The sequence below is a fragment of the Gymnoscopelus microlampas genome (assembly GCF_963454915.1).
Source record: "Gymnoscopelus microlampas genome assembly, chromosome: 24".
Classification (NCBI taxonomy): domain Eukaryota; kingdom Metazoa; phylum Chordata; class Actinopteri; order Myctophiformes; family Myctophidae; genus Gymnoscopelus; species Gymnoscopelus microlampas.
This window is the reverse complement of record NC_139961.1, coordinates 2,525,982-2,670,160: the sequence shown is the minus strand read 5'-3', so window position 1 is coordinate 2,670,160 and position 144,179 is coordinate 2,525,982. Positions and strand designations below refer to the sequence as shown.

The 144,179-nt window shown below is 41.3% G+C and overlaps 2 protein-coding genes and 1 long non-coding RNA gene across 3 annotated transcripts in view; 1 reads left to right on the top strand and 2 right to left on the bottom strand.

Annotated features, from left to right (window-relative positions):
• The first annotated feature begins 19,526 nt into the window (after nucleotides 1-19,526).
• On the top strand, nucleotides 19,527-32,492 carry LOC311041171. Its single transcript, XR_014600359.1, has 3 exons — nucleotides 19,527-19,576; nucleotides 25,253-25,378; nucleotides 32,439-32,492. It is a non-coding gene; the product is annotated as an uncharacterized lncRNA (long non-coding RNA).
• Nucleotides 32,493-66,238: 33,746 nt separating this feature from the next.
• On the bottom strand, nucleotides 66,239-122,327 carry LOC311041050 (uncharacterized protein; the record flags this gene model as incomplete). The annotated part of the gene is made up of 14 exons (XM_084051486.1): nucleotides 66,239-66,341; nucleotides 68,674-68,775; nucleotides 72,806-72,921; nucleotides 74,614-74,682; nucleotides 75,275-75,422; nucleotides 90,682-90,798; nucleotides 91,354-91,464; nucleotides 92,985-93,227; nucleotides 93,826-93,912; nucleotides 99,099-99,233; nucleotides 104,346-104,691; nucleotides 107,823-107,920; nucleotides 108,847-108,918; nucleotides 122,316-122,327. 14 exons carry the CDS (start codon nucleotides 122,325-122,327, stop codon nucleotides 66,264-66,266), a joined length of 1,734 nt encoding a protein of 577 aa, XP_083907612.1. The 3' UTR covers nucleotides 66,239-66,263.
• A 674-nt stretch (nucleotides 122,328-123,001) lies between these two features.
• Nucleotides 123,002-144,179, bottom strand: part of LOC311041143 (formin-like protein 2) — a gene marked incomplete at both ends in the record, with an annotated part of 34,231 nt that continues 13,053 nt past the window's right edge. The window contains 17 exons of the mRNA XM_084051649.1: nucleotides 123,002-123,090; nucleotides 123,344-123,464; nucleotides 124,712-124,816; nucleotides 125,369-125,470; nucleotides 125,649-125,812; nucleotides 126,197-126,326; nucleotides 127,711-127,791; nucleotides 129,412-129,480; nucleotides 133,140-133,374; nucleotides 136,148-136,347; nucleotides 137,754-137,878; nucleotides 140,333-140,515; nucleotides 140,649-140,776; nucleotides 141,611-141,882; nucleotides 142,786-142,887; nucleotides 143,343-143,492; nucleotides 143,841-143,951. Coding sequence (XP_083907775.1) covers nucleotides 123,002-123,090; nucleotides 123,344-123,464; nucleotides 124,712-124,816; nucleotides 125,369-125,470; nucleotides 125,649-125,812; nucleotides 126,197-126,326; nucleotides 127,711-127,791; nucleotides 129,412-129,480; nucleotides 133,140-133,374; nucleotides 136,148-136,347; nucleotides 137,754-137,878; nucleotides 140,333-140,515; nucleotides 140,649-140,776; nucleotides 141,611-141,882; nucleotides 142,786-142,887; nucleotides 143,343-143,492; nucleotides 143,841-143,951 — 2,367 coding nt within the window. The remainder of the gene's footprint in view (nucleotides 123,091-123,343; nucleotides 123,465-124,711; nucleotides 124,817-125,368; nucleotides 125,471-125,648; nucleotides 125,813-126,196; nucleotides 126,327-127,710; nucleotides 127,792-129,411; nucleotides 129,481-133,139; nucleotides 133,375-136,147; nucleotides 136,348-137,753; nucleotides 137,879-140,332; nucleotides 140,516-140,648; nucleotides 140,777-141,610; nucleotides 141,883-142,785; nucleotides 142,888-143,342; nucleotides 143,493-143,840; nucleotides 143,952-144,179) is intronic.

Here is a 144,179-nt window from a genome sequence, read left to right as displayed (position 1 = left end):
GTATTTTTATAGACAAAATAAAGAATATGAGACGTATATTAATACATCTATGCACAGCCTCACCAGGTGTCATATTGTTGTACAATATAATGATTAATGTGAAGAAACATTGTCTTCTTTGCAGATGCAGATCAACGTTGACTTGATCTGGATGTGAATTCACCAGGTAATATTACACATGTTGGATGAATGCATTACAGTGTGTGGTACAGATTATTGTATATTATACAACAGGTAGTTCCGACCAAGCAATCTGATTGGTTGAAATAGCTTTCTAGCCGTGCTTCAAACCAGCATCATAGCACGGGCCTAATAACATTAATAAATCACTCCGCACTGCAGTCCAGTCCGCACCTGATTAGACCATATATGGCACAGCTGTGCTGTGAAGTCACGCTGTCCCACGGTAGGAAAACAAACAAACAGTAGCCTGAACCACCGCCGCCACCGGAGAACAAACAGCTATGCAAAATGTTGTTAATTTTGACTGATTTGGTGGACTTACGGTTGATCAATGGTTAGAAGGTTATAAATATCCTCCTGTGTAAAGTAAAATTACTCCCATTTTGTTAACAGTCCAGTGTATGTTATACTTTATCGTACGAAGGTATCGCATGATGAAAATAGCCGATCTACAAGTTCACAACGCGTCGCCATCGCGACACGTTGTCAGCTTGTAGATCAGTTATTTTGGCCGCGTGACACGGTCGTACGACGGAGCATACAGCCTACTGGAATTCATTCCACTGCGCAAGCATTGATAGCTCAGCTGTGTTGATGAGACGGTGCCTCAAACTCAAAGCACTGCTACAGGGACTATTTAATGTCTCTCAATCAAAAACTCTTCTCTTTACAGGGAAACGGACAATAGCGAAACATTTTTATTATTAATTGCCCCACAATATGAATACATTTGGATGTGTTTTGTTGGTAAATGTTGTATAATCGCAATATTACACTCGAGGGTGTGCTTTACCTTACATTATTGGCACTTCAGTGATGCTCGCGGAACTCGGCTTCGCCTCGTTCCTGACCGCATCACTGGCGTGCCAATAATGACTGTAAAGCACCCCCTCTCGTGTAATATTGCTTAATTATGACTGTATGAATGTAAGAAATCATTTCATAAGATAATGGTGATTATTTTGTAAAAACATTGTATGTACATTCAGTAACATTGATTTATTTCTTCTCTGCATGAATTGTCAGAGCTGTCTGAAGGGCTAGACTACTGGTAAAGGTTTGGGTTGTGTGGTTACCTTGCCATGATGTAACTCCAAAGGTGGGCAAGACATCAAAAATGAATGGTTGCTCCACTGATTAGAAATTGATAATTCAAAATATGCTCCTCATTGACTTACATTGTACAGTGAAACATCTCTCAAAGTCACTATTTTAGTCCATCCAGCAAGCAAACAAAACTTATTCAGACAATATGGAACATCACAAAACCCAGTACCGTTTTCTTTTTTAATATATAAAAATCAACTTCCTGTTGAAGATACGGATGCACAGATCCAGTTTGTGTTTTCTTCCTAATAAAAATAGAAAGATTAACAGGAAGTTGACATTTTTATAAATAGATAAAACAGTACTGGGTTTGGTTATGTTCTATATTGTTTGAATCAGCTTTGTTTGAGTTTGTTTATGTGCTAAAAGAGTGACTTTGAGAGCTGTTTTACCATACAATGTAAGTCAATGAGGAGCATATTTTGAATGATCAATTTCTAATTAATGGAGCAATTATGTTTTGATTTCTTGTCCACCTTAAGAGTTACATCATGGCAAGGTAAGTACACAACCCAAACCTCTACCAGAGTGGTTTTGCCGTGTGTGTGTGTGTGTGTGTGTGTGTGTGTGTGTGTGTGTGTGTGTGTGTGTGTGTGTGTGTGTGAGAATCTAAACGTGCACGCGTGGGGTAGCATCACAAGCAGGTGGTAGAGGGGGACAAACACACATTTAGGAAAGAACTTTGAGTAGCTAAGAAAACACACCTTAACCAATTAAACCCTACATACATTGACCGGAGTCCTCCAGGGGTCTATACTAAACCCCCTCATTTTTTTCCAAATGTCTTTGCCGTAAATAGCTCATCTACAACATGTTGCATCGTGATATGTTGTGAGATTGTATTATTACTAAATATTACTATCTCCCTGAATTTTGGCTTATTATAACATGGGCAGAAGAGGGACTGGGGTTCATGTGGTTACAATGGGCACTAAACTGTCTTTATGTGTTGATCACCAGTTGCTCCATGTGGGTTTGGGAGTCAGACTCATTAGTGTGAAAAGTAAAAAAATAAATAAAAAAATCACACCCTGTGTGAAGGAAGCGGTGTCTTTGGGGCGGGGCTTAACTAATTTCAGTCCGTCCCTATTGGTGGTCTGAGTCCACTTACCAAATTTGTACTTGGTAGCATGCTGCAAACTGCAATGATGGCTCTTTAAAGCCCAGCCAATGGGCAGACAGTCCCTATACACGAATCCACGGAGCGCTGCCCTGCGCACAGCCATTGCTGCGGTGTCAACGCTCCGCGGACACGACACCGCAGCAATGGCCGCCTACAGGCAGCGCTTCTGTGGATTCGTCTATTGGTGGTCTAAGTCCACATACCAAATTTGGACTTGGTAGCATGCTGCAAACTGCAGTTATTGCTGTTTCGATGCCGTGCTCAAACGGACATAACATACAAACGGACATACGGACGTCAAGTGTGTGTGTGTGTGTGTGTGTGTGCGTGTGTTTGTGTGTGCGCATGTGTGCAGTATTGGCTTTTGTGTGTGTGTGTGTGTGTGTGTGTGTGTGTGTGTGTGTGTGTGTGTGTGTGTGTGTGTGTGTGTGCGTGTGCGTGTGCGTGTGTTTGTATGTGTTGCTTCTTTGCCGTGCTCATCCCGTGCTAACTACTGTATCATATTTATGGGTTGTGTAGTTGTGTATGGGTCATGTAGTTGTCATTTATTTTACTCAAAGCTCCAGAACATGGAGGGATGCTTTTCAGTAAAAGTGGTGGTATAAGGGCATGTGTGTTTGTTTGTATGTGCCTCGACGGAGTGGGGGCGGTAGAGTATATGCACGCCGGTTGTGGTGGGCAGGTCTGGGCCAAAATGTCAGGGCAGAATATGTGTCCCAGTGCAGCCCTGCCTTTGGCGAGAAATATACATGACAACCATGACAAGCTTGTAGATCAGCTATTTTTTAGAGCTGCTGAAATGTAGAACACACACTAAGAAGATACACCTTAACCAATTAAACCCTACACAACACAGGCTCAGGAGGTAAAGTGGTCTCTTGGGAAACGGAAGGTTCCCGGTTCGATCCCCGGCTCCCCCCTCCTGAGGAGCAGGTTGGAGCCTTACATGGACTCCTCTGCTGTCAGTGTATGTGGTTTATGTCCACCATCTAGTGGACTCATTGTGAAACTACACCTGATCTGTGATTTCTCTGCTGTAGAGTTTTAAACTGGTTTGTGGAGTCAGAACTGCCTGGTCACTTAGCTAGCTAAGTGGACTCCACTTTATCCACTGTTAATACAGACTGGATATAGTAAACAAAACATGTATTCACAGTATAGACTATATCAGTTTTTAAGGTTATTTATTGAACTGTTAAACTGTTCTCTGTCCTTCATGACAGCAGTCAGTAAATATAAGGATCATCTTGAATCACCATACAGTCACTGTACAGTATGTAACAGAGTATAATGTCCTTTTAATTATACTTACAAAAAATATCCTTTTTTATAGTTGTATTACATGAAGTTTAATTTACAGCTGCCATATGTTTACATAATGTGACCTGGATATCACTTTATGAGGTGGCTCAAATGACTGGTTGGAGTCATCTGCAGGAAGAGATGCAATGTTCTCCTGTGTAGAAACTGGTACCAGACCCGGTATGTAGGTACGATGACGTCATCGCGCATTCGCACATGGTCACTATAATAAGTGTAGAGAGAGAGAGCAACACAGTCTATGAAACAAGGTACGCTCATTTATGGCAAAAGTAAAAAAGTATTGGCATCAAAATATACTTAAAGTAGAAAGTATAGGCTACTCATTATGCCGAATGTAATGAATTGATGAAGTAAAACTTATCTGTTTGCGCTGCAGCTGCGCCCTAATAATGTTGTTTTCGTTTATTTTTGTTCACGTATTCTATTAAAATAATGCAGCTATTGCAGTATTGGGCCTTAAAGGGCAAGACCACTTTGGTAGAGGTTTGGGTTTTGTAGTTACCTCGCCATGATGTAACTCCAAAGGTGGACGAGAAATCAAAAATAATTGCTGCATTGATTAGAAATTGATAATTCAAAATATGCTCCTCATTGACTTACATTGTACAGTAAAACAGCTCTCAAAGTCAGTCTTTTAGCATGTAAACGAATGTAAACAAAGTCGATTCAGACAATATAGAACATCACCAAAACCAGTACTGTTTTTTTTTTTAATAAAAATGTTAACTTACTGTTGATTTAGCTATTTTTATTAGAAAGAAAACCTGGACTGGATTGGCGGATCCGGATCCGGATCTTCAAATAGTAAAATCATCAGGAAGTTAACATTTTTATTAAAAATATAAACAGTAGTGGGTTTGGTGATGTTCTATATTGTCTGAATCAGCTTAGTTTGTGTCCGTTTATGGGCTAAAGAGAGCTGTTTCAATGTACAATGTAAGTCAATGGGGAGCATATAATTAATTATCAATTTTTATGGAGCAATTATTTTTCATTTCTTGTCCACCTATGGAGTTACATCAGGGCAAGGTAACTACACTAACCAAACCTCTACCAAAGTGGTCTTGACCTTTAACATGTGATTAAAAAGATATATGTATTTAGCCCCTCATATATAAAATAAATGTAAAATCTGATTTCAAATTGAAACTTGCAGCTAGCTGATCAATGCGTTTCTGCATTTTCATGTGGCCAGGGAATCAGGGATTCTTTTTAAAAACGGAGGACTAAAATATCCGTTTAGAAAAAGATCCATATAAATGTAGCCTATAGGCTAGAAATCCTCGGAGCGTCCGTTCTCCTGGACAAGTCTGGGCTTAACCATTACAGGCTTATTAAATGACGCTATAGAATAGAATCATTCATTTTATCCCGCAGGAGCGAGCGCTTCACAGCACCAGCCGTGGACAAATTAGAGATTTGATACTGTAGGTCCTTTTTGGACAGTTCTGACAGCACTACTAAGCACGGACATGCACAAAGGAATGCATGTATTCCAAACAGACAGGAGCGTTCGGAATAAAGTGTTTATATGATCAATTCCGATTCAAACGGTATACCAACCCTCCTAACCCGAATGAAAATTCATTCGGATCAGACTGGAATGGAATATTCTATTCCAATTGAGGTGTTTAAATGAGCATTTCTATCCTGAATGAATTCATCCATTCATTCATTCATTCCGAATAGAAGTGTATTCATTCCGAATAAAACTGTCCATGTAACCGCAGCCAGAGTAAATGCACCATTTATCATTTCACCGGAGTCCCCCAGGGGTCTATACTTGGCCCCTCATTTTCTCCTAAATCTCTTTGCAGAAAATGAATGATCTACAAACTCTCAACATGTTACAACATGACATGTTGTGAGATTGTAGATCAGCTATTTTAGGCAAATGTTTGCCTATTTTCTCATACTATTGCCTATAATGACATGAATAGAAAAGGGATGCTGGGGTTCAAGTGGTTAGAAGGGAGGGGCAAAATTGTCTAATTGTCTTGAGCACCAGTTGCTCCATTTGGGTTTGATTCAAATCTACAATATCTTCATATTTGAATCATCCACACCAAGCTGATCTGGTGTAGCACAGAATGCAAAACTGAGGCTACCAGAAAGCCTATAATTAAAGTTACACTGTTGTGCCAAGCTATTGGTCTATGTCTTTGGTCATTGGTCTATGTGTTTTATATGGATTTGATGTTTGTATATATTCATCATGTTCCATGAGTTCATCAGTCATTGTATTAGTGATACAGTATTTTATCATGACACCATGTTAAATGGTTTAATAGGTTTATTGTTGACCTGATATCCTATATTTTCAATCTCCAGATAATGTTTTGATAGTATATTGTTTAGATTGATACTAGGTTACCTGTGATCCTAGTTGACTGAGTCACTACACTGTCTCTCTGCATTTGATGTATGTGTTTATATTGCTCATTGTAAGTCTCTCTAGATGACTAATAGGGGCGACAGTGGCTCAGGGGTAGAGTGGGCCGGGTAGAGTGAACTGGAAACTGCAAGGTTCCCAGTTTGATCCCGGGCTGGGGGGCTCCCCCAGAGTTAGTGTGGAAGTGTCCTTGAGCAAGACACTGAACCCCTAATTGCTCTGATGAGCAGGTTGGAGCCTTGCATGGTTTCCTCCTCCGTGTGTGTGTGTGTGTGTGTGTGTGTGTGTGTGTGTGTGTGTGTGTGTGTGTGTGTGTGTGTGTGTGTGTGTGTGTGTGTGTGTGTGTGTGTGTGCGCGTGCGTGCGTGCGTGCGTGCGTGCGTGCGTGTTGGCCTATAATGTTGGCCTACCATAACATGGGCAGAATAGGGACTGGGGTTCATGTGGTTAAAATGGGCACAAAACTGTCTTCATGTGTTGAACACAAGTTTCTCCATGTGGGTTTGGGAGTCAGACTCATTAGTGTGAAAAGTTCCCGCCAAAAAGTCAGTTAAAGGGCAAGACCACTTTGGTAGAAGTTTGGGTTGTTTAGTTGTTTAGTTGCCATGATGTAACTCGCTCAATGTAGCCATAGGATGATCATGCGATCCACACAGGATCAACAACACACACATAGCTACACACTATACACACAACTGTTAACATATTAACTGACGTGTCATTTATGCTCCGTCATACGATGGTGTCGCTTGACTTGCTGAAATTAGCTGATCTACAAGTTTAAAATGCATCGTGCATGTGAGATGTTGTGAGCTTGTAGATCAGCTATTCTTTAGAGCTGCTGAAATGTAGAAACACACACTAAGAAGACACACCTTAACCATTTAAATCCTACACAACACATGGGCGTGGCAGTGGCTCAGGAGGTAAAGTGGTCGCTTGGGAAACGGAAGCTTCCCGGTTCGATCCCCGGCTCCCCCTGTGGTAGTGTCAAAGTGTCCTTGAGCAAGACACTACTGAACCCCTAACTGCTCCTGAGGAGCACGTTGGAGCCTTACATGGGCTCCTCTGCTGTCTGTGTGTGAATGGATGAATGTAATGCACATGGTAAATGTTCCATTTACCATTTGACTGGAGTCCCCCAGGGGTCTATACCGGGCCCCTCATTTTATATCCATACTGTAGGTACCTGGCGCACCAGGTGGTCCTGCGTATGTGGTTTAGGTGCACCATCTGCTAACACTCACCTCTTCTGCTGTGTGTGTGTGTGTGTGTGTGTGTGTGTGTGTGTGTGTGATACAGAGGTTGTCAGCAGGTGAACTATAATGCACCATTTCGCATATTTATAGAGAGCGTCAGCCAAATGCCTAAAATGTACCGCGTGTGTGTGCGTGCGTGCGCTTGTGTTACTATACTTATGAGGGCCAAATGTCCCCACAAGAATAGTAAATTAGAGAAATGGATGTTGTGATTTTCCTGGTAGCCTACAATTTAAATGGTTGTTTTAAGGTAGGATTAGTCATTGTGAGTTTAGGATTAGTGGTTGATGTTGGAGTTATGCCTGACTTTAACTTAGTTGTGTGCTGGTTTCGTGCACCGAAAATAAATGATCTACAAGCTCACAATATGTCACAGCACGACGTGTTGTGAGCTTGTAGATCGTCTATTTAAGGCTTTAGGGTTATGGGAAAAAAATCAAAAGTAAGTTAATAAAAACGTGTGTGTCTAATAAAAAAGTCATGCTCCATCAAACGATGGTGTCGCTTGCCAAAAATAGCTGATCTACAAGTTTAAAAAGTCAGTTGTGCATGCTACGCTTTGTGAACTTGTAGATCAGTTATTTTCAACGCATTGTGCCACTGTCATTTGACAAAGTATTAATCAGGCTTGAAACAAAGTAATAGTGAAATGGTATCATGATGGTTTGTTTCTTGTGACGTCTTCAAAGTGAATCATTAGTCTGTTCTTTCAGGTTTCAGTAAGATGTTTGAGGCTGTGTTATTGACATGAATGACTAGCGGCGGACTGGCCGTTTGACACAGAGGGCATATGCTCCGTGGGCCGACCAGTAATGGGCCGGTGGTCCCCAAAAACAAAATTATATATATGTTTATTGTTTTTGCCACCCGTTTTAGGATCATTACGGTAATTGGCGGGGGGAGGCATGCGATAATCCGACAGACCTTTTCTCCGACTACTGTATGTGGCATCCGCGTGCGGTTAGGGTTAGGGTGCGGGTTTGGTTCGGGTTTATTATTGAAACGTCGGTGCGCTGTCGGAGGAATGCGCTGTCGGACTAACGTACTGCACCCATTGGCGGGTTGCGCTGACCAATTATTTATGCTCCCATTTTAGGATAATTAACTATCTACACGCTCACAAGTCAGTGTCATTGTGATGTGGCGTGTCCTTGTAGATCTGCTATTTTTGCTATTAAGTTCTGATTGTATGCAGACACATTTTTGCATGTAATCATGTTCATACTTCACCCTTTCATAATAGTCCTCTACTGCTCATGTCCTCTACTGCTCATGTCCTCTACTGTCATAGTCCTCTACTGCTCATGTCCTCTACTGCTCATAATAGTCCTTTACTGCTCATGTCCAATATAACGTCCAATACATCATCTCCAGTGGAGATGATCTCCACAGAGTAGGGTAGCTTACTGCCAGTGTAATGATGTGCTTTAGCCAGCATCCTCCTTATAAGAGCAACACACTCTCATTGTTTGTGAGTACTGTAGGCTAACTACTGTAGGCTATCATATTTATGGGCTGTGTAGTTGTATATGGGTAATTTTCTCCCAAATCTCTGGGATAATCTTTGCCTATTTGTCTTTTTTTTGATGATTATGATGTATTGTATGTGGATTTGATGTTTGCGTATACTATTCATAATGTTCCATGAGTACATCAATCATTATATTAATGATAGAGTATTTTATTCATGACACCATATTAAATGGTTTAGATGCTATAGTACAGGTTCATTGTTCACCTGTTATCCTATAGTTGCAATGTATCATTTTTTGATAGTATATTGTTTGGACACAACCCAAACCTGTACCAACCTGTGTGTGTGTGTGTGTGTGTGTGTGTGTGTGTGTGTGTGTGTGTGTGTGTGTGTGTGTGTGTGTGTGTGTGTGTGTGTGTGTGTGTGTGTGTGTGTGTGTGTGTGTTTGTGTGCGTGTGTGTGTGTGTTTGTGTGCGTGTGCGCACGCGTGCCTGCCCGCGTGCATGTATTATAACATGGGCAGAACAGGGACTGGGGTTCAAGTGGTTAAAATGGACACAAAATGTCTCTATGTGTTGAACACCAGTTGCTCGATGTGGGTTTGGGAGTCAGAGTCATTAGTGCGAAAGTTTTTTTTTAAAAGTCAGTTAAAGGGCAAGACCACTTTGGTAGAGGTTTAGGTTGACCAGTCCTTCCCACACACCAGTTCAAATGCTACATTGATTAGTGATTAGTATATTATGTGTATTACATGGTACATTATGACCATGAATGTAAGACATAATTGTGCTCAGGAGTTAAAGTGTTCACTTGGGAAACGGAAGCTTCCCGGTTCGATCCCCGGCTCCCCCTGATAGTGTCAAAGTGTCACTGAACCCCTAACTGCTTCTGAGGAGCAGGTTGGAGCCTTACATGGGCTCCTCTGCTGTCAGTGTGTGAATGGATGAATGTAATGCACATTTCACTGGAGTCCCCCAGGGGTTTATACCCTCATTTTATCCCAAATCTCTTTGCTGAAAATAACTGCTCTACAAACTCTCTACATGTTACAACATGACATGTTGTGAGTGGTTAGAAAGGAGGGGCAAAATTGTCTAATTGTCTTGAGCACCAGTTGCTCCATTTGGGTTTGATTCAAATCTACAATATGTTCATATTTGAATCATTCACACCAAGCTGATCTGATGTAGCACAGAATGCAAAACTGAGGCTACCAGAAAGCCTATAATTAAAGTTACACTGTTGTGCCAAGCTATTGGTCTATGTCTTTGGACATTGGTCTATGTGTTTTATATGGATTTGATGTTTGTATATATTCATCATGTTCCATGAGTTCATCAGTCATTGTATTCATGATACAGTATTTTATCATGACACCATGTTAAATGGTTTAATAGGTTTATTGTTGACCTGATATCCTATATTTTCAATCTCCAGATAATGTTTTGATAGTATATTGTTTAGATTGATACTAGGTTACCTGTGATCCTAGTTGACTGAGTCACTACACTGTCTCTCTGCATTTGATGTATGTGTTTATATTGCTCATTGTAAGTCTCTCTAGATAAAGAGCGTCTGCTAAATGCCTAAATTGTACCGGGTGTGTGTGTGTGTGTGTGTGTGTGTGTGTGTGTGTGTGTGTGTGTGTGTGTGTGTGTGTGTGTGTGTGTGTGTGTGTGTGTGTGTGTGTGTGTGTGTGTGTGTGTGTGTGTGTGTGTGTGTGTGGGATACAGAGGTTGTCAGCAGGTGAACTATAAATGCACCATTTCGCATATTTATAGAGAGCGTCTGCCAATTGCTTAATTTGTAGCGTGTGTGTGTGTGTGTGTGTGTGTGTGTGTGTGTGTGTGTGTGTGTGTGTGTGTGTGTGTGTGTGTGTGTGTGTGTGGGATACAGAGGTTGTCAGCAGGTGAACTATAAATGCACCATTTCGCATATTTATAGAGAGCGTCTGCCAATTGCTTAATTTGTAGCGTGTGTGTGTGTGTGTGTGTGTGTGTGTGTGTGTGTGTGTGTGTGTGTGTGTGTGTGTGTGTGTGTGTGGGATACAGAGGTTGTCAGCAGGTGAACTATAAATGCACCATTTCGCATATTTATAGAGAGCGTCTGCCAATTGCTTAATTTGTAGTGTGTGTGTGTGCGTGTGTGCGCTTGTGTTACTATACTTATGATAGTCCAGGGGCCAACACTGATTTTTTCACAAATTGGTACCACCTAAGGTGACCGTAAAGTTTTTGTATTTTTGACTTCCTACATGTCTCTAGTTTATATTTTGGTATGATAACCCTTCCAATCGTGTAGCTTAATGGCAGTTATCACTACCTACCGGCTAATGTATCCGGTAGGAGACACAAAGTAGAATCTTTGTGTCTCCTACCGGAAATACACCCGGGCATCAAATTATTGCGACAAAAAACAAAATATATCCATGTATTCAAGGCTTCATGGGGTGTGCAATTGATAACTTCTCAGATTTTTGGTGTTTCAAAAAGACTGCTTTCCATAAGCTTGTAAAAGTTGACCCTCTTTCGGTCTAGGGTGGTCATAGCTGAATGGGTAGAGAGTCCCCCTGGGAAACTTAAAGGAGGAGTTCACACAAAAAATGATTTATTTTCTATCAATTGCACACCCCATGAAGCCTTGAATACATGGATATATTTAGTTTTTTGTCGCAATAATTTGATGCCCGGTGTATTTCCAGTTGGGGACACAAAGATTCTACTTTGTGTCTCCTACCGGATACATTAGCCGGTATGTAGTGATAACTGCCATTAAGCTACAAGATTGGAAGGGTTATCATACCAAAATATAAACTAGAGACATGTAGGAAGTCAAAAATACAAAAACTTTACGGTCACCTTAGGTGGTACCAAAATATGGCTTGGCCCCTGGACTATGAGGGCCAAATGCAGTGGCGTCGTTAGGGGTGGGCTTCGGTGGCTATAGCCACCAATGTTTTGTCCAAAGCCACCAATAAAAAAAAAATTAAAATTAAAAAATTAAAAGTTTTTTTTTTTTTTTTGAATTATATATCTATCACCCTAACCTAACCCTACCCCTAACCCTAAAACCGAAATAAGGTAACAAAAAACGGGGGAAAAAGCACCCTAATCCGCGAAATCCGCGAAAAAAAATCGCGCGCGCGCGGGAGGAGGGGCACATGCACGCGCGCTGTGTGTGTGTGTGTGTGTGTGTGTGTGTGTGTGTGTATGTGATACAGAGGTTGTCAACAGGTGAACTTCCTGACGTCCTGATTGGCTGTCTGTAGTTCCAGTCACCTCCAGACCCGCCCACAGTATTGTGTCCACCTATCACATGTGCATTGTGCTTATGAATATGTAAGCAGGTATGTGATGTCTCACACATCATTCAGTGCCACATGACGTCTAAAAGACGTCACGTTTTTTTGTTTTTGTTTGGAAAAACATGTTCAGAACGCAAGATATGACGATTTAAAGATGTGCTGCTCCATTCACTCTTAGTTTAACTTCTAACTTAAAAAGGCTGTATCTCGGCTCCTAAGCACTTTTTTTTTACAATGAATTTTGGCTGTGGCACTCAGAGCCACAATTCCATAAGTAAGCTGGGCACTGAATGAGTTAATGTCACACTGGCTTAAAGAGTGTTCTACTGTATGTACTGTCATAAAACATATTTAACATCATACACTCTAACAATCACATTCACAAATCATTGTATTATATTAAGTCAGGACTGAGTCTTTGTATAGACAAAATAAAGAATATGAGACGTATATTAATAAATCTATGCACAGCCTCACCAGGTGTCATATTGTTGTACAATATACTGATTAATGTGAAGAAACATGGGCCTCATTCAGCAACGGTACTTAAGAGGAAATTTCTTCTTAAACCCACTTAAGAAGTTTTTAAGAAGATTTTGGTATACTCCAATGTTTTCTTAGCTGTGATCTGTTCTTAGGTAAGAACAGAATCTACGCACACTTTCTTAAGAGGATTTTTTTTCTTAGACCCATTTAAGAGGTTTTCAAGAAGATTTTGGTATACTCCAATGTTTTCTTAGCTGTGATCTGTTCTCAAGTAAGAACAGAATCTACACACACTGATGAGCACTCTTAGACTGGCCTTTGAGTTCTTAAGTGTGACATATTTGTGCAAAAATAATTAATTCTCAAAGTTTCTTCAATTCTACAGTTGGATAATATGAAATTCATTTGTATTGTATATATATACATATACATATATATATATATATATATATATATATATATATGTGTATGTATGTATGTATGTATATATATATGTGTATGTATGTATGTATGTATATATATATGTGTGTGTATATATATATATATATATATATATACACACACACACACACACACACACACACACACACACACACACACACACACACACACACACACACACACACACACACACACACACACACACACACACACACACACACACACACACAGAGAGAGAGAGAGAGAGAGAGAGAGAGAGAGAGAGAGAGAGAGAGAGAGAGAGAGAGAGAGAGAGAGCTTTTATCTAACCCTAGCCCTCTCTCATTCTTGCACACAAACGGCCAGCTAGCTTCACTATCTATGGGCGAAATGTCCGCGAAAATGGGCGAAATGTCTGGGCAAAATGTCCGATTTTTTGGGCGAAATGTCCGACTTTTTGGGCGAACTGCGGAATGGGCGAAATGACTGGTATTCGTGTGTGTGTGTGTGTGTGGGTGTGGGTTGGCTCGGCTCGGCTCTTCCGCATTCTGCCTTATATGGGGATTTAAGGGCGTTTCCTCTACTGATTGTGATAGACGAGCACGCGCTTACCATTTTACATTCATCAACATAAGAACAGCAGGTGCGAACAATTTGGCAGTTTAAGAACACGTCATGAATGAGACTTGACTTCTCTTAGGAATTCACTTAGGAAGAAATGTAAGAGGAAATTTTAGGAACTTATTGCTGCATGAGGCCCATTGTCTTCTTTGCATATGCAGATCAACATTGACTTGATCTGGATGTGAATTCACCAGGTAATATTACACATGTTGGATGAATGCATTACAGTGTGTGGTATTACAGTATATTGTATATTATGACTGTATGAATGTAAGAAATCATTTCATAAGATAATGGTGATTATTTTGTAAAAACATTGTATGTACATTCAGTAACATTGATTTATTTCTTCTCTGCATGAAGTGTCAGAGCTGTCTGAAGGGCTAGACTACTGGTAGAGGTTTGGGTTGTGTGGTTACCTTGCCATGATGTAACTCCAAAGGTGGGCAAGAAATCAAAAATGCATGGTTGCTCCACTGATTAGAAATTGATAATTCAAAATATGCTCCTCATTGACTTACATTGTACGGTGAAACATCTCTCAAAGTCACTATTTTAGTCCATCCAGCAAAAGCAAACAAAACTGATTCAGACAATATGGAACATCACAAAATCCAGTACCGTTTTCTTTTTTAATATATAAAAATCAACTTCCTGTTGAAGATCCGGATGCACAGATCCAGTTCGTGTTTTCTTCCTAATAAAAATAGAAAGATGAACAGGAAGTTGACATTTTTATAAATAGATAAAACAGTACTGGGTTTGGTGATGTTCTATATTGTTTGAATCAGCTTTGTTTATGTGCTAAAAGAGTGACTTTGAGAGCTGTTTACCGTACAATGTAAGTCGATGAGGAGCATATTTTGAACGATCAATTTCTAATTAATGGAGCAATTATGTTTTGATTTCTTGTCCACCTTAAAGGACAACTGTGGTTTTTCACAACCAAGGTTTATATTTACGGGGCCAGGCTTCCAGCATGGACCCGTTTTGTTATTCAGATTATTCCGTTTCTTCTGCCACTTTTGGCAGTTCTGGCTGAACCGTGCAGTCGCTTTTTATGAAACTCGGCCATATGATAGATGGTCATGAAAAACGATCAAGAAATAATTCTCACAATCTTTCGTCAAAAGGTGGCGCTATAGCACTCAATTGAAAAATGCCAACTTTGAACAGGTACAACTCATGCCCTGTTTCACCTACAGCCATGAAACTTCGATGCACACATGCGTCTCCTCATGCTAAACAACTTTCACACTCTGACTTTTGACCTCTGACCTTTAGATCTCCCACCATTTTCAATTATATGAAAAACAGTTAAAACCTATCTCCTCCTGGGATTTTTGAGTAATCTGCACGAAACTTTTTACACATGAACTTTGGACCTATGCCAAAAAAACATTTGCAAAATATTTTCCATAAGTGAAAAAATGAAGCTTTAATGAGCCAATGAATATTGCAGTTTTATGACAATTATTCATCTGCCCCTAACACATACATGCAGACTTACCATTCTTTGAAACTTTGCAGAAATGTAAAGGGCCATTCCAAATATCACTGAAACCAATCTTACTCCAATTGGTCAAACGGGGGCGCTATAGCAATTTTTTGAAAATTGAAACTTTAAACAGGCAAAAGTCATGCCTCGTTTGGCCGACAGCCATTAGACCTGCTTACACATGTGCCTTGACTAATGAGGAACACATCTATCACGTTGACCAGTAAGCACCGCCCTTAGGTTGTCCGCAATCTTGAGCAGTTTGAAAAACACTTAAACCCAGGATTTTTCAGCTATTTGCGTGAAACTGTATCATCTGTGTGATCTCCTTTTTCACAGGTTCTTGTCTGTTGGTGGCTTCTCGCTTAAATGTGTGCCCCACAACCTGAAGGTCACCAGTTCAAGCCTCACTTGGTGCAGACTTCATCTAAGTTGCATTTCACACAACATGACTATCAATGAATACATCTGCAATTGTTAAAGATAACATGAAATACTTAATTGAGTGTTTTTTACATACAGCTGATCTACAATCTCACAACTTTTCAGATAGCAATGAGAGTATGTTTTTTCAATGTATAACATACTTCATTGTGAAAATAGCCGATGTACAATCTGACAACTTTTAATGGTTTGTGAGCTTGTAGATCGGCTACTTTCACTAGTTTTGCTTCTGAGGAGATGTACAATTTCTTAATTGGTAAATGGTTTGTGAACGAGTGATCTTAGTGTTAGTGAAACAGGGGCTTGGGTCATGACAGAAGGCAAGAGTTTGTGATCCTCAACAGACAACATCAGCCTGGACAAAGCTATAGCACTATAGGTAGTGTTGCAGCTACCTAAGAGTGCCTCACGACCGCAAGGTTGCTGGTTCAAGCCTCACTTGATGCACACTCATTTAAGTTGAATTGCAAAAAACATGACTCAATCTATTCCGTTTCCATGGCTCTCTCTCTCTCTCTTCAATATATTCCGTTTCCATGTCTTTCTCTTCAATCTATTCCGTTTCCATGTCTCTCTCTCTGTCTCTTCAATCTATTCCGTTTCTATCTCTCTCTCTCTCTCTCTCTCTCTCTCTCTCTCTCTCTCTCTCTCTCTCTCTCTCTCTCTCTCTCTCTCTCTCTCTCTCTCTCTCTCTCTCTCTCGCTCTCTCGCTCTCTCTCAAGGGCGGCCATAGCTGAGTGGTTAGTGAGCCCGCCTAGGGAGCCAGAGGCTCTGGTTGCCCCAGGTACGATTCCAGGCCAGGTCAGCAAATGTGTCGATGAAATTTGTCATCGACACAAGCAAGACTCTTAACCCCTAATTGCTCACAGGCCCTCATTGGAAACAAGACCGCAAGGACTTTCATGAACTGACCTGTTAACGGAATTATCATTTCTCTTTCTCTCTCCTGGCCCCGTATTATCGCTGCTTGCAGCTATATTTTAGCTTGTAATTAAAGTAAATAAAAAATGAGTGTATTTTTTTTTTTCATTTACTGCTTTCTATAGTTTTTGCAATTTTTGGGATCTTCTTTACAGTGGGCGGGGGCATTCTGTCCGTTGGCTAAATATGTATTTCTTTACACAATAACTCAGCGTTTTCTTTATTATTAATTACAGTAGCTCTTCTAGCCTCGAATAACTCACATATGGCCATCAAAGACCACAGGACCTTTTTTATTGTGTAAAAGACATATTTAGCCACCGGACAGAATGCCCCCGCCCACTGTAAAAAAAATCGCGAAAATTGCTAAAACTATAGAAAGCAGTAAATAAATAAAAAAAACAACACTCATCTTTGATTTACTTTAATTACAAACTAAAATATAAACCTTGGTTGTGAAAAACCAAAGTTGTCCTTTAAGAGTTACATCATGGCAAGATAACTACACAACCCAAACCTCTACCAGAGTGGTTTTGCCTTTTGTGTGTGTGTGTGTGTGTGTGTGTGTGTGTGTGTGTGTGTGTGTGTGTGTGTGTGTGTGTGTGTGTGTGTGTGTGTGTGTGAATCTAAACGTGCACGCGTGGGGTAGCATCACAAGCAGGTGGTAGAGGAGGACAAACACACATTTAGGAAATAACTTTGAGTAGCTAAGAAAACACACCTTAACCAATTAAACCCTACATACATTCTCTAGTCCTTCAGGGGTCTATACTAATCCCAAATCTATTTGTTGTAAATAGCTCATCTACAAGCTCACAACACGTTGCAACGTGATATGTTGTGAGATTGTATATTTGGCAAAATGTTGGCCTATTTTCACACAATGTTGGCCTATTATAACATGGCCAGAATAGGGACTGGGGTTCATGTGGTTAAAATGGGCAAAACACTGTCTTCATGTGTTGAAACACTAGTTGCTCCATGTGGGTTTGGAGTCAGACTCATTTGTGTGAAAAGTCCTTAAAAAAAAGTGAGTTAAATCTTCAATACATTGACATTTAATCATCCACACTTACAGTAAACTGATCTGGTATGGAATGTAGCACCTGTCTACCATGTACGCATGTACGTACACGCACAGAGACAGACACACAGACAGATTGTGTGTCTGGTTCAAAACCTTATTTATGGATGTTTTTGGATGGCCCTCATTTATCAACGCGGTGTAGACCAAATAATGGGCGTACGGCGAGATCACCGCAATTTTCGGCATTTATCAATATATCCTGACGTGGGCTTTATCCTACGGTACGCTGAGATCTCACGTCTGGTCGGGACCAGTTGTTGACGTTGGCTGCACCCGTTTATTCCATCCTAGACCTGCGGAGCAGCATTGTTTGACTGTCTGAGAGGCATTGGACACCTAATCCACTCATAAATCTGTATATCTACACTAATAAATAATCCCTGTGAAAATATAACATTTTATAAAGTAATTTAAACAAACTGCTTTAACAGTCATTCAGATAAGATTGTAGATCTGTCTGTATTGAAAATAGCAGATCTACAAGCTCACAAGCCAGCAACGCGTTGTGAGCTTGTAGATCTGCTATTTTCAAAATATACGGGCGCTTTCTGCGAGAGCACTCTTCTGCGCGAGCACCGGTCTAACAGGCGGCGCTGCTGTTATATTTTCATGGCCACCGGGAGATCAGACATTTAACCCATGGTCCAACACACACCAGCCTTCATTAATTAATGTTCTCTCCAGGCTATCTCTCATTAATGCGGAGCGGGACGGGACTCGCCCGTCCGACGGTCCGAGTCTCACTGGGAAATGGGAATAGCCTACATGAGGGCTTTATTTTAGTGTAACTCGAACGCGCACTGCTCGGTATGGGTTAAATACATTAATCTACAAAAGTATTCCATTCATGCCGATGTGATTGGTATCATAATATGTCATTCATGTAGGCTACAAGCCTACGTGACAATACGCTACGGGCGTGTGTGTGTGTGTGTGTGTGAGAGAGAGAGAGAGAGAGAGAGAGAGAGAGAGAGCGAGCGAGAGAGGCGTGTGCGTGTGCGTGTGCGGCGAGGCCAGCGGGGGGGGGGGGGGGCTGTTTCTTATTGGCTTTTCATGTCTTTGGTCGTATTCTGGTTCGTCTTCATGTCGTAAAATCGGGGCGTTTTGAGAATATTTATGGGGCGTGTTATTTAAATGACGCTCGTTTCAGCCGTGACATTTATCAACGCTGGGACCAAGTGTAAGCTCGGATCAGCTGTGTAGGATGCGTTGATAAATGTGACTTCGACGTTGGTGTACGCCGAATATATGGAAAAATATACGGCGGTTTATACGCTGCGTTGATAAATGAGGGCCAATGTGTGAAATTAAGGCTCATGACACTCCTCAGTTTACTACAGAGTTTATTTTCTTCTTCTATCCAAAACCCAAAGCAAACATTCCAATGTTTCTGATGGCCAGTCCTACACACACACACACACACACACGCACGCACGCACGCACACACACACACACACACACACACACACACACACACACACACACACACACACACACACACACACACACACACACACACACACACACACACACACACACACACACACACACACACACACACACACACACCAGTTAAAATGCTACATTGAGGAACATAAATCATCAAAACTCTCTCATGGTTACGTTGTTATAATGTGACACAAATAACACCCCAGTGGGGACTATTCTGTTTTGCCAAAGCTGTCCACCTGTCACATGTGCTTTATGGTTATAAGTATAACTACTGCTACTGTATGTACTGTTATGCATAACATATAACAGACTCAGGATTGACTTATTGATTGATTGAACATTACAACGTTATTGACAATATCATTGTCAGACATATCATTGTAAAAAACTGATGAAGGTGAAGAAACATTGTCTTCTTTTTCAATGTCTCCTTTGCAGGTGAAGAACAACTTTGTCTTGATCTGGATGTGAATTCACCAGGTAAGAATCCTAAGAGAACATTATGCATGTTTGATGAATGCATTATGTGGTATTACATTGTATATTATGACTGGAGGAATGTAAGACAAAAATGAATAAGATGATGGTAATCATTTTGTAAAAATATATGTACATTCAGTAATATTTTCAGTGCTGAAAAGATAGAAACAGCAGGTGACATTTTATTCTAATTGTTTTACTCAACCTCATTCCATTGGTGAATCATGCATGAAGTCTCTGAGCTGTGTGACAGATTAGTTTGACAGATAAATATTTCCTACATTAAATTAACAAATCAGCCGCATGCACCCCCCCAGGACTGAAACACAACATTTAACTCAACCTTTTATCACAAGCTATATTTCAACTGTAAAAACGGCACACATGGAGTATAGTACCATGATAGTGAATGAAGTCATGTGATGACATGATACCGTGTGATTAAGGTTGATTTATTGTAGCCATAGGTGGATTATGAGACAACGGACCCATCAACAGGATCAATGCACATCACATTTACCTGTAGCCTACATCAACAGTGTATATTCACACATCACATTTACCTGTAGCCTACATCAACAGTGTATATTCACACATCACATTTACCTGTAGCCTACATCAACCGTGTATATTCACACATCACATTTACCTGTAGCCTACATCAACCGTGTATATTCACACATCACATTTACCTGTAGCCTACATCAACAGTGTATATTCACACATCACATTTACCTGTAGCCTACATCAACAGTGTATATTCACACATCACATTTACCTGTAGCCTACATCAACCGTGTATATTCACACATCACATTTACCTGTAGCCTAAATCAACAGCGTATATTCACACATCGCATTTACCTGTAGCCTACATCAACAGTGTATATTCACACAATAAACTGCAAAAGCATTTTAACTAATGCTTAAGTCATGCTCCATCAAACGATGGTGTTGCTTGCGAAAAATAGCTGATCTACAAGTTTAAAAAGTCAGTTGTGCATGCTACGCTCTGTGAACTTGTAGATCAGTTATTTTCAACGCATTTTGCCACTGTCATTTGACAAAGTATTAATCAGGCTTGAAACAAAGTAATAGTGAAATGGTATCATGATGGTTTGTTTCTTGTGACGTCTTCAAAGTGAATCTTTAATCTGTTCCTTCAGGTTTCAGTAAGATGTTTGAGGCTGTGTTATTGACATGAATGACTAGCGGCGGACTGGCCGTTTGACACAGAGGGCATATGCCCGGTGGGCCGACCAGTAATGGGCCGGTGGTCCCCCAAAACAAAATTTTATATATATATATATATATATATATATATATATATATATATATATATATATATATATATATATATATATATATATATATATATATATATATATATATTAATTATTAGTTAACTATCTACACGCTCACAAGTCAGTGTCATTGTGATGTGGAGTGTCCTTGTAGATCTGCTATTTGTGCTATTAAGTTCTGATTGCATACAGACTATTTTTTGCATGTAATCATGTTCATACTTCACCCTTTCATAATAGTCCTCTACTGCTCATGTCCAGGTTTGCAATAGGTCCTGTCCAATACATCATCTCCAGTGGAGATGATATCCACAGAGTAGGGTAGCTTGCTGCCAGTGTAATGATGTGCTTTAGCCAGCATCCTCCTTATAAGAGCAACACACTCTCATTGTTTGTGAGTACTGTAGGCTAACTACTGTAGGCTATCATATTTATGGGTTATGTAGTTGTGTATGGGTCATTTTCTCCCAAATCTCTGGGATAATTTCTGCCTATTTACGTATTTTATGTGGATTTGATGTTTGTATATACTATTCATAATATTCCATGAGTACATCAATCATTGTATTCATGATACAGTATTTTATCCTTGCCACCATATTAAATGGTTTAGATGCTACAGTACAGGTTCATTGTTCACCTGTTATCCTATAGTTGCAATGTACAATGCATCATTTTTTGATAGTACTGTATATTGTTTGGACACAATCCACACGTACGTGTGTGTGTGTGTGTGTGTGTGTGTGTGTGTGTGTGTGTGTGTGTGTGTGTGTGTGTGTGTGTGTGTGTGTGTGTGTGTGTGTGTGTGTGTGTGTGTGTGTGTGTGTGTGTGTGTGTGTGCGTGCGTGCGTGCATGTTATAATGGGCAGAACAGGGACTGGGGTTCATGTGGTTAAAATGGGCACAAAATGTCTATATGTGTTGAACACCAGTTGCTCGATGTGGGTTTGGGAGTCAGACTCATTAGAGTGATTTTTTTTTTAAAAGTCAGTTAAAGGGCAAGACCACTTTGGTAGAGGTTTGGGTTGTGTAGTTACCTTGCCATGATTTAACTCCAAAGGTGGACGAGAAAAAAAATTGCTCCATTGATTAGAAATTGATAATTCAAAAGATACGCCTCATTGACTTACATTGTACGGTAAAACAGCTCTCAATAGTACAGAAACGAACACAAACAAAGTTGATTCAGACAATATAGAACATCACCAAACCCAGTACAGTTTTTTTTTTTATTATAAAAATGACAACTTACTGTTGATTTCACTATTTTTATTAATAAGAAAACCCGGACCGGATCCGTAGATCCGGATCCGGATCTTCAAATAGTCAAATTGAAGTTGACATACTGTAGGTAAAAGAGTAACTTTGAGAGCTGTTTGACCGTACGATGTAAGTTAATGAGGAGCACATTTTTAATTGACAATTTCTGATCAATGGAGAAATTATTTTTGATTTCTCGTCCACCTTTGCAGTTACACCATGGCAAGGTAACTACAACCACACACTTGCGTCCGCACACAGAGACAGACAGACAGACAGACAGACAGACAGAGTGGCCCTCATTTATCAACGCAGCGTATAAACCGGCGTATATTTTTCCATATATTCGGCCGTACACCAACGTCGAAGTCACATTTATCAACGCATCCTACACAGCTGATCCGAGCTTACACTTGGTCCCAGCGTTGATAAATGTCACGGCTGAAACGAGCGTCATTTAAATAACACGCCCTTAAAATATTCTCAAAACGCCCCGATTTTACGACATGAAGACGAACCAGAATACGACCAAAGACATGAAAAGCCAATAAGAAATAGTTTCGCCTCGCCGCACACGCACAAGCCCCCCTCTCTCTCTCTCTCTCTCTCTCTCTCTCGCTCTCTCGCTCTCTCTCACACACACACACACACACATGCGCCCGCCCAACTTCGTCTTTCCGTAGCGTAGCGGTACATGAGACTCGGGCGGAATGCAGTGATTCCGTGCCGCCACGTTAATATTGGAGCGTCGGGTTTATATCCTTAACCCAGCCAGGTTGTGTAGCCTACATAACTCTCTATGACATAACTCCATAACATAGGACAAGCTACTGTAAGTTTGTAGACCTCGCTGTCCATGAAAAGGTGCCGTCCCGACCGCGGGACTCCCGGCGCAAAAGCGCTCGTATATTTTTGAAAATAGCAGATCTACAAGCTCACAACGCGTCGCGATGCAACGCTGGCTTGTGAGCTTGTAGATCTGCTATTTTCAATACAGACAGATCTACAATCTTATCTGAATGACTGTTAAAGCAGTTTGCTTAAATTACTTTATAAAATGATATATTTTCACAGCGATTATTTATTAGTGTAGATATACACATTTAGGAGTGGATTATGTGTCTAGATGCCTGTCAGACAGTCAGACAATGCTGCTCCGCAGGTCTAGGATGGAATAAACGGGTGCAGCCAACGTCAACAACTGGTCTCGACCAGACGTGAGATCTCAGCGTACGGTAGGGTGAAGCCCACGTCAGGATATATTGATAAATGCCGAAAGGTGCGGTGATTACGCCGTACGCTCATTATTTGGGCTGCACCGCGTTGATAAATGAGGGCCATTGTGTGGTTCAAAACTCTATAAATGGATATTGTTGGACACACTGTGTGAAATTAAGGCTTATGACATGCCTCAGTTTACTACAGAGTTTATTTTCTTCATCTATCCAAAACCCAAAGTAAAAATTCCAACATTGCTGATGGCCAGTCCTTCCCACACACCAGTTCAAATGCTACATTGATTAGTGATTAGTACATTATGTGTATTACATGGTACATTATGACCATGAATGTAAGACATCATTGTGCTCAGGAGGTAAAGTGGTCGCTTGGGAAACGGAAGCTTCCCGGTTCGATCCCCGGCTCCCCCTGTGATAGTGTGAAAGTGTCACTGAACCCCTAACTGCTCCTGAGGAGCAGGTTGGAGCCTTACATGGGCTCCTCTGCTGTCAGTGTGTGAATGGATGAATGTAATGCACATTGTAAATGTTCCATTTATCATTTCACTGGAGTCCCCCAGGGGTCTATACTTAGCCCCTCATTGTATCCCAAATCACTTTGCTGAAAATAACTGATCTACAAACTCTCAACATGTTACAACATGACATGTTGTGAGATTGTAGATCAGCTATTTTAGGCAAATGTTTGCCTAATTTCGCAGACTATTGCCTATAATGACATGAATAGAATAGGGATTCTGGGGTTCAAGTGGTTAGAAGGGAGGGGCAAAATTGTCTAATTGTCTTGAGCACCAGTTGCTCCATTTGGGTTTGATTCAAATCTACAATATCTTCATATTTTAATCATCCACACCAAGCTGATCTGGTGTAGCACAGAATGCAAAACTGAGGCTACCAGAAAGCCTATAATTAAAGTTACACTGTTGTGCCAAGCTATTGGTCTATGTCTGTGTTTTATATGGATTTGATGTTTGTATACTGTATATTCATCATGTTCCATGAGTTCATCAGTCATTGTATTCATGATACAGTATTTTATCATGACACCATGTTAAATGGTTTAATAGGTTTATTGTTGACCTGATATCCTATATTTTCAATCTCCAGATAATGTTTTGATAGTATATTGTTTAGATTGATGCTAGGTTACCTGTGATCCTAGTTGACTGAGTCACTACACTGTCTCTCTGCATTTGATGTATGTGTTTATATTGCTCATTGTAAGTCTCTCTAGATGACTAATAGGGGCGGCAGTGGCTCAGGGGTAGAGTGGGCCGGGTAGAGTGAACTGGAAACCGCAAGGTTCCCAGTTCGATCCCGGGCTGGGGGGCTCCCCCAGAGTTAGTGTGGAAGTGTCCTTGAGCAAGACACTGAACCCCTAATTGCTCCCGATGAGCAGGTTGGTGTCTTGCATGGTTTCCTCCTCCATCTGTGTGTGTGTGTTATTTATAGAGAGCGTCTGCCAAATGCTTAAATTGTACCGTGTGTGTGTGCGTGCGCTTGTTACTATACTTATGAGGGCCAAATGTCCCCACAAGAATAGTAAATTAGAGAAATGGATGTTGTGATTTTCCTGGTACAATTTAAATGGTTGTTTTACGGTAGGATTAGTCATTGTGAGTTTAGGATTAGTGGTTGATGTTGGAGTTATGCCTGACTTTCACTTAGTTGCGTGCTGGTTTTGTGCACCGAAAATAGGTGATCTACAAGCTCACAATATGTCGCAGCACGAGGTGTTGTGAGCTTGTAGATCGTCTATTTAAGGTTTTAGATTTAAAAGTTAAATGGCATTCATAAAATCAAAGGTATGTTAATACAAACGTGTGTGTGTGTGTGTGTGTGTGTGTGTGTGCGTGTGTGCGTGTGTGATACAGAGGTTGTCAACAGGTGAACTTCCTGACGTCCTGATTGGCTGTCTGTAGTTCCAGTCACCTCCAGACCCGCCCACAGTACTGTCTCCACCTATCACATGTGCTTTGTGCTCATGAATATGTAAGCAGGTATGTGATGTCTCACACATCATTAAGTGCCACATGACGTCTAAGACGTCACGTGGCCTGACACCCCGTGCGCCACATGACGTCTAAAAGACGTCAAGTTTTTTTTTTTTTTGGAAAAACATGTTCAGAACCCAAGATATGACGATTTAAAGATTTGCTGCTCCATTCACTCTTTGTTTAACTTCTAACTTAAAAAGACTGTATCTCGGCTCCTAAGCACTTTTTTTACAATGAATTTTGGCTGTGGCACTCAGAGCCAAAATTCCATAAATAAGCTGGGCACTGAATGAGTTAATGTCACACTGGCTTAAAGAGTGTTCTACTGTATGTACTGTCATAAAACATATTTAACATCATACACTCTAACAATCACATTCACAAATCACTGTATTATATTAAGTCAGGACTGAGTCTTTGTATAGACAAAATAAAGAATATGAGACGTATATTAATAAATCTATGCACAGCCTCACCAGGTGTCATATTGTTGTACAATATACTGATTAATGTGAAGAAACATTGTCTTCTTTGCAGATGCAGATCAACGTTGACTTGATCTGGATGTGAATTCACCAGGTAATATTACACATGTTGGATGAATGCATTACAGTGTGTGGTATTACAGTATATTGTATATTATGACTGTATGAATGTAAGAAATCATTTCATAAGATAATGGTGATTATTTTGTAAAAACATTGTATGTACATTCAGTAACATTGATTTATTTCTTCTCTGCATGAAGTGTCAGAGCTGTCTGAAGGGCTAGACTACTGGTAGAGGTTTGGGTTGTGTGGTTACCTTGCCATGATGTAACTCCAAAGGTGGACAAGAAATCAAAAATGAATGGTTGCTCCACTGATTAGAAATTGATAATTCAAAATATGCTCCTCAGCGACTCACATTGCCTCGGTGAAACATCTCTCAAAGTCACTATTTTAGTCCATCCAGCAAAAGCAAACAAAACTGATTCAGACAATATGGAACATCACAAAACCCAGTACCGTTTTAATATATAAAAATGTCAACTTCCAACTTCCCTTGAAAATAAGGATGCACGGATCCAGTTCATGTTTTCTTCCTAATAGAAAGATTAACAAGAAGTTGATTTTTTTTATGAATAAATAAAACAGTACTGGGTTTGGTGATGTTCTATATTGTTTGAATCAGCTTTGTTTGAGTTTGTTTATGTGCTAAAAGAGTGACTTTGAGAGCTGTTTTACCATAGGCCTACAATGTAAGTCAATGAGGAGCACATTTTGAATGATCAATTTCTAATTAATGGAGCAATTATGTTTTCATTTCTTGTCCACCTTAAGAGTTACATCATGGCAAGCTAACTACACAACCCAAACCTCTACCAGAGTGGTCTTGCCTGTGTGTGTGTGTGTGTGTGTGTGTGTGTGTGTGTGTGTGTGTGTGTGTGTGTGTGTGTGTGTGTGTGTGTGTGTGTGTGTGTGTGCGTGTGCGCGTGCTTTTGTGTATGTAAATCTAAACGTGCACGCGCGGGGTAGCATCACAAGCAGGTGGTAGAGGGGGACAAACAAGCATTTAGGAAAGAACTTTGAGTAGCTAAGAAAACACACCTTAACCAATTAAACCCTACATACATTGACAGAGTCCTCCAGGGGTCTATACTAGACCCCCTCATTTTTTTCCAAATGTCTTTGCCGTAAATAACTCATCTACAACACGTTGCATCGTGATATGTTGTGAGATTGTATTATTACTAAATATTACTAATTCCCTGAATTTTGGCCTATTATAACATGGGCAGAACAGGGACGGGGGTTCATGTGGTTACAATGGGCACTAAACTGTCTTTATGTGTTGAACACCAGTTTCTCCATGTGGGTTTGGTAGTCAGACTCATTAGTGTGAAAAGTAAAAAAAAAAAAAGTCATAAGGGCAAGACCACTTTGTTAGAGGTTTGGGTTGTATAGTTATCTTGCCATGATGTAACTCCAAAGGTGGACAAGATATCAAAAATAATTTCTCCATTGATTAGAAATTGATCATTCAAAATATGCTCCTCATTGACTTGCATTGTACGGTAAAACAGCTCTCAAAGTCACTCTTTTAGCACATAAACGAAAGCAAACAAAGTTGATTCAGACTATATAGAATATCAAAAAACCCAGTACTGTTTTTTATTTTATAAAAATGTCAACTTCCTGTTGATTTCACTATTTTTATTAAGAAGAAAACCCGGACTGGATCTGAAGATCCGGATCTTCAAATAGTCAAATTTAAATTGACAGACTGTAGGTAAAAGAGTGACTTTGAGAGCTGTTTCACTGTACGATGTAAGTCAATGAGGAGCACATTTTTAATTGACAATTTCTAATCAATGGAGAAATTATTTTTGATTTCTTGTCCACCTTTGCAGTTACACCATGGCAAGGTAACTACACAACCCAAACCTCTACCAAACTGGTCTTGCTCTTTAAATCTTCAATATCTTCACTTTTAAACATCCACACTTACAGTAAGCTGATGTGGTATGGACTGTAGCATCCATCTACCACACACTTGTGTACACACAGACAGACAGACAGACAGACAGACAGACAGACAGACAGACAGACAGACAGACAGACAGACAGACAGACAGACGGACAGATTGTGTGGTTCAAAACTCTATAAATTGATATTGTTGGACACACTGTGTGAAATTGAGGCTTATGACACGCCTCAGTTTACTACAGAGTTTATTTTCTTCATCTATCCAAAACCCAAAGTAAAAATTCCAACATTGCTGATGGCCAGTCCTTCCCACACACAAGTTCAAATGGTACATTGATTAGTTTGATTAGTACATTATGTGTATTACATGGTACAATATGACCCTGAATGTAAGACATCATTGTATCAGTTAATGCTGCTAATCATTTTGTTAGAAAATACACCTTCAGTAACATTGATTTATCTTATAAATTGTCAGTGCTGGTGAGATAGTTTCAACAGGTAACAATAGAGTGTTACTAAACCTCATTCTATTGATGAGTCATGCAGTCATGTCTGACATCCTAGATGAATATTAATGAACGTTAAATGAACAAAAACACCATTTCACACAACCTTTTTTAACCACAATCCATGTTTCTAATATACTTCAAAACAAGCTCAGATTGTGTTCAGTACCATGATGGTGAATGAAGTCATGTGGTTGTTTTACAAAGACATGATATTGTGTGGTTAAGATAGATTTAATGTAGCCATAGGAGGACCATTAGATCCAAACAGGATCAACAACACACACATAGCTACACACTATACACACAACTGTTGACATATTAACTGACGTGTCATTTATGCTCCGTCATACGATGGTGTCGCTTGACTTGCTGAAATTAGCTGATCTACAAGTTTAAAATGCATCGTGCATGTGAGATGTTGTGAGCTTGTAGATCAGCTATATCTTACTAAGAAGACACCTTAACCATTTAAATCCTACACAACACATGGGCGCGGCAGTGGCTCAGGGGGTAAAGTGGTCGCCGGGGAAACGGAAGCTTCCCGGTTCGATCCACGGCTCCCCCTGTGATAGTGTCAAAGTGTCCTTGAGCAAGACACTGAACCCCTATCTGCTCCTGAGGAGCAGGTTGGAGTCTTACATGGGCTCCTATGCTGTCAGTGTATGTGGTTTATGTGCACGATCTAGTGGACTCATTGTGAAACTACACCTTATCTGTGATTTCCCTGCTGTAGAGTTTTAAACTGGTTTGTGGAGTCAGAACTGGCCTGGTCACTTAGCTAGCTAAGTGGACTCCACTTTATCCACTGTTAATACAGACTGGATATAGCAAACAAAACACGTATTCACAGTATAGACTATATATATCAGTTTTTAAGGTCATTTATTAAACTGTTAAACTGTTCTCTGTCCTTCATGACAGCAGTCAGTAAATATAAGGATCATCTTGAATCACCATACAGTCACTGTACAGTATGTAACAGAGTATAATGTCCTTTTAATTATACTTACAAAAAATATCCTTTTATAGTTGTATTACATGAAGTTTAATTTACAGCTGCCTTATGTTTACATGATGTGACCTGGATATCACTTTATGAGGTGGCTCAAATGACTGGTTGGAGTCATCTGCAGGAAGAGATGCAATGTTCTCCTGTGTAGAAACTGGTACCAGACCCGGTATGTAGGTACGATGACGTCATCGCGCATTCGCACATGGTCATTATAATAAGTGTAGAGAGAGAGAGAGCAACACAGTCTATGAAACAAGGTACGCTCATTTATGGCAAAAGTACAAAAGTATTGGCATCAAAATATACTTAAAGTAGAAAGTATAAGCTACTCATTATGCCGAATGTCACGTTTATTGTATTATTATGAAAAGGCTTTGAAACATACTGTAACTCATTCACTGTGACGAAACTCCTCTTTCTGCGCCAAGTAGCGTACACGGGTTGAATGCGGGGTCTGTCGTCCTAAAACAAATCGCCCCGGGTCAAAATCCAGCGACCATGGAGCGGCCGTGGATGGCCCGCTCAAAAGGTGCGTGGGGCGGGGTGTTTTGGGACGACCTTTCCGGCTGCCCATGTAATGAATTGATGAAGTAAAACTCATCTCTTTGCGCTGCAGCTGCGCCCTAATAATGTTGTCTTCGTTTATTTTTGTTCACGTATTCTATTAAAATAATGCAGCTATTGCAGTATTGGGCCTTAAAGGGCAAGACCACTTTGGTAGAGGTTTGGGTTGTGTAGTTACCTCGCCATGATGTAACTCCGAAGGTGGGCAAGAAATCAAAAATAATTGCTGCATTGATTAGAAATTGATAATTCAAAATATGCTCCTCATTGACTTACATTGTACAGTAAAACAGCTCTCAAAGTCAGTCTTTTAGCATGTAAACGAATGTAAACAAAGTCGTTTCAGACAATATAGAACATCACCAAACCCAGTACTGTTTTTTTTTTTAAATAAAAATGTTAACTTACTGTTGATTTAGCTATTTTTATTAGAAAGAAAACCTGGACTGGACTGGACGGAGGACTAAAATATCCGTTTAGAAAAAGATCCATATAAATGTAGCCTATAGGCCTGAAATCCTCGGAGCGTCCGTTCTCCTGGACAAGTCTGGGCTTAACCATTACAGGCTTATTAAATGACGCTATAGAATAGAATCATTCATTTTATCCCGCAGGAGCGAGCACTTCTCAGCACCAGCCGTGGACAAATTACAGATTTGATAGGTCATTTTTGGACAGTTCTGACAGCACTACTAAGCACGGACATACGCAAAGGAATGCATGTATTCCAAACAGACAGGAGCGTTTGGAATAAAGTGTTTATATGATCAATTCCGATTCAAACGGTATATACCACCCCTCCTAACCCGAATGCAAATTCATTCGGATCAGACTGGAATGGAATATTCTATTCCAATTGAGGTGTTTAAATGAGCATTTCTATCCTGAATTAATTCATCCATTCATTCCGAATAGAAGTGTATTCATTCCGAATAAAACTGTCCATGTAACCGCAGCCAGAGTAAATGCACCATTTATCATTTCACTGGAGTCCCCCATAGGGGTCTATACTTGGCCCCTCATTTTCTCCTAAATCTCTTTGCAGAAAATGAATGATCTACAAACTCTCAACATGGTACAACATGACATGTTGTGAGATTGTAGATCAGCTATTTTAGGCAAATGTTTGCCTATTTTCGCAGAATATTGCCTATCATGAGTATGACATGAATAGAATAGATGCTGGGGTTCAAGTGGTTAGAAGGGAGGGGCAAAACGGTCTAATTGTCTTGAGCACCAGTTGCTCCATTTGGGTTTGAGTCAAATCTACAATATGTTCATATTTTAATCATTCACACCAAGCTGATCTGGTGTAGCACAGAATGCAAAACTGAGGCTACCAGAAAGCCTATAATTAAAGTTACACTGTTGTGCCAAGCTATTGGTCTATGTCTTTGGACATTGGTCTATGTGTTTTATATGGATTTGATGTTTGTATATATTCATCATGTTCCATGAGTTCATCAGTCATTGTATTAGTGATACAGTATTTTATCATGACACCATGTTAAATGGTTTAATAGGTTTATTGTTGACCTGATATCCTATATTTTCAATCTCCAGATAATGTTTTGATAGTATATTGTTTAGATTGATGCTAGGTTACCTGTGATCCTAGTTGACTGAGTCACTACACTGTCTCTCTGCATTTGATGTATGTGTTTATATTGCTCATTGTAAGTCTCTCTAGATGACTAATAGGGGGGGGCAGTGGCTCAGGGGTAGAGTGGGCCGGGTAGAGTGAACTGGAAACCGCAAGGTTCCCAGTTCGATCCCGGGCTGGGGGGCTCCCCCAGAGTTAGTGTGGAAGTGTCCTTGAGCAAGACACTGAAACCCTAATTGCTCTGATGAGCAGGTTGTCTTGCATGGTTTCCTCCTCCATCGGTGTGTGAATATGTGTGTGTGTGAGTGTGTGTGTGTGTGTGTGTGTGTGTGTGGGATACAGAGGTCGTCAGCAGGTGAACTATAAAGCACCATTTCGCATATTTATAGAGAGCGTCTGCCAAATGCCTAAATTGTACCGCGTGCACTTGTGTTACTATACTTATGAGGGCCCAATGTTGTGATTTTCCTGGTACAATTTAAATGGTTGTTTTAAGGTAGGATTAGTCATTGTGAGTTTAGGATTAGTGGTTGATGTTGGAGTTATGCCTGACTTTAACTTGGTTCTGTGCTGGTTTCGTGCACCGAAAATAAATGATCTACAAGCTCAGAATATGTCACAGCACGACGTGTTGTGAGCTTGTAGATCATCTATTTTTTAGGGTTAGAAATTGATAAATCAAAAGTATGTTAATAAAAACGTGTGTGTGTGTGTGTGTGTGTGTGTGTGTGTGTGTGTGTGTGTGTGTGTGTGTGTGTGTGTGTGTGTGTGTGTGTGTGTGTGTGTGTGTGTGTGTGTGTGTGTGTGTGTGTGTGTGTGTGTGTGTGTGTGTGTGTTGTTGTCAACAGGTGAACTTCCTGACGTCCTGATTGGCTGTCTGTACGTAGTGCCAGCCACCTCCAGACCCGCCCACAGTACTGTCCCCACCTATCACATGTGCTTTGTGCTCATGAATATGTAAGCAGGTATGTGATGTCTCACACATGTTAATGTCACACTGGCTTTATGTCACACTGGCTTAAAGAGTGTTCTACTGTATGTACTGTCATAAATCATATTTAACATCATACACTCTAACAATCACATTCACAAATCATTGTATTATATTAAGTCAGGACTGAGTCTTTGTATAGACAAAATAAAGAATATGAGACGTACATTAATAAATCTATGCACAGCCTCACCAGGTGTCATATTGTTGTACAATATACTGATTAATGTGAAGAAACATTGTCTTCTTTGCAGATGCAGATCAACGTTGACTTGATCTGGATGTGAATTCACCAGGTAATATTACACATGTTGGATGAATGGATTACAGTGTGTGGTATTACAGTATATTGTATATTATGACTGTATGAATGTAAGAAATCATTTCATAAGATAATGGTGATTATTTTGTAAAAACATTGTATGTACATTCAGTAACATTGATTTATTTCTTCTCTGCATGAAGTGTCAGAGCTGTCTGAAGGGCTAGACTACTGGTAGAGGTTTGGGTTGTGTGGTTACCTTGCCATGATGTAACTCCAAAGGTGGACAAGAAATCAAAAATGCATGGTTGCTCCACTGATTAGAAATTGATAATTCAAAATATGCTCCTCATTGACTTACATTGTACGGTGAAACATCTCTCAAAGTCACTATTTTAGTCCATCCAGCAAAAGCAAACAAAACTGATTCAGACAATATGGAACATCACAAAACCCAGTACCGTTTTCTTTTTCAATATATAAAAATGTCAACTTCCTGTTGAAGATACGGATGCACGGATCCAGTTCGTGTTTTCTTCCTAATAAAAATAGAAAGATTAACAGGAAGTTGACATTTTTATGAATATATAAAACAGTACTGAGTTTGGTGATGTTCTATATTGTTTGAATCAGCTTTGTTTGAGTTTGTTTATGTGCTAAAAGAGTGACTTTGAGAGCTGTTTTACCGTACAACGTAAGTCAATGAGGAGCATATTTTGAATGATCAATTTCTAATTAATGGAGCAATTATGTTTTGATTTCTTGTCCACCTTAAGAGTTACATCATGGCAAGATAACTACACATCCCAAACCTCTACCAGAGTGGTTTTGCGCGCGCGTGTGTGTGTGTGTGTGTTTGTGTGTGTGTGTGTGTGTGTGTGTGTGTGTGTGTGTGTGTGTGTGTGTGTGTGTGCGTGTGTGCGTGCGTGCGTGCGTGCGTGCGTGCGTGCGTGCGTGTGTGTAAATCTAAACGTGCACGCGCGGGGCAGCATAAGCAGGTGGTAGAGGGGGACAAACACACATTTAGGAAAGAACTTTGAGTAGCTAAGAAAACACACCTTAATCAATTAAACCCTACATTGATTGACCAGAGTCCTCCAGGGGTCTATACTAGACCCCCTCATTTTTTTTCCAAATGTCTTTGCCGTAAATAGCTCATCTACAACATGTTGCATCGTGATATGTTGTGAGTTTGTATTAGTACTAAATATTACTATTTCCCTGAATTTTGGCCTATTATAACATGGGCAGAACAGGGATTGGGGTTCATGTGGTTACAATGGGCACTAAACTGTCTTTATGTGTTGATCACCAGTTGCTCCATGTGGGTTTGGGAGTCAGACTCATTAGTGTGAAAAGTAAAAAAAAAAAAAAAAAGTCATGAGGGCAAGACCACTTTGTTAGAGGTTTGGGTTGTATAGACCAATTAATTGTTTACTAACATTGAGACTGGATGCGCAGGTGATTGTTTCACGCAATCAATTTCCAACCTGTTGTTTCGGGGTGCGCTAGTTTCAGCACACCCCAACCCCCTCTTGTGTGTTGGCTAGTGTGGCACGTCCTGGCGAGACCTGATAGAATGGGTTTCATTTAGCGCATACTGGTTGCACGCATACTGGTTCTTATCAGTGTGACGTCGTCTGTTAAGGGGTCTATAGTTACCTTGCCATGATGTAACTCCAAAGGTGGACAAGATATCAAAAATAATTTCTCCATTGATTAGAAATTGATCATTCAAAATATGCTCCTCATTGACTTACATTGTACGGTAAATCAGCTCTCAAAGTCACTCTTTTAGCACATAAACGAAAGCAAACAAAGTTGATTCAGACAATATAGAACATAAAAAAAAACAGTACTGTTTTTTCTTTTATAAAAATGTCAACTTCCTGTTGATTTCACTATTTTTATTAAGAAGAAAACCCGGACTGGATCTGCAGATCCGGATCTTCAAATAGTCAAATTTAAATTGACATACTGTAGGTAAAAGACTGACTTTGACTTTGAGAGCTGTTTCACTGCACAATGTAAGTCAATGAGGAGCAAATGTTTAATTGACAATTTCTAATCAATGGAGAAATGATTTTTGATTCCTTGTCCACCTTTGCAGTTACATCATGGCAAGGTAACTACACAACCCAAACCTCTACCAAACTGGTCTTGCTCTTTAAATCTTCAATATCTTCACTTTTAATCATCTACATTTACAGTAAGCTGATGTGGTATGGACTGTAGCATCCATCTACCACACACTTGTGTACGGACACAGAGACAGACACACAGACAGACAGACAGACAGACAGACAGACAGACAGACAGACAGACAGGCAGACAGACAGACAGATTGTGTGGTTCAAAACTCTATAAATGGATATTGTTGGACACACTGTGTGAAATTAAGGCTTATGACATGCCTCAGTTTACTACAGAGTTTATTTTCTTCATCTATCCAAAACCCAAAGTAAAAATTCCAACATTGCTGATGGCCAGTCCTTCCCACACACAAGTTCAAATGGTACATTGATTAGTTTGATTAGTACATTATGTGTATTACATGGTACATTATGACCATGAATGTAAGACATCATTGTATCAATTAATGCTAATCATTTTGTAAAACAATACACCTTCAGTAACATTGATTTATCTTATAAATTGTCAGTGCTGGTGAGATAGTTTCAACAGGTAACAATAGAATGTTACTAAACCTCATTCTATTGATGAGTCATGCAGTCATGTCTGACATCCTAGATGAATATTGATGAACGTTAAATGAACAAACACACCATTTCACACAACCTTCTTTAATCACAATCCATGTTTCTAATATACTTCAAAACAAGCTCAGATTGTGTTCAGTACCATGATGGTGAATGAAGTCATGTGGTTGTTTTACAAAGACATGATATTGTGTGGTTAAGATAGATTCAATGTAGCCATAGGAGGATTATGAGATCCACACAGGATCAACAACACACACATAGCTACACACTATACACACAACTGTTAACATATTAACTGACGTGTCATTTATGCTCCGTCATACGATGGTGTCGCTTGACTTGCTGAAATTAGCTGATCTACAAGTTTAAAATGCATCGTGCATGTGAGATGTTGTGAGCTTGTAGATCAGCTATTTCTTACTAAGAAGACACCTTAACCATTTAAATCCTACACAACACATGGGCGCGGCACATAATTCTGCTCAGGAGGTAAAGTGGTCGCCGGGGAAACAGAAGCTTCCGGGTTCGATCCCCGGCTCCCCCTGTGATAGTGTCAAAGTGTCCTTGAGCAAGACACTGAGGAGCAGGTTGGAGCCTTACATGGGCTCCTCTGCTGTCAGTGTGTGAATGGATGAATATAATGCACATTGTAAATGTTCCATTTACCATTTGAATACTGGGCCCCTCATTTTATCTCCATACTGTGGAGTAGGTGCACCATCTGCCCTTTGGCCAGCGGCGGACTGGCCGGTTCACACAGCGGGCATATGCCTGGTGGGCCGACCATAATGGCCGGTGGTCCCCAAAAACAAAATGATATATATATATATATATATATATATATATATATATATATATATATATATATATATATATATATATATATATATTTATATATATATAAACAATATATATTGTTTTTGCCCCCCAGTTTTAGGATCATTACGGTAGTTGGCAGGTTGCGCTGATCAATTATTTATGCTCCCATTTTAGGATAGTTAACTATCTACACGCTCACAAGTCAGTGTCATTGTGATGTGGAGTGTCCTTGTAGATCTGCTATTTTTGCTATTAAGTTCTGATTGCATGCAGACTAATTTCTGCATGTAATCATGTTCATACTTCACCCTTTCATAATTGTCCTCTACTGCTCATGTCCAGGTTTGCAATAGGTCCTGTCCAATACATCATCTCCAGTGGAGATGATCTCCACAGAGTAGGGTATCTTACTGCCAGTGTAATGATGTGCTTTAGCCAGCATCCTCCTTATAAGAGCAACACACTCTCATTGTTTGTGAGTACTGTAGGCTAACTACTGTATCATATTTATGGGTTGTGTAGTTGTATATGGGTCATGTAGTTCTCATTTATTTTACTCAAGGCTCCAGAACATGGAGGGATGCTTTTCAGTAAAAGTGGTGGTATTAAGGGCATGTGTGTTTGTTTGTATGTGCCTCGACGGAGTGGGGGGGTATAGAGTATATGCACGCCGGTTGTGGGGGGCAGGTCTGGGCCAAAATGTCAGGGCAGAATATGTGTCCCAGTCCAGCCCTGCCTTTGGCGAGAAATATACATGACAACCATGACAAGCTTGTAGATCAGCTATTTTTTAGAGCTGCTGAAATGTAGAACACACACTAAGAAGATACACCTTAACCAATTAAACCCTACACAACACAGTGGCTCAGGAGGTAAAATGGTCTCTTGGGAAACGGAAGGTTCGCGGTTCGATCCCCGGCTCCCTCCTCCTGAGGAGCAGGTTGGAGCCTTACATGGGCTCCTCTGCTGTCAGTGTATGTGGTTTATGTGCACCATCTAGTGGACTCATTGTGAAACTACACCTGATCTGTGATTTCCCTGCTGTAGAGTTTTAAACTGGTTTGTGGAGTCAGAACTGGCCTGGTCACTTAGCTAGCTAAGTGGACTCCACTTTATCCACTGTTAATACAGACTGGATATAGTAAACAAAACACGTATTCACAGTATAGACTATATTATATATATCAGTTTTTAAGGTTATTTATTGAACTGTTAAACTGTTCTCTGTCCTTCACGACAGCAGTCAGTAAATATAAGGATCAAATTGAATCACCATACAGTCACTGTACAGTTTGTTTGTAACAGAGTATAATGTCCTTTTAATTATAATTACTCAAAATGTCCTTTTTTTTTTTGTTGTATGACATGAAGTTTAATTTACAGCTGCCTTATGTTTACATAATGTGAGCTGGATATGACTTTATGAGGTGGCTCACATTATACAAATGACTGGTTGGAGTTATCTGCAGGAAGAGATGCAATGTTCTCCTGTGTAGAAATCATGTCGTACGCCGCGTCTCCAGTAAAGGCTTGATTATACCCAGTGAGCCATAGTCGTCTATTAGACCTCCGTCTAAAACTGGGTTATAATTGGTCTCGAAGTGAAAGTTTTTTCAACGTCTATTCTTAGCCTAGACGTTGATTAGCTGTTTTTTAATCGTCTATATTTAGACCGTTAATATTATAGACGTCATTTCAATGGCTATGATATAGACGGTCTACAGTATATATAGACACTTAAAAAACAGCTAATCAACGTCTAGGCTAAGAATAGACGTTGAAAAACTTTCAATTTTAGACCAATTATAACCCGGTTTTAGCTTAGCCCTTAGACGTATTTGAGACGTCTAATGGCCCCAAAAATGCTCAGTGGGTAATTAGTTGAGCTCTGTGTCGTGCACCGAAAATAGTCGATTGCAGATCAGCTATTTTTGGGAACATCTTTGGCCTATATTTAACAGCTATTCTTGGGCTAGAAATGTCCGAGGGCGCAGGTTCACCTCCCCAGGAATGAAACACATCATTTAACTCAACATCCTTTAACCACAATCCATGTTTCAACTGTAATTAAAACAAAAAGCACAGATTGTGTTCAGTACCATGATGGTGAATGAAGATTGTTTTATCTATAGACCTACATGAGTTCCCTCTCTCTCAACACTCACCTCTTCTGCTGTGTGTGTGTGTGTGTGTGTGTGTGTGTGTGTGTGTGTGTGTGTGTGTGTGTGTGTGTGTGTGTGTGTGTGTGTGTGTGTGTGTGTGTGTGTATGTATGTGTGTGTGTGTGTGTGTGTGTGTTGCTACTGTTACTACTTATACACATACATTACTGAGTGACATGCTTATCATCGTGCTGGAAAAGGAACTTAAGTAAAAGTATCAATACTACAATGTAGAAGTACTCTGTTACAAGTGAAAGTCCGGAATTAAACATTTTACTTGAGTAAAAGTACAAGAGTATTGGTATCAAAATGTACTTAAAGTGACAAAAGTAGAAAGTACTCTTTGTGCAGAATGTCCCATTTCACAAGTTCAAAATGTATGAACATCGTTTGAAAATAGCAGATCTACAAGCTCACGATGCGTCGCATCGTGAGCTGTAGTGGGATGTAGTGGAGTAGAAGTAGAAGTATTGAAAATGGGAAATACTCTAGTAAAGTAAAATGTCCTCAAAAGTGTACTTGAGTAAATGTACTTAGTTACTTAACACCACTGCTTATCATGAAGACGTATACCATGACTGTGTGAATGTAACCTAACTGCACCTATAATATGTGTGTCCTTGTATGCTCTCCTTTATGTGAACATATACATAAATTGTTAAGAAGTGTGTGGTAGCATCACAAACAGGTGGTAGAGGGGTGCTATAGTGCATTCCCATACCAGATCGGCTGTTACATCACAACATGGCCGCCATCCCACACCACTACATATCCCAGAATGCATCACCACTCTCACAGGTGTAGGTGCTTAAGAGAGCAAACACCACACTCAGGAAAGAACATTGAATTGATGAACAAGAGCAGCAACAGAGAGAAACAAAGAAAACACACCTTAACCAATTAAACCCTACATACATTCTCTAGTCCTTCAGGGGTCTATACTAATCCCAAATCTCTTTGTTGTAAATAGCTCATCTACAAGCTCACAACACGTTGCAACGTGATATGTTGTGAGATTGTATATTTGGCAAAATGTTGGCCTATTTTCACACAATGTTGGCCTATAATAACATGACCAGAATAGGGACTGGGGTTCATGTGGTTAAAATGGGCACACCACTGTCTTCATGTGTTGAAACACTAGTTGCTCCATGTGGGTTTGGAGTCAGACTTATTTGTGTGAAAAGTCCTAAAAAAAAGTGAGTTAAATCTTCAATACATTGACATTTAATCATCCACACTTACAGTAAACTGATCTGGTATGGAATGTAGCACCTGTCTACCATGTACACATGTACGTACGTACTTAAGTACACTCACAGAGAGATTGTCTGTGTCGGTTCAAAACCTTATTTATGGATGTTTTTGGACAAAATGTGTGAAATTAAGGCTCATGACACTTCTCAGTTTACTACAGTTATTTTCTTCATCTATCCAAAACCCAAAGCAAACATTCCAATGTTTCTGATCGCCAGTCCTACACACACGCACGCACGCACGCACGCACGCACGCACACACACACACACACACACCAGTTAAAATGCTACATTGAGGAACAGAAATCATCAAAACTCTCTCATGGTTACGTTGTTATAATGTGACACAAATAACACCCCAGTGGGGACTACTATGTCCCATATATTATTGTAAAAAACTGATGAAGGTGAAGAAACATTGTCTTCTTTTTCAATGTCTCCTTTGCAGGTGAAGAACAACTTTGTCTTGATCTGGATGTGAATTCACCAGGTAAGAATCCTATAAGAGAATATTATGCATGTTTGATGAATGCATTATGTGGTATTACATTGTATATTATGACTGGAGGAATGTAAGACAAGAATGAATAAGATGATGGTAATCATTTTGTAAAAATATATGTACATTCAGTAATATTTTCAGTGCTGAAAAGATAGAAACAGCAGGTGACATTTTATTTTACTCAACCTCATTCCATTGGTGAATCATGCATGAAGTCTCAGAGCTGTCTGACAGATTAGTTTGACAGATAAATATTTTCTTCATTAAATAGACACACACGGCCGGAAGTGGGGCGCCTACAAATTCACGCCCACTTTTGACACAGTGCCGCTACTCGAGGTCCTTTAGAACGATGAACTGCAGCTCTCAATGCAATCTCTATGAGAGGCATTGTAAAATACCGTAGTTTCACTGGTTAACTACTGAGGCTGTAGAGATTTTTTTTGTGTTCTAATAAAGTGTCCTATTTGTTTGATATGTCGTTTTTAATGTGACATACCTGCCATCTCAATATACAACCCACAATATACTATAATATTCTCTATCAGTGTCTCAAAAGTTCTAGCATCTGAAATCTAAGGTTTAAGTGGTCGCATGGTATATACGTCACGGACGCATCCCTTGAGGTTTTCAATACCCAGATAAATTTGTGTCTCACATGCATCATTTTTATAGGCTATTTATTTGGGACAATTATCCAAACAGCATCTTGAAAGACTATTTGTATATTAATACTAACCTGGAGTATTCACTAAGTAGTTGAAAATATCGGGATATGTCACTCAACGGTGACATATCCCGATATTTAACGGTTTTAATTTGTCACGTACCGTCTGAGCTCCGTGGTGGGTAGAAAATTAATATAAGCCTATGAGTTGTTCAAAATATAGAAATATGAACAAAGTCAGTCGGGATTGGGATGAGAATTCCCCACCTCAGAGTGGACGCTCGGCACTCGTAAAGACAGCGACGTCACTGAAATGCGACTACTGTGTCTGTCTGCAGTCTGCCCTCTGCTGTGTTAACATTATGGGTAACCCATAAAAGTGGCAAATTAAATGTGAGTACATCAACTATTAAGAAAACAAGAAGATATGTTGACAAAGACACTCCATACATTTGGAAACATATTTTTATTTAAATCAATATCGTCTCCAGTTAATGTAGGATCATTTAAAAAGTAGGCTAACTCTCACATCCTCTCAAAGGGAATGCATTGGCAGCTGCAGTATATCTTTCTAACGGACCTCGACTGGAGGCACTGTCTCAAAAGTGAGCGTGAAATTTGTAGTTCCCGTGTTGGTCTATGAACAAATCAGCCGCATGCACCTCCCCAGGACTGAAACACAACATTTAACTCAACCTTTTATCACAAGCTATATTTCAACTGTAAAAACGGCACACATGGAGTACAGTACCATGATAGTGAATGAAGTCATGTGATGACATGATACCGTGTGATTAAGGTTGATTTATTATAGCCATGAGTGGATTATGAGACAACGGACCCATCAACAGGATCAATGCACATCACATTTACCTGTAGCCTACATCAACAGTGTATATTCACACATCACATTTACCTGTAGCCTACATCAACAGTGTATATTCACACATCACATTTACCTGTAGCCTACATCAACAGTGTATATTCACACATCACATTTACCTGTAGCCTACATCAACAGTGTATATTCACACAATAAACTGCAAACGCATTTAAACTAATGCTTAAGTCATGCTCCATCAAACGATGGTGTTGCTTGCCAAAAATAGCTGATCTACAAGTTTAAAAAGTCAGTTGTGCATGCTACACGTTGTGAACTTGTAGATCAGTTATTTTCAACGCATTGTGACACTGTCATTTGACAAAGTATTAATCAGGCTTGAAACAAAGTAATAGTGAAATGGTATCATGATGGTTTGTTTCTTGTGACGTCTTCAAAGTTAATCTTTAATCTGTTCCTTCAGGTTTCAGTAAGATGTTTGAGGCTGTGTTATTGACATGAATGACTAGCGGCGGACTGGCCGTTTGACACAGCGGGCATATGCCCGGTGGGCCGACCAGTAATGGGCAAGACCACTTTGGTAGAGGTTTGGGTTGTGTAGTTACCTTGCCATGATGTAACTCCAAAGGTGGACGAGAAAAAAAAAATTGCTCCATTGATTAGAAATTGATAATTCAAAATATGCGCCTCATTGACTTACGGTAAAACAGCTCTCAAAGTCACTCTTTTAGCACAGAAACGAACATAAAGAAAGTTGATTCAGACAATATAGAACATCACCAAACCCAGTAGATTTTTTTTTTATTATAAAAATGACAACTTACTTTTGATTTCACTATTTTTATTAAGAAGAAAACCCGGACTGGATCCGTAGATCGGGATCCGGATCTTCAAATAGTCAAATTGAAGTTGACATACTGTAGGTAAAAGACTGACTTTGGGAGCTGTTTCACCGTACGATGTAGGTCAATGAGGAGCACATTTTTAATTGACAATTTCTGATCAATGGAGAAATTATTTTCAATTTCTCGTCCACCTTTGCAGTTACACCATGGCAAGGTAACTACACAACCCAAACCTCTACCAAAGTGGTCTTGCTCTATAAATCTTCAATATCTTCACTTTTAATCATCCACATTTACAGTAAGCTGATGTGGTATGGACTGTAGCATCCATCTACCACACACTTGTGTACGCACACAGAGACAGACAGACAGACAGACAGACAGACAGACAGACAGACAGACAGACAGATTGTGTGGTTCAAAACTCTATAAATGGATATTGTTGGACACACTGTGTGAAATTAAGGCTTATGACACGCCTCAGTTTACTACAGAGTTTATTTTCTTCATCTATCCAAAACCCAAAGTAAAAATTCCAACATTGCTGATGGCCAGTCCTTCCCACACACCAGTTCAAATGCTACATTGATTAGTGATTAGTACATTATGTGTATTACATGGTACATTATGACCATGAATGTAAGACATCATTGTGCTCAGGAGGTAAAGTGGTCGCTTGGGAAACGGAAGCTTCCTGGTTCGATCCCCGGCTCCCCCTGTGATAGTGTCAAAGTGTCCTTGAGCAAGACACTGAACCCCTAACTGCTCCTGAGGAGCAGGTTGGAGCCTTACATGGGCTCCTCTGCTGTCAGTGTGTGAATGGATGAATGTAATGCACATTGTAAATGTTCCATTTATCATTTCACTGGAGTCCCCCAGGGGTCTATACTTGGCCCCTCATTTTCTCCCAAATCTCTTTGCTGAAAATAACTGATCTACAAACTCTCAACATGTTACAACATGACATGTTGTGAGATTGTAGATCAGCTATTTTAGGCAAATGTTTGCCTATTTTCTCATACTATTGCCTATAATGACATGAATAGAATAGGGATGCTGGGGTTCAAGTGGTTAGAAGGGAGGGGCAAAACTGTCTAATTGTCTTGAGCACCAGTTGCTCCATTTAGGTTTGATTCAAATCTACAATATCTTCATATTTGAATCATCCACACCAAGCTGATCTGGTGTAGCACAGAATGCAAAACTGAGGCCTACCAGAAAGCCTATAATTAAAGTTACACTGTTGTGCCAAGCTATTGGTCTATGTCTTTGGACATTGGTCTATGTGTTTTATATGGATTTGATGTTTGTATATATTCATCATGTTCCATGAGTTCATCAGTCATTGTATTAGTGATACAGTATTTTATCATGACACCATGTTAAATGGTTTAATAGGTTTATTGTTGACCTGATATCCTATATTTTCAATCTCCAGATAATGTTTTGATAGTATATTGTTTAGATTGATGCTAGGTTACCTGTGATCCTAGTTGACTGAGTCACTACACTGTCTCTCTACATTTGATGTATGTGTTTATATTGCTCATTGTAAGTCTCTCTAGATGACTAATAGGGGGGGCAGTGGCTCAGGGGTAGAGTGGGCCGGGTAGAGTGAACTGGAAACCGCAAGGTTCCCAGTTCGATCCCGGGCTGGGGGGCTCCCCCAGAGTTAGTGTGGAAGTGTCCTTGAGCAAGACACTGAACCCCTAATTGCTCTGATGAGCAGGTTGATGTCTTGCATGGTTTCCTCCACCATCTGTGTGTGTGTGTGTGTGTGTGTGTGTGTGTGTGTGTGTGTGTGTGTGTGTGTGTGTGTGTGTGTGGGATACAGAGGTTGTCAGCAGGTGAAATATAAAGCACCATTTCGCATATTTATAGAGAGAGTCTGCCAAATGCCTAAATTGTACCGCGTGTGTGTGCGTGCGTGCGCTTTTGTTAGTATACTTATGAGGGCCCAATGTCCCCACAAGAATAGTTAATTAGAGAAATGGATGTTGTGATTTTCCTGGTACAATTTAAATGGTTGTTTTAAGGTAGGATTAGTCATTGTGAGTTTAGGATTAGTGGTTGATGTTGGAGTTATGCCTGACTTTAACTTAGTTGTGTGCTGGTTTTGTGCACCGAAAATAAATTATCTACACGCTCACGATGTCGCAGCACGACGTGTTGTGAGCTTGTAGATCGTCTATTTAAGGCTTTAGGGTTATGGAAAAAAAAGTGAAATGGCATTCATAAAATCAAAGGTATGTTAATACAAACGTGTGTGTGTGTGTGTGTGTGTGTGTGTGTGTGTGTGTGTGTGTGTGTGTGTGTGTGTGTGTGTGTGTGTGTGTGTGTGTGTGTGTGTGTGTGTGTGTGTGTGTGTGTGTGTGCGTGCGTGCGTGCGTGCGTGCGCGCGCGCGCGCGCGCGTGTGTGTGTGTGTTGGCCTTTTATAACATGGCTACATGGGCAGAATAGGGACTGGGGTTCATGTGGTTAAAATGGGCACAAAACTGTCTTTATGTGTTGAACACCAGTTTCTCCATGTGGGTTTGGGAGTCAGACTCATTAGTGTGAAAAGTTCCCCCAAAAAAGTCAGTTAAAGGGCAAGACCACTTTGGTAGAGGTTTGGGTTGTTTAGTTGCCATGATGTAACTCGCTCCATGTAGCCATAAGAGGATTATGACATCCACACAGGATCAACAACACACACATAGCTACACACTATACACACAACTGTTAACATATTAACTGACGTGTCATTTATGATCCGTCATACAATGGTGTCGCTTGACTTGCTGAAATTAGCTGATCTACAAGTTTAAAATGCATCGTGCATGTGAGATGTTGTGAGCTTGTAGATCAGCTATTTTTTAGAGCTGCTGAAATGTAGAAACACACACTAAGAAGACACACCTTAACCATTTAAATCCTACACAACACATGGGCGCGGCAGTGGCTCAGGAGGTAAAGTGGTCGCTTGGGAAACGGAAGCTTCCCGGTTCGATCCCCGGCTCCCCCTGTGATAGTGTCAAAGTGTCCTTGAGCAAGACACTGAACCCCTAACTGCTCCTGAGGAGCAGGTTGGAGCCTTACATGGGCTCCTCTGCTGTCAGTGTGTGAATGGATGAATGTAATGCACATTGTAAATGTTCCATTTATCATTTCACTGGAGTCCCCCAGGGGTCTATACTTGGCCCCTCATTTTATCCCAAATCTCTTTGCTGAAAATAACTGATCTACAAACTCTCAACATGTTACAACATGACATGTTGTGAGATTGTAGGTCAGCTATTTTAGACAAATGTTTGCCTATTTTCGCAGACTATTGCCTATAATGACATGAATAGAATAGGGATGCTGGGGTTCAAGTGGTTAGAAGGGAGGGGCAAAATTGTCTAATTGTCTTGAGCACCAGTTGCTCCATTTGGGTTTGATTCAAATCTACAATATGTTCATATTTTAATCATCCACACCAAGCTGATCTGGTGTAGCACAGAATGCAAAACTGAGGCCTACCAGAAAGCCTATAATTAAAGTTACACTGTTGTGCCAAGCTATTGGTCTATGTCTTTGGACATTGGTCTATGTGTTTTATATGGATTTGATGTTTGTATATATTCATCATGTTCCATGAGTTCATCAGTCATTGTATTAGTGATACAGTATTTTATCATGACACCATGTTAAATGGTTTAATAGGTTTATTGTTGACCTGATATCCTATATTTTCAATCTCCAGATAATGTTTTGATAGTATATTGTTTAGATTGATGCTAGGTTACCTGTGATCCTAGTTGACTGAGTCACTACACTGTCTCTCTGCATTTGATGTATGTGTTTATATTGCTCATTGTAAGTCTCTCTAGATGACTAATAGGGGGGGCAGTGGCTCAGGGGTAGAGTGGGCCGGGTAGAGTGAACTGGAAAACCGCAAGGTTCCCAATTCGATCCCGGGCTGGGGGGCTCCCCCAGAGTTAGTGTGGAAGTGTCCTTGAGCAAGACACTGAACCCCTAATTGCTCTGATGAGCAGGTTGGAGCCTTGCATGGCTTACTCCGCCATCGGTGTGTGAATGGGTGAATGTAATGTGTGTGTGTGTGTGTGTGGGATACAGAGGTTGTCAACAGGTGAACTATAAATGCACCATTTTGCATATTTATAGCGAGCGTCTGCCAAATGCCTAAATTGTACCGTGTGTGTGTGCGTGCGTGCGCTTGTGTTACTATACTTATGAGGGCCAAATGTCCCCACAAGAGTAGTAAATTAGAGAAATGGATGTTGTGATTTTCCTGGTACAATTTAAATGGTTGTTTTAAGGTAGGATTAGTCATTGTGAGTTTAGGATTAGTGGTTGATGTTGGAGTTATGCCTGACTTTAACTTAGTTGCGTGCTGGTTTCGTGCACCGAAAATAAATGATCTACAAGCTCACAATATGTCACAGCACGACGTGTTGTGAGCTTGTAGATCATCTATTTAAGGCTTTAGGGTTATGAAAAAAAAAGTGAAATGGCATTCATAAAATCAAAGGTATGTTAATACAAACGTGTGTGTGTGTATGTGTGTGTGTGATACAGAGGTTGTCAACAGGTGAACTTCCTGACGTCCTGATTGGCTGTTTGTAGTTCCAGCCACCTCCAGACCCGCCCACAGTACTGTCTCCACCTATCACATGTGCTTTGTGCTCATGAATGTGTAAGCAGGTATGTGATGTCTCACACATGTTAATGTCACACTGACTTAAAGAGTGTTCTACTGTATGTACTGTCATAAACATCATACATCATACACTCTAACAATAGACACAATAAAGAATATGAGACGTATATTAATAAATCTATGCACAGCCTCACCAGGTGTCATATTGTTGTACAATATACTGATTAATGTGAAGAAACATTGTCTTCTTTGCAGATGCAGATCAACGTTGACTTGATCTGGATGTGAATTCACCAGGTAATATTACACATGTTGGATGAATGCATTACAGTGTGTGGTATTACAGTATATTGTATATTATGACTGTATGAATGTAAGAAATCATTTCATAAGATAATGGTGATTATTTTGTAAAAACATTGTATGTACATTCAGTAACATTGATTTATTTCTTCTCTGCATGAAGTGTCAGAGCTGTCTGAAGGGCTAGACTACTGGTAGAGGTTTGGGTTGTGTGGTTACCTTGCCATGATGTAACTCCAAAGGTGGACAAGAAATCAAAATATGCTCCTCATTGACTTACATTGTACGGTGAAACATCTCTCAAAGTCTCTATTTTAGTCCATCCAGCAAAAGCAAACAAAACTGATTCAGACAATATGGAACATATCAAAACCCAGTACCGTTTTCTTTTTTAATATACAGTATAAAAATGTCAACTTCCTGTTGAAAATACGGATGCACGGATCCAGTTCGTGTTTTCTTCCCAATAAAAATAGAAAGATTAACAGGAAGTTGACATTTTTATAAATACATAAAACAGTACTAGGTTTGGTGATGTTCTATATTGTTTGAATCAGCTTTGTTTGAGTCTGTTTATGTGCTAAAAGAGTGACTTTGAGAGCTGTTTTACCATACAATGTAAGTCAATGAGGAGCACATTTTGAATGATCAATTTCTAATGAATGGAGCAATTATGTTTTGATCTCTTGTCCACCTTAACAGTTACATCATGGCAAGATAACTACACAACCCAAACCTCTACCAGAGTGGTTTTGCCTTTTGTGTGTGTGTGTGTGTGTGTGTGTGTGTGTGTGTGTGTGTGTGTGTGTGTGTGTGTGTGTGTGTGTGTGTGTGTGTGTGTGTGTGTGTGTGTGTGTGTGTGTGTGTGAATCTAAACGTGCACGCGCGGGGTAGCATCACAAGCAGGTGGTAGAGGAGGACAAACATACATTTAGGAAAGAACTTTGAGTAGCTAAGAAAACACACCTTAACCAATTAAACCCTACATACATTGACTGGAGTCCTCCAGGGGTCTATACTAGACCCCATCATTTTTTTCCAAATCTCTTTGCCGTAAATAGCTCATCTACAACACGTTGCATCGTGATATGTTGTGAGATTGTATTATTACTAAATATTACTAATTCCCTGAATGTTGGCCTATTATAACATGGGCAGAACAGGGACTGGGGTTCATGTGGTTACAATGGGCACTAAACTGTCTTTATGTGTTGAACACCAGTTTCTCCATGTGGGTTTGGGAGTCAGACTCATTAGTGTGAAAAGTAAAAAAAAAAAAAAAAAAAGTCATAAGGGCAAGACCACTTTGTTTGGGTTGTATAGTTATCTTGCCATGATGTAACTCCAAAGGTGGACAAGATATCAAAAATAATTTCTCCATTGATTAGAAATTGATCATTCAAAATATGCTCCTCATTGACTTGTACGGTAAAACAGCTCTCAAAGTCACTCTTTTAGCACATAAACGAAAGCAAACAAAGTTGATTCAGACAATATAGAATATCAAAAAACCCAGTACTGTTTTTTCTTTTATAAAAATGTCAACTTCCTGTTGATTTCACTATTTTTATTAAGAAGAAAACCCGGACTGGATCTGCAGATCCGGATCTTCAAATAGTCAAATTTAAGTTGACATGCTGTAGGTAAAAGAGTGACTTTGAGAGCTGTTTTACCGTACAATGTAAGTCAATGAGGAGCACATTTTTAATTGACAATTTCTAATCAATGGAGAAATGATTTTTGATTTCTTGTCCACCTTTGCAGTTACACCATGGCAAGGTAACTACACAACCCAAACCCCTATCAAACTGGTCTTGCTCTTTAAATCTTCAATATCTTCACTTTTAATCATCTACATTTACAGTAAGCTGATGTGGTATGTATGGACTGTAGCATCCATCTACCACGCACTTGTGTACGCACACAGAGACAGACAGACAGACAGACAGACAGACAGACAGACAGACAGACAGACAGATTGTGTGGTTCAAAACTCTATAAATGGATATTGTTGAACACACTGTGTGAAATTAAGGCTTATGACATGCCTCAGTTTACTACAGAGTTTCATTGTATCAATTAATGCTAATCATTTTGTAAAAAAATACACCTTCAGTAACATTGATTTATCTTATAAATTGTCAGTGCTGGTGAGATAGTTTCAACAGGTAACAATACAGTGTTACTAAACCTCATTCTATTGATGAGTCATGCAGTCATGTCTGACATCCTAGATGAATAATAATGAACATTAAATGAACAAACACACCATTTCACACAACCTTCTTTAACCACAATCCATGTTTCTAATATACTTCAAAACAAGCTCAGATTGTGTTCATGATGGTGAATGAAGTCATGTGGTTGTTTTACATAGACTTGATACTGTGTGGTTAAGATAGATTCAATGTAGCCATAGGAGGATCATTAGATCCACACAGGATCAACAACACACACATAGCTACACACTATACACACAACTGTTAACATATGAACTGACGTGTCATTTATGCTCGTCATACGATGGTGTCGCTTGACTTGCTGAAATTAGCTGATCTACAAGTTTAAAATACATTGTGCATGCGAGATGTTGTGAGCTTGTAGACCAGCTATTTCTTACTAAGAAGACACCTTAACCATTTAAATCCTACACAACACATGGGCGCGGCAGTGGCTCAGGAGGTAAAGTGGTCGTCTGGGAAACGGAAGCTTCCCGGTTCGATCCCCGGCTCCCCCTGTGATAGTGTCAAAGTGTCCTTGAGCAAGACACTACTGAACCCCTAACTGCTCCTGAGGAGCAGGTTGGAGCCTTACATGGGCTCCTCTGCTGTCAGTGTGTGAATGGATGAATGTAATGCACATTGTAAATGTTCCATTTACCATTTGACTGGAGTCCCCCAGGGGTTTATACTGGGCCCCTCATTTTATCTCCATACTGTAGGTACCTGGCGCACCAGGTGTTCCTGCGTATGTGGTTTAGGTGCACCATCTGCCCTTTGGCCAGCGGCGGACTGGCCGGTTCACACAGCGGGCATATGCCTGGTGGGCCGACCATAATGGGCCGACCATAATAGTTTTTGCCCCCCAGTTTTAGGATCATTACGGTAGTTGGCCGGTTGCGCTGACCAATTATTTATGCTCCCATTTTAGGATAATTAACTATCTACACGCTCACAAGTCAGTGTCATTGTGATGTGGAGTGTCCTTGTAGATCTGCTATTTTTGCAATTAAGTAATTAAGTTCTGATTGCATGCAGACTCATTTCTGCATGTAATCATGTTCATACTTCACCCTTTCATAATAGTCCTCTACTGCTCATGTCCAGGTTTGCAATAGGTCCTGTCCAATACATCATGAGATGATCTCCACAGAGTAGGGTATCTTACTGCCAGTGTAATGATGTGCTTTAGTCAGCATCCTCCTTATAAGAGCAACACACTCTCATTGTTTGTGAGTACTGTAGGCTAACTACTGTATCATATTTATGGGTTGTGTAGTTCTCATTTATTTTACTCAAAGCTCCAGAACATGGAGGGATGCTTTTCAGTAAAAGTGGTGGTATTAAGGGCATGTGTGTTTGTTTGTATGTGCCTCGACGGAGTGGGGGGGTATAGAGTATATGCACGCCGGTTGTGGTGGGCAGGTCTGGGCCAAAATGTCAGGGCAGAATATGTGTCCCAGTGCAGCCCTGCCTTTGGCGAGAAATATACATGACAACCATGACAAGCTTGTAGATCAGCTATTTTTTAGAGCTGCTGAAATGTAGAACACACACTAAGAATATACACCTTAACCATTTAAATCCTACACAACACAGTGGCTCAGGAGGTAAAATGGTCTCTTGGGAAACGAAAGGTTCCCGGTTCGATCCCCGGCTCCCCCCTCCTGAGGAGCAGGTTGGAGCCTTACATGGGCTCCTATGCTGTCAGTGTATGTGGTTTATGTGCACCATCTAGTGGACTCATTGTGAAACTACACCTGATCAGTGATTTCTCTGCTGTAGAGTTTTAAACTGGTTTGTGGAGTCAGAACTGGCCTGGTCACTTAGCTAGCTAAGTGGACTCCACTTTATCCACTGTTAATACAGACTGGATATAGCAAACAAAACACATATTCACAGTATAGACTATATATCAGTTTTTAAGGTTATTTATTAAACTGTTCAACTGTTCTCTGTCCTTCATGACAGCAGTCAGTAAATATAAGGATCATCTTGAATCACCATACAGTCACTGTACAGTATGTAACAGAGTATAATGTCCTTTTAATTATACTTACTCCTTTTTTATCCTTTATTATAGTTGTATTACATGAAGTTTAATTTACAGCTGCCTTATGTTTACATAATGTGACCTGGATATCACTTTATGAGGTGGCTCAAATGACTGGTTGGAGTCATCTGCAGGAAGAGATGCAATGTTCTCCTGTGTAGAAACTGGTACCAGACCCGGTATGTAGGTACGATGACGTCATCGCGCATTCGCACATGGTCACTATAATAAGTGTAGAGAGAGAGAGAGCAACACAGTCTATGAAACAAGGTACGCTCATTTATGGCAAAAGTACAAAAGTATTGGCATCAAAATATACTTAAAGTAGAAAGTATAAGCTACTCATTATGCCGAATGTCACGTTTATTGTATTATTATGAAAAGGCTTTGAAACATACGGCAACTCATTCACTGTGACGAAACTCCTCTTTCTGCGCCAAGTAGCGTACACGGGTTGAATGCGAGGTCTGTCGTCCTAAAATAAATCACCCCGGGTCAAAATCCAGCGACCATGGAGCGGCCGTGGATGGCCCGCTCAAAAGGTGCGTGGGGCGGGGTGTTTTGGGACGACCGTTCCGGCTGCCCATGTAATGAATTGATGAAGTAAAACTTATCTGTTTGCGCTGCAGCTGCGCCCTAATAATGTTGTTTTCGTTTATTTTTGTTCACGTATTCTATTAAAATAATGCAGCTATTGCAGTATTGGGCCTTAAAGGGCAAGACCACTTTGGTAGAGGTTTGGGTTGTGTAGTTACCTCGCCATGATGTAACTCCAAAGGTGGTGAAGAAATAAAAAATAATTGCTGCATTGATTAGAAATTGATAATTCAAAATATGCTCCCCATTGACTTACATTGTACAGTAAAACAGCTCTAAAAGTCAGTCTTTTAGCATGTAAACGAATGTAAACAAAGTCGTTTCAGACAATATAGAACATCACCAAACCCAGTACTGTTTTTTTTTAAATAAAAATGTTAACTTACTGTTGATTTAGCTATTTTTATTAGAAAGAAAACCTGGACTGGACTGGACGGAGGACTAAAATATCCGTTTAGAAAAAGATCCATATAAATGTAGCCTATAGGCCAGCAATCCTCGGAGCGTCCGTTCTCCTGGACAAGTCTGGGCTTAACCATTACAGGCTTATTAAATGACGCTATAGAATAGAATCATTCATTTTATCCCGCAGGAGCAAGCACTTCTCAGCACCAGCCGTGGACAAATTACAGATTTGATAGGTCATTTTGTGTGTGTGTGTGTGTGTGTGTGTGTGTGTGTGTGTCAGTGTGTGTGTGTGTGTGTGTGTGTGTGTGTGTGTGTGTGTGTGTGTGTGTGTGTGTGTGTGTGTGTGTGTGTGTGTGTGCGCGTGTGCCCGTGCGTGTGTTCAGTTGCAACTTCAGTTGATTGTGACCTGAAACTCAATTACTCTCCAGGTAATTATGGTGTGTGTGTGTGTGTGTGTGTGTGTGTGTGTGTGTATGTATATAATCCAGACACAGGAGCAGCAGAAGAGGCCCAAAGACATGGAGGAGAGGAGTCTGGGAGGTCAGGAGGTCAGGTCCAAACACATGGAGCACCACAAGCCCGCAAGTACTGATTATCATTTTTTGTAAAAATAAAAAAATATTTATTTTACATATCAATCATTTGATTAACCACTAATAAGAGACATTAATCCTCAGTGGATATCCATTGTTGTTTTGTTTTAATAATAATGTATAACCAATCACCATACTGACTCTTGACCAAAGCTCTTAATCTAAACCATTTCCATGTAGATCATTCCCTCTTTTCTCGTGCGGTTCATTGATGTCGAACGACTTCTTATTAACTCTTTCACTGCCAGACTTATTTCTGGCTGCGTCTACATTTTAATGAAAGCAAAACGGAGGTCATGGTGTTCAGACCCAGCACAGCCCTGTGACACCTCCTCTCTGGATCTGGGACCCCGAGAGGTTTATTGTGTATAGTGTTGCTCTTAGTATATCTTTTTGTTACTGAGTGTACAGCACCTTGGTTCAAGGCTGTTGTTTTAACCCATTAAGACCTAAGACGATTCTTAAAAATGTTTTCTAAATCCTAACAGTTTTTTTTGAAAAATAAATAAATAATTCAAGATTTTTCAAAAATAGCAGATCTACAAGCTCATAACGTGGCGCTATGAGCTTGTATATCTGCTATTTTTGAATAGCCAAATAAATCTAGGTCTTAATGGGTTAAATTTTGGTTGAGGGACCTTAATGTCCACCCCCTTATTATCAGGTGGTATTATTCTTTTTTAACTGAACGTACACAAAGGGTCAGTGTGAATGGTACCATGTCAGAGCCCAGAACCTTGAGGTCTGTAGCACCGCAGGGCTGCGTTAGCTCACCTGTCCTTTTCACCTTATACACAAATGAGTGCAGAAGCAGTAACCCGAATAATTACATTATTAAATTCTCGGACGACACTGCCATCTTATCCCTACTGGGTAAGGATAGAGATTTAGCTACCTATTTTCAGGTTCAGAGGTTTGTAGCATGGTGCGATGACAACCACCTTGTTCTCAATGTGAGGAAGACACAGGAGATGGTGTTCGACCCTAGGAGTATCGGTGACCACAGGCCTGTGGTCATCCATGACTCGACCATCTCACAGGTCTCCTCATATAAATACTTGGGCATTAGCATTGACAACTCGCTAACGTGGAATACACATGTGGACAGTCTCTGTAGTAAAGTTCAGCAAAGACTGCATTTCCTCCGCCGTCTCAGGGTTCATGGTGTTGACCAAAAGTTTATGTTAGTGTTCTACGGAGCGATCTTGGAAAGTCTGGTCAGATTTGGCATCACAGTTTGGTTTGGCAACCTCTCAGTGCAACTGAGGTCCAAATTGCTCCGACTGGTGCAGACTGCAGGGAAAATCATAGGAGTAAGACAACTCCCCTCTCTGCAGTCTATTTATGAGCAGGCCACGCTAAGACAGGCTCAGAAAATAGTCAGTGATGCCTCCCATGTTCTACATGGACAGTTTGCAATGCTGCCCTCTGGGAGAAGGTATAGCGAACCTAAATGGAATTATGTACGATTCAAAAAATCGTTTGTTCCTGTGGCAACTAAAATGCTAAATGAGGCCCTGCATTGACCATTAAGAGTAGACCGATCACTATCTGTGCACTTGTGTAATGTTGTCGTCCCCCCCCCCCCCTGTTATGTATTTTGTATTTTATATTTGTCATTGTTTTATTAGTGGCTGCAGCTGGGGTTAAAGCCCAAACCAAATTTCCTTCGGGACAATAAAGTTTACCTTACCTTACCTTAAATGTGCTTTATAAATAAAGTGGATTGGATTGGTGTAAACGGGCACACTGCACTACACTGTGTTACAAAAATGCCAATTGATCACTTATTTGTTATTCCAGGTCTACGCTATACAGAGCCTACAGCGGTGAGCTTGACCCTACTTATCTGCACTTATAATATCATATCATTAAACCACTTGTAGTTTGTTAATTAGCCTACATATATTATGTGTGCAGTGTGCTTTTTGCAAACTGAAAAATTAAATGATGAGAAATGTTTATCAACAGAAGCAGCTATTGCATGCAAGCAATCAAACTCATCTGTGTCACATACTCCCCCTTCTTAGAAACGCTAGTTTTAACATTTCAGTGCTTTTTGAGAATATTCGGATACATAATTGCTTGCAGCAGGATTTTACATGAAGCAGAGGAGCAGTTGAGAGACACACTGCCGTAATCGGGTCTTGAACCTGTGACCTTCTGCTCACCAGACAGTCACTGTGCCCAATCACCTATGGCTGCCTCTTTGATCACAGTGGTTCTCAAAGACTTTCATGTGAAGGACCCCAAAGTGATATGTATTTGGCCGTGGACCCCCATATGAAAAGATGTAGTGCCAGACAGATTTATATTTAAAACTTTTTAGAGAAATTGTCAAGGGACCTTCTTTTTTGTTGTTAATCAAAGCATAGTAGAGACTGTAAGAACACTGTAATAGAGGAGAGGCAGCAAATAGCTCAGCCTGTTAAGATGTTGTCTACATGAACCAGAGGATGCGGGTTCGAATCCCACTCTACTCTTTAACCTGAGGCTTTCCTTTGCAGGCTGACTTCCAGAAGAACAACCATTGCTCAGTGACTCACAGCCAAGTATTGTTGAAACATTCTGTTGTATGTTAGCCTTCAGTTAGTAAAGTTGAATACTTCAGCATTTAAAGCTGCATAATATTGTAACTTTCCTGTTCAACCCCAGATTTGACTTATAGTGCTTTTGAGTTGTTCTTTTGTATTTTAGCCGTCGAAAATTTAAAGCACTCCATCAATTGTTGGAGGACTGGGATTTGAACATGGAATCTCCAAGCTGAAAGCCTGACAATTAGACCATTACACCATCACTCGCAACGGATTGCAACGTGTTGTGAGCTATTCTACAATTAGGTTGGCAGGTATGGGTGGGGGCGGGGTGGCTGGGATATGTATTTGGCCACGGATCCCCATGTCAAAATATTTGAGTTCCAGGGACCCCCAGACGCAAAGATTTGAGTTTGAAATGTTCGCTTTAAAAAATATTATATTCAGATTTGCACAAATTTTCACGATTTTTCTATTTTCTATTGTGTTTAGCACACAGTAACAACGAGGGGTTATGGCAACACAAATAACACCCACCTGACCTTTTACATAACCAAGGTAACAATGTCAACTAGGTGAAGTCACTTCCTGAACTGCACTCCTCAATCCTATCACTGTTTGGTGTTGTGTTGTGTTGTGTTGTGTTGTGTTGTGTTGTGTTGAGTTCAGTTTGTTTTTTGTGTCAAACTAAACTTATCTATTCACACATGTGATGGAATACAGCCAGTCCACTAGATGGCGCTCGCGCGCTGTCTTTTGGGTTTGTGGGCTCAGGGTGTTGTGTATGATGTCACATCCAGGTCAACAGTCAGTGTGTTTGTTTTGCTGCCAGAGAGACAAGTCCTTTACATATTACATATCAGATCTGTAAACACACTGAGCGGTGAGTCACATTGTCACAGCTTTGTTTACGTTGGTTTGGTACAAAATGGTTAAAAATGTATGTTTTTAACCTTTTTAAGAGGAGCTACAACCACACAACATCTCTAAGATCTTCCATACATCAAATGGATTCTTATGTCAAAATATTTTACTGCAAAAGTGTTTAAATTGATGTATTGTTATTATACACCCCTAAACTAATGCTAATCTTGTGAATCACAATGAGAGGATTTAAACAGGACATGCATGAAGCCAGTGTAGACATGGTTCACATGATGCTTGTCTGTTACAAGCGTCATGGAACCACTTGTTCCTGGTTTGCGAGGTTTGTACATTTACAACTTGTACATCTACATAAACATTCAGATTTCAAATATAAAGTAATGAACCCACGGCCACGGATGTTTCAAGTTAAAGCGCCCTGGTCTAAGCTTGTGTCTTTCCGTATTGTTCAATGAGAAGCCTTTAATCCGATTGGTGGCCATTTTCTCCAAATTTTCTCTGATACTTTCAACCACGTGACCCTATTGGTTGGAAGATGTATTGCACTTTAATACATTATAAAAAATAAAATGGAGAATGGCCGCCGATCGGATTAAAATACGTTTTATTGAACAATACGGAAGATACGGGTACTTAGACCGGTGCGCTTTAACTTGTAACATCCGTGCCTTGGGGCTAAGCACTTTATATTTGAAATGTGAACGTTAATGTAGATGTGGCAGTTGTAAATGTAAAACATTCGCAAACCAGGAACAAGTGGTTCCATGACTGTCATGTTTCAGGGTCAGGTTTTTTCCCCAGCAGTGACAAACAGCTCCCCCTACTGGAGAGGAGCTACAACCACACAACATCTCTAAGGTCTTCCATACATCAAATGGATCAAATGCAGACATATTTTACTGCAAAAGTGTTTAAATTGATGTATTGTTATTATAAACCCCTAAACTAATGCTGATGCAACAGAAATAAAGCCTGACTGTACCACAGGTCCTGGCCACCACCCTGCCCCGGCCCCAGTGGTGCTGCTCATCGACGGGAACCTGGGCTACTGGCACGGTGAAGCTGATGGTGGCACAACGTGGCCGTGCTCGTGATCACAGCATGGTGCCAGTGATACTGGACACCATGACCAGCAACCTGGGCTGCAGGAGGTTAACCCATTAAGACCGGGAACGCATCTGTATCATTTTAGATTTCTTTGGCTATTCAGCTCATAGCACGGCACCAAGCGCTATGAGCTTTTAGATCTGCTATTTTTGAAAAATAATGAAAAATGTGTGCAAACCGTTGAATATTTATGTTTTTAAAGCAAACATTTTTGCTTGCTTCTGGGGGATTCTACAAATGTTCGCTTCAAAAGTATATACAGTATACATTCAAAGATTTGCACAAATTGTCACGATTTTTCAAAAAAGAAAATAGCAGATCTACGCTATGATCCGCGCTATGAGTTTGTAGATCTGCTATTTTTGAATAGCCAAATTGATCTAAAAATGACAGAGATGTGTTCCCGGATTGAATAGTTTAACAGACATAGGCATAGACTTGAAGGAGAATCTCACAACTGTCTAACTTGTGAGACAACACATTCCGTTTAAACCAGGTTTACAAACTGTATGGTGTAAGGTGTAAGGGAATGTGTTAATATAGCATCACAATCACAGGTCCCTGGAACAACAGATTTGTCCACGGCCAAATACATTTCATTTTGGGGGTCCTTGACATGAAAAGGTTTGAGAACCACTGCTGTAACCTTTTCATGTCAAGGATATATACTCCCATTTCTCACAGGCTTTATTTCCTTCCAAATCCTTTTTTCTATGACCTCCTTGAACAAAACCTCATAATAAGTAAACATGGGCATTTGTAAGTGCACTAATTCTTTGGACACATTGTGCAGCTTTTGAATCAAGTATACTTAAATGACAAGATGGGGCTGCAGCTATCCATTATTTTCAAAACTCTATTGATTACACATTTATATATATTTTTACATTTTTTTTTAATCTACAAATTCGAATTGACTTTTTGTCTAATTGATTAAATCAAGTAGATTAACCCCCAGCCCTATGACCATGACCATGTTGCTGTGGATAACATGTTGTTTGTATTTTTTTATGGGTTTGTTTTTTATCTGTGTCACATGTTTGACCCAAGGAGGCTTTGTCTGTCGGTCTGTCCCTCTTTTCCTCCCCAGCCATTCAGGAACGCTTCAGACAGCAGTGAATGGGGACACTTACAAACATTGAATTACCTTTAATTCAACTGGTTTAAACACGTGCCGTGTAACTGTACAGGATCTGTACTTGTTGTAATTGTGGTGCCTAGTTTGGTTCATTATTGGCCATTAGATCATATTTATGGAATAGTTTAAAGAAAGACATGTCTAAATGTGGTCATTAACTACAGTACATTATTATTATATAACTGTCGTGCAACATTCAAAAACTAAACATAACCCCACCTTTTTTTTTTGTAGCCACAACCCTTCTTTCCTCTCAATTTTTATGTAAAATTTCAGCTGTCCATTCATATTTTTTCTATAACCCCTCCCCTTTATTGTCTGGAAACCAGGGGGAATAAACCCCCCCGCCGTCCCCGCTCTCGCATGGTCAGGACAATCTTCAGTACCTTGCTTCACGGGACTTAGCTGGATTTGACTTGGCAAACCAGGATTCGAACCCGCGGCCCTTAGTGCGACGAGCCCTAGCCTGTTGGTGGAACTGCTAGGCCTTGTGCTATGACTTAGTCCGCCACGCTATTGGTACCGGCTAAACCTGATGCTTTCTGTGTTGCTTTTGACTAGTGCTTCTGTAGCCCCTAGAGGGCAGTAGAGGGTAAAGAATGAGCGGAGTTTAGGTCAGATCATGAAGGCAGCGTCTCTACACTTTGCAGCACAAGATCAACGCATTCTCGTTCCCAGGGTGAATAGTTTATATCAGACACCAATTCATTGTATTAACGTCTCTCTAGGTATATATAATGTGACGAACTCCTGTTCCCTAACTAATAAAATAGCCTACATTTTCACTCATGTCATTGTTATCCAAGTACCAAAAGTACTCATTATGCAGAATGTCCCACTTCAACTTTTCAGATTGTAGTGGGTTGAGCTTTATGCTGGTTGCCCCTAGCAACGTCACGCCCCCCGTAATCAACAGGCAGCTGTACGTGGCCGCTGGTTAGTTTGTCTGGCTGGTCGTGGCACCGTTTCCGTGTCTTTCTTAAGGTACCATAACTATGTATTGATGTGTGAGCTTGGAGAAACCTAATGTTGTCCTAACTGCTCCCCCGACCACCTTGTAAACGGAGGTGCTCCCGGTGTCCGTCCAGTCTGTGCCACTTTATGGAGGTCGCTGCGCACATAGTAGTTTTTGTTTTAAGTCATTGATCAGGTTATTATGTCCCTTTGTTTAGTTAGAAGCTCCGTTTGCCTCTGCTGTTTTTGTCCTTATTATTTTTGGTTTATTGTTTGTGCAAACCAGCTGTTCTCACTGATAATTAGAAGGCCGATAGGTGGGTGGTCACGGGTGTAGTATTGGGGTTTTGTTTTTAGCTATAGTGCATGATCAAGAATCCAGTGTTGTGTGTATTTTAATATATTTCTCTCTTGTCTTACAGTGAGTGAAGTGCTTGTGTGCGCTTTTGATGGCAGTGAAACCCCTCTTTCCCACCTATACCCCCCGGCTACTGGTATCTTAGCTAATGCCCCTTTTTGATAGATATTTGTACTATGTTTTCATTAGTTGTGAAATTGCTGCTAAATAAATATATTTCCTAAACTTCATGAACTTTCCATTTTTAGATGCTTATTCTGCCTTGAATTATAAATAAAAACAAACATCATTTTTAAACTGGAAACTGCCTCTTATTACTACTACTATATTATATTACTTATATACTACTATATAACTAACATACTTACTATACTTACTACTATATAACTAACTAACATACTACTATATAACTAACTAACATACTTACTACTATACTTACTACTATATAACTAACTAACATACTTACTACTATACTTACTACTATATAACTAACTAACATACTTACTACTATATATACTTACTACTATATAACTAACTAACATACTACTATATAACTAACTAACATACTTACTACTATATAACTAACTAATATACTTACTACTATATAACTAACTAATATACAACTAACATACTTACTACTATACTTACTACTATATAACTAACTAACATACTTACTACTATATATACTTACTACTATATAACTAACTAACATACTACTATATAACTAACTAACATACTTACTACTATATAACTAACTAATATACTTACTACTATATAACTAACTAATATACAACTAACATACTTACTACTATACTTACTACTATATAACTAACTAACATACTTACTACTATATAACTAACATACTACTATATAACTAACTAATATACTTACTACCATACTTACTACTATATAACTAACTAATATACTTACTACTATATAACTAACTAATATACAACTAACTAATATACAACTAACATACTTACTACTATATAACTAACTAACATACTACTATATAACTAACTAATAAACTTACTACAATATAACTAACATACTACTATATAACTAACTAACATACTTACTACTATATAACTAACATACTACTATATAACTAACTAACATACTTACTACTATATAACTAACTAATATAACTAACTAACATACTTACTACTATATAACTAACTAATATACTTACTACTATATAACATACTTACTACTATAACTACTATACTTACTACTATACTTTAACTAACATACTTACTACTATATAACTAACATACTACTATATAACTAACTAACATACTTACTACTATATAACTAACTAATATACTTACTACTATATTACTTACTACTATATAACATACTTACTACTACTACTATAACTACTATACTTACTACTATACTTACTAGAATATACTACTACACTCCACCCCCTAGCTCCACCCATTCCTCCCTAGCTCCACCCCTGTCTCTAGCTCTGCCCCTTCCTCCCTAGCTCTGCCCCTCTCTATAGCTCCACCCCTTTCTCTCTAGCTACACCCCTTCATCCATCTCTCTGTAATATTTCAGCTGCCCGTGTATATTTTTCCTATAACCCCCTCCGCTGTACTGTCTGGAAACCACGGGGGAGTGATCCCCCGGGCTCACCCCGCTCACGCACGGATGAGATGATCTTCGGTACTCGACACTGGCGCAACTTATTTCGACTAGTATCTGGCATGGCAATGCCAGTCCTTGTGACTTGAATTTAGTCCGCTAGGCCATCAGTACCGGCTGAAATTCACTGCTTTCTGTGTTGCTTTTAAGGCTTTCTGGGTGTGTGAGTTCAAACCTCACTCACTCCTTACCCTGAACCTTTCCTTGTAAAGGAAAGATTCCTGGTAAAGAGCGAGCGGGGCTTGAACCCACAGCCTCTGGATTATGCAGGCAGTGTCTTACACACTGAGCTATCAACTACTTACACACTGAGCTATCAACTACCTGACTGTGATAAGGTCTCCATTCGTCTTTGACAAACAACACACAATACCAAAAAAAGGATCTTAACAGCATAATATTTTGTCTATGGTTTGTAGTGCTGTTGCTTGAATGTTAATGAACCCCAATGGAAACGAAGCCTTTGGCTTTTCTATTTGGCCTTCAATCCTTAGCACAGCACAGTGGTCCACTGGATTAAGAGCCTGCCTGAGAAACCAAAGGTTATGAGTTTGATTCTTAACTGACAATATGAACACATTTGGAATAAATATATATATTCTTTAAAAGTTTTGTCATGGGGGGCCCTGACACTACTTTTTCTCTTTTCACAATGAGGTCCACTGCCAAATAAATGTCAATTTGGGGGTTCTTGGCAAGAACATGTTTCACAGGTTCAAAGGTAAGCTGTAGGTGAATGGTTAGTGTGACTGCCTGGTGCGCCATAGGTTACAGGTTCAAGGCTCAACCACTGTAGTTGGCCACAGACTGTCACTTCCCTACAAAACCATAGCAATGATTAGATCACAATCCAAAATATAGAGCTTATGGGGGGGATAAAAATGATAATTTAACGCCTTTTAAATGAGTATAGTCTGACTTTTTTTTATGTTTTACAACTTACATTTTGTAAAGCTTGACTCTGACTTAGTAGAGTCTGCCTTTTGTTTCCTTTCAATTTGTAACATTACAGCAGATATCCGTTTTAAAGTCATTAAATGGTTGTATGGTAAAGTAGGCTGCTTTTGTGGGAGTTTGTGCGTGTTTTGGGGGGGGTGGAGAGTTGCTTCTCCTTCACGCGCTGGACGAACGACTGCCTCATCTCCTCCTTGCGGTGCTTGCAGCTCGGCCTGGAACTCTTGGACCTCGTAGGTCTCCTCTTGCAGGCTGGTGGATGGATGGATGATCATGCAAGCAACATTATAAAACGACCACAGCAGCAAGCCAGGATGTCCCTGAGCAAGACATTTCTAATTACTCCTCTGAGCTGACTTTTTTTTTTAATACAAATCTTTCTTATGACCCGAAATATTTTCAGATATTTAACCGTCTTCACTGCACAAACGCACGCTCGCGTGATAGCATTACTTTTAATTTGACACTGTGATCTACCCTCTGCATCCATTATTTATGACTGCTAATGGCTGGAGCCGTGTCTATTGATTGGGCTTTTCTTACCTCAAACCTAATCATACCGGTGCCCGTCTGGAGGGTGAGGCCGACTCTGGTCGTCACTTTAACATCTATATGTGAGCTATGTCTGTATTGATGGCGGTTCTTATTGTTACGCTCTCTCCTTTCTCTACTCTGAACCTGTAACTCTTGACCAATTAATTCATAAACACTTATTATATTCAACACTGATCACATTTGAGGTATTTTATACCTAGTTTTTAATGTCATCTCTCTCTCGACTTTTCTTGGAAGGCTGCAGATTTGGACATTTTTGAACTGAGAATAGCATACGTTTTTTCAGAAAACTCTTAGGAATTAGAGGAATCAGTGGTTCTAAAAAAAAAAAGGCAGATATACAAGCTACATCTGACCATGGCGGTGCGGTCTGGCCGCACGTCGTTGATCTGAACTAAAGCTATGCATGTAGATAGATTCTGAACTAAAGCTATGCATGTAGATAGATTCTGAACTAAAGCTATGCATGTAGATAGATTCTGATGAATAATTATGACAGCAACAAAATCAACATAGAAATTGTGTCTTTTTTTAATTGAAGCACAATTGGATTACTAACTGTATGTGTGGAAACGTGGGTGTGGTAATATCCAAAGACGACCCACCTAATTGGCTTTCTCAGCATTCACTTTTTTTTTCTCCCTCAGGCTGAGCTTAAAGGAGTAGTTACACCCACAAGAATGACGCATTTCCTATCAATTACACACCTCACATTAGTAAACAAGCCCAAATAAGCAATTACACTTTACAAAATCCCCCAAAAACACAACCACTAATATTTACAAGAGATTATATTAAGCAGACATGGCAACACTGGTAAACAGAAAAACCTGTTGATATGGACTCCCCCCCCCCCCTCTACATTAGAGTGGTGGCCGTGACCAGGAATAAGGTGAATATAATATACAGTATTTATTTTTACTTCAATACAGATGTTTAAAATATATAAATTAATGCAGTCCCATTGTGCTCACATTCTGTCAGGTACATGTCCACTTCCACTGAAATTATTGTTTGTTTGTTTTTTTCCTACCCAGAACCCAAAGGGTAAAAGTCTCCCATTGGGACCCACGGTAGAAACGGGGGCTGTCACCCATTCTGGGCCTCTGAACCATAGCTTAAATCACCCTGCATGATGAGAAAAGAATGTTTCGAGGAGTGTGTGCTCTATAATAGGTATTTATGCAAGCACTTGGTTAACCATCTTGTGTACGTTGAGTACAAACATGAAAGAAACTTGATGACTGAACATTTTAATATAACTAATATATCCTTTAAAAACTTAAAATGTACCTGCACAGACACATTTAAGTTAAGCCCTCAGAAATTAATTATCCAGATTACATTTAGCAACCCATTAAAACCGGGAAAGCATCCGTGTCATTTTAGATTTTATACGTTGGCTATTCAGAAATAGCAGATATACAAGCTCACAGCGCGTCACTTAGTGCTGCACTGCAAGCTTGTACATCTGCTATTATTCTTTTTATCTTCTATCTTCAAAGTGTGAGAACTACTGATTAACCCATTTAGACCTGGAATGCATCTGTGTCACTTTAGATTTCTTTGGCTATTCAAAAATAGCAGATATTAGATCTCGCAAATACTCTTCCATTTACGTCCGGGAAACCACATTCTATAAACCTTTTCTCATCTGTCCAAACTAATGACAAACTAAGATGGTATTTGTGTTTGCGTGGCTAGAGAACCGTACTGTCCCTATTCTGGGTGAACATTCGCCTGAAAACAGCTGACCTTGTGTACAGGTTGTGAGCTTGTAGATCGGCTTTTTTTTCGGCAAAGAGAAAAAGGAGTGGTGTAGAAGGAAAATAAAAAGGAGCGGACGTAGTACAAACCGCTGGCAAACTCCGGTCAACGAAGTATATAGCGTCTTAGTGGTTAAGTTGCATTTACAGCTGAATATTATACCTTTTTACACTAACCTATCAACCCTTACTACTCCCCTGTTTTATAAGTGGATTTAGTTGGCGCCAGTGTTAATTTTGACAGCAAATCTTGATGTAGTTTTAGTCATAGTCTTTTGACTAAAGTTCCATTTAGTTTTAGTCACATTTTAGTCGACTAAAAGGCAGGCCTTGATGGCGTCATAATACCTAATTTATTTATATTTTGGGTAGGTGGCGAAAATAGCCGATCTACACTATTTCGGAAGCATAAAATGACTCGTCTTAGTTCTATTGGATCTCTTATCCACTAGTCTTCCCTAACACGTTAGTCTAGTCTTAATTATTTTAACAAAATTGACAATACATTTACTAGCAGTCATAGTTTTAGTCATCATAGCTTAGTTTTTATTTAGTTTTTGTCAGTAAAAAAAGGTAGTCGATGGAACATTTTTCGTCATAATTTTAGTCGACAAAATTAACACTGGTTGGCGCTTGACACAAATATAACCACCAACAAGCAGAGGAAAAACAAGATAAATAACATTTTGTCTACTTACAGCCTCAGCGCACCAATGAGGATGCTCGTATCTGAAATGGAACACCCCCCATGTCACCAAACATGTTTGACAAAGGGTACAAATACAAATGTAGGCCACTGCAAATACGTGGTTTCCTTCGTACGCGGTTCATGTCAGCAGACTGACACGGCCCTTAAAGTGAAAAGAGTCTCTGAGTGTGTTGTAGAATGTGTGTGTGTGTGTGTGTGTGTGTGTGTGTGTGTGTGTGTGTGTGTGTGTGTCTATGTAGAGAACAGGGGTCCGGTGGAAGCAGCTGTAAAGACGGGTCCTGTGTAGAGGCCTGGTCCATCTGCAGGAACCTGGGAAAAGAGACACACACACACACACACACTTCCATCAAACTTACTTGCATAAATCGTGGTGATTTAGTATCTAGTCCAGGGGTCTTCAACAGGGGGTCCGGGACCCCAGAGCTACTATAGGGGGGCCGCCAATCTTTTTTGAAATAGGATGTTTTTTTTTACATGAACCACTTGAACCATAGCATCCCTACTCTGAGGGGAACATTAGCCGAAAATAGCTGATCTACAAGCTCACAACGCCTCGTACTGCGAGGCGTTGTGAGCTTGTAGATCAGCTATTTTTGGCCAAGAGGTTTGGTGTAGGCGGGGAAAGGGAGCAAATCAAGTACTAAGTATTGAAGGTTTAAGTGGTTTAATGTCTGAAACAAACAAAATTTACCGGAACACTGATGATAGTCAATGAAGCCATCTATGAAATCTATGAAAAAGTTGAATCTGCAACACAATTGTAAACAATGCAGTGGGGGGTCCCAGCTTCATCTCTCAGCTAAGGGGTCCTTGGACTGAAAAACGTTGAAGACCTCTGATCTAGTCAAATAACATCCATCTATGTTACGGTGCATGATATCTACCAGGCTGTTTTGTTAGAAATACAAGTGGGTGAGGCCTTACTGGCATTTATGCACTATGTAAGTAAGTAGCCGCAGCCTGAAGTCCTCTGATTCGGCTCTACTAGTAGTTCCTTTAAAGTCTAGGCTGGTGAGACCTGGCCTTTACCATCAGGGCGCCTAGACTCCGGAACAGCCTCCCATTGAACCTCAGACTTGCTAGTCCCATAACCCAGTGGCAGTGGTTCTCAAACTTTTTCATGTTAAGGACCCCCATTTGAAAAGATATGCCAAGGACCCCCAAAGAGACGATTTTTTATGGAAGTACAGCAGTGATTCAAACATTTTAATTTAAGGACCCTCAGTTGATAAAGTACCATTTCATCAGTGTTGATTTAACTCTGAGTGTACAAATGGAACCAAATGGGTCAGGGTCCATTTGGTTTCATTTGTACACTCTCTGAGTTACAGACACATAAGGGTCCATTTTGTTCCTATTCTTAACTATCAGTCATTTGGCTGGGGACCCCCTGGAACCACCTCAAGGACCCCTGGGGGTCCCCGGACCCCACTTTGAGAACCACTGCCATAACCATTTTAAAATCTAAATTAAAAACCCTTCTTAACGGCATCTCAAATCGTTGAACTATTTTCAGCTTGAAGCACCCAGGGCCCTCCACCAAAAACGCTGGATGCTGAGAGTGCTGAAGAAAGATTTTCTGCCCTGTTAAAAGTGCTCCTGTGTGTCTTTACCAACCGCTAGCAGCTCGAAAAAATGCTTTCTGTGTAGGCCCCACACAGGACACTTTAACCCATTGAGACCTGAAGCCGATTCTTCTAAATCCCAACAGTATTCTGAAAAAACATACGTTTCTATATCAGTGGTGTATATCAAACCTGTTCATGTCAAGGACCCCCAAAATTACATGATTTGGCTGCCGACCCGGTGCCGTGCTATGAGCGTGTATGTCTGCTATTTTTAAATAGCCAAAGTGTAAAATAACGCTTTTTATCTCAAATCAAAAAGTGACACAGATGCGTTCCAGGTCTTAACACTTACCCTGCCCTAATTATTTCAGATTTTTTGCAGTTTTATGCCAGAGATTTTTCATTGAAAAAAAAAAAAGTACTCAGGAGCAGAGATACAGAATTTTAAAGTTTTAAGTTAACAAGGAAGTGGATAGGAGTCTAGACCATCTCCTTGGTCTTTGGGTCAATTTTTTTTTTTTAAAACGAGTCAACTCCATCTTGGCAATCAAGTGATGGATTTGAAAAACGAGTTAACTCGTTGTAGGCAATCAATGTGTTAATGGGCTAAAATGTGGGTTTTCATATCAAAATACCTTATCATGAAATGATGATGGCCATGATATCAGGGTACTGAAATGGCGTTTGTGTCCGATTATGTCAACCTCTACAGAGTACACTGTGAACATGACATGGCACCAACACAAGCCAATAGCAGATGTGTTCAGTTACTCTGCTTTTTACCAGAGAGGATGATGATGGTTATTATGTTGTTGTTGTTGTTGTTGTTGTTGTTGTTAGCAGAGTGCCCTATAAATGGCCTATTCCTGTAAAACCGTGGCACACAACATTGCCTTCCCATAGGATGTATTATGAGACATCCTTGTCTCATAATACATCTGTGCTCAAATCAGAGGAAATCACAGGTAAGCGCTTTCAGGAGCATGTGCCCTGTACGACCGGATGGTAACAAGCTGGAACAGTAGATCAGCCAGAGGCACGTGACTACTACTGGTAAGACTAGTACTGGTTACCTCTCCCATGGCCTGTAGGGCCACCGTAGCCGCCATGGCCTTGGCGTGTTTCTTGTTGGGACTGGCTGACTGGGGCTGGTGGTCCACGCCGTTTACTGTCACCTAGGGTACACCACACAGTAGTCTGGGAGGGTTAGCGTCGGAGCTTGGACAGCAGGGGCGCGGCCACTGCGTTGTGATTCAAATCAACAGCCAATGAAGAAAAGGGGGCGGGATCCACATGCAGTGGGTCTTGCATCTAAATAGGATCGACGGGAAGCAATTTCCCCTTGAGAAATTTCGGCCGCCATTGTTGTGTACTGCTGTTTGCCTCTCGTCGGACTTTTTAGACGAGTTGCACAGCTCTCAGACCGGTAAGAGGCGTCACATCCCGCCCACGAATACAAGGGCTCTGGCCCAGAAGTTCCTTCGCCCCGCGAGAGCTGGCGAGAACTTCTGGGAACTCAGATTAACCACACAGGGACATTATTAGAAAGAGAGAGAGAGAGAGAGAGAGAGAGAGAGGGGAAACATGCATGGTGAGTCATGTCTAATTTATGCTGTCACACGATGCTGCCGCGCACCAAACATAGCGGTTCTATAAGCTCACAATGCTTCACGTCCGCAATGTGACGTGAGCTTGTAGATGGGCTATTTCTATGACGTGAAGTGTAAATCAGCCTTTAGGTTGCTTAGTGGATGTAGTGAGCTATACACACATTTAATGTATTCAATACAGAGACATGGAAAGGTAGTGTGGCACAGTGAGGTGATGAGAGAGAGAAAGAGAGAGAAGGAGAGAGAGAGAGCACAAAGGAGAATATAAGTGATCATCTAAAAACAAGAATGACAAGTCATAATAAAGCCGCATGCGGCAGGCTTTTTTGGCCCCAATCTTGTCAACAACACAACATTTAACTATAAAGAAATGAAGATGACAAAAGACAGCTAATGGTTGTCAGGTGATGGACAATTAACACGTTGCAGAATGAATGAAAGATGCAATCAGAGTGATGCACAGCGAGCCACACAGTATAGGCAAAATAATAATAGTATTCAAATAGTAGCTTTAAGGCTACTAATCATTTATAGAGTTCTCAACTCAAAAGTTATTTGAGTGGGAGACAGCAGTTTGTGAAGCTGGGTGATTGTTCCTCCTTGTGCTTGGACATTACTTGTGGAGTCCCCCAGGGGTCAGTATTGGGTCCCAAATTTTTTATTTTGTACATTAATGATATGTGTGAAGTTTCCAAAGTTTTACATTTTGTGCTATTCGCGGATGACACAAATATTTTTTGTTCTGGAGATAACCTGAACCAATTACATATTACATATTACATAAATGCAGAAATGAATAAATTAAAATTATGGTTCGACAGAAACAGACTGTCTTTAAATGTGAAAAAGACAAAGTTAATATTATTTGGCAATAGAATAAACACACAGGTAAAGGTAAAAATCGATGGGGTGGAAATTGAAAGAGTAAAGGAAATACATTTTTTGGGGGTAACTATAGATGAAAAAATAAACTGGAAATCACACATCAAACATGTACAAACAAAGGTATCAAGGAGTATTGCAGTTATAAATAAAGCCAAGAAGGTATTGGAACAGAAATCACTTCATACGTTGTACTGTTCCTTAGTCCTGCCCTATTTGCAGTATTGTGTAGAGATTTGGGGGAATAATTACAAAACATCATTAAGTACAATAACAACCCTACAAAAAAGAGCAATACGTATAATTAATAATGTGGGTTATCAGGAGCATACAAACCCATTATTTCTACAGTCAAAATTGATGAAATTCGCTGACATTGTTGATTGCCAAACAGCACAGTTTATGTTCAAAGCTTATAATAAGTCACTACCACGTAACATACAGAAATTGTTTGGAGAACTGGAGGGGGATTATAATTTAAGGGGAAAATTTAAATGTAATCTTAAAGTTCACTATAGGCGCACGACTGGGAAAAGTTTTTGTATTTCCAATGTGGGGGTGAGGTTATGGAATAATTTTATGGTGGATCTAAAGAGATGTGCAAACATGAAACAGTTTAAAAAAAAACATAAAGACATGATACTCATGAGGTATAGGGATGAAGAAGGTGCTGGATATCACTAGGTACTGTTTTTTTGTTTTTGTTTTCTGGGCTGTTTTATTTTTCTTTCTTTAGTTTATTATAGAAATTGTATTGCAAGTATAGATGTTTTGAATATACTTGTATTGGTGTAAATGTATGTATTGTGTGCGTGTGCATGGATGTATGCAGGTATGTATGTATGTATGTAGGTACGTACATGTATGTATTGGTTGTATGTATGTATGTATGTATGTATGTATGTATGTAGTTATGGTTGTATGGATGTATGTATGGATGTATGGATGTAGGTATGTAGGTAAGGATGGATGTATGTATGGATGAAGGGGTGGGAGCTATAAGTTATGCTTCTTCTCACTCCTTTTCGAATATGCATTTTCTGTTTATCTGTTAAACAGAATTAATTGCTTTCATTTGTTATATTGTTTTTGTTTTTTAAATTGCCATATTCGAAATAAACTTTTCAATCAATTAAACGGGCCTGAAAATGAAGGCTCGGCCCTAACTGGGCCCGACTGGGCCGGCCCGGGGCTCGGCCCGAACCCGACTATTGCCATCATGTTAGGCCCAAAACCCGAAAAAAAAGAAAAGAAGATTTTCGATTTTTTGTTTTATTAAATATTTTTAATATTATTATTCTGTTCTGAATATATATTTATCTATTATGAAGATGGCGCTGACGGCAGCGGACATTAACTTACACTGTGCTTACACTGTGCTGATTTAAATGAAGTTAAATCCTTATCTTGCTCACGCACCTCTGTGCAATGAGATGCATCGTCTGCATTTCTCTGCCTCTCTCGACCGAGTCTTTGTCTCCCCCCTCCCCCCCCCTGACTGTTTGAGACCAACTCGAGACTGTTGTTAACCTATTAGCTTAAGTTTACACGCGTTGGGTGAACACTTTTATAATACTGAACTAAACGCGGGTGGATTACATTGTATTGTGAAAATCAGAAAGCACCGTTTCTGCCACTTGTGTAACTTAACAACACGACGGCATAGAGCACGCCGGTCAGTTATCGTAACTCACAAAAACACATTGAACAGCCTGTTATACCTTCAAATTAAAACCATCTGAAAACGACACATGTGTAGTGTACTGCGTGTATGCACGTTCTCGCACGTGGCTTGCTATATATGGAAAACTCGCTCCTGCGTTCTTCAATTGATTTCTGAACGAACCTGACCACTGAATGTACACTATTGTTGAAGGCTGGTGTACTGTAGACCGAAATTGCCGTGGGTTTTTGTATTAAAAGGGCCCTTGATATGGATGCATCATGCGGTAGGCAGTAGCCCTGAAACATGAATGTGAACCATGGCTACATATGCGGCAAGGGATTACAAGAACGCTCGTGCCCAAACCCACTCGCCCGGGTCTAATCCGGCGGCCTCTGTCCGCGAAATGAATGGGGGTGAGTGTGTTTTGGGGCGAGTATTCTGTTTACCTCGCCCAGAATCGCTTTTGTTTTTACTCTCTCTCACATGGTTAATACATTTGATTTTGGGATGTACAATACATGAAAATTACGGGATTAATAACGCAACTTGCGTCGAGAACTAATGGAGAGTGGACATTACCGCGTTTGGCTAAAAACAGTTAGTAACATCATACAAGCATACAAGCTAACTATTAGCCAAATTCGGCTAGCGCTCAGACGAATCCACTGAGAGAGGCGTGTTTAGTCCCATAGCTTGGGAGGACGAGGGCGCCCATTGGCTTAAACGACAGCCAATCACGCAAAAAAAGTGTTGCAAACATGAATACATGTCGGAAATCTGTTGGGTCAGAGTCAGACTGAATATAGAGCCGCTATGCTTTTCAGCATGCGGCTAAAAATGCCTGCCTGTCAAATACATGTTATGTTGTGTTTTAACAAGTTCTGTTAAAAATGACACAGGAACAAAAGCACACACACATGTACATGCACACTCATGCATGTACGGACCCCCACCTCCATGCACATACACGCACACGCACACACACACACACACACACACACACACACACACACACACACACACACACACACACACAGACAGACAGACCTTGAAGAGGAAGTTCTTGCGGTGGTCAGGGCCACTGTGATGAACCATAACAAAGTCAGGCTGCATGATCCTCTTCTTGTTGCACAGCTCGATCAGAGCCGACACCGGGTGCTTCCCTGGACGGACAGACAGACAGACAGACAGAAAGACAGATATTTACACAGAACTTTTAAAGCTTAACACAAGCGTTTTCCGTGTGTTGTCCGACAGCAGAGGAAACCCTGCAAGGCCCCAACCTGCTCATCATGAGCAGTTAGACATTCAGTGTCTTGCTCAGGGACACTTTGACTTTGACCCTGGAGTCGAACCAGGGTCTCGCTGTCACGCATTAGAGCCCATGCTGTATACTCCCGAAGCAGTCGGCTATTGGGTTGCCCCATTTAAAAAAAAATGTCGTCATGTGTGTTGGCCTTGACAGGTAAAACGCATGTCAAAGTGTCCTTGGGCAAGACACCTGAACCCTGCATTAGAAGTCCGCACACCGTTTGAGCTCCCAGTGGAAGAGTCTTTTTATTTGTTAGGCAACGTTACGACCGTAGCCGGTCTTCATCATACATTACAAGGCAAGGCGTGTTTAAATACAGGAAGGAGAGGTACAATACAATCAATGGCAGCAGTGGTAATAACCTACAGACTGACCCACCAAATCTACAGGCTCAGGCTGAATACAGTGTTGCCATATAGAGAGCTTGTAGATCTAGGGAAGAGCTATACGGGGGCAGTAACGCCATCACAACAAAAGGAAAAACACATTTCCAAATAAGGGCATTCAGGGTGGACAGTTTAAAGGGCCAACACTAAAAAGTTCATGTGCAATACATTTACCATTCACAGCTGAAATGGACACATGAGAATTAAAAGTACCTCAATAATAAAAACGCCTAAAAGTAACGACCACTAACAAAGTATGAGTGCAGCAGATGCAATGCAAAAAGTAAATAATAATAATAAAGAGGACAAAACAGAACAATGCAAAATGTCAGATATACAGAGAAACAATAAAAATAGAAAAAATAAGAAAAATACAAAAGAATCACAAGAATGGCTTGACATCAAACTCTTCATTTCCTTCCTGTATTTAAACACGCCTTGCCTTGTAATGTATCAAGACCTGATAAAGACGGGCTACGGTCGTTCCTCAAACGGTGTGCGGACTTCCCCTCTTTTTCGCATGTACGTACTGTATTGTTGTCCAGCACCCGATTAACTGCTTTAGGATGTGCGTGCTTACCCCTCGTTCCTAACTGAACCCTACATTGCCTTCAATGAGTCAGTCGGCGCTAGCTTGACATCATTGTGTGTGAATGTGGGAAAAGTGAGGACGCTGGTGTTGACTGTTTGCCGCTTCACCTCCCAATGCCCCCCCCTGTATGAATGAATGCACCATTGTAAAGCGCTTTGAGTAAGTTTGAGAAAAACGTAGAAAAGCGCCATAAAAATGCAATTCATTATTATTATTGGATTCTCTACAAAAATCCACAGAAAAAAAAAAATATGCATGAGTGAGAATGTCTTGCTGGGCAAATGTGACAGCAATTGCACTCTCAGGGCCCTATTTTGGGCGGCGCCCTACCCATTATCTATTAACTTCTTTGCTAGTTTTTACTATTTTGAACAAAATTTTCAAATAGTTCAAGTAGCCTATCTACATCAACACATTGTGAGCTTGTAGATTGGCTATTTGAACAATTTGAAAATGATTTTCAAAATAGTAAAAAATGGCAAAGAAGTTTAGGGATAATGGGTAAGGTGCCGCCCAAAATAGGGCCCTCAATGTTTCTGCAGGACTATGTGTGTTTCTATCTCACCCATCAGATCCTTGGTGACCACCAGTCCTCCTGTTTGCTTCAGAGGTTTCTCTCCTTCAGCAACCAGACCTGTAAGAAGCACAGCGTCAACATTAAAGTGTTGCTTCACTAGGGAGGTGACTTGAGGAGCTCAAGTAGCTTTCGAATAGCACGGCTCAACACCAGCCAAGTCATTTGAGCTAGCATTATTTGCTGTATGTATACACACCTTAAATATTTTATTTATTTTAGAAACAGTTCATCTCTTACTCAAGCGGGACAATGCCCGTTGCAAGTTGATGAGGAGGAAGAATTAAGTAGTTTTTTATTTGCACATGCAGTCCATACATTCCATAGGGCTAGACCACACATGGACACATGACATCATCAGCTTGCGATGGGCATTGGCCCACTTGAGTAAAAGATGAACTATTCGCCAGGGATCCTTTTAAAGGACAATTAGCGTCAATTGGCGCTGCACCATTTACAATTTTGTGAGGCTGACAGTGTTTTACCTGTGTTGCTCTTTACAGGGAGCCAGTGAACAATCAAATAAATCGTACTTATAAAAAAATTATAAAAATCTATATACGTAATTCCGCTAAATGATGCTTAGTTGTGATGTGACTGGCAAATCCATGGTTTCTTTAATATAGATTGACAACAGTGCCCCTCCCCTGACCTTTGCGGTCGATCTTGAAGTCGATGATGATTGGCTCCACGGTGCCCTCGCGGTTCCTCCCCAGGCCTTCTCCTGTCCGCCAACCCATCTTCCTCATCAGGAACTCCCCGACGCCTCCTGACACGGGAGCTGCTCTCAGAAACTGGTCCTGGACGCAGATGCACACACACACACACATACACAAACACACACAGACACACACACACACACACACACACACACACACACACACACACACACACACACACACACACACACACACACACACACACACACACACACACACACACACACACACACACACACACACACACACACACACACACACACATTAGCAGTAGGTGAAGTTAGCGTGTTGTTGGTACGTACCTAGCCCCTCCTCTCCGCCCCCTTCATCGCCCTCGGCAACAGAGAGGGGGCCGGTGTCAGCGATCCTGAAACAGTCTAACATACAGAGAGGTGAAAGTTCACGGGGTCACCGCGCATGATGACCACCGCCAACTTCCACCTCCCCCTTTCCCCCTCCCCTCCCCGCCCTGTGTAGACTGCACAGGCCCAGACCGGGCCGAGCGGGACCGGACCGGGCCGGATCAGACCAGACCGGCACAAAAACCTAAACAGGCCGGCCTGAAACCAGGCCAGGCTAGATTAGGTTACAATAAGCCACACTCCTAGACCTACAGTAGACCAGTCCTGATCACTCTAAAAACTAGACCAGGCCAGCCTAGACTGGACGGGACTGGAATAAACCGGACCGGGCCAGCCTAGACTGGATGGGACTGGACTAAACCAGACCATGCTGTGTTAGATCTGATTCTCGCACTGCCTCAGTAACCCCCCCCCCCCCCCCCCCCCATAACAAAGGTCCTCTCTCATGTTCTATCATCTCACTCATTTATTTATTTTCCAATGCATAGAACCGACTCAACTTGACTAGCTTGACCTTCTTTGGCTATTCAAAAATAGCAGATCTACAAGCTCATAGTGCGACACCAAGTGCTGCGATATGAGCTTGTAGATCTGCCATTTTCTATAGCCAAAGAAATCTAAAATTACACAGATGCGTCCCTGGATTGAATGGGCTAATGCTTATGCTAAGGCTCATGCTGTATGGAAATTGTCTCTATTTCACCTGTACAGGTCAACAAAAAAAGTGTTGCTGTAAACATTTTAGGCGAGAAAAAGGCCATTCATTTCGCAATAACATCTTGTTTAAAAGCCTGTACCGACGTAATAACGCAAAATCACGCTAGGGATGATTCTCTCTGGCCAATCAGACAGTAGTACTGAAGTGTTTTCACGTCACATTTTGGTATAGCCTTATAGCTTGCATGGAACCTTGACGGAGCGGAGGTGATACCAAAAAAATAACCAGGTACTTTTGCCTAATGGGAAACCGAAAAAGGCGAGTAGAGTTGAGTCGGTTCTATGCAATGGAAAAGTGACATTATTTACTTTAATGAAAAGAGGACCGGTGGTCACAAATAAATAGATCCTCGTCACAGCAGCCATTTTAATGGATGAACAAAACTAAAAAGTTATAACATTAATTGTGGGTGTGTTTTATTCAGGCGGTACTGTGTGCCAGCGTGGATAGCTTCGTGCTGGCACACAGTGATACCTATAAACGAAACACCCCAAATTAACGTTATTAACTTCAGTTGTGACGACCTGTCAAAAATGGCCGCCGTGAAAAGGGTCCATATTGTAATCCTCCCCCTGAAGTCACACACAATTTAAGTAGGGAAACAAAAGGATGTGTGACGCTTGAGGAAAACCAGTCCAAACCCCATCAGACCAGAACTAACCGCTATCAACCCCACCGCTCCATACCCAAGTCACAGGCCTATTCAGGGACAGCCTTTGTTAGCTAAGGATCCCAGTACTGACACCTGTCACCTCACCTCCCACACACACACACACACACACACACACACACACACACACACACATACACACATACTCAGACCTTGGATTCACTGTCATATACAGTACACTTAATCTGTTTGGTATGGAAACATAGCAACGTAACACACAGTCACACACACACACGTTTCTGTTAGTGTAGTTGCTGTGGCAATTGAAACCGTGTAGCGAGAGTGTGAGTCAGGTGCTGTCATGTTTATCCATGTCCGTGGCTGGCATGTCTCATGTTAGTAACGGCTGTCATGTTAAAGGTGCATTATGTGCAGATGATGCCCACATATACACGGTCGGTGACATTGATTTGTTTTGGGCTGGTTGCCATGGCATGAGGGAGCTGTTCCATGAACCAAATGACACCGGTATGGATACAGCTCAAGTGTCTTACTTGATATTTTCTGTCTTGAACCGGAAGTTCAAGCCAGGACGTAGCTCATTTGGAAGGTCGTCCCAAAGCTCTTATTACTGCTCCTATAGGAGGGATCTCTGAGGAGCGAGGATACACGAGAGCAGCCTTCATGGAAGACTTTCAGCTGAATGCCATGAGGTAATTCATTAGAACGAGATGGCAGAGCAAAAGTAACTGTTATGGTTTTTGCTCTATAACGTCAAAATTACAAGCATTCACATGGCTGCTGCTTATTTCAAGAACCAAACTGTTACTGATATGTCATTATTGATCTGAATGTTATTTGCGTGAAATCATTTCCCACAGAATGACAGAGTGACTGTTGAGGGAATACGAGTGTTGGTCAAGCGGTCGCTTGTACAGTTGTGGGGGGTGCATGAATTAATAAGAAAATGCATAAATTAATAAGATGTTGGGACAGTGTGTGAGAGCTAACAAGATGATAGTTTTATCCAGTGTATCGCCATTAAAATTAAGATGTGAACACATCTCTGATTAATTATGAACCTGTTTAAAACTAGATTTACAAACTCTCGATGAAGTGTAATCCAGGATTAATCTAATCTAAGTTGGCGCAACCCAGCCTTAGCCTTGGTTTGCTTGTTCTTTGTGTGTGTGACTTGTACCCTTAACTCAATCTTATATCTAAACAAGGTTTAAATCAAAGCGGCGTGGAGTTTGTCCTCTGCTGCATATGGGAGCTTAAATGTAAAGGCAGAATGAACTCAGTGGCCGATACACCATGTGTGAGGTAAGGTTTTGGTAACATGAGCAGAGAGACAGACATTCCCTTGGGGGAAGCGCTGATTTAGTAGCAACTATTAGCAGAACAAACTTGGCCTTATCATATATGCCTGCCTTCCTGTCATGCACACTTCGTTACATTTATCTCGAGTCCTTATAGGCTTTGGGGAAACACCCTGTGATATAAAAAAAACGAAGACTCATATTAAATAAAAGTATCAACGAGATCAACACCTTTTTCAACTGTAAATATGTCACTATTTTTAGCGACACAGTTGTGTGACAAGGGTATAAATGAAGCTTTACAGTAAGTAAGCAGAAAAGGGGTTTATGCAATTTTATTCAAGTTTTATTCACTTCTCTGATTCAGCTTGGGAGGATTTTGCAAGGCCACTGTAGCTACTCTTATCGTATCTTAGCTAAAAACCGAAGCCGTTTCTTACTAACCGAGAGACCAAGCAGGAATGCGGTGTGACTCATGTGTACCGTGTATCCCAATTTACACCTTCACACACACCATTAATACTGCAACGACGCAATATGAGAAGGTGTCTTAGATGCTACTGACACATGGGAGACTTTGGCATTCACCTGTCCTTATCCTGGCACAGTATGTCTCTGTTTCGCACACGCACGCACGCACGCACGCACGCACACACACGCACACGCACACGCACACACGCGCACACGCACACACTCTCCAGGGAGGTAGTGACAGGCCACAGTGCTGGGATTCCCTTTAACTCAAAATTCTCCTTTGATGCTTGCTGCCTGCAGTGCCTCTGTCCATCCCTCCTTCATCCTCCAACTGCGGGCTGTCATCAAAAATAGCCCCCAAACATGCGCGTACAACAGGATTCAAATGTCGGTTGTTTGGCACCAGGCAAGTTGTCTGGGTATATTAATCTTATGTGGAAATTTCGAGCGGCAGGGACAGTCACGAGAACGGCGCTAATTGGAGCTTGTTAAGAGGACTAATCAGTGCCGTGCTCACTGACAAGCAGGGAAAAGACAGTGGAACTGAACCCACGGCCACAGAAAATAGAGGAATCTGTCCCTTGCTCTTCTGGGCGGAAGGAGAAACTGGCCAGGGTCACTGCACTCGGCAGGCATCGACTCTGGTTTACTAGAAACAAGGGATGTTGTGGGGATGAGGAGCGTATCTGCGTCTGGATTAAGACTTACTCTGTCATCTCTCCGACCTTGTTCCTTCCTTCCCTGCTTCACTCTCTCAGTTTTATCTCTCTCCGAGTCTCCCCCTCCCCGACCCCCTTTTCAGAGGAGAGGGGCTCCAGAGAGAAGTGGCAGCAATAGAGCGGCCCCCGCCTAGTGGCGGTCAGCCCGCACTGCAGCAGCCGTACCTGCTTTGGCGAGAACACAGTGAGACATCTGCATTGGTCAACCGCCTTTATTTACGCGGAGCAACCCGGAGCCGCACTGTGACAGAGTTTCACCTCAGGGATAGGTCTTAGCCTGAGGGTCAGATTTTTATGTTTGCACCCTGTGGGTTTTGCCTAGTGGCACTAGTACCGGAGTGGCATTTCTTTCTGTTCAAATACTCAAACAGGGTTGTTTTCTTTTGTGACACCGCAACCCGAACCTACTTGTTACAAAACAGCTTTTTAGGTGCCCCGGAATCAGTCGGATGTTTCTCGACCGGAGTGACAAATTCTGGAAGCGACTCAACAAACCATACCATAAAGAGTATTATCTCGAAACTTTATGTGGCGTTAGGGTTTGGTTTGGGGAGTGGGCTGGCCGACCATATCTGTGGTTGACAACTCGTTTTATTTTGCGGCTCTGGGTGCAAGACGAACTGGGGCGTTGAGCAATGCAGGCGTTGAGCAATGCAGGCGCCTGCAGCGTGGAGCGGACAGCTGGGATATGAAGTGAAAGGCAGTATGTGATGGGAGTGCATGTGGATAGTACATGTGGCTAGATGCATCTGTCTCTGCATGGGTAGACTGTATACAGTATGTGTTTACCCATTCAATCCTGGAACGCATCCGTGTCATTTTAAGATTTCTTTGGCTATTTTTGAAAAAACGTGTTTTTTTGGGCAAATCTTTGAATATATATACACATTTGTAACTCAAATCTTTGCTTCTGGGGGTCCCTGTAACACAATGTTTTGAGATGTGGGGAGGGGGGGGGGATTTAGAAGACATTTGTAGAATCCCCAGAAGCAAAGATTTGAGTTAAAAATGTCACTTGTTTAAAAAATAAATATATACATTCCAAGAGCTGCACACATTTTCACGATTTCAAAAATAACAGATCTAAAAGCTTGTATATCTGCTATTTTTTAATAGCCAAAGAAATCTAAAAATGACAGACAGATGCATTCCCGAATTGAATGGGTTAGGAGGATGCAAGCACTACTCAAGTTTCTTCTAGTAATAGTTACTGGGTGCACAGACTAGCAAAGATCTAGAACTGTCAGAAGGATTACCAGCACAGAAATGTCTTTCAGGCACTTTTTATTTAGTCGGCATGGGCAGCATATACGGTTTTCGGCACAAAGCTTTCTTCAGCATTATCATACAGTCTGTTATGCTGTATGAATGTGAAGAAGGATTTAAGCCAAACGCATATATTGTTCTGTAATGCTGCCCCATGACAACTAAATAAAAAGTGGCCAAAGGACATTTCCAAGAGCGGTGGTAATCCTTAAACTGTATATACCAACACATTCTCACTCCCAACTAGTCACTTAATGAAGAACCGTCAGTAGCCCCTAAACGTCCGATTATGAAGGTCCTGGTTCCCCTAAAAGTCCGATTTTGCAGTCCTGGTTATTTCTCCCTAACGCCCTAAAAAGTCCAAACGGGACTATGTCGTTTGCGCATGCGCAAATGAACGTTCAACATAGTGTGGTGGATTGCTCCATTTACAACGCTAACGTCCAGGTCATAAACGATCAGATTTCAAATATGAAGTGCTTAACTAAAGGCCACGGATGTTATAATTGTGTACGTTCCAGCTTGAGTACCCATATCTTTCGTATTGTTCAATAAAAAGCCTTTTAATCCGATCGACGGCCATTTTCTCCGTCTTTTCATCAGCTTTCAACTATGCGATCCTATCGGTCGGGAGGTGTATTGCACATTATAACTATGCGAAAATGGCCGACGATCGGATTAAAATGCTTTTTATCCAACAATACGGAAGATATGGGTACTCATGCTGAAACGTCGGCATGTATAACATCCTGGGCATTTAGGTAAGCACTTCATATTTGAAATCTGAACGTTTGTGTAGACGTTACAGTTGTAAATTGAGCAATTCATCACACCAGGTTGAAGAATGTCCATGACCGTCATCTTTCAGGCCTACCGCTGATAACCATTAGCACATTGGTTCTCAAAGTGGGGTCCGGGGACCCCCAGGGGTACTTGAGGGGGTTCCAGGGGGTCCCCAGCTAAATGATGGACAGGGACCAAATGGACCCTTATGGGTCTGTAACTCTGAGAGTGTACAAATGTAACCAAATGGACCCTAACAGGTCCATTTGGTTCCATTTGTACACTCTCAGAGTTAAATTAACATTGATTTTACAATATGAATGTGGGTCCCAGAGACCTACATGCCATTAAATGGGGGTCCGTAGCCTAATGCATGTCAAACTGGGGGTCCTTGAAATTAAAATGGTTGAAATCACTGCTAGAGAGCCGTAAAAATCTTCTCTTATGGGGGTCCCTGGCTTATCTTTTGAAATGGGGGTCCGCGGTCTAATAAGTGTCTATTTGGGGGTCCTTGGCACGAAAAAGTTTGAGAACCATTGCATTAGCACATGAAGTCAATTCATTGTTTAATTTCAAATAAGTTTAATTTCACTTATACCACTTCATTCTGTTGATGTTTCTATTTTACTGCTACAGCAATTCATCACAAGGCTTTTTCTTTACTATTTAGCATAAATATAGTCCTGGTTATTTCTCCCTGGTTATTTGCCCCCCCCCTCCCCCTTTTTTGTACATACTTTTTATTTTATTTTGATCATGTTTTGTTTTGTATATATTTCATTATTTTCTCATGACCTTTTTTGTACATAATGGTATATATATTTTTTCCCCTCTGTATTCTTATGTTGATTTTTGAACTGTTTGGTTGCTACTATATATGTCTATGAAATTAATTCAAGGACCCCAATGGAAACAAGCCCGCAAGGACTTTTTTGGCCGGACCTTTTAGACAAAAGCATTATAAATGTAACTGTGTTGTTTTACATTCTTTTGCCTAATAAAAATGTCAATCAATCAATTCAATCAATCAATCCCTAACGCCCTAAAAAGTCCAAACGGGACTATGTGGTTTGCGCATGTGCAAAGGAACGTTCAACATGGTGTGGTGGGTTTGGTGGGGATTGCTCCATTTACAACGCTAACGTCCAGGTCATAAACGATCAGATTTCAAATATGAAGTGCTTAACTAAAGGCCATGGATGTTAAAATGGTGTACGTTCCAGCTTGAGTACCCATATCTTCAGTATTGTTCAATAAAAAGCATTTTAATCCGATCGACGGCCATTTTCTCCGTCTTTTCATCAGCTTTCAACTATGCGATCCTATCGGTTGGGAGGTGTATTGCACATTATAACTCTATACGAAAATGGCAGCCAATCGGATTAAAATGCTTTTTATTGAACAACACGGAATATACGGGTATTTTTGAGGGATCGTACATAATTTTAACGTCCGTGGCCATGGGGTAAGCACTTCATAGTTGAAATCTAGACGTTTATGTAGATGTACGGGCCGTAAATGGAAAAAGTGCAAACATCAGGTTGAAGTGTCATGATATGAAATCTATCTATCTACATTGGACTGACACAACGTGAGCTAAGAGATGTGGTTTAAATGCAACATAACACACATCACCACCCAAACAAACCTGGAAATATTCTGTGCATTTTCATATTTTGTTGATCATTTTTCGATAAGTGTTTGTTGAGAACGAGAGATTTGTTTAACTTTTCCAACCCCGTGACGTCACGTCAGATTACTTCCGCATTCCGCGTGTTCGTACTCATGTCTCTGTCAATAAAGATCTGACAAAACAAATGTTTTATGATCTATCTAAACGTTCAAATGTTTTAAAAAGGTGCTGACCCTATGGCCACGGATGTTACAATTATGTGCGGGCCCTTAAAAGTACCCGTATCTTCCGTATTGTTTAATAAAAAGCATTTTAATCTGATTGGTGGCCATTTTATCAGAGAGTTGTAATGTTGCGTGAGTGCAGTACACCTTTCAACCCATAGGGTCAGGTGAAAACATATGGAGAAAATGGCCAGCAATTGGATTAAAAGGCTTTTTATTGAACATTACAAAAGATAAAGGTACTTTTGAGAACCCATACATGATTTTAACATCTGTGGCCATGAGTTAATAATTTTATATTTAAAGTGTGAAGAGTTATGTTGATGTACAGGCTGTAAATGCAGAAGTGCAAACACCAGGTTAAAGTTTCGCCATGACTGCCATAATGTATTATGGTTTCCAAGTGCTATAGACTCCGGGCATAGCGACGTAACATGGTCGCCACGCCCTTAAATCGTGCCACTTCCGCCGCCATCTTGAGGGAGTAGATTGACAGCTGCCACAAGTGTAGAGTAGTGTAGTGTAGTCTGTAGTCCTGTGTTTGTTGTCCAGCAAGTAGACGGTGTACATTATTATCTATCTCTAACTTGTCTGTTGCTCTAATTTAGCAATGGTACGACAGTGCTGCATTATCGGATGCAATGCCAAGGTTTCAGACGTTAAATTAAAAAAGTTAAATTGCACACATTTCCAACCTGGAGGAAAAGCTGTTGGAGATCAGATGTCGGAGATATCAAAGAAACGGCTTGGCATGGGTATCTTAAATACAAATGGGTATCTTACATACAATGAGATTGAGCTAACAGCTAAATTGTGTTTCTCTATGTGTCCAGTCAGTAGTCTAACGTGGGTCTAACGTGGGTGGCTCACGGTCACGGTGGCTGAGTAAACAGCTGTCTGTCTGTCAGCAAGTGTTCAGACGTCGGAGATATCAAATAAATGTAGTATGGCTTGGGTGTCAGCTGACGAAATAACATAACCTTCAACAACATTCCCAAACACATATAAGCTCAAACGAGCATGACAGCACACAATCAAACATAAACATCTGTTGGAGGCGAGGTTAGGATCAGCATCAGCGTTGCCATGTCGGCTTATTATAAGCGACTTTGGGCTTCTTTTTATGTGAAGTTGCTTGTAAAATTAGTAGTTTTGTATGGCTTATTTATAAAGTGTACTTGCTTATTTAGGCTTATTTAGGTGCTTGCTTATTTAGGCTTTTTTTTAAAAACAAAAAAAATTAAACCAGTGGTTCTCAAATCTTTTCATGAAAATGTTTTGTGCCAGGGAGCGTTTGTGTTGTTAGAATGTTTTAAAAAATATTCCAAATGTTCTTTATTTTATTGCAAGAGTTTTTTTTAATAACCTATGTACAAGCTCACGTGAGCTTGTAGATCGGCTATTTTCAAGTAGTCGATGTATCTAAGCCACTTCTTTTGGGCTTGTTTTCATAGACCTGGTTGCTTATTTCTCTCGCAGAATATGGCAACACTGATCGCAGGTAGCGATCAGTGGTTTGCGTCTGCATTCAGCTTCTCTCTGTATGGTAACTCTCTGTCATGCATTGCCAGGTCCATCTTCTGTCCTTTACCAATAAATTCGCTGTAGTTCAGGACACGTCGTGACTCGTGGGTAACTGTCAATGTTGTTGATACTAGCTGTTGTTATGGAGCTCCCTTAATATGGCCACCGTAACTACTTCAGCCTAAGCTTGGCCACGCCTTTTGCCCGGAGTCTATACTGCCACCGGACATAAACATTAAAACAGATCAAATAATTAAAATCTTTTTTTATTGTTTTTTAACACCCTCCCTCACTAATTGGATGACGCTGAGTCGAATCGTGGGTTACATCAATAGTCTACAATTTTTCAATTAGAAGTTATAGATTTTTGAAATATAAAGTTAAGCTTTTCTCACATTTTTCAAAAATATTTTTTTTTTAATTAAAAAACACATTTTCAGACTCAGAAAAGGACGTTGAATTGAATGGGATAGGTCTCGATTTTTTTTAACTTTTGGGAAAGTGGTTTAAACAAGCGTTAAATTGTCATAAACGTGAGGCTTTTTTCACAAAAATATTTTTTTTATTTTTTTATTTTTTCGACCCTTCCAACCGCTTACTGAGATGATTTCGAGTCGAATGGTAGGTTACATCAATAGTCTAGAATTCTTTAATAAGAAGTTATCGATTTTTGAAATAGTTCAAGGTTTAGCTTTTCTCACATTTTTTTTAAAATATTTTTTTTTTATATTAAAAAACACCTTTTCAGACTCAAAAAAGGACGCTGAATCGAATGGGATAGGTCTCGATTTTTGTAAACTTTGGGAAAGTGGTTTTGTCAAACATTGATTTGTACGTGCGGTATCGAGCACCTAATCTGTGATAAATCAATGGAGATATTTTTTAAAAATCTGAAACTTCTCTCCATCCATGTTGAGAGTAAGCCAGATTTATTGGAACCAATCCTGATTTTTTCTGACACTGATAAGTTCAAAAGTTCACCGAAAAGACTGCAAAGGTCGACGCGGCCGAAACAATTGCATTTGTTTTAATATCTCAAATACGATAAGGACTTATAGTCCAATGTTTGGATATGTTGTTCAACTTGCCAAGACGCACGCATGGATATCTTGTTTGTCCCTAACCGACATTTTTACCAATTTCTGAATTTGGCTCTCAGTATGGGTGAACGTTCTACGACTCCATGTACCTTATGTCATTGTCAGAAGCAAACGTTAGAAGTGTCGTAGCGGGACAAACAAGACATCCATACGTGCGTCTCGGCGAGCTGTACAACATATCCGAACGACGGATTCTAAAAACGTATCGTTAAGGAGATATGTCGTGTTATTTTGCGAAATAAGTTGAGATTAGTCCCCAGCCATTTAAGGAGAACGGTAAGGCCGTGTGCGAGAAGAGTTATACGAGCACGTTCGGGGTGGCGCGCTGATGCATATACTGGTGTCCGATTTTGTTTTTACTATTTTTGAACAGTTTTTCGCTATTATCTCAGCCACTAGGGGGCGAAAACACAATCGGACAACGGATTCCGTATCTGTTAATCAGCCCAAACGCGCCAATATAAGTTTCCTCACACGAGGACATGTGGTTGCGAAAGCTAGGGTTACGCGCTTTCTCGATTAACTTGGCCACTAGGGGGCGAAAACACGATCGGACAATGGATTATTTATCAGCTCTTCAGCGCGAACGCGCCAATATAAGTTTCCTCTCACACGGACATGTGGTTGCGAAAGCTAGGGTTACGTGCTTTGTTGATTAACTTGGCCACTAGGGGGCGAGAACACGATCGGACAATGGATTATTTATCAGCTCTTCAGCACGAACGCGCCAATATAAATTTCCTCTCACACAGACATGTGGTTCTGAAAATTAGGGTTACGGTCCTTCTAGAATAACTTGGCCACTAGGGGGCGCCGAATCGGACAATGGATTATTTATCAGCTCTTCAGCTCAAACGCGCCAATATAACTTTCCTCACACATGTTATTATTATTATTATTATTATCATTATTATTATTATTACCCTTATTATTATTATTATTATTATTATCATTATTCCAGTGTGTTACTGCTCTATACATTACATTATTATTCCAGTGTGTTACTGCTCTACATTCAATTATTACCCTTATTATTATTATTATTACCCTTATTATTTCAGTGTGTTACTGCTCTATAATTACATTATTATTATTATTATTATGATTATTATTACCCTTATTATTATTATTATTATTATTATTGGAATACAATACACACGGGGTGCCTTAAATATTATAAAATGAATTACAAAAGCGATATCGGCGTTGCATAATTTCGTTTAAAGTACTGAGAATTGGGAAATACTCCAGTAAAGTAAAAATACCTCAAAATTGTACTTAAGTACAGTACTTGAGTAAATGTACTTAGTTACTTTACACCAACGCCCTATAGAACCACAAACAGCAATTATTTGATCTGTTTTAATGTTGTAATGTTTATGTCCGGTGGCAGTATAGCACTTGGAAACCATAATACATTATGGCAGTCATGGCGAAACTTTAACCTGGTGTTTGCACTTCTGCATTTACAGCCTGTACATCAACATAAATCTTCACACTTTAAATATAAAATTATTAACTCATGGCCACAGATGTTAAAATCATGTATGGGTTCTCAAAAGTACCTCTATCTTTTGTAATGTTCAATAAAAAGCCTTTTAATCCAATTGCTGGCCATTTTCTCCATATGTTTTCACCTGACCTTATGGGTTGAAAGGTGTACTGCACTCACGCAACATTACAACTCTCTGATAAAATGGCCACCAATCAGATTAAAATGCTTTTTATTAAACAATACGGAAGATACGGGTACTTTTAAGGGCCCGCACATAATTGTAACATCCGTGGCCATAGGGTCAGCACCTTTTTAAAACATTTGAACGTTTAGATAGATCATAAAACATTTGTTTTGTCAGATCTTTATTGACACTGACAGAGACATGAGTACGAACACGCGGAATGCGGAAGTAATCTGACGTGACGTCACGGGGTTGGAAAAGTTAAACAAATCTCTCGTTCTCAACAAACACTTATCGAAAAATGATCAACAAAATATGAAAATGCACAGAATATTTCCAGGTTTGTTTGGGTGGTGATGTGTGTTATGTTGCATTTAAACCACGTCTCTTAGCTCACGTTGTGTCAGTCCAATGTAGATAGATAGATTTCATATCATGACACTTCAACCTGATGTTTGCACTTTTTCCATTTACGGCCCGTACATCTACATAAACGTCTAGATTTCAACTATGAAGTGCTTACCCCATGGCCACGGACGTTAAAATTATGTACGATCCCTCAAAAATACCCGTATATTCCGTGTTGTTCAATAAAAAGCATTTTAATCCGATTGGCTGCCATTTTCGTATAGAGTTATAATGTGCAATACACCTCCCAACCGATAGGATCGCATAGTTGAAAGCTGATGAAAAGACGGAGAAAATGGCCGTCGATCGGATTAAAATGCTTTTTATTGAACAATACTGAAGATATGGGTACTCAAGCTGGAACGTACACCATTTTAACATCCATGGCCTTTAGTTAAGCACTTCATATTTGAAATCTGATCGTTTATGACCTGGACGTTAGCGTTGTAAATGGAGCAATCCCCACCACACCCACCACACCATGTTGAACGTTCCTTTGCACATGCACAAACCACATAGTCCCGTTTGGACTTTTTAGGGCGTTAGGGATTGATTGATTGAATTGATTGATTGAAATTTTTATTAGGCAAAAGAATGTAAAACAACACAGTTACATTTATAATGCTTTTGTCTAAAAGGTCCGGCCAAAAAAGTCCTTGCGGGCTTGTTTCCATTGGGGTCCTTGAATTAATTTCATAGACATATATAGTAGCAACCAAACAGTTCAAAAATCAACATAAGAATACAGAGGGGAAAAAATATATATACCATTATGTACAAAAAAGGTCATGAGAAAATAATGAAATATATACAAAACAAAACATGATCAAAATAAAATAAAAAGTATGTACAAAAAAGGGGGAGGGGGGGGCAAATAACCAGGGAGAAATAACCAGGACTATATTTATGCTAAATAGTAAAGAAAAAGCCTTGTGATGAATTGCTGTAGCAGTAAAATAGAAACATCAACAGAATGAAGTGGTATAAGTGAAATTAAACTTATTTGAAATTAAACAATGAATTGACTTCATGTGCTAATGCAATGGTTCTCAAACTTTTTCGTGCCAAGGACCCCCAAATAGACACTTATTAGACCGCGGACCCCCATTTCAAAAGATAAGCCAGGGACCCCCATAAGAGAAGATTTTTACGGCTCTCTAGCAGTGATTTCAACCATTTTAATTTCAAGGACCCCCAGTTTGACATGCATTAGGCTACGGACCCCCATTTAATGGCATGTAGGTCTCTGGGACCCACATTCATATTGTAAAATCAATGTTAATTTAACTCTGAGAGTGTACAAATGGAACCAAATGGACCTGTTAGGGTCCATTTGGTTACATTTGTACACTCTCAGAGTTACAGACCCATAAGGGTCCATTTGGTCCCTGTCCATCATTTAGCTGGGGACCCCCTGGAACCCCCTCAAGTACCCCTGGGGGTCCCCGGACCCCACTTTGAGAACCAATGTGCTAATGGTTATCAGCGGTAGGCCTGAAAGATGACGGTCATGGACATTCTTCAACCTGGTGTGATGAATTGCTCAATTTACAACTGTAACGTCTACACAAACGTTCAAATTTCAAATATGAAGTGCTTACCTAAATGCCCAGGATGTTATACATGCCGACGTTTCAGCATGAGTACCCATATCTTCCGTATTGTTGGATAAAAAGCATTTTAATCCGATCGTCGGCCATTTTCGCATAGAGTTATAATGTGCAATACACCTCCCGACCGATAGGATCGCATAGTTGAAAGCTGATGAAAAGACGGAGAAAATGGCCGTCGATCGGATTAAAAGGCTTTTTATTGAACAATACGGAAGATATGGGTACTCAAGCTGGAACGTACACAATTATAACATCCGTGGCCTTTAGTTAAGCACTTCATATTTGAAATCTGATCGTTTATGACCTGGACGTTAGCGTTGTAAATGGAGCAATCCACCACACTATGTTGAACGTTCATTTGCGCATGCGCAAACGACATAGTCCCGTTTGGACTTTTTAGGGCGTTAGGGAGAAATAACCAGGACTGCAAAATCGGACTTTTAGGGGAACCAGGACCTTCATAATCGGACGTTTAGGGGCTACTGACGGTTCTTCATTAAGTGACTAGTTGGGAGTGAGAATGTGTTGTATATACAGACATGTGCATGGGTGTACCTGTACACTTGCTTGTGTTGTTGGGCATGTGTGCGCGCGCGTGTGTGTGTGTGTGTGTGTGTGTGTGTGTGTGTGTGTGTGTGTGTGTGTGTGTGTGTGTGTGTGTGTGTGTGTGTGTGTGTGTGTGTGTGTGTGTGTGTGTGTGTGTGTGAATGAAATTGTGATGTGTGAATCCATCTGGCTGTGTACCTTGTGTGTGAGAGAAAGAAAAAAACTGTTGACAAATGGATCTGTGTGTGTGTGTGTGTGTGTGTGTGTGTGTGTGTGTGTGTGTGTGTGTGTGTGTGTGTGTGTGTGTGTGTGTGTGTGTGTGTGTGTGTGTGTGTGTGTGTGTGAGTCTTGCGTGTTACCTTTTTGAGCCATGCCTGGGGCCCACTGTTGGACAGCTCCTCAGAGCTGAGGACCTGAGCTCCAGTGGAGCCGGTGAACAGTCCTGGAATGGTGTTGGACTGGGCCCACGCATCCACCTAGGTAAGGGGGGTCAAAAAACTCATTGAATAATAACCATTGACAGACATTTCTATCAAATACAATTTTAGCGATTGAATAATCGGTTCAGTGAAAAAAACTGGATATCGTCTAGTGGAGACGAGATCCAGTAGAACTAAGACAAGTAATTTCATGCTTTGGTGGTGTGCGGGTGTCCTGCTTGGAAAATAGCCGATCTAAAAGCTCATTGTAAGCTTGTAGATCGGCTATTCTCAGCACGCAACTCAGTGTAAATCAGGCATTACGACAGCATCTTTCGTACCATTTTTTATCTGGGGCTTTATCCCGTCTGAGCCAGGAGCAACTTTTACTATTTAACTCTTTTGACTATTACGTCTCCGGTGAGCACCTGATTGCCTCGTTCTCTCTGCCTAAGTATTAGACTGGTGTGTAACGATATTCAGCAACTTCAACATGTCTGTTTGGATTCAGATGTTTCAATATTGCAATAAGACAGTCTTTTGTTTCAGTATCGTTTCAAGGTTTTGCGGCATTTGAGCGAGTGTGTGTGTGTGTATGAAAGAGTGATGTACCTGCTCTTGTGCACGGCTCAGCATGCAAATGGCGCTGACGTCGTAGGGGTTCTCGGCCAACCGCCTTTGGGCTTTGATCCGCTCGGTGACGGCCTGCAAGATGTCTACGGGCTGGGGAGAGACGAGGAGAACGTAACAGATGAGATCCAAGAACGTTTTCTCATGTAGTTCTAACACAGTCAAGAAGGGTCACATCTCATAGTCATGGAAACACAATGTGCTTTCACAGTGCTCTGCATGGGAACGGCGTGGCTTGTTTGATTGATGTTTTTATTGACAAAAATACATATAAATTACCATATATTTATCTGTCAAAAGGATAACACACATTAAAGGCTGAGAGCTTAGTTATCCCATTTAGACCTGGAAAGCCTATACTTTGTTATAACTTTCAATCTGGGAAAGCATCTGTGTCATTTTAGATGTTACTATGTATATTGCAAAATATATAGATTGTTTTGAATAGTAAGTTTTAGACTTTCAGAAAACTTAGGTCAAGATTTAGAAGGCGTTTTTAAAATCTCCATCAGGTCTACATGGGTTATTTGGTGGGAGGGGGAGGGGGGGGGGGCATACAGAGGAATAATGTGATCTTGGAATTCATGTGGACAGCCTATGATGTGAGCCATCTATTACATATCTATGAGGAATTCCAAATTGGGTCCAGGTTTAAGCCCGATCTGAGGCCCTTTGAATTCCATTTTAAATTTAAATCAAAAATACATATATTTCAAAAATAGAAAAATGCCTGGAGAGACCAAGTTGTCTTACTGGCAGTGGGTGTAACGGTGTTAGAAATAGCCTCTTATGAATTTCTACAAAAATGTTATGCATGTTGTATAGATTCAAAGCCACCTTGTGGGGTAAAAGTGCAACTGCATAGACAGGGTTCCTCTTCAAGCACTGTATCTTGCCTCAGCAAAAGTTGGAGGTGAACGCATGTGAGCAAAGTTGCAATCAATGTGTGATTGCAACTTTGTGCCAAAAATAGCAACTTTATTCTCAAGTGGCACTTTCCAGATGCAAGTTAGTAGTTACAGTAGGTGATGGCTGGCTTTGTCCCGGTTGTTTTATAGTAATTGTTTTAGATATTCACCTTTTACTTTTTGTTACACATATCTGAATGTACTGTATGCAGGTGCACTGTTGATGATGACTGTGTGTCATTGATGTTCATACCAGATAGGCTTTGTTTTACATACTGTTGTATGAAAGTCTTGTAATTACAGCTTTGTGATTTATCAAGTTCTGTGCACATTGAAGGCCTTTTGCGTCTAATGTTACTTTGTCCCATTTATAATACACCATTATAATTGTACATAATTAACACTATACCTATTTTTATTTATATATCCTAAAAAAAACAATAAAGGTTTTTTGTACAACAGCAATAACATGTTGCACAATGTAGGACATTATCATAATTGATGTGCCATTTATTTTATGAGCAATATCGCGATTTGCGAGATCAGCTCCGCACACACACAGACTGACCCTCTTATAGACACCTATTCTCCTGCAGAGCCACGCTGTGAAAGGAGAGAGAGGAGAAGAGAGAGCAGAAGGAGAGGAAAGGATAGGAGAGGGCGCACGCACAGCCGCACACAAACAGTCCTCCTCCAGCATCTCACCTGTTGCGGAGGCTCAGGAAAAACGCTGTCGGTGGCCGGCACGAACGTCGGTTCCGCGACTGTCGCCGAAGCCGCCTCCCCGGACGATGGCGCGGTCGTTGCCGCTGGAACGGCCGGCGCGGCCTTGCTGCCGGCAGAAGCAGCAGCTGCAGCAGCAGCAGCAACAGCAGAGGCTTTGGTCTTGTCTGCTGTCTGCTTCTCAACTGGAACCCAGTCACCGTACGCACTCGGCGTATCACCCTCCTGTTGGATCGACAAAGACCACATTATCTTATGAGTTTTACCTTTGTTTTACCTAATAATAATAGCTAGCCAGCCTTCTTCACTGACTTCTAAATGTCAGCCATTTCAGGAATTTGGAGGATTTTTTGTTTGTCTTTTACAGTTTTTCTGGAGTCATTTAGCAACTGTCAGACAAACAAAACGTAAGCCTGTCGCCTGTGCTTAACTAGTTTGCACTATAGCCTACTGATGCACATATATTATGTTTTAGGTCTTCCTTTAGGACTTAGAAGCTACATGATACTGACATGCACTTTATTGAATGCACTACATGTGATTTAGGACCACTTTAAATGACATGATACTGATTTTTAACATGCTATTTTTCTTTTACCTGTAACTGTGTTGTGACAATAAAGTAGATTCATTGAGAACCGACAGAAACCAAACAGCATCTTGCTTGATTGTTTTGTGTACGATACGTGTGCAGGGATCAGATAAAAAGGTAGGAAGTAGGAACCAGCACAGATCTTGTTGTGTGTTCTGCTGCTGGAGGGCCTAGCATCATGCGTACTGTAGGTAGTTCTGCTCCAAATAAAGAATGAATTTACAACAGTACCTTCTTACGATGCTGAGACCCTGAAGACACGGGGAACTCCTTAGCCATGCCTGCATCACTGCGGACGGCCGGACGAACGGACATATTCTGAAAGAGAAGTGTGCTCGTCGTAAATTGATGTGTTTCGTTAAAACGAGTGTACAGTATGTGCATATCTACATGATAGGGATGAGAGGTTTAAACGGTTGACAGTAGAGGGTAGCATGGGTCCGGGTATACCCGAATACCCGAGACCCGAACCGAGAACCGATCATTTTCGGGTCCAAAAATATTGACTTGTCCGTCGGGCAGGTTCGGATCGGTTCCAATTCCCTCGGGGCTTGGTCGGATCCATTTGAAATTGATAGACCCGTATGGACCCGGGAGGACCCGAGTTTTTTTTTTAAACTATAAAATGTATAAATATATAATTTATAATGTATATATTTTAACTATATCATTCTAAAATCCATATTGTCTTTTGTATGTATGTTCTATTCAAGGCGAATTAATTTGGAACGCAACGCAGCCGTTGTCGAGGGGGTGTGTCACGAGTCACGACACACACACACACACACACACACACACACACACACACACACACACACACACACACACACACACACACACACACACACACACACACACACACACACACACACACACACACACACACACACACACACACACACACACACACACACACACACCCACACACACCCGCAGGCAGATGACACACTCCGCCTCCGGCTATAAGAGAAGCTAATCATGGCGGCGGCTTCAAACTTGAACGAAGTGAAACGCAAACTCCAGGCCAGAGAATATAGTGAACAGAAGAAGGAAACAGCCCCAGGAACGTTGTCAGATGTGTGGGAAAGTTTTGTTTTGATTGTGGACGGGGAGGGTAAAAAGGTCGGTGCAACAAAATGCACAAAATGCGATACACTCCTGTGTTATGATGCCGTGAAGACGGGCACATCCTCCATGAAAAAACACCGGGCGAAGTCGTGCAAAAGCAAAGGAAAAGAGGCTACTGCTGGGACTAGTACTACTGGGCCTGGCCAAAGTCAAAGTAACATGACTGCCTTTGTTCGCAGTGCAGTGCCGACTAAACGTAAAGGTACCATTCTCGATAACTGTATAAAAGTCTGTGCAAAGGATTTGCGACCATTCCGGATGTTTGGGACCCCAGCATTCCAGCAACTTGCACAGAATTTAGTGGACACGGGGGCGGTGTATGGACACTGCAACGTGGACGAGTTGATACCGTCTGCCTTCACTATCTCCCGTGCCACACAGGATAAATGCAAAAGTCTGAAAACAGCCCTTCTCCCTGAAGTTAAACAGTGTATTGCCAGGGCCATGGGTTGTGGGGCCTCCACTGATATGTGGACCGATGACTTCAGGAAGGTTAGTTACACTTGCATCACTCTGCACTTCATAAATGAAGACTGGAAGTTTCAGAGTCGAGTTATATGTACGACTGCTTTCCCATACCAAGCAAAGAAGACTGCTGTTAACATCAAGAACGAACTCATTAAACAGTTAAGTGAGTTCGGGCTCTCACAAGAGGAGATCGACTCACTTGTATTCGTTAGTGATCAAGCAGCTAACGTACAGTGTGCATTATCGCGTTGGAAACACAAGAGCTGCAATGCACATGTTATCAACACAGTGCTCAAACACACGTTCAAGACGGTTGACGAGGATGAGGAGGAGGAAGATCTGGAAGAAGTGAGAGCGTGTCTGACACAGAGCAAAGCACTAACAACCTTTTTCAAGCATTCTGGATTGCAGCTGCAGCTTCCACGGTCCCTTAAACAGGAGTGTGAGACTCGATGGAACACAAAGCTTGCCATGTTAGATTCGATACACAACTGCTTCGACGATATCCAGCGCATTCTCCTGGCCAGGTCAGAAATGCACAGAACGAGTAACATCACAAAAGACATGCTGGAGATGTTGATTCGTTTTCTGACTCCTTTCAAGAAGGCAACTGATGAGCTCAGCGGATCGAATTACCCAACCATCAACCTGCTGGCTCTGTGGAAATGGACTCTCCTGACCCACTGTGAGGTTACACCAGCAGACCCTAAGCCACTGGAGATCCTGAAAAACCGGTGCAAAAATCATCTTACTGCTCGTATTGTCCTGGGCGACCATGCAAAGCTGGGTGTGATGCTATCGCCAAAGTTTAAACAACTCAGGATGTTCACCAGAGAGGAACGGGATCAGATCTACCAACTTGCTCGTGATGAGGTGGCCAAGTTTCCACGTGAAGTCCATGTCCGTGAAGAACCCGTTGAAGTTGTGGCAGCAGCAGAGCCGGAGGACCCAGTCTTAAAGTTTAGCCAGTGGGAGGATGTCCAGGACGCTGCTGTTGACGCAGAGGATGAAATGGAAACCTATTTGAATCACAAATCGACCGTGGCAGATGACAAAGACATATTAGAATTCTGGAAAAACTATGGACAACTCTTTCCAACAATGGCCAGACTTGCAAAGAAGACCCTGTGTGTTCCTGCTTCCAGTGTCAGCTGCGAGGCTGCTTTCAGCGTTTCTGGACGGGCCCTGGAGAATAGACGGACCTCACTCAATACAGCAAGTGTCAACGCGTTGCTGTTCTTAAACAGCAACTTCGAATAAGGTGAGAACAATGTATTATATTAACCTTTTATTATTAGCTAACCGTATAATGTGCCGTCTTAGAGTTTTATCATTTATTATATTTATTATAGCTACTTTTCTCTCATTAGATGCCATTGCCAGCCACGGAGCAGTGCAACTGTCCAGCCAAAAGGAGATCGACCAGAGAAGATTCTCGTCCTCAGTATTTTTGTTTTTTCTTTTTATTTGCACTAAGGTATAACGTTTGTTTCTTAATTTATTTTCTACCACAAATTAAGGCTTTTGTGTTTTGTCACGTTACAAATGTATATTTAGCTTTATTGTTTGAGGCCTTTTTGTTATTTTTTGTATTGGTTATTACAGACTACACCTACAGATTATTTTCTGTTTCAGTATTGTTGAACTGTTGACTGTGTGTGAGCCTTTTTCAGTAGGCAAAATTGCTATAGGCCTAGACCTAGGCTATGTGTCAGTGCGTGAGTGGCACTTTATTATTTAGGCCTCTAAATATAAGGCCTAGTTGAAATGTGTGTGAAATTGAAAACTACGGAAAGCACCATTCGTTTAAAAAAAAAACTCTTAAAAAAAAAAACTTTGTAAAAAAAAAAAAAACGTTAGAAAAAAAAAAACTTGAGTATTAGTACTATCTGAGTATCTGGCTGCTGCCACTTTAGTTTCGTTGGCCTACTTGAAATGTGTCTGGGGCTGTTTCCTTCTTCTGTTCACCATTTGTTTAAAACAAAACTGTTAAAAAACATTTAACATTAATATAAGGCCTCAGTCTAAGGCCTTAAGGCTTAGTTGAAATGTGTGTTGAAAATAAATAGTGGTAACTAAAGAATTAAAGGAAAGCACCATTCGTTAAAAAAAAAAGAAATGTTAAAAAAGAACATTATACAAATAAGACCCAAAAACAAATGTGACTGCTGCTGCTGCCATTTTCGATTATATGCCATTTTGATGCCATTTTCGCTAATAATAAAGCTGGGTTCTTGCAACTTTGTGTCTTTTATCTTTAAAGTTATATCTGTGTATGTGTGTGTACTTGTGTAGTAGGGTAGGCCCAATCATTATCAGACTACTGGTTCATTACTTAGGCCTGTAACTGGAGACTGGAGTTACTACATCAGCTTATATTTAATTGTGTACACTCTAAAATCAATATAGGCCTAGTCTGTTTTCTCATATTGCATGAGCCATGTTTAACATTAACAGCACATGATTGAAATGCCAAATCCAATCTCAAAACGAGTGCAGCGTGGCCGTGGAGTTGTGGAGTGGACGTCGTGGAGCCTTGGTGGACACTGGACAGACACCGTTCTGTGGACTGGACTTGGAGTTTTTATTTAGAGAGATGAAACATTAAAACGTTAAAGATTAGCCACCGCGAGAAGCAGTGGTGGAAAAAGTACTCACATGTTTTGTATTAAGTAAGTCTCATACTGAAATGTAGAAATACTCTGTTACAAGTAAAAGTCCGGAATTAAAAGTTTACTTGAGTAAAAGTATTGGTATCAAAATAAAGTACCAAGAGTGGAAAATACAAATTATGCAGAATGTCCCATTTCACATGTTTGCAAATGTATAAAAAATCTTTTGAAAAATAGCAGATCTACAAGGCAAGCTCTTTCAAATGTCCGAAATATAGGGCTGAGTGGTTGATGTATGTTTTGTAATCAAAATCTACAAAGTAACTAGTAGGCTAACTAATGTTTTCAAGTACTCAGTCAGTGTTAGAATGCTGATTTGGTATGTGGTTGTACTACTGTATTTTAATGACGTGACACGCACGTCGCTTAACACCTACAACAGGACAGGTCACACAATGGACACTTGATAATATGCATCTAGGCTCATTCGTATGTTAATGTAGATGTTTAGCTGGGGGGGATATGAATGAAAGTCTGTGAAAACGTAGCCGTTCAACTTCTGCATGACGCAATCCTCCACTCAGTCCGCTGCTCGCCTCGGAGAGGCGCTGGGAAGGTGGGTGAGACGACCAGTCTCGATGTTATGGAGAAAATAAGCATAATATAGCATCGGACACGGTTCGGGTCTAAAGACCCGGCCGGATCGGGTCCATTTTCCCCGGGTCCATTTAAGATCGGGTCCAATTTTAATCGGTTCCGTTTCGGACCGGGTCTAATTTGACTCGGCTCCGTTTCGGACCGGGTCTAATTTGACTCGGCTCCGTTTCGGACCGGGTCTAATTTGACTCGGCTCCGTTTCGGGTAGGGTCCAATAAATTTGATTTCTTGCTAGGGTCCGTTCGGTTCGGTTCTAATTTCCTCGGGTCCGTTTCGGTTCGGGTCCAATTTTTTGGACCCATGCTACCCTCTAGTTGACAGTGTTTGTTTAGGAATAATTAACACAATAATTTAACTAACTCATATACATAATATAATGTATTGTAAATAAATGTAACTGTAACAAGCAGCACTTTAAGTGGGAAACAATCACTTTGAATTCCACAATTTACATGAACTCACTTCAGATAAGTTTCACTTTTATTTTTCGTGCCTTGTCTTTAAAAAAAAGGAAATTGTGCTACATACTGTATAAGATACAGTTGCTGTTCTGTGTGCAAGGCTCATGATATGCGCTGTGCCATAAATAAATATCCAAACACCCGTCCCAAGTGTGTGTGAGAGGTTGTATAATCTTACACCGATGCTGAAGCTGATGGCTTTAGTCTCCTTCAGGGCAGAACCTCCAAACGGCTTCCCTTCATCCTCCTCGTCTGAAACGTGAGGCTTCGCCACCGGCAGCTCGCCTTTACTGTCCACAATCATCTTACATTTCTACACGTCCAGGTGCATGCAAAGGAACACACAGACACACTTTGGTTATCATCTTACTGAATCACTCAAGTTCACATATTTGCATATTTTCCTTAAAGGTTGTGGTCAAACACAAGTATGCATGTTTTCATTAAAAAAACATTTCAGAATGATTTACATTTCTAGGATTCTCCATTGTGTTTTTAATTAATAATATGCATCCACTCTCAATGTATATGAGGTCTCTCACACAGGAGTCCTGACATACTAGTCTCTGCCACACCTGATCTTCTCCTCTCTTGTGGTTCTGTGACCTGGGTTCTATGATTGTCATGGATGTTTTGCTGCTGTATTCATATGTCCACTTTTTTATTATTCTTTTCAATACTTAACTGAATATATTGTTGTAACTCTATATATTAATTGTTACAAATGTTATGTATGTATGCATCTTTGTTTTGCACCCTGCAAGCTTGTTAATGGGAATCAATCACCCAATTTGGGCGTGAGTCAATTTGAGGACACTCCCTAAGGACTCCCCTTTTGTCCCACAGTCTACATAAGCAAGCTGCTTACATGCCTCTCATACCCTGATGAAGACATATGTCGAAACGTTGGTAACTTATAAATAAAAAAGTTTATTGCATCGTGGCTGCGAGTCTGTGCGACCTCTCCTTTCCCTTTTTTAGTTTACTATTCCAGTGGTCAGCACCTCTTCACTGCTGGTGTGCGTTTTTGCTCTTTTGTTAGAATGATTTACATTACCATAATTGCTAAAGAGCAACTATTGTGAGTCATTATGCAGAGTGTGACTTATGGACCTTCCTGTAAAGCAGTGGGTACCAAACTGGGGGTCCCCAATTCATTTTGGGGGATCCCCAGATGATAAGCTTAATGTGCAACATTATTTTCTCACTCAATGCAGGGTGTCTGCACATTTCTAAAGTTGTCTAAAGTACTTGTCAGGGTGGGGGTTATTTTGGGGGGTCACGGGCACGGCACTGAAACGTGGGAACCCATGCTGTAAAGTGTGGCTACAAAATGTCATTGTACTGTGACACGGCACAATGAGGAGCTATACCGTTAACACCTATGAAGAACCTGTGACGAATGCCATCGTTTCATCTTCATGCAGAGAAACTCAGTGAGCCTTAATTAAACACTTTCAACCTGTGCGTCCCTATTTTGGGCATGTCACAGGAAAATGTGTTTTTTTAAACAGTGAAAATCTATTAGCTCACAAGATGCGCAAGCACATGCTTTTGAACAATGCAAAGTTATTTTTCTATCATTATTCTGAATACTGGTGAAAATATTGCTTATCTCCTCTCTGTTGACTGTTGACATACAAATCTGCTCTTTTTTCCAGCTAAAAAACAAATTGAGAAGAATTTGCTGCCTAAATCAGTATTCACTTATTCACGTATTCATAGAACCTTTCAAACAACATGTTTTCCTAGTACAGTTACAACACCCTAAAATCCCAAGTGTTCTTTGAACTCGGAAAGTGTACAAAAGGTCAATCACCAGACACGACTTTTGTCATAGTAGTTTGAATAAAATTCCATTTAGTTTTAGTCATCTGAAACGTTTTAGTTTTAGTCTAGTTTTAGTTGAATATCATAAGATTTTAGTCGACTAAATCTACAGCTGATTTAGTCGACTAAAATGTAATGTGGCGGTGCCTTGATGAGGTCGTAATGGAAACGTGATTTTACACTGGTTGAATGCTGAAAATAGCCGATCTACAACTACTACTTGTAGATCTGCTATTTTCAGAGCGCAACACCAGAACGCAACCAAACATAAAATGACTCGTCTTAGTTCTACTGGATCTCGTCCCTCACTAACATTTACGTCTAGATTTTATTTGTTGACGAAATTGTCAGCATATTTAGTCATTGTTTTAGTCATCATAGCTTCGTTTTTATTTAGTTTTCGTCAGTGAAAAAAGGTAGCCGACGAACATTTTTCGTCATAGTTTTAAGTCGACGAAATCAACACTGCTGGTGATTCATGAATCATGACAAGTGAACTTACTTCGGTGAACTCCTTGATGCTAATGCTATTGGCCTGCTTGGCTACCTTCCTCTTCACCTCCTCCAGGGCGGCTAGGCTTGTTGGTGATGGAGGGCAGAGGGGGCAGTGAGGCGAGAGCACCCATACCGGACAGGGCTGCCGTCATTGTAGCTAACGGAAGACAGAGAGAGAGAGAGAGACACACGCACACACACACGCAGAATGTGAGGACACAGACAGAGACAATTGGGAGAGAAAGTCATGGTACACATGGGCTGGGCTGATTGTCACGATTACAAATTGAAGTTGATTGTCGCACAAATAATTGAGATTAATGATTTAATTGTGTTTTTGGCATTGAACATGGGATATGAATATGAATTTTACTTCTGTTAGTTTTTTAGGCTCATAATCACACATTACACAGGCCAGATATGACAAATAACATAAATATACAAAGACATTATTGAGATATTTAAATATTTAATACATGTAAAAATAGCAGAAATAGAGCTTGTAGATCTGCCATTTCAGCTTTTTATATTTAAAAATGTGTGAAAATCTGCCGTGGCTACTGTGTTGGCAAGATGTGGTGTGTCGGCATTGTGTTTAGTCGCCTACAGAGCTGTGGGTATAGCGTCAGCGGGGGGGCAGAAGTCACTCCTCGATTATATAAGTAGATATTAAGACTAGACCAGTGCCACGTTTAAAAAAAAAAAAATCACAGTGACACACTCCTGTCAGAGCAGTATTTTGTGGATCATGATTTATCACCATGGCTGTAGATCTGTAGAACATATGCATCATTTGAATATCTTTCCTGGCTGCTGTTACAAGCTATCAAATAGCAGACAACCTTTAAACCCGACATGACACCCATATGATTGACAACTTGACCAACACCAGCCAGGGAACCATAAAACGAGACGTAGGCCTACCAGCGGTCATACTGGCCAGGGCAGCATTCATGGCCATGGCGGGTAAGGGCATCGGCATGGGCAGCTGTGGCGGCATCCTGGGTCTCAGGTTATAAGGAATTGGCATGCCCGCCTTGGCACACATACAGTAGCAGCCGCGTTGGCTTTGGCGATCTCCAGTAACTGCTCCTTGTCTGAGGGGGAAGAAATCACACGGGAAAACAGGGACAGAACAGTCGTCGTTTAGAGAACTTGATTTGCTTTCTTTAGCTTTCTTCAAACCACAAGAGTTGTCCAAGATAGTGGATTCGATTCAGCGACAGCATAGGCCTACTAAAAGCTATGATTTCTTATACCATTCAAAATCCTAAAACACTTCCTGTATGTCCATTTTAAACTGAATTAAATCATTTTGTATCACTGAGAAATGAAAATAGAATAGGTTTGTAAAATGAATGGATATATGGACAAGAGCAAAAATACATATATGTATATATGCATTTAAAAGGTGAAGGATTCATATGATTGAACTGTTATGTGTTGACTTTAAACAGTCGCCAACATGCATTATATTTTATGATGATAAAACTGTCTGTGTACACGATGACCACAATAAAAAAATAATAATAATAATTGGAATACTATAGTAGAAAATAAATAATCAAAAGAAACATGTTACAAAAAAAAGTAATCTACTATCTCACCCAGTTCTGTGATGCGTGAGGGGCTCTTGCTGTTGCTGCGTTTTTTGCGCGGGGGGGACCTGTTCTTGCGGAGGATGAGCACAGGGGAGTGGCTGGGCTCTCTCTTCCAGCGGTCCCTCTGGCTGAGGCTGTACGCACCCCGCCACCGACCCCGGGACCCCGAGCGGGAGCGTGACCGCCGCGACCTCCGGGACGGAGACCTTTAAAGAGGGGACAGGATTCTGTTAGCGCCACTAATCAAATAAATCATTGGTTCTCAAACTTTTTCGTGTCAAGGACCCCCAAAATCATATGTATTTGGCCGCCGAACCCCATCAAAATATGTTGTTCCAGGGACCCCCAGAAGCAAAGATTTTAGTTAAAAATGTTCGCTTTAAAAAATATATATATTCAAAGATTTGCACACAGATCTACAAGCTCTACAAGCTCATAGTGCGGCACTCGGTGCCGCGCTATGAGCTTGTATATCTGCTATTTTTGAATAGCCAAAGTGTAAAATAATGCTTTTTTAGCTCAAATCAAAAAATGACACAGTTCCAGGTCTTAATGGGTTAATTAATTTACCTGGGGACCCCCTGGTACCTCTCCAAGGACCCCTGGGGGTCCCCGGACCCCACTTTGCGAACCAATGAAATATATGACCGCTTACTGTTCCACACGCCTGTAACGATGTTTACGTCCAAATATAGCTAACATGTCAGTGGGTTGTTTTTGATATGGTCACTGTGCAGCAGAATCCTGGTATCTCCATCCGTATTTCATCTTTTTATGTTACTTATTTCATAAATGGATGTCCTATTTTATTACCTCCATCCATGTGACAGTGTCGCACACAAGAAGCAAAATAGCTGTGATGGAAAATCTTTGAAAAATGTCCGCCTACGTCCTATGACATGATGGTTTTATACATATTTAACCAATGAAAAGTATTAACATGGACGCATTTGAATTAGTGCTACTAACACTATATTCTTATTTAACACTATATATTCTTTAAACATTGTCTCACGTGGTTGTGAGATCCTCCTCCAGCAGGACGAAAAATAAACTAGGATTCAAAGTCAGTTAAAAACAGGCAATCTAATGGACTGCAGCTCCCTCTGGTGGACAAATTTGAACCCGGCGACAGAGCCTCACAACAATAGTTTCGCTAGATCTGTCACCTTCTAGTCTCTCTAAATGAACTAAATAATTGCCAAAACTCTTAAGATTTGAATAATAATATTTCATTAATATTAAAAAAGTAAAAACAAAATAAAAATGTCATCTTATTTTTTCTTTAAACCTTGAAAAATTAGCTTTCATTGTGATGCCGATGAATAGTAACTTCAAGTGTTAGTTTCACTGATCAAAGCTGGATGGATTGATTGATCATTAAAATAAACATGCTCTGAGAATGCAAGCGGCCCAGCCATTTGACCAGCCGTGCATCTGGATCAGATGTGGGCCCTGTTGGGAACAGCTGTTTTGGACGACTGTAAGGATCTCCCTACCTGGACCTGCTTTTGGTCCGAGACCGCTTCCTCCGCGACGGGCTTCTGCTTCGGGACCGGGACTTCTTCTTCCGGCTCCGAGACTGAGACCGGGACTTGGACTTGGACTTTTTCTTCTTCTTCGACGAGGACTTCCCGTCTTTCTTCTTCTGTGACTCCGGAGACTTGGACGCTCTTGTGCGTTTCTTGGCTGGCGGTGACTTGGCCTTCCCAGCGGTGGCGGTGGGGTCTTCTGGGGCGTGGGGGGGACGAGAGGAGCCGGTCGCCGCGCTCCTGTCTTTCTCTCGAGAGCCGGCACGGGTCGGCGACGACTGGGAGGTGGCAGAACTCGTCCCTCGCTTTGATCCTGCTCGGTTTGTAGGAAAACAAACAAAAACGGCAAAGGTTCGGATCTTCACTACAGAATTTGTTGCACAATAAATTATTAGATTTTCTTGACTGACATCTAAAAAAAGAAGTACAGCGTTCTATTAAAGATTTAAATTATAATGAAAGACAATTCAAAGCAAACACAGAATCCAAAACCTATGCTTGGACTGCCCATACTGAGAGTTGATTTTATCAACAGACTATAACCTTCAGAGTGATGCTATTCCAAGTCAAAACGTCCCCCATGTTAACAAAGCCAGCAGTGGAGTCAGAGTGAGGAGGTGGAGATATTCGCTCCTCTTTGACCACGGAGGGAGGAGGCGACGCGCTCCTCTTTGACTCTGACCAGGTCAGCCTGTAAAAATGACAGAACATGTAAATATATTATTTTCAAAGGCAAAGTACCGCTAGACCAGGGGTCTTTAACGTTTTCCAGGACAAGGACCCCTTAGCTGAGAGATATGAAGCAGGGACCTCCACTACATATACAATTGGGTTGTAGGTTAAACTTTTTCATAGATAGCTTCATAGACTTGTTTGACAGCACTGTCATCAGTGTGGTGTAAATTAATGGTTTTGTTTATTTCAGACATTTAACCACTTAAACCTTAGGCTCTGTACTTGGTCTGCTCCTTTTCCCTCTACAACAAACCACTTTGCCAAAAATAGAAGATCTACAAGCTCACAACGCCTTGCAGAGGTATAGATAAGCTATTTTTGGCTAAAGTTCTCCTCAGAATAGGGATGCTAGGGTTCAAGTGGTTAATGTTAAAATAATAAACAATCCTTTCACACAAATAATTGGCGGCCCCCCTGTAGTAAATCTGAGGACCCCCTCGGACCGCCTGATGAAGACCCTTGTGGCTAGACCACTAGACTCTCTCAGCAACATACCCAATGTTCACCCAATGCATATGGAGAATGCAAATCATAAAAATCTTCTACAAGTCTCCTCCCGTGCTGCCTAATTTGTCCAGCAGGTGTCGCCTGGTCTTTCCCTGTGCCTGTCATCGCCTCTACTAATTATAAGTCGGAAATTGTGCCATCTTATAATGGCCATTAGTGAGACTTATCAATTTAGTCAAGTATATATATTTTAAAAAATCTATCTGAAATGTTCATGACAATTTGTTGATGTGTGTTGTGAATACATATTGAAAAAGTAATTCATAGAATAATCACAAATAAAAGAATCAACAGCTGCAGCCCAAGAGTAAACACTGTACCCGTTATACCTGTGTCTCCATCTCTGTCTGAGAGTCTGCACTTTGCTCCCTGTCTCACCAATTTCTGTCTCACTAAACATTTGTGTTTTCTGCTTCTTCTTTTTTTTTTCTTTTACCGCTGTACTGAAATTGTTGCAGAAGATGTAATAATATCAGCATAACGGAGGAAACCACAGGACCAAGGAGGAACAACGAGGACCTAAGCTCTCATCATCATTTGTTTAGAAGACAAAATGCAAGGAGAGCTTGAGTGAAAGAAAAGTAACAAGAAGGTATATTGTAGCGAAATAGGGAACTGGGCTATTAATCTTCCTGAAGTTAGAGGAAACGAAAGCTTGAGTACGTTCTTGCTGGTTATTGTTTTTTTCTTGTGCAATCGAAAAGGACCCTGAGTTACACACCGAAAAGTGCATTGTTACACCCTTATGACGACACAAGTACGTGAACAAATGAATATATCTTTAAAAGCTATTTTGCGATAAGAAGCACAGGGGTTGAGATTAGGTTAAAAAATAAACTTTTCAAGATCACTGGCCTGACCCAGCTTGTAGATTGGCTATTTTCTCTATTCATCATACGGTAAGGCAGGGGTCTTCAATGTTTTTCAGGACCCCTTAGCTGAGATAGTGATGAAGCAGGGACCCCCATACTGTATTACATTTTATATAGATTTCATAGATGGCTTCGACAGCACTATCGTCAGTTTAAATTCATGTTTTTTTTTACACATGACTTTTCTAATAAGCTGTTGAAATCATGTTGATGTGTATTTTCAGACATTTAACCTCTTAAACCCACAATACTTAGTAAACTTGGCTTTTGGCTCGGCCTGCTTTCTTTTCCCTCTACACCAAACCTCTTTGCCGAAAATAGCAGATATGCAAGCCCAAGACGCGTCAGCGTGACGCGTTGTGAGCTTGTAGATCTGCTATTTTTTATCACTATCACTCAAAGATTTGGAGGCCCCCCTGAAGTAACTCTGAGGACCCCCTATTGAAGACCCCTGCAGGAGAGTATGTAGGGCTTAAGTGGCCTGAGCAGGAACAGTGTAATGTACGGTCAGTTGGCCGGGAGTGTTTAAATAATGTGTCCGGCCAGCGGGCCATTTATAACACTATCACTCTCTCTCTCAGTGACGTCCGTGACGTGAAAAGGTTGACGGGCGTTGCAGTAGCCACGGGGACAGACACTTAGCGAAGGACTAATTATGAGGATATGACTGGATGAAACAATCATTCAAAGTCGGGGGGAAATAAGACGACGAGGCTGTTCATATTGTAGGCTACACAGGAAAAAAAAACATAAGCCCATTTTGACCTGAGGCCAATTAAAAAAAACACCTTCTAAATCCTAATAGTTTTCTGAAAAACTGATATAGCAAAAATCTAAAATGACACAGATGCTTTCCCGGACTGAATGGGTTAGAAAACTAGCGTTTTAGGGCGCTCGGGTGGCGCAGTGCTAAAGTGCCTGTCCACCACCACGGAGGCTGTGGGTTTGAATCCACCGTGGTGCATCCGGCTTTGTCGAGCGTCTACACAAACACAATTGGCTCGTGTTCGGGGGGAGGGAAGCCGGGCGGGGACGGTGATAATTGTCATTGCATGTAATCCTACGGACTGGGGCGGCACATGTTGGACGAAGGCCCTACGTCCTCCCGGTGGGGGCTCCTCACTGGTAGGTGAGTCAGTAGGATACAACAGCGGTGACAACACAGACATGTGTGTGGGGAGGAATCACCTGGCATAACGACTATGTTGGGCAGAAAAAGGGGTAAAAAGCACACACACAAAAAGAAAACTAGCGTTACAAAAAGGGATGCAGAAAACAACGGCACATACGGTAGATTTGTTGGCAGGCCGGTCCTTATTGGAGCCAGAGCCTCTGTCTCTGTCTCTGGATGGGGATGAGGATCGAGACCACCTCCGTCTGGGAGACCTGGACCGACTTCTTCTGGATCTGCTGGCCGACCACGATCTGCTAGGGAGGTAAAGAGTTAAATGGTTAACACACATTTATGCGTTTTTTCTTTTTGTCTCTCTCCCATCCCAAAAATGGAAGTTGGACATTTATTATGCTTAATAATTCACACCAGCAGTAGCATTTTGCTTCCGCGTTCTAAGAAAGTGGCGAGGTTCGACGCGTTGTTTATGGCGAGGAATAATCGACACTCTCCCCACCGCACAAGTTGAGAAAAGTTCAACTTTGCCGCTGCCGCTGTGTGGCGAGATAGAGCGGTAGCCAACCAGAAGGCACGCTGTGCCTCTGTAGGTGTGGACTAGATGTTGTCAAAGAATTATAGATATATGAACATTTAAATGAACTCTCTCTCCAAATTATGTAAGTATTGGGTGAGAGATATACAGTAAGAAGGGTATTTACTGCTTGTCGTGACAAGAACAGCTGTACATATTAGATCTTGTCTGAAGACCTGTTCTGTCTGTTGTGTAGGCCTATATGTTTTTTTTCTTCTCTCTTCTGCACTGTAACTGTATCTATACATTTTTACTTATTTTGTTATATGCATCCTAATACTATGTGTAATTTTATAATTGTGTTACCTTTGCTTGATGTTCTGTGTAATACACATTGAAATAACAATTATTCCTTCCTAGATCCGTGGTTCTCAATCTACTTAATTTCAAGGACCACCATATAACTCAAATAACATTTGTACACTCTCAGATTACAGACCCGTAAGGCTCCATTTAGAACCCCCTCGAGAAACCCTGAGAGTCCCTGGACCCCACTTTGAGACCACTGTCCTAGATTTTTTTTCTATTTAACACTGGTATCATATCAATACACACTGGTAATCTGTATTGACCGATAACGCAAGTTATGGGTATTGGATCGGGAAGGAAGAAAGTGAATTCAGCCTTTGGTTTCACGGTGGTTTCTCGCACCTGGATCTGGATCTGGACACAGTTCGGGACCGCCTGGGGTGCCGCGACCTGGAACGGGAGCGAGTCCTGGACCTGCGGAGATATTGTGTGAAGCTTTTCCAGACGCGTGGTGTTGACAGTAAATGGTCTTCTCTTGAGTGCATTTAAAATATTTATTTGGATTGCAGGATGATGACAGTATAAACAAAAGCCAGGTGTTTAACTGATAGCTAAAAAACTAACTGTGATAAAGAAATAAACTGAAAATAACAAACTGAAAACATGCACGGTTGAAAAACTGTATGGCTTCCCTCTGGTGATTCCAGATCCCTCATGCTGTGCACCTGTGACACCCCCAAATAGCAGGCTGCACCCTGAAATTGGCTGAGTCCCCGCCTATGCCCAGATCAATTCAGTAGTATCACAGCACCTTCACATACAAATATTAAACCATATCAAATTGGCTGCAACACAGATATCATTACAATATATTACAAACAGAAGTGATACTCAGGCGTCTTCTTCTTTCGTGTGTCATCATCAGATGGCCAGCTCAATGACGTGCAGCCACGCCCTCGTCTCAGGTCCCACATCAAAGAGACCGGCCTCCGATGGTGTGGACAGTTTAGGAGGAGAAGGACAACAGTTAGAATACAGTTATATGGAGCGGACTTAGAATATGAAATGAGTCATTATTGTAAATCAACCTAATAAAAAAAATCCCATCATAATAATTTAGCTTTTTGATCATTATCATCATACCCATCATCTTTAGGTAGCTTGATGGCAACTTTGCCATAGTCCGTATTAAAATGCTATTGTCTTTTTATGTCCAATGTATTAGTATTTAAGTTCATATTAGTATTCTAAGTTCATTAAATACAAACGTTACTTTTCAGGATTCCAATAAAAAAACGTGTCGCACTTCGACCCGTTTTGAGCTTGTAGATCGGCTATTTTTGCTACTTGTGTGTGACATAGAATGACGAAGTAGGTCATTCATTGCGAAAAAGGTCAACATACGGAGATAAGAGGTGTCTGCCCGACAGTATATGCAATGTGGCCCTCTGGAGTGAGTGTGGACATATAGTGGCCCTCTCCATCATCAAAGTTTCAACACCCCTGCTGTCATATATTGACACACCCAATTTGGACATAAAAGCCCTTTTTGAACATTCAAAAGGACATGCCTAAAAGCACGGCCTTAAGACCTCATACTAGATGGCCTATAGAACACATTCCTGAAATTCAACACTCTTATCAACAAACCATCGCTGAGCAGTTGGAAATGTTTGCCAGACGCCACCTGACCTTAGCTGACCTCTAGGAGCTGGGGCGTTGTCCTTCCACATAGACATTACAACACTGGAACACACACACACACACACACACACACACACACACACACACACACACACACACACACACACACACACACACACACACACACACACACACACACACACACACACACACACACACACACACACACACACACACACAATATTTAGTAACTCATGCACAGAGAGTAGGGATGGGTATTGGCAGGAACCTCACGATACGGTACGTATCAGGGTACTTGGGTCACGATATGATTGTATCACGATATATTGAGATGCAATATACCGGTATATTGCGATATTCTACAGAATTTACAGAGGTTTTTTGTAGAGCTGAAAATACAACTTGCCGTGTACCACCTGGGTAGTCTAATAATATGCATGTACATCACATTATGTTGACTACCAAATTGTTGGACAAATTTAGTCACTTAATTTACTTAAAGGTCAATTTTGTCTGCTCATTTCTTTGTGTCATCACTTCCAATTCCACTTGTTTAATCTGTATCCTGTCTGAGTTCTCTATCCTGATTGGATAAAATTGGTATCCCGACCTGAAAATGTTCTGTTTGCTAAAGAGCTGGAAAGACATGGAGACTCCTGTTAACTGAACACAATGCTCTATAGCAATGAGTATCAGAATAGGACTATTTAACACTTGTTTTAACCAAAGAGAATCACTACCATTAAGTAAAAGTATCAATACTGCACTATAGAAATACTCTGTTACAAGTAAAAGTCCGGAATTCAAAAAGCGGGTCTGGTTTATATTTTCTATAAAATCACGGGTGACGGGTCGGTCTACGGATCTGATTATTGACGGGCGGGGCGGGTGCGGGTTGTCATACATACACACTGAAGTACATCCTTGCCTGCCCACCCACCCCCGCCCTGCCCTTTAACCTCTCTATGACCAGAGGACAGTGAAGAAAGCAGGAAAGATGGTGACACACACACACACACACACACACACACACACACACACACACACACACACACACACACACACACACACACACACACACACACACACACACACACACACACACAGCTCCACAAGTGTATAGAGGACATTGCTTTCTTTTAAAGTCCCTTTAGAATGTTATCTTCTTAATATTATAAAACATGCATTAGCCCCATTTTATACATAGGCTATTTGAAAATAGCCGATCTATAAGCTCACAACGCGGTGCATCGCGGCGCGGTGTGAGCTTGTAGATCTGCTATTTTCAAACATTTTAGTACTTTTACTTTTGATACTTTAAGTATATGTTGATGCCAATACTTTTGTACTTTTACTCAAGTAATATTTTTTGAACACAGGCCTTTTACTAAGTAAAAAATGAGAGTACTTTTTCCACCACTACTAACAGCAGGATATGAATACAAGATCAACTTCACTCCATCCTGAGTGGTGAAACTCACGACCCCGTTGTGTTATTAATGCCACACGTTTGCACCTTTGTTGGATAAGCATAAGATAAAGTTGAATAAGAAACTGCAGTGTTCTACCAAACTGGATATAACAGGGTCAGGGTTACCTGGACGTCACGACACCTCTCCAATCTAACTGTGTGTGTGTTGATTATTTTAATAGTCGACTAATCAGTCGAGATTGACCCAATTTGTTATATTAATTAACTAATAGTTTGCTATACATCATTATCTACTGGGAGAAACCAAGCAAGTATACGTTACATCAGACATTAAGCACCCCTACAGCCCAAATGGAATGTTCCTCTATTGCATAACATCTATTTTGCATAATTCGACAGAGATAGGCAGTCGAATCAGACTGATTCCACTGCCTATCTCAAGTGTGTGTGTGTGTGTGTGTGTGTGTGTGTGTGTGTGTGTACACACACACACACACACACACACACACACACACACACACACACACACACAGTGTTGCATTAGACAACTATAGGCAATATTTGGCCAATCAGATTCAACTATAGAAATCCTTTATCGGGGACAGGCTTTGTGTGTATTCACGAATAGTGATTTTTAGCATTCAACTTATAACAATCAGAACCATAACATTTTATGTCTGAGTTACATTAAATAAATAAAAGGTCCTGTACCTGCGGCAGTAATTCTTAGACAAACTGTATTGCAGACCAAAACTAATTCACAAAACTGTTGCTTTTGAAATTAAATGCAGTATTTTATCTGACCCAATATTAATCAAACTAAATAATAATTCAATACAACGATCAGTACACTTCAAAATACAAATGAAGAATGATCAAACTCTGATCTTTAGTCCCGCAACGTGAAGTTCTTTTAAATGTCTCCAAAGAGTTAAGTTTCCCAAAAGCAATGGTGGAAAAAGTACTCAAACTCTTTACTTAAGTAAAAGTATCAATACTGCAATATAGAAATACTCTTTTACAAGTAAAAGTAAAAATGTACTTGAGTAAAAGTACAAAAGTATTGGCATTAAAATATACTTAAAGTACCAAAAGTAAAAGTACTAACATATTTGAAAATAGCAGATTTACAAGCTCACAACGCGTCACGATGCGACGCGTTGTGAGCTTGTAGATCTGCTATTTTCAAATAGCCTAGGTATAAAATATGGCTAAAATGGATATGTTTCATAACATTGTAATTTATATCTGCAAAGTAACTATAGTAACTAAAGTTTTCAAGTAATTGTAGTGGAGTAAATGTACAATATTTGCCTCTGAGATGTAGTGGAGTAGAAGTAAAAGTATATACCTCAAAATTGTACTTAAGTACAGTACTTAAGTAAATGTACTTAGTTACTTTCCACCACTGCCCAAAAGTAATCCAAAAGTATTGTAGATCTGATATTTTACGAGAATCCAATAAGACGCAAAGTCAGCAAATACAAAGGCAATGCATTGCATAAAAAGGAAAAACATAATCCTCACCCAACCTTCAAGTCAGGACTGAGGCCACATGGGTTCCTTTGACCAAAAAATCTGACTGGCTTCAGAGCTAAACCCTCAGAAATGTTCCTCCACCAAACTTCTCTTCTTCCAGATCCATAAGTTCTCCGGCCACACTACTCACTGGTTTATCAATTCCTGATTTTGGTTTAGTTTAGGCTTACAAAAGTCTCTTTCTCAAACAACAACAAACACTCTTTTTCAACACCTAAAATGGAACCCCGGCCGCCTCACTTCCTGTACTTGGATAGGTGTTCCTGATACCTCACTTCCTGTGGAACTTTTGCTGCTTTTTCCCCACAGCTCCCCCTATGAGTGAACCATGTCAACAGAAAATGAATCATAATGGCCATAATCACCTAACACAAAACACATCATTTTTTCCCTGTACATTACATTTAGGTGTTAAATATTCAACCGTATCTTAACCAATAGATTCCCCTGTTATCACTAAGTATGTTATGTTTCTTGTGTATCTTTTTCTTTCAATACTCATCATACCTGGACAGGAAATACATTATTTCCCACATTTATGTGGCAGTGTCACATTGGTACTCCAACATCTCAATGTCACTGAAGACTAAGCTTCAAACCTCCCAAAACAAACTGATTCGACTGCTTCTTGGACTGGGGCCCATGACCCACCTTTCTCCCACTCATTTTGCTAGCCTAGGCTGGCTCAGGGTTAGCCCTAGAATGTCTTTGATCTTACCTACATTTCATGTATTCCAAATACACAGTCATAGATCCCTCTGGACGACGCGCTGTGTAGTCACGATCTGCGCGGGCGTAAACGTGCTCTAAACTCCGTCTGTACTCACCCAATAATTAATTCCTAAGACTTGGAGTCAGATATTGTCTTCTAGTTTCATATCCATTTGAAAGTTCTGCCAAAAAACGTGTGTTCAGTGAAATATCTCCACTTTCCCACTAGCTGCACACGGACGACTTTCTGTACGGGCGAGGTGCCCGACTTGAGTGAAGGACCGAATTTACTATATATATATAGTATAAGTATATATTCAGTCCTGCACTCAAGTCGGGCACCTCGCCCGTACAGAAAGCCATCCGTGTGCAGCTCGTGGAAAAGTGGAGATATTTCACTGAACACACGTTTTCGTTTAGAGCACTTTTACGGCCGCGCAGATCCTGCACTATACAGCGTGTCGTCCAGACTGATCAATGACTGTGTATCTGGAATACATGAAATGTGTGTAAGATCACAGACATTCAAGGGCTAGTTCAATACATGCAGGCATCGCGATGCGCTTTGAGCTTGTAGATCTGCTATTTTTTGCTACGTTTGAATTGGAATCCTGAAAAGTAAACATTTTATTTAATTTCAAATGCATTTAGTTATACTTATGTTAACTTAAATACATTGGACATTAAAAAATCAATTAAACTAACAGCTGAAATCAACATATCAGTATTCCGATATTAACCTGTGGGCCGCATTAAGGCCCCATTTAGACTGCAGTCACATCCAGTCAAATCCCATTTATTTCTCAAATCTGATCTTTTGGCCCGACTGTTCACACTGCAGACTGTTCACACTGCAGACTGTTCACACTGCAGACTGTTCACACTGCAGACTGTTCACACTGCAGACTGTTCACACTGCAGACTGTTCACAATGCAGACTGTTCACACTGCAGACTGTTCACAATGCAGACTGTTCACAATGCAGACTGTTCACAATGCAGACTGTTCACACTGCAGACTGTTCACAATGCAGACTGTTCACACTGCAGACTGTTCACACTGCAGACTGTTCACAATGCAGACTGTTCACAATGCAGACTGTTCACACTGCAGACTGTTCACACTGCAGACTGTTCACAATGCAGACTGTTCACAATGCAGACTGTTCACACTGCAGACTGTTCACACTGCAGACTGTTCACACTGCAGACTGTTCACACTGCAGACTGATCACACTGCATTTGCAAGTGACCAGATCTGATCTGTCACAGATCTGTGTGTTCAGACTGATTTAAACAACGTCAACCCAAAGCCGCCCTGCATCGACATATCTGCTTTCGTTACCATGGTAACGACATACAGGCGTCTAGACTTTTATCTCTTTATATGTGTTCTTCAAATTCGTTATTTTCCTTTGACACTGCAGATAGGACCTTGTGAACCCATTTTCTGCCATGCCGTGACTGTGAGATATGTCTTCATATATTGCCTTGTTCCTGTACATTCCTACAAGTTTCGATTACTGAGGCACCCCCCCCCCCCCAAAGTGCTAGGAGACGTTGAATTTCTCCGTCTGTCCACTGAATGCTGCTCGCCATCTCTTCTGTAAAACCTATGCTGAACTATTGTTTTGTTTTCATAACACTCCTTGCGCTCCCAATCCCATGAATCAAAATCAATTCTTGCGCTCTGTAATGATGTCAGTGGCGCTCGCGTCGCGCTGCAAGTGATGTTTTGGACAGTTTGATATGTGACTTGGGTGTTTAGATCAGGTTACTGCGTTCAGACTGAGACGCAGCTTTAGAAATCAGATTTGAATCAGATCTGAAAACACTTCTGAATGTGGCTCAGGTCGGATTTTAATTAATCCCGCCCAGCTCCCAGCCACAGAAAAAAACATGGCCTGCATGTCAGACTCACTACTGAAATGACATACAAATGAGATTTCCGGAGGGAGGGTTTACCAGGCTATAGGGTAGGTACCCTCACAAAAAAAACATGCAGTAATCCTGGTCTCTATTCTGTACAGCAGTGATTCACAAACTTTTTCATGTCAAGGACCCCCAAATTGACACTTATTAGGCCGCGGACCCCCATTTGAAAAGATATTCCAGGGACCCCCATAAGAGAAGATTTGTACGGCTCTAGCAGTGAATCTCAACAATTTTAATTTCAAGGACCCCCAGTTTGACATGCATTAGGCTAGGGACCCCCTTTCAATGGCATTTCTATCTCTGGGACCCCAATTCATATTGTAAAATCAATGTTAATTTAACTCTGAGAGTGTACAAATGGAACCAAATGGACCCTAACGGGTCCATTTGGTTCCATTTGTACACTCTCTGAGTTACAGACCCATAAGGGTCCATTTGGTTCCTAACTATCCATAATTTAGCTGGGGACCCCCTGGAACTCCCTCAAGGACCCCTGGGGGTCCCCGGACCCCACTTTGAGAACCAATGCTGTACAGGGCCGGTTCTGGGGTATGTCACGGTTCTATACGGGTCGGGTCCGACAGCTCTCAGTTCGGATCCGGACCTCAGTTTTCCAATAATAGCTCAGGTCCATTTTTCACGGGTTCCTCTGGGCACGGGTCCGGTCATATTGGACCCGTGAAGACCTCTAGTGTGTTCACTTTAAACAATGCATCAGGTTCGTCCGATGTGATTGTGATGTCTATGTCAAATAAATTACTATAACACAACATAAGTTACCATGGTGACAGGAGGTTTATTTACACCATCAAGTGCGGACCAATCAGGAGATACAAACGGCAAACACACGGCGGGAACAGGCAGACGATACCGGCTTCTACAAAACCTCTATGTACAACGTACACCTGTATGATGCAAACATGTAAACCTGTATGTACAACGATGAAAACATGTAAACCTCTATTTACAACGTACACCTGTATGATGCAAACATGTAAACCTGTATTTACAACGTACAGTACAAAACCATTGTGCCGTTTACTTCAGTCGACTTTTTTTAGTTCAGACTCGTCGGGGGGAACGCTCATAATTCCGACCTCCTATTATTCTGACGTCCCAATAGTCCGACAAATGTTAGATTAGTGTGAGGTTAGGGTTAGGGCCAGTCTGACGAACGGGACATCGTAATAACGGTTTCCCGTTGTCCGTCCGCTCACAGCGGACACACTTGGACACCTGAACACCTGATTTACGCTGCGTTGCACGACGGTGTCGCCAGCGGAGCGTAGCACACCTACGAGCTGTGTGTGTGCGCCGACTCTCCAGCAGCAGAGAATAAATCAGCTTGACTGTAATCGCATGTCAATTAGCAACATTTAATGTAATCATTTAATGGCAACATTTGAACCGGCGTCGCCATTGTGGCCACGCTATCAGAGACCAGTTGAAATGTTTTTGTGGTTTGTTTTTTTGTTTTCGTTATGGATACACTAATGTATCAAGAACAGATTCAGAGCTGCGCAACTGAATCTGTCGGGAGGCCCGTTCAGAACGTGTCAACATTAGCCTACGAGTGGGCGTGCCTTCAGATCAGGAAGTAGGCCGCGCTTTACCCAATCAAATGTTGGGCGGGATTTACATCTGTGCGTTCGCTTCCCACTGGAAACAAACCCAAACTCAATTAACAATAGCATCCTCGAAGCCGACAAAACCACGGAAAGTTAACAACATTTTAACTTGTTCTTCCATCATAGAAACAAGTGGGCTTATAACCAAAACGATCCATGTTCTCTGGGAAGAATGTCATTCTTAGTGTTCCGTTGAGAAATGTTGGTGAGAATGAAAACATGGCTGCACCACCGGAAGAGGAGGGCTGAGGGCAGACCAAACGGGTCGATTTCCTGTTCCCACGTTCTATTGATAGCTCGCCCCAGAGTCAAATTCAAAGGTAAAATATAGCTGCAAGCAGCGATAATATGGGGCCAGGAGAGAGAAATGATAATTCCTTTAACAGGTCAGTTCATGAAAGTCCTTGCGGTCTTGTTTCCAATGAGTGCCTGTGAGCAATTAGGGGTTAAGAGTCTTGCTCAGGGACAAATTTCATTTCATCGACACATTTGCTGACCTGGCCTGGAATCGTACCTGGGGCAACCAGAGTCTCTGGCTCCCTAGGCGGGCTCACTAACCACTCAGCTATGGCCACCCCTCAGAGAGAGAGAGAGAGAGAGAGAGAGAGAGAGAGAGAGAGAGAGAGAGAGAGAGAGAGAGAGAGAGAGAGAGAGAGAGAGAGAGAGAGAGAGAGAGAGAGAGAGAGAGAGAGAGAGAGAGAGAGAGAGAGAGAGAGAGATGGAATAGATTGAAGAGACATAGAGAGAGACAAATGGAATAGATTGAAGAGACAGAGAGAGAGACATGGAAACGGAATAGATTGAAGAGAAAGACATGGAAATGGAATAGATTGAAGAGAGAGAGAGAGAGCGCCATGTAAACGGAATAGATTGAGTCATGTTTTTTGCATTTCAACTTAAATGAGTCTGCATCAAGTGAGGCTTGAACCGGCAACCTTACGGTCATGAAGCACTCTTAGGTAGCTGCAACACTACCTATAGTGCTATATCTTTGTCCAGGCTGATATTGTCTGTTGAGGATCACAAACTCTTGCCTTCTGTCATGACCCAAGCCCCTGTTTCACTAACACTAAGATCACTCGTTCACAAACCATTTACCAATGAAGAAATTGTACATCTCCTCAGAACCAAAATTAGTGAAAGTAGCCGATCTACAAGCTCACAAACCATTAAAAGTTGTCAGATTGTACATTGGCTATTTTCACAATGAAGTATGTTATACATTGAAAAAACATACTCTCATTGCTATCTGAAAAGTTGTGAGATTGTAGATCAGCTGTATGTAAAAAACACTCAATTAAGTATTTCATGTTATCTTTAACAATTGCAGATGTATTCATTGATAGTCATGTTGTGTGAAATGCAACTCAGATGAAGTCTGCACCAAGTGAGGCTTGAACTGGTGACCTTCAGGTTGTGGGGCACACATTTAAGCGAGAAGCCACCAACAGACAAGAACCTGTGAAAGGAGATCACAATGATGATACAGTTTCACGCAAATAGCTGAAAAATCCTGGGTTTAAGTGTTTTTCAAACTGCTCAAGATTGCGGACAATCTAAGGGCGGTGCTTACTGGTCAACGTGATAGATGTGTTCCTCATTAGTCAAGGCACATGTGTAAGCAGGTCTAATGGCTGTCGGCCAAACGAGGCATGACTTTTGCCTGTTTAAAGTTTCAATTTTCAAAAAATTGCTATAGCGCCCCCGTTTGACCAATTGGAGTAAGATTGGTTTCAGTGATATTTGGAATGGCCCTTTACATTTCTGCAAAGTTTCAAAGAATGGTAAGTCTGCATGTATGTGTTAGGGGCAGATGAATAATTGTCATAAAACTGCAATATTCATTGGCTCATTAAAGCTTCATTTTTTCACTTATGGAAGATATTTTGCAAACGTTTTTTGGTATAGGTCCAAAGTTCATGTGTAAAAAGTTTCGTGCAGATTACTCAAAAATCCCAGGAGGAGATAGGTTTTAACTGTTTTTCATATAATTCCAAATGGTGGGATATCTAAAGGTCAGAGGTCAAAAGTCAGAGTGTGAAAGTTGTTCAGCATGAGGAGACGCATGTGTGCATCGAAGTTTCATGGCTGTAGGTCAAACACGGCATGAGTTGTACCTGTTCAAAGTTGGCATTTTTCAATTGAGTGCTATAGCGCCACCTTTTGACGAAAGATTGTGAGAATTATTTCTTGATCGTTTTTCATGACCATCTATCATATGGCCGAGTTTCATAAAAAGCGACTGCACGGTTCAGCCAGAACTGCCAAAAGTGGCAGAAGAAGAAATGGAATAATGCGAATAACAATATGGGTCCATGCTGGAAGCCTGGCCCCATAAAAACAGCAGAGGGCACTGTTTTTCCTTTTTTTGACATGGGTTCCCAGATTGTGGATACAAGTGAACATTCTGGCCCGATAACGATGTTTCAATTTGGCCGATACCGATACTCGTTTATTCATTTATGTTTTGTTGTCGTTATTCTTTCCCATTTTTGTGGCAGAGAAATAAATAAATCTTCATTATACAAAAAATAAATAAAAAAACAGTTCCTAATCTGAAGCCGCCAACACACCAACATAGCCAACGCTAAATTCATTCAATGGAGTACCACTGCCCTCTAGTGGTGCTTGTCATCATAGTATTGGTTGACATTGGTTCAGATCTGGTAATGAAGGACTTTCAGCTTCTGCTACAAAAATGGAAATAGTCAACGACGTCCCCATTATGAACACGGTGCACGATTAGCAGATCTACAAGTAGCTCAAATAGCAATTTTGTAGATTTGCTGACACGCCCAAGAAAGTTCGGCTGGTGTGATTGGTCGGAATACTACTGAGTGGGCGGGGCAGTATTTATTTATTTTTCTTCCGTCCGCTTTGAACTTTACAGGGATCGGCAAACGGGAAAGAGAGAAAAAATGAAAAAGAGTGATTCAGTTCAGTTGGAGTCTGTGAAGTATGAAACCTTTAACATTACATGAACCCATAGCGCTAAACCTAAGGTTAGCGTTAAAAGTTAACAACAGGGTTAGTAAGTTTCATAGCAAAACAGCGCCTGTTCCTTGGTGGTGGGGGAAGAAAAGTAAAGGACTAGGTTTTGGTATAGAGCCACCTTCAGCAGGGTTGGCAAATCAAATGGGCGAGCAGAACTGGGCAATATACAATATTTTTACCCTGAACACCAAAGTTCATGTTTTATGGAGTTATTGGTTTTGTTTCATTATAAATACTGCAGATTCCAGAGTAGAAGATCCACTCGTCTGTCTGTCTGTCTGTCTGTCTGTCTGTCTGTCTGTCTGTCTGTCTGTCTGTCTGTCCATGCTTGTTGTCAGGACAGTTAAGTACAGCAGAACACATTAGAACTCAAAGTTCTAATGTGTCTATGTTTTAACTGTACACAGAAGACAAAGAAAAACCCAGTAACTGCACACATTAGAACACACAGTGAAAATAGAAAAAACCTTCAACTGTGCAAATTAGAACGGTGGTTCTCAAAGTTTTCTTTTCTTGTTTTTGTTTAGTTTTTTTTTACATTTTATTCCAGGGACCCCCAAAAGCCCGGTAAGGGTCCACTTAGAAGAACCCCCCTCAAGGAATCCCGAGGGTCCCTGGACAACACTTTGAGAACCCCTGCATTAGAACAACATCAAAAGTGGAAAATAGGAAAACCCTGTAACTGTACACAGCATAACACCATTGAGAGTGAAAAAGGAAAACCCTGTAACTGTACACAGCATAACACCATTGAGAGTGAAAAAGGAAAACCCTGTAACTGTACACAGCATAACAACAGAGTGAAAAAAAAGGAAACCCTGTAACTGTACACATTGGATCTTATAGTTCTAGTTTTTCTTTATGTCAAGGACCCGCCATAACTCTGAGAGCGTACAAATGGCCTTAACGGATCCATCTGGCTCCAATTGTACGTTCTCGGAGTTAGAGGGTCCCTTTAGAAGAACCCCCCCCCCCCCTCAAGGAATCCTGGGGGTCCCTGGACCTCACTTTGAGAACGACTGCATTAGAACCAAAAAAGAGTGAAACATAGGAAAACCCTTTAACTGTACATAGCAGGAAAAAGAACCGCCACCCACCCAACCAACCAGCCAACCAGTCAACAGCCAGCCAGGACAAAGAGTTCATACTGACCGATCGGAATGCACAAATCACATTTACACGACAACGCCCCCCCCTGCCAAAAACAAAATATAAAACAATAGAGAGCAAATCTTTGTGTAATTGGAACTTATAGTAGGAACTTTCTTTTGTTTGTTTTTTAACCCTAGCATCCCTATTCTGAGGGGAACAATCGCCGACAGTAGCGGATCTACAAGGGCGAAGAGGTTTGGCGTAGAGGGAGAAAAGAGCAGACCAAGTACAGAGCTCAGGGTCAATTTCCACAACACTGATGACGGCGTCTGTCAAACTAGTCTATGAAGCTATCTATGGAATCTATGATAACGTTTAATCGCCAACATAATTTAAACCTTTAAGACCGGGAGAAGCATCTGTGTCACTTTTTGATTTGAGCTAAAAAGCATTATTTTACACTTTTGGGCTATTCAAAAATAGCAGATATACAAGCTCATAGCGCGGCACTGAGTGCCGCGCTATGAGCTTGTATATCTGCTATTTTTGAGAAATCGTGAACATTTGTGCAAATCTTTGAATATGTATTGTTCAAAGCAAAACATTTTAACTCAAATATTTGCTTCTGGGGGTCCCTGGAACAAAATATTTTGAGAAGGGGGTCCGGAGGCCAAATTCATATAATTTTGGGGGTCCTTGACATGAAAAGGTTTGAGCAGCACTGACATAGAAACATGCGTTTTTCTGAAAACCGTTCAGATTTAGAAGACAGGCCTCAATGGGTTAATACAATATGCAGTGGGGGGGTCCCTGCTTCATCTCTATGTCAGCTAAGGGGTCCTCGGTCTGGAAAACGTTGTTAAACCCCTGCTGTACGCAGTACGCCATCGCTCACACGACTCCAACGACATGCAGGCTCTTCCCTGGGAAGTGTCCGTAACAACTACACGTCTTCGCCCGTGCAGAGACAAAATCCTAAAAAAAAGTATTTATGACAATGATTACTGAGGTAATAAAATCAAATGTAAATGAGAACTGCAGGGACATTTTGGCACTTCCTTATTGGCTTCATTTTAGAAACCAAATGCTTGCCGCCTGGTTTACACGCAGGCATCACACTGCCCCCTAGCTACCTGGCATGCACACTACAGCGTTTTCTGTCACTTTTGTCACCATTGTATGTATTTATTTATTTTACGTCAGGGAGCGTTGTCGCTGTGTAAACATATGACTGCTGTGCGCTGTTCTGATTGGCTGCCGGTTCCCAGGGGGTGTGGCTAGTTTGGTCAACAAGACCAATAATTATATTATTATTATTATTATTATTATTAAAACAAAAAAAATAAATGGATGAAAATGTTTACATCTCAGTAAAAAAAAAAAAACATGATGTCATCGCTTCACATTGCCCAATCAGAGATCTCCAAAGTGCTCATTGGTCCCGTGGCTAGAAGTGGGTGTGGCCAGCCAGAGGAGAGGAAAAAAAAGAGGTGACAGACAGGTGTCTGTCAGTCTGTCAGTAGTGCTCGCCAGAGAGGGGGGGGGCGGGGTCGGGCTGTCAATCAGTAGTGCTCGTCAGAGTGGGCGGGCTCACAGAAGAAGCGGGAGCTGCGTTTGGCCGAACGTGCCGTGAAGGGGACGGTCTTCAGCACTACGGACAAGAGAACGGACCAATCAGGGAACAGCATTACTCAACAAAAAGACTCTTAGCTCGAGGCTTATGAATAGAAACATATTCAGGTTGGGGTTAGAGTTAGAGTGTGTGCGTGTGTGTGTGTGTGTGTGTGTGTGTGTGTGTGTGTGTGTGTGTGTGTGTGTGTGTGTGTGTGTGTGTGTGTGTGTGTGTGTGTGTGTGTGTGTGTGTGCGTGCGTGCGTGTGCGTGTGCGTGTGTGTGTGTGTGTACCTGTGATAATGTCCTCCAGAGCTCCGTCTTTTCCTTCATAAACGTGGCGGCTGTCTTTCCCCTGACGTCTCCTCAACTCTGTGATCAACTCCTGCTGCTGGCGACGCCCTTTGAGAGGAGACTGAGAGAGAGACATAGACACGAAGACAGAGAGAGAGAGAGAGAGAGAGAGAGAGAGAGAGAGAGAGAGAGATGAATGAAGTGCTTGCAGAACTAACACAGGTGAAAGTTTAACCCATTGAGACCTGAAGCCGATTCTACATGTCTCCTAAATCTCAACAGTATTCTGAAAAACATGTTTCTATATCAGTGGTTCTCAATCTTTTTCATGTCAAGGACCCCCAAAATGATATGTATTTGGCCGCGGACCCCCATCAAAATATTGTGTTCCATGGACCCCCAGAAGCAAAGATTTGACTTAAAGGGCAAGACCACTTTGGTAGAGGTTTGGGTTGTGTAGTTACCTTGCCATGATGTAACTCCAAAGGTGGACAAGAAATAAAAAATAATTGCTCCATTGATTAGAAATTGATCATTCAAAATATGCTCCCCATTGACTTACATTGTACAGTAAAACAGCTCTCAAAGTCACTCTTTTAGCATGTAAACGAACGAAAACAAAGTTGATTCAGACAATATAGAACATCATCAAACCCATTACTGTTTTTTTTTTTTTATAAAAATGTTAACTTCCTGTTGATTTTGCTATTTTTATTAGAAAGAAACCCCGGACTGGATCGGCGGATCCGGATCCGGATCTTCAAGTAGTAAAATCATCAGGAAGTTGACATTTTTATAAAAAAAAATAAACAGTACTGGGTTTGGTGATTTTCTATATTGTCTGAATCAGCTTCGTTTGTGTTCGTTTACGGTCTAAAATAGTGACTTTGAGAACTGTTTCAGTGTACAATGTAAGTCAATGGGGAGCATATTTTGAATTATCAATTTCTAATTAATGGAGCAATTATTTTTAATTTCTTGTCCACCTTTGGAGTTACATCATGGCAAGGTAACTACACAACCCAAACCTCTACCAAAGTGGTCTTGCCCTTTAAAAATGTTCGCTTTAAAAATATATATATTCAAAGATTTGCACACATTTTCACGAATAGCCTAAAGTGTAAAATAATGCTTTTTTAGCTCAAATCTAAAAATGGCACAGTTCCAGGTCTTGTAAACAGGAAGTAGGCCTACAAACAGGAAGTGGGCATTTAACAACAGAAGACCCTGTAAAGGAGGAGCCCCCACTGGGAGGACGTAGCGCCTCCGTCCTACTCCTCCCGTTCAACACTCCCCCCCCCCCTCCCTCCCCAAACACGACCTCTTTGCAGAGCGGTGGATTCAAACCCCTGGAATCAAACTAGCAACCTTGGTCTCCTCCTGCTGCTGCTGCTGCTGCTGCTCCTCCTGGTCCAGTTTGTCCTGCAGCATCTGCTCCTGGCGCCTCCTCTGTTGGTTCTCCTCATCTGCTGTCTGAACCATTTACAACGGAGGCATTTAGCAGACGCTCTTAAAGGGATAGTTCACCCCCGAAAAAACACTTTTTTCACCCCATGGAGAATTCATGGATTTATCTTTTTTGTCTAAGTTGATGACCAGCAGCGGTTCCGGTAGGAGACACAAAGGAGACTCTTTGTGTCTCCTACCGGAACCACTGCCGGTCATCAAATTATTGTCTTGGAATAATGAGACAAAAAAACAAAAACAAACATGAATTCAAGTGGAGTGACTAATCCATAGGAAAAAAAAAGTCATTTTGGGGGTGAACTATCCCTTTAATACAGAGTGATTTACAGTAAGCAATGTAAACACAAAGTAATACATTAAATGCATTCAAATAGTAATCTAGGATCATAAGTAAACCAAGAACCTATCATCAGTCTAAACAGTAGAATATAAAAAAAATATCACACAGCTTGTTCGAATGCTTGATTCTGATTGGTCAATCACTGAATTCAGCGGTGTGTTATTGCTGGCTTTGATGACATAATAATAATAATAATAATAATAATAAGCAGGTCTCACTCTGTAGGCTTTGATGAATCGTACGAACACGGGGAAGAAGACAGAAGGGGGCGTGGTTTTGGACGACTCCCCGTAAAACTTCACCACGTCATCGAAGGCATCCTGAAGTACACACAACACACACAACACACACAACACACACAATACACAACACACACACACAAACACACACAACACACACACAACACGTCGTTGTTGTTTCTTGTAAATGAACGGCCTGCTTGATCATACTACAGTATCGTACTGTGATACTAGCGTGTGAGAGTGTGTGTGTGTGTACCTGTGCTATGTGTGCGTCCTCCTGTAGTTTGGTCAGCCTGGTCTCATGCTTGCTGATGAAGTCTTTGAGCGTAGCGTTGTGTCCGTGCATGCTGAACTCCCTCCAGGTCAGCTCCATGCCGCGCTGCAGCTCCTTCACGTCGCTCTGCACGTTCTCTAGAGACACTGGATACCACAAAAAAAACTTTAAACGTACCTGCTGCAGTTCGTTGCAGAAGAGAAAAACCCTTTAAACGTACCTGCTGCAGTCTTCTCCACATAGTGCAGTTTGTTGTAGAAGAGAAAAACCCTTTAAACGTACCTGCTGCAGTCTTCTCCACATAGTGCAGTTTGTTGTAGAAGAGAAAAACCCTTTAAACGTACCTGCTGCAGTCTTCTCCACATAGTGCAGTTTGTTGTAGAAGAGAAAAACCCTTTAAACGTACCTGCTGCAGTCTTCTCCACATAGTGCAGTTTGTTGTAGAAGAGAAAAACCTTTTAAACGTACCTGCTGCAGTCTTCTCCACATAGTGCAGTTTGTTGTAGAAGAGAAAAACCCTTTAAACGTACCTGCTGCAGCCTTCTCTACATAGTGCAGTTCGTTGTAGAAAAGCGCCACTGCCGGGTATTTCTCTCTGACCACGTTGCTGATGTAATGTAGCAACGTCTGCTTCCTGTCCGTCGTCTTGGTGTCTAGTAACTGACACACACACACACACACACACACACACACACACACACACACACACACACACACACACACACACACACACACACACACACACACACGCACATTATAATTATTGGACCTAGATGTACAATATATCTTCTCTGTCGGGTAGAAACCAGCTATCTCCATTTGTCAAATGTTTTATTTGTATTTGTAATAAGTCAGTGCTGTTGAACAGCCTTTACGTCTGTGTGTGTGTTTTACAAATATTGAACCAATGAAAAGTATTAAAAAGCGCTTCTGACTAATCCTCCTAACTCCATTGGATCCTCAAACTGTCGTTCAAACTTCCTTACTCCACCTTGTTTTGTCCTAGCCTGACTCTGCCAGATGGAAGAAGCTTGAGTCACATTTGTTTCACAGGCTACTTGCATCTGGGACCTCGGTAGCACAATCGATGAAGGGGCGGTCCCTTTTTTTTCCAAGCAACTTTGCATGTGATTGGATGATCCCGCCCCTAGCAGCCGCTGATTGGTTTGAACACGCAGTGTTTCGGGCAGCTCTAGTGTCTGAGCGAGTCCAGATGGAGGGTGTAATTGTGAAGTCAATACTGCCCCCATCTGGCGGAGTCAGGTTAGTTTTGTCCATCATTGATTAGAATGACGATGACATATGGAACAAAACTGTTTTAACGTAAAGGAGCCCCAAAATGATGTATTTGGCCGCGGACCCCCATCTCAAAATATGTTGTTCCTTTAATTTAAAGTGGCTGCCAGGTTCATCATGTTTCTCTGTTTCTGTTGCCTTTTGGTGGAAAACAGCCTACATTCAACTGCCCATAACTATGGAACGGATGATCGCGACGGCTCACTCAGCAAAAATTGCTGGCAGTGGCTTTGGCAAACAATGTTTTATTTGTGGCAGTCAAAGAGTTAACACCAGACCATAGTGGTGATGTCCATGAAGGAATCCAGTCAGATGGTTGTATTCTCCATACATTAGATATACAAGACCTTCTTCCCCATGACACAAGCTGAGTTGGCTGCACCTCGCTTCTTCCTAATATTATGGCAAATTAATCTGCATAGAAAACCCTCACGTGTGTGTGTGTGTGTGTGTGTGTGTGTGTGTGTGTGTGTGTGTGTGTGTGTGTGTGTGTGTGTGTGTGTGTGTGTGTGTGTGTAGGGCCGCAGGAAGGGTGGTGCGAGCGGTGCGGCCACACCGGGCCCCGCGCTGGGGGGGGGCCCGCAAAAAAACGGGGGGAAAAAAAAAAATATATATCTTTTTTTTCTTTTTTTTCTTTTTCTTAAGTGAACAGAATCACGTTTAATCACGCATTTCTCCCAGACGGCTCTGTGTGTGTGTGTGTGTGTGTGTGTGTGTGTGTGTGTGTGTGTGTGTGTGTGTGCGTTACCAGATCTAAACTCTGCAGTTTGAATCCGTAGACAGCTCCTCTCCTACTGCTGTTCATGTAATTACCCAACGCCAGGATGATCTGAAAGTACACACAGTACAACACTAAGGTCTGAAAGTACACACAGTACAACACTAAGGTCTGAAAGTACACACAGTACAACACTAAGGTCTGAAAGTACACACAGTACAACACTAAGGTCTGAAAGTACACACAGTACAACACTACGGTCTGAAAGTACACAAAGTACAACACTAAGGTCTGAAAGTACACACAGTACAACACTAAGGTCTGAAAGTACACACAGTACAACACTAAGGTCTGAAAGTACACACAGTACAACACTAAGGTCTGAAAGTACACACAGTAAAAGGTAAGTACTGTTACTAACAGTGCTACACTAATAATGACACAGTCCTGAGTGTACCGCTGTTGTCTTAAATGTGCTCTATAAATAAAGTGGATTGGATAATTACACAGTACAATGTCAGAGTCAACCATCCACCCACAGAACTTTGTCCGTTTGGGTTTAGGTGATAACTACAACATTAACTTTGTTCTGATGGGTTTAGGTGATAGCTACAACATTAACTTTGTTCTGATGGGTTTAGGTGATAGCTACAACATTAACTTTGTTCTGATGGGTTTAGGTGATAACTACAACATTAACTTTGTTCTGATGGGTTTAGGTGATAGCTACAACATTAACTTTGTTCTGATGGGTTTAGGTGATAGCTACAACATTAACTTTGTTCTGATGGGTTTAGGTGATAGCTACAACATTAACTTTGTTCTGATGGGTTTAGGTGATAGCTACAACATTAACTTTGTTCTGATGGGTTTAGGTGATAGCTACAACATTAACTTTGTTCTGATGGGTTTAGGTGAGAACTACAACATTATCTATATCCAATACACTTTATCTATAGAGCACATTTAGCACATGTTGAACCAAATAAATAATAAAATATACAAGAGCAAAACAATACACAATAACCTGAACCACATATAAACACAAACAGCAACTCTCAATCTGAATTTTCAAACGCCAAGGAGGTACAAGTGAGTTTTTAAACATGATTTAAACACAGGCAGGGTTTGAGACACTCTAACATGGGGTGGCAGCTTGTTCCACAGTGTGGGCGCTACAGCAGAAAACAATCTACCTCCCCGTGCCTTCTGCTTTGTTGGTGGGACCTTAAGAAGTGACTGGTCAGTAGACCTCAAGACCCTTGTAGAGTTATTGGGGGGCAGAAGCTCCGATATGTACAATGGTGCCAACCCATTTAAAGACTTAAAGACAAACATTAAAGTTAAACTGAATCCTGTAACGAACAGGGAGTCAGTGTAAGGAGGCAAGAATCGGGGAGATGTGATCATACTTCCATGCCCCTGTTAAGGGGCATGGAAGTACTACCTACTAACTGTAGTCCAAACTGTAGTCAATCTGGACGGTCTCAGGACTTTTGGTGGTCACCTAGTCCAGGGTTTCTCAAAGTGGGTGCCCTGGCACCCTAGGGTGCCGTGCTGCAAGTCCAGGGGTGCCACAGGATTCTTTGATAATTTTTGGAATTTATCAATATCACTTCAGTTTAACGTATTACTTGCACTCTACTTGGTGCGTTATTTTTTTAATCTATACCAAATGTCTTTGCAAAAAATTGCCGATCTACAAGCTCACAACTTGTCGCAAGTACTTACCTCTAGTATTTTCTTGAGTTTGTGGGAGGACTTAATGGACACGGAGGCAGCGATGATGGCATGTAGTTGCTATGGAAACAGAACCAACGCACCATGTTGTCATACATGTTGTCGATAAATCCATCCGTCCGTCTGTCCGTCAGTCTGTGTCTTTGTGTCAGTCTGTCTTATCTTACAGATGTTAACGTGTGTATGATATGTTCTATCTTACAGATGTTAACGTGTTTATGATATGTTCTATCTTACAGATGTTAACGCGTGTATGATATGTTCTATCTTACAGATGTGTATGATATGTTCTATCTCACCGGTGTTAACATGTGTATGTTGTCTTAAAGGTGTTAACATGTATGTAGTCTCACCGGTGTTAACATGTGTATGTTGTCTTAAATAATATAATAACTTTATTTATATAGCGCCTTCCAAAAACAAGTTACAAAGTGCTTTACAATAACAACAGTTACATTTTACAGATGTACAAATCCGACATTAAATTGCATAAATAGTACAACAGTTCATACTCTAAGAAAAGGCTGTGCAATAGAGGTGAGTTTTTAGAAGAGATTTAAAAGAGGACACTGAGTTTGCCTGTCTAAGGTTCCCAGGCAATGCGTTCCACAGCCGAGGGGCCCGAACAGCAAAAGCCCGGTCGCCCTTTGTGACAAGTCGAGACTTTGGTACAGTCAACAAGGCCCTGCTGGATGATCTCAGGCAGCGGCCTGGCCTATAAGGAGTTAGAAGATCACATATATACACAGGAGCCTGACCATTTAGGGCCTTAAAAACAAGCAGTAAAATCTTAAAATGAATTCTAAAATTCACCGGTAACCAATGAAGGGCCGGAAGGACTGGTGTAATGTGGTCACCTCTCGTTGTGCGGGTCAGGAGCCTAGCAGCTGAATTTTGTATCAGTTGCAATCTATGAATGTTTTTCTTACTGATCCCTGAATAAAGTGCATTGCAATAATCAAGTCTGGAGGAAATAAAAGCGTGAATGACCTTTTCTAGGTCTGCAGTTGTAAGGAAAGGCCTTACCTTTGCTAATTGTCTCAGCTGGACAAAGCAGGACTGAACTACTTTTGTAACCTGGATGTCAAAAGACAGCTCTGGGTCAAACATGACACCCAGGTTACGGGCCTTCTTTTTAACAGATTTGGAGAGGGAGCCGAGACTTGAAGTGAGGTTATCAACGATATCTGTGCTGGGGCAGGAGGGGGTGAATATAATTACTTCTGATTTTGATTCATTTAATTGAAGGAAGTTTTTTGACATCCATTGTTTGATGTCATTGAAACAGGACTCAATGCATGCGACATCAGTGTAGCCAGGTTTTACGGGGACATACCATTGAGTGTCGTCTGCATAGCAGTGGAAAGATATTTTATGTTTATTCATAATTTGCCCCAAGGGTAACATATATATAATAAATAAAATGGGACCCAGGATCGAACCTTGGGGAACTCCGCAAAACAGAGGGGAAGAAGAGGAGGAGGCATCACCTAGTGAGACAGAAAATGACCTGTCTGCTAGGTAGGAGCACAGCCAGTCCAGAGCCACTTCACTGATACCAACATTGGTTTTCAGACGGCTGATCAGAACACCATGGTCCACTGTGTCAAATGCCGAACTAAGGTCCAGGAGAATTAAAATGGAGTACAGGCCTTTGTCGGCTGCAAGCAACAAGTCATTTGTGACTTTGACTAAGGCAGTCTCCGTGCTGTGGCACGGAAACCAGATTGAAATGCTTCAAAGACATGGTTATTTTTCATACAGATGTGCCACTTCAAAACTTCACATGTCCTGCCATCGCCAAGACAGTACATTTTCAGGGGATTCCCAGGGCAATAAGAGGGACAAAAAAGGGCATTTAAAATGGTGAATTATTTTGATGATCACTGCTTTTATGATGCTAATTAATTTGAGCAACTGGTCAAATCACCTTTCGCCTCATAATGAGTCTGACACCACCTTCAACACACATTCTTTTGTTCTCATGTATATGGATGTCTGTTGAAGGGAAAAATGGGGGGGTGTAGTGACAACTTCTTTTCAGGGGCAAAACAGTGCATTTTAAGGGCAGAAAAGGGAGGAAATGCATGCATTTTCAGGGCACTTTCAGGGAAAGAACAGTAACGTGTGAAGTTTTGAAGTGGCACATCTGTATGTGAAATAAGTTGTGTGGAAACAACTTTTTCTAAAATCTTTGATAAAAAAGGCAGCTTGGAGATGGGTCTAAAATTACTTAATATAGAAGGGTCTAGAGAAGGCTTTTTTAAAAGGGGGTAGACGGTGGTGGTTTAAAATAGCAGGGGAAAATACCAGAAGTGAGTGAGCAATTTACAATAGATAAAAGATCTGGACCAACTGTCTGAAATGTAGCTTTTAAAAACCAGGTGGGCATGCAGTCAGAGGGTCAGGTGGAGGATTTGGAAAGTGCAACAGTGCGTTCCAAAGTTGACAGGGAGATTTCACTGAAATGAGTCAGTGCTGGATTTGGACAAAAATCAGCATCACTTTCTCTGAAATCAGTGTTAAAATGCTGTCGAATCTCCGCTACCTTGTTTAAAAAGTAATTTAAAAATGCTTCACATTTCTCTGGGGAGGATTCCACGGGCTGACTAGGGGGGGGGGACCAATCACAGAATTTATGGTTTTGAAGAGAACTCTGGGATTATGTCCTTCTTTAGCAATTAGATCTGAAAAATAAGAGTGTCTTGCGACCTTGATTGCAGTTTGATATGAAAACATTAAAGACGCACTGAAGTGACATTTTCGGTCATTTTATTTTGAAGGTTCAGCCCGAAACGTCGGCTCAACGACTCTAAACCAATCAGAAGGTCCCATCCCTTCAGGCTATGGGACGTTGGATCTCAATCACTTCAGCCGTGCTGGGACACGGCTAGTGTTTGTTTACAAGTGAGAGAGACGGCCAGTGAAGCACGTTTGCTACTACCTGGCTTATTTCTAACCTATAATGTTTTCAGATACATATTTTAGTGTGCAGATGAAGTTTAAAATGAGTAATACACTCATCTTCAATGAGATTCAAAACGGAGTATCTCTGTAATTAAAATCAGCTGTGTTTGAAGAACGTGCAGCTATGGGAATCAAACAGGTGCATGTAATCAAGATTCATTTATATTCATGAAGGCTGTATTATGTCATCACGCAGCACGTTTTCGTTTACAGGAAGTAATTAAGATTGGCTTTTTAGGGACTTTAGATGTAAAAATACACAAAAATGGGTTTTTTTCATTTTTTTTGGCATCTATTGTAAGGTATGCCCATATGATGACCACGGATATGCTCTAAAAGTGTGAAAAACATATTTTTCATTTCACTACACCTTTAAAGCTTTTAAGGAGGCATGAGAGGCAACATTTTTTTCCTTTTTCCACAGCCACTCAGCCTTCCTACATTGTCTCTTTAAGGACCTTATTTCCTCATTTAGCCAGGGCGTCACAGAGGGTTTTGGTGTTTTAAATCTAACTGGAGCTAAAAAGTCTAAAATGCTTGTGCAGGAACTGTTAAAAGCACTAACACGCTCATCAACAGAGAGGCCACCTTGTTCAACAGATTGACAGGTAAAAATGTCACAAAAGCGGGGAACAGACAAGGTGTTAAAGGTGTTAACATGTATGTTGTCTTAAAGGTGTTAACATGTATGTTGTCTTAAAGGTGTTAACATGTATGTTGTCTTAAAGGTGTTAACATGTATGTTGTCTTACCGGTGTTAACATGTGTATGTTGTCCGTGAAGTTCCCCATGAAGGTGCAGATGGACATGCGCTGGGTGAGCCGGTCTATCCGGCTGAAGACCATCATGAAGCGGTCCTCGTCGCTCAGAGCCTCCAGAGGCTTCCTGTCCCTCTCGTACTGCCGTAGCAGCTTCACCTCGCCCTCCGTGGGCAGGAAGCGCATCAGACACTCCACGAAGTCCACGCGCACCGCACGCAGGTCAAAGCTACCAGAGAAACAACACGTTATAATGAAGTCCACACGCACCGCACGCAGGTCAAAGCTATGAGAGAAACAACATGTTATAATGAAGTCCACACGCACCGCACGCAGGTCAAAGCTACCAGAGAAACAACATGTTATAATGAAGTCCACGCGCACCACACGCAGGTCAAAGCTACCAGAGAAACAACATGTTATAATGAAGTCCACGCGCACCACACGCAGGTCAAAGCTATGAGAGAAACAACATGTTATAATGAAGTCCACACGCACCGCACGCAGGTCAAAGCTATGAGAGAAACAACATGTTATAATGAAGTCCACACGCACCGCACGCAGGTCAAAGCTATGAGAGAAACAACATGTTATAATGAAGTCCACACGCACCGCACGCAGGTCAAAGCTACCAGAGAAACAACATGTTATAATGAAGTCCACGCGCACCACACGCAGGTCAAAGCTACCAGAGAAACAACATGTTATAATGAAGTCCACACGCACCACACGCAGGTCAAAGCTACCAGAGAAACAACATGTTATAATGAAGTCCACACGCACCACACGCAGGTCAAAGCTACCAGAGAAACAACATGTTATAATGAAGTCCACACGCACCGCACGCAGGTCAAAGCTACCAGAGAAACAACACGTTATAATGAAGTCCACACGCACCGCACGCAGGTCAAAACTACCAGAGAAACAACATGTTATAATGAAGTCCACACGCACCGCACGCAGGTCAAAACTACCAGAGAAACAACATGTTATAATGAAGTCCACACGCACCGCACGCAGGTCAAAACTACCAGAGAAACAACACGTTATAATGAAGTCCACACGCACCGCACGCAGGTCAAAACTACCAGAGAAACAACATGTTATAATGAAGTCCACACGCACCGCACGCAGGTCAAAACTACCAGAGAAACAACATGTTATAATGAAGTCCACACGCACCGCACGCAGGTCAAAACTACCAGAGAAACAACATGTTATAATGAAGTCCACACGCACCGCACGCAGGTCAAAGCTACCAGAGAAACAACACGTTATAATGAAGTCCACACGCACCACACGCAGGTCAAAACTACCAGAGAAACAACATGTTATAATGAAGTCCACACGCACCACACGCAGGTCAAAGCTACCAGAGAAACAACACGTTATAATGAAGTCCACACGCACCACACGCAGGTCAAAACTACCAGAGAAACAACATGTTATAATGAAGTCCACACGCACCGCACGCAGGTCAAAGCTACCAGAGAAACAACATGTTATAATGAAGTCCACACGCACCGCACGCAGGTCGAAGCTACCAGAGAAACGGGAGCCATGCGTTAATCCGGCAGACCTTTTCTCCGACTATGTGGCATCCACGTGCGGTTAGGGTTAGGGTGCGGGTTTGGTTCGGGTTTAGTATTGAAACGTCGGAGCGCTGCGCTGTCGGAGGAATGCGCTGTCGGACTAACGTACTGCACCCCAGAGAAACAACACGTTATAATGAAGTCCACACGCAGGTCAAAGCTACCAGAGAAACAACACGTTATAATGAAGTCCACACGCAGGTCAAAGCTACCAGAGAAACAACATGTTATAATGAAGTCCACACGCAGGTCAAAGCTACCAGAGAAACAACACGTTATAATGAAGTCCACACGCAGGTCAAAGCTACCAGAGAAACAACACGTTATAATGAAGTCCACACGCACCACACGCAGGTCGAAGCTACCAGAGAAACAACACGTTATAATGAAGTCCACACGCAGGTCAAAGCTACCAGAGAAACAACATGTTATAATGAAGTCCACACACACCGCACGCAGGTCAAAGCTACCAGAGAAACAACATGTTATAATGAAGTCCACACACACCGCACGCAGGTCAAAGCTACCAGAGAAACAACATGTTATAATGAAGTCCACACACACCACACGCAGGTCAAAGCTACCAGAGAAACAACATGTTATAATGAAGTCCACACACACCACACGCAGGTCAAAGCTACCAGAGAAACAACACGTTATAATGAAGTCCACACGCAGGTCAAAGCTACCAGAGAAACAACATGTTATAATGAAGTCCACACACACCACACGCAGGTCGAAGCTACCAGAGAAACAACACGTTATAATGAAGTCCACACGCAGGTCAAAGCTACCAGAGAAACAACATGTTATAATGAAGTCCACACACACCGCACGCAGGTCAAAGCTACCAGAGAAACAACATGTTATAATGAAGTCCACACGCACCACACGCAGGTCAAAGCTACCAGAGAAACAACACGTTATAATGAAGTCCACACGCACCACACGCAGGTCAAAGCTACCAGAGAAACAACACGTTATAATGAAGTCCACACGCACCGCACGCAGGTCAAAGCTACCAGAGAAACAACATGTTATAATGAAGTCCACACGCACCGCACGCAGGTCAAAGAACTGGTTCTTTTGAACGAATCGATCATGAACGACACATCACTAGTTCAGTGTTCCCTGGTCAGATTATAGTTAACGTCATGGTGTGTCCTGCTTTAATGGCAGTTTGTGTCGTGAATGTGTTCATAAACATCATCATTGAACTTGATCTGCCTGCCGGTGTGGTTCTGCTCTTGGGTCCAACACTTGTCTCATAATCAGTGACAGCATGTACATCTGCTATTTTCTCTTCTGGGTTCTCCCTGTGGCACAAAGAGTCTGAGCACCGCTGGTTCAGAAGGCGTGTGTATAGAGTAGACCAATGGGCTGATCGGGTCTTAAAGGGTTAACCCTTACGTCTGTATGGCGCGGCAGATAAGCTCCGCCCCCTGGCCCGCCTTCCGCAGCGTGATGGCCAGGTTCTTGGCCCGGTTGGCCTCCAGGAGGGAGACCCGGCTGGGGCCCCGCTGGGGGGCCCTCTGCTTGGGGACCACGTCCACCGCGGGGCCCTGGGCCTTGGTCTTAAACATCTCCTCAAACTCCTCCACGTCCAGCTCCTGTGTGGAGAGAATGACACACACACACAGACACACACACACACACACACACACACACACACACACACGTGCGCACACACACACAGACAGACACACACAAACACACGTGCGCACACACACACACACACACACACACACAGACAGACAGACAGACAGACAGACAGACAGACAGACAGACAGACAGACAGACAGACAGACAGACAGACAGACAGACAGACAGACAGACAGACAGACAGACACACACACACACACACACACACACACACACACACGAGTATTTCCAATTTTCAGTACTTTTACTTCTACTCCACTACATCTCAGAGGCAAATATTGTACTTTTACTCCACTACAATTATCGTGACAGCTTATAGTTACTAGTTACTTTGTAGATTTTGATTATTATTACAAAACATACATTATCCACTTCAGCCATTTCAGCCATTTGAAAATAGCAGATCTACAAAAGATTTCAAAAGATATTTATACATTGTATGCATTTGATAACATGTGAAATGGGACATTTTGCATTAATGAGTAGTTTTACTTTTGGTACTTTAAAGTGCATTTTGATGCCAATACTTTTGTACTTTTTACTCAAGTATATTTTGAATGTACTGTATTTTGACTTTTACGTGTAAGTGAGTGTGAGCGTTTCTACATTGCAGTATTGATACTTTTACTTAAGTAGATACATGTGGTACTTTTTCCACCACTGTACAATAGCACACGTGTGTAAACGGGTTGCAGAGTAGTGCTTTATGTACGGTATATTTTATAAGTAGTGCTTTATGTACGGTATATTTTGTAAGTAGTGCTTTACGTAAGGTATATTTTGTAGGTCAGGTTTTAGTAGGTCACAGATAGAGGAAAATAAATACATTCATAAATGAATGATGTCAGCAGGTCAGTAATCCTGGAAAATGAAAACGCTGATAAATATGAATCTATGGCACACTAAGTAGTATGTGTGTGTGTGTGTGTGTGTGTGTGTGTGTGTGTGTCTGTGTGTGTGTGTGTGTGTGTGTGTGTGTGTGTGTGTGTGTGTGTGTCTGTGTGTGTGTGTGTGTGTGTGTGTGTGTGTGTGTGTGTGTGTGTGTGTGTAAGTAGTGTGTGTGTGTGTGTGTGTGTGTGTGTGTGTGTGTGTGTGTGTGTGTGTGTGTGTGTGTGTGTGTGTGTGTGTGTGTGTGTGTGTGTGTGTGTGTGTGTGTGTGTGTGTGTGTGTGTGTGTGTGTGTGTGTGTGTGTGTGTGTGTGTGTGTGTGTGTGTGTGTGTGTAAATAGTGTGTGTGTGTGTGTGTGTGTGTGTGTGTGTGTGTGTGTGTGTGTGTGTGTGTGTGTGTGTGTGTGTGTGTGTGTGTGTGTGTGTGTGTGTGTGTGTGTGTGTGTGTGTGTGTGTGGTGTGTGTACCTGCAGTATCCTCTCGTCATCGATGTCATTAAACACGGTGCCGTTGATCTGGCTGGGTTTCAGAGCCACCCAGTTAAACACTGGCATCCTGAACTTAGTCTGGATGGGCTTCTTTATCTTCACCGCTGTGTGGAGAGAGAGAGAGAGGGAGAGGGAGAGAGAGAGAGAGAGAGAGAGAGAGAGAGAGGGAGACGGAGAGAGAGAGATAACATGTGAAAACGTTTTTTTTTTCTTTTTATTTGTACTTATGTTGCTATATTATCAATGGTTTTCAAACTTTTTTCATGCCAAGGACCCCAACATAATATGTATTTGACCGCGGACCCCCCCCCATCTAAAAACATTTTGTTCCAGGGACCCCCAGAAGCAAAGATTTGAGTTAAAAATGTATATAAAAGATTTGCACACATTTTCAGGATTTTTCAAAAAAAATAGCAGATCTACAAGCTCATAGCGCGGCTGTTAAATAATTAAACATTCGGTACTCACCCAGTGACCCAGTGACTTGTAAATAGTGTTGCCAAGTATTGCGTGAGAGCAATAGAGTGTGCGGAAATACGAACACATCACACCCATCCTCCATTCACTACACTGGCTCCCTCCTCACCCATCAGTGCATCTACAGCAATGCCCCCTCCTACCTAAAGGAACTCCTCAAACCCCCCAACTCCACCCGCTCCACCCGCTCACTCCGCTCCAGAAGCTCAAACGCATTGGAGCAGTGGCGTGCACAGACATTTTGAGGGGCAGGTGCTCAAGTAAATTATACTTTTTTTTGTTTACTTGATCTGCTCTTTTTTCCCTCTACACTTAAACCTCTTTGCCAAAAGTAGCCGATCTACAAGCCCACAACGCCTCGCACTGCGAGGCGTTGTGAGCTTGTAGATCGGCTACTTTTGGCTAAAGTTCTCCTCAGAAAAGGGATGCTATGTTTCGAGTGGTTATGGTAAAAAGAAAAATCATATCACATAAAGATTTCGCGGACCCCCTGTAGTAACTCTGAAGATCCCCTAGGGGTCCCGGACCCCCTGTTGAAGACCCCTGCTGTAAACTGAAAAAAAGGGCACTTCTGGTCAAGAGGGCAAAGGGCAGGTGCTCTAGCACCACCTAGAGTCTATCTGTGCACGTCCCTGCATTGGAGCCTCGCACAACAAAGCTCCGCACCATGGGGGGATCGGGCCTTCTGCTCAGCAGCTCCTCGACTGTGGAATGCCCTCCCAGACCATTTGAGAGCACCACAGTCCATTGACACTTTTAAAAAGGGCCTAAAAACCTTCCTTTTTAACAAGGCATTTGCATAGATAGAGATGTAGTTGTTTTATCTTTTTTTAAACTTCTACTGTGTTTTGCTGACTTGATTTGAAGTTTATGCATTTCACTGTTTTATTATTATTGTTGTTTTCTCTTTCTTTTTATGTTTTTAACCTGTAGCACTTTGAGATTTGCTTCAAATATAAAGTGCGTTACAAATAAAATGTATTATTATCATTATTATTAATAAGCAATCCGGTCTATGAATATTATTTGTTTATGAATTGAATACCAAGGACCTCAATGGAAACAAGACCACAAGGACTTTTTTGGACGGACCTTTTAGACAAAGTGATTTAACTGTACTTTCTGCCTAATAAAATATTCAATCAATCAATCAATCAATCAATCAATCAATACTGTAAGCGCAAATGCATTGCTTTTTTCATAGATTTTACCTGGCAACCCCCCCCCCCCCTTCTCTTTCTCTCTCTCTCTCCCTCTCTCTGATCAGATGCACACACACACACACACACACACACAGTCACACAGACACGTCGCGACGCACGCAGCACGCATCTCCACCAGTCCACCACCACATAAACAACACTGTCCCCTTCATCCCCGCCTGTCGGCTAACCTCGGTCCCAGCCTCACTCATCTGCGAAGAGAAGAGCCTGGTCACGACCTAAAGCAGCGATTGTCTAGGAAGTCCTGAGTGGACAGGATTTACGTTTCCCCCGGAAACAATATTTTTTGACCAATCACAACACTCGTTTCATTCACAGAGAATGTTAACAGATTTGTAAAGCATCAACGTCATTTCCTTGGGCGGTACTTCCGCCAAATTCGACCATTTCCGGTTGTCAACTTCCTAGACAACCAACATCCCAGGTCTTGCCCAGGGTGCCTGTCGGCGGGCCTGGATAGGAGGACTTAACCCATTAAGATCTGGATCTGTGTAATCTTTAGATTTGAGCCAAAAAGCATTATTTTACACTTTGGGCTATTCAAAAATAGCAGATATACAAGCTTTGCTTCTGGGGGTCCCTGGAACAACATATTTTGATTGGGGTCCGCGGCCAAATACAAATAATTTTGGGGGTCCTTGAGATGAAAGAGATTGAGCACCGCTGATATAGAAACATACGTTTTTCAGAAAACTGTTGAGATTTAGGAGACATATAGAATCGGCTTCAGGTCTCAATGGGTTAAAAGTGACTCATGAGCCACTGGACACATTTGGCGCAACACTCAGAAAAAAATAATCTCCCTTTAATAACTGTATGGTTAAAAATGAAACGGAGCGCGTGATTGGTTCCTCTTACCTGCCAGTCCAGAGCTGAAGATGACGGTCGGCCCACAGCCGGGAAGGGGAGGGGCAACGGGAGGAGGGGGAGGGGGCATGGGCATGGAGGCGGAGCTTAACTCACTGGTCCGACAGGGAGGCGGGGGAGGGGGTGGGGGAGGGGGCGGGTTAGGGGGAGGAGCCATGTGCAGACCGTTAGACACTGAGGAGAGGAGAGGAGAGGAGAGGAGAGGAGAGGAGAGGAGGTTATTTTTTTATTAACATTATAGTTTTATTTCAATGTATTGACAAAAAACAGAGCTTAGCGGTGATTGGTGAAGCCGCCTGTCACTCACCGGCACCCGGCATTGGTGGAGGAGGAGGTGGAGGGGGCGGGACCATCATGCCCTGAGCTCCGCCCATCCCTGGATCCAGGCCGTGATAGGCCAGAGTCTCTGGGCCGTGATAGGCCAGAGTCTCTGGGCTGTGATAGGCTAGAGTCTCAGGGCTAGGACACACAGATCAATCACGTAATTAGTAATCAGTCATCACTAGATAATCAATCAATTTAAAATGTAGCCATTCAGCAGAGAGACTTATAAAGTAACTAGGTACATTTACTCAAGTATAATTTTTAGGTACTTTTACTTTACTGGAGTATTTCCAATTTTCAGTACTTATGATATGCGACGCGTTGTGAGCTTGTAGATTGGCTATTTTAAAAATAATGGTTATAGCTGGAAATGGAAAATGACACATATATGCGTTCCCAGAATGAATGGTTTAATACATTCCATTAAGTCACATAATTTACATCCATGCAGAATCACCATGCAATACCTCTTACATCCATCCATCCATCCATTGGCGTGCACAGACATTTTGAGGGGCAGGTGCTCAAGTAAATTAAACTTTTTTTTTGTTGACTTGGTCTGCTCTTTTTCCCCTCTACACCTATACCTCTTTGCCAAAAATAGCAGATCTACAAGCCCACAACGCCTCGCAGCGCGAGGCGTTGTGGGCTTGTAGATCTGCTATTTTTGGCTAAAGTTCTCCTCAGAAAAGGGATGCTAGGTTTCGAGTGGTTATGGTAAAAAGAAAAATCATATCACATAAAGAATTGGCGGACCCCCTGTAGTAACTCTGAGGACCCCTAGGGGTCCCGGACCCCCTGTTGAAGACCCCTGCTGTAAACTGAAAAAAAAAACTTTTTTTTTCTTTTTTTCAAAAGGGCACTTCTGGTCAAGAGGGCAAAGGGCAGGTGCTCTAGCACCACCTAGAGTCTATCTGTGCACGTCCGTGCATCCATCCATCTTACCTGGGTGACAGTGGGAGTGGGGGCGGTGACGGACAGGCAGACAGACAGGCTGTCTCACTGACTCCCCCGTCTCCCTCTCCTCTCAGGGGCTGAGGAGGGACGGGGCTGCCCGGCTGCTGCTGCTGCGCCTCCTGTCGGTCCGCCTCCTGTGCGTGTCTGTCCACCTCCTGCATCTGTCTGTCCAGGCGGCTCTGTCTGCGGATGGTCTGGTCCTTCTCCCGCACCATCCGACGCAGAGTGTGCACCTGGGAGTTAGCGCTAGCATAGCCGTCCTGTCATGGAAACATAGCAGTTAGCGCTAGCATAGCCGTCCTGTCATAGAAACATAGCAGTTAGCGCTAGCATAGCCGTCCTGTCATAGAAACATAGCAGTTAGCGCTAGCATAGCCGTCCTGTCATAGAAACATAGCAGTTAGCGCTAGCATAGCCGTCCTGTCATAGAAACATAGCAGTTAGCGCTAGCATAGCCGTCCTGTCATAGAAACATAGCAGTTAGCGCTAGCATAGCCGTCCTGTCATAGAAACATAGCAGTTAGCGCTAGCATAGCCGTCCTGTCATAGAAGCATAGCAGTTAGCGCTAGCATAGCCGTCCTGTCATAGAAGCATAGCAGTTAGCGCTAGCATAGCCGTCCTGTCATAGAAACATAGCAGTTAGCGCTAGCATAGACATCATTATATATAGAACATAGCAGTTAGCGCTAGCCTAGCCGTCCTGTTATAGAAACATAGCAGTTAGCGACACTGGTAATGCTTCAAATAATCTGATGTAAAGTGGGCGTTACATTTATTTTATTTCTTCCTGTCTGTCATCTAAATTAAACCGACCGTATCCCGGAATTTGTATTTCTCTCCTCGCGCATCTGAGACCAAAGGCAGCAATCAGTCACTAGTAGACACGCCCACCCTTCCCACAGCGAATGACATTAATACATTTTGCCAGAATTGACAGTTCAGCGACAAATGAGAAGTAAACAAGACGAGGTAAAGGGGCGTGGCCGGTCTGTGTGCTTAATGTGTGGACATTACAGAGCCAGTAGGCGGGGCTCTAGACCGGATCTGACCAATGAGCAGTAAATAGAAACCGTTCTCCCACAGATCCACCCATATACACAATGCCCTGCTTATACACAGCCAGGTACGCATGTTCTACAGATCTACTATAGAACACACTGACCCGGATGTTGTCCAGGTCCTTGTTGGTCTGCATCAGCTGTTTCTCCAACTCTACGATCTTGGCCATCGCCTCGTTCTCCACGTCCAACATCCTGTCTGACATCTGCACACGCACACGCACGCACGCACGCACGCACGCACGCACGCACGCACGCACGCACGCACGCACACACACACACACACACACACACACACACACACACACACACACACACACACACACACATTATTTTGGGGGGTCTCCAGTTCAAATATGATTATTTTGGGGGGTCCCCAGTTCAAATATGATTATTTTGGAGGGTCCCCAGTTCAAATATGATTATTTTGGGGGGTCCCCAGTTCAAAGATGAGGGGTCGTAGTTTGAGAAGCACTGATGATGGTTCAATATGAAGGTTAGAAATTAATAACCATAATAACTATATAGTCTGAGACCAAGTTTACACGATAACACATGGAACCAAATGGACCCTCACGGGTCCATTTGGTTCCATGTCTACACTCTCAGAGTTACAGACCCGTGTGGTCATCAAACACAGTGTCACCATGGTGATAGTTACCGTGGTGATGTTGTCCTCCAGTTCCTCCACTCTCTCCAGAGCAGCGGTCTTGGTCTCGGCGTCCTCCAGAAGCGTTCCCACATCAAACACATTGTCCAGGTACGCCTGGATCTGAACCTGCAACCTGTCTGACTCTGTGCTCTTCAGACGCTGTGCACACAGACAGGCAGACAGACAGACAGACAGACAGACAGACAGACAGACAGACAGACAGGCAGGGTGAGAGAGATTCACACACAAAGACAGAAATGTGATATTTGTAGATGGACTGTGTGTGTGTGTGTGTGTGTGTGTGTGTGTGTGTGTGTGTGTGTGTGTGTGTGTGTGTGTGTGTGTGTGTGTGCGTGCGTGCGTGCGTGCGTGCGTGCGTGCGTGCGTGCGTGCGTGCGTGCGTGCGTGCGTGCGTGCGTGCGTGTGTGTGGTATGTGTGTGTGTGTGTGTGTGTGTGTGTGTGTGTGTGTGTGTGTGTGTGTGTGTGTGTGTGTGTGTATTGTGTACCTCCAGGTGGTCGTCCAGACACAGCTTGGTGAAGTCATACTGCAGATGGACTCTGAAGTTCATGTCTTCTACTGAATGGACCACGATGTTGATGAACTGCATGCAGGCCACCTGGGAGAGGAACGGACATAGTTACTGTACTGTGGTCATGTGATGATATACAGTAGGTTGTAGATAGTAGATTGCAGTGACGCGTTTTGTGCTTGTAGATCGGCTACTTTTGCTAATTGTGTGTGACACAGAATGGCGAAGTACGGCATTAATTTATGAAGACAAAAAAATACGGAGATAAGACAGAGGTTTTCTTACCTAAATTGTAAATTGTAGTTAGTTTATCAA